The sequence below is a fragment of the Centruroides vittatus genome, unplaced genomic scaffold (assembly GCF_030686945.1).
Source record: "Centruroides vittatus isolate TY-2023 unplaced genomic scaffold, ASM3068694v2 contig_990, whole genome shotgun sequence".
NCBI classification, from domain to species: Eukaryota; Metazoa; Arthropoda; class Arachnida; order Scorpiones; family Buthidae; genus Centruroides; species Centruroides vittatus.
The window spans coordinates 385887-530065 of NW_027122659.1; the positions used below are offsets into that span (position 1 = coordinate 385887).

Below are 144179 nucleotides of genomic sequence, written 5' to 3' on the forward strand. Positions count from 1 at the left end.
ATTCTCTGACCACATTTGATTAAAGTAGATTTACTTTAAAGTATTAGCCATGTAGGTTTTTATTTTTTTTTTTATTTCAATATAGCTTGACGAAAAAAATTTTAATTTACAGCAGGATGATTCTCCCGTATCTTTGATTGCTTCAATGATTTATGAATACAAACCCGTCTTATTGCTAACTCGGTCATCACTGTATAATATGTGGTGTGATTAAAAAGTTTCAAGAGTGAACCTGTAGCGATATTAAGGGGGTGTTGCATAGTCTCAAGCATGCAAGCTCTTGAGCCAGTATGTAAATTGTTGGAGATTTTGTTACACAAGTTTTTCAACAGTCCTATTGCACCTTTGCAATCTCGCTGCAGACCCAAAACTGGAGCAGAGAGCTAATGTCAAATTTGTGTGCAAGTCGGGAAAATTGCCAACTCATTGCTTCGTCGCCATAGGCTTCCCTAAGCATTTCTATGGTCTCTATTGCCAAAGCATTTCTGGTGGTACATGCAGTTCAAAAGAAGCAGAATGTCACTGGAGGATGATGAAAGATCAGGTGGGTCCGTTCACAAGCACAACCCTAAAACTGTTAAGAACATTCAATGTTATTCAACGATCCTCGTGCACAATACAATCAAGGACATTATTGTCAAAGTCAATGTGTCGTATTTAAAGACCAGATTTTTAAATGCAAAAATGGTGAAGGGGGAAAAAGGCTGAAAAGGAGCAGAAATAGATGCAAAAATTTACATTTCAGAAAACACAATTAGTTTTATTCAAATAAAAATCTATTGTAGTTCATGATATTTATCATTTTGATGTGTTTTTCTGTAAAGTTCATTTACTTGTCTTCTAACAAATATTTATATGGAGAAAGATCTTTCTATTGATACTTCTACAAAAGAAAATGGAGCAAACAGTTTTAATTCTCTGGTTCATGTATTTGCAATGAACAAATTCTTGAATATCTGGGTTTTTCTGAATCGATTGCTCAAGCTCTTCTTTTGCAAATCTCTCTAAATGGTCTAGAGTTTATTCCCCACTGATATTACATGGTATTTCCAGTTTCTCCCAAAATTTTTATTGCTTTTATTAAGAAGTTAAATGTGTGTACTGCATAAAGTTCTTCCAATTTTTCGTCTTCTATGACCTGTTGAATTTTATATATGGTGGCAGTTTCTGGTTGCAACTGTTGAAGAAATTCTGAATCATTGAAAATTTTCATAATGAAACCCAGCAGCATTTATCCAAGTTTTCAAATTAGTTACTGTTGGAACAGGTGGAAGAGACAGACTAGTAATGTTCTTGTATTGCTGAATTCTTGCTGGGCACTTTAGCAGAATTTTTTTCATTTCATACATATATGAATTTACTAGAGAATACTCATCATGAGTACATTCACACACACGATGAATAGCATGGGCTAAACAAGTATTATGTTTCATCTTTGGCTAGTCAAATTGTTAAAAGCAAGAACTATGTATGATGTTTGGTCTGAAAGAATAAGAATCGCATCGTCATATCGAATTCCATCTGGTCAAAGCTTCGAGCAAGCATTGTTAAAAGCTTGCTCGACAACTGTTTTGTTAGTTTTTCAAAAAGTGTTTTCAGCAACATAGGTTTCACATCTTCACCAGTTAGAGGAACTACTAAGATATTTAACACACATCTATTTTAAGGCATCAGTTGTCTCATCCAAGATAAAGCAGACTGGATTCTTGTCCATAATATTTAACACTTTTTTTAGAAAGTTGCTTGGTAGACGGAAGACAAGTAATTCTTCATAATAGTACTTTCATCTAGCAATTTCTTTCCAATATATTTTTCAAGATAATTTTTAAATATAGGTTGATAACTGAATTCCTGTCCTGATAAATGTTCAGCAGTATCAAGAAAAAATTGATTTTTTGGAGAATTGTCTGCATTTTGCAAGGCCTGTCCAATAAACTGTTGCTGTCTTGATGAAGTTTCTTTTAAAGATTTGTTCTTTTGATGTTTTGTACTTCTTATATGTTGCTGGATCTTAGATGTTTGATGTTTTTTGTCAACATTTATTGTCACATTTCAGATATCAAACCGAATAACTTTTCCGTCGGAAATAATTTTTTCATTTTTAAAGTCTTGTAAAATCTCACAAAGTTTGCCTGTTTCACTCACCGGTTTCTTTTGCTAATGGAAATTTTGAATTTTCTCTCTACAAAGCACCATCTGGTTTTAACGATAGTTTTGCACTAAATATTTATGGAGATTAGATGAGTGAAATTCCTAAACTGTTAAGAAACTAAACGAGGAAATGCAGAGGGGGATGACAACAATTGAGAAAGGGAAGAAAAGACAATCGTGGAAGATGTTGAACATTAGGAGACAAATGCAAGAATTAAGGAAGTTTTCACCTATTTTGCTGACAATTGCATCATAATTGTACTCCTGATAATCCTTTATTATTCTATTCCCTACATATATGAAAGCTTTCAATTAGAATATTTTCGATAGTAGCCATAATTTTTTAAATTTGTAATGAAGAAAATCCCTAGTAAATTGCATTTTAAAAATGATTTGTGTCAAATATTTCTATTTAATGTTTTTATTAGCTATGTATATCACTCCTCCAAATGAAATTGCAATTCTCTAATTACATTAGAACTTGTTTCACTAAATTTTGACTTCTCCTCTCACTAATTCCTCCTGACCAAGGCATGAATGCTTCAGTGCAATAGCAATCATACTTCTGGAATTGTCATTTAAGTGCAAATATAGAAAGAATAAGTGCAAAAAGTACTATATGTTATAATAGATGCAAAAAGGAGCAATACCTGACCCCACTATCATTCGATATATATTTATATATGAAATTTATGCTTAATTCAAATAGTTTTTAACACTCCTAAAATAAAAAAAAGATACAGCACCTAAAAATCCGGTCTTTAGTCATAAGGAACAGTGTGGGCAATCTTGACATCTTAATCGAACGTGAGGTGTGTTGCGGTAAAGTTTGGACCTAGGCTCCCGACCCCCTAGCAGAAGATGGATGCTGTGTCCAGTCTGTGAGAATCTGTCGACAAGCTCGTGATGATTTCAGGATTATCACCGGTAATGGGAGCTGGGTGTGTGACTATGACCCAGAAACCAAACAGCGATCTTCACAGTGGAAGAACTCACAGTCACAAGACTAAAAAAAGGCAAAATGAAGCATGACCACAAAGGGCAAAAGCATGTTCATTATTTTCTTTGATATTGATGGGATTGTGCATCAAGAATTCATTCCCACAAGCCAGACAGTGAACATCAAGTTCTACTGTGATGTTCTAAGGCAGTGTTTCCCAACCTTTTTTGTGCTATGCCCCACCTAAGCCTTTTTAAAATTCTTATGCCCCCCAACATATACGTTGAACTTTTTTGAAAGGTCTCTCATTGTCATGCTCGTTAAAGTTTTACTTGCACTTAATTGCCACTGTTTTATTGTAACCACGATAAAACCTGAACTTTTCATCAAAGTCTCTTGCACTTTCTAGTTGTTGCCAAACGTGACCAGGAACACCACAACTCACATCTGTCCACCGCGAGGTCTGGGGAAATAACGTCCTTTCTCCTCTTTCACCGGCCTCAGGGCCTCATTCAGCTCTTTGTTCTCAGTGGTTAACAGAATTGTTAAATCCCCAAAAAGGTTATAAAGGAAGTTCTTGAAGGAAAAGGGAAACAAAGAACAAAGAAAACTAAAGCTAACTTAAATCAACATTTACAATAAATATGGCGTATAGTGGCTATATGGTTAACTTAAACTCTGGACGTGTCCATTTTTGAATTGTCCCCCTTAACAGTCGAATTGCCCCACGTTTGAAAACACTGTTCTAAGGCATCTGATACAGTACAGTCCATTTCAAAATTATAAACACACCCAACTTTTTTCAATAACAGAAACATTAACAATAGTAATGTATTTATTATATTAATATGTTGTTTACAACATCAATTTAAACATTTTCTGAAATTTTTAGAGCAATCTAACAATTACAAAAAAAATTATCACAGATTTTCAATTTTCAATTGTTTCAAAAGTATAAACACAGGTGCACCAAAAAGAAATATGTGATGTCTCAATATTTTCTAGGTCCACTATTTGATTTAATTAATTCAAATACATATTATCAGGCATACATTTTTGAAGTTCTTGTTTAATATTTTCCCAACAATCCATGATATCTAATTTCAGTTCATTTAGTGTTATATTGTCTGTTATGGCCATAAACAAGATGACTCATAATGTCCCAAACATTCTCTATCTGGTTCATATCAGGGCTTCATAATGGCCAATCAATTACATTAATTTTTTTCAGTGAACCAGTTATTAGTTGACTTTAATTCGTGAATGGCATCATTATCCTGTTGGAATTGTCAGTTTTCTCCTCCAATAAGTGATCCAAAAGTTTTTAAATTTTGATACAACCGTTCTTGATACTTTTCTAAATTCATTCTACCTTCTATAAATACAATTTCTGTTTTACCCCACCATCCAAATCCTGCCCACACTATCACAGATCCTCCACCTTGCTGTCTACTCATTCTGACTTTTCTTCCTCAAATCATGCCAGTAGTGACTGTAACCATCAGATCCATCCAAATTCCATTTTTTTTCATCTGAAAAGATTATTTGTTTCCACTCCTCTTTCCATGTCATCTTGTCTTTGGCTCACTTTAATCTAGCTGTTTTGTGCAATTGTGTTAATTTTGGTTTGGCAGCCATTTTTGTAAATTTGGCATTATTGTGATTATGCATACATCTCCATACAGTTGCTGGTGAAACTGTAATTGGCAATGTTGACGCTGATTCTCTGAAGACAGGTTTTTCGACTACTGACGGTCAACAAGTTTTCTTTTATTCTAGCTTAGGCCTTCCATATTGCTTAATTCTGCCATAATTTTCACCTAGTTAACAATTTCTCACAGCACATGTAGATCGATTTACAGTTGCTGAAATTTGTCTTAGAGATTGTTCTGCTCCTTTTAGTTGGGAAATTTCACATATTTAGAACTCTGCCTCGTGGAAAAACACTAGCATTGTTTTAAATCACAAAAGAACTGTTTAAAATTGGTGCCATGTTTGTAATAATGAATGATACTACCCTCTGGTGACAACTAATTAAACTAATAATTAATAAAGAAAAATATCACACTAATTTTATGCACCTGTGTTTATACTTTTGAAACAATCAAAAATTGAAAATCTGTGATTTTTTTTTTTTTTGTAATTGTGAATTTCTCCATAAATTTAAACATTTTCTGAAATTTTTAATGTAAACAATATGCTAATATAATAAATACATTATTATTGAAAAAAGTTGGGTGTGTTTATAATTTTGAAATGGACTGTACACTCAGCACAAAAGACCTCAACTGTGGCTCACTGGCAATTAGATGCTCCCTCTTGCATGGTGCTGAAAACATGCACTCTCTTAGTGTACACCAAGACCACTTTTGCTCCCAACCTTCAAATTTGTCAGGTGTGGTCCTCTGAAATTTCTTGTTCCAAAAGTTGAAGTTGAAGGGTTGCCATTTTGACAGTAAAAGACATCCAGCATGAATTGCATAGGGTGCTTGATGTTCTCCAGAAGCGGGACTTCCAGAGAGCATTCAAAGCTTTGCAGAAATGCATGCAGAAGGTGAATAAAGTAAGTATTCTTCTTCTTACATGCCCAATCTCGGGAACTTTTTGATTGCACCTCGTATAATTGAAGAAATTGTTATCTCTCGTAGACCCTTTTACCACTGTAGCAATTTCATTACTAATTTGGATGATATCTTTATAGAATTAATTGATAGGAACAAAGTAAGCAACCAATATTTAAAAGTAACACTGTTTTACAAAATAAGGAAAGACAACTTGAATTGTTTTTATTATTAACAATTTAGTATATCAATAAATTAATTTGTATAATCAGTTTCTTTTGGACAAACAAAAATTTGTGCAACTTCATCATAATCATAAGTTCTTTTTAAAAATGAATCTATCAAACGAATTCCAGATATAACCTAAAAATAAAAAGATTTGGATTTAAAAATTTTTCAGGTGACGAAATATACGGTACGAAATAGAGTATTTACCATCAGTCCCAAACGAATGGCAACGGCATTCAATTTGAGATCCAATGAAGAATACGGTTCAAATTTTCCAAGCTGTCTTCCTGTTACTCCTTGCCACAAAATACCGTTCGAACAGTGGGTATCCAGATTAAGAATCAAATCCATTGTTCTTTCACTATAGTTTCAAATGTTATAATTAATTGCCGTTTAAAAAGTGCACAAGTCCTCACTTAGTGTCGTCAAGGAAAGATATAAACACATTTGTAATAATTTACAAACAACCATTCTTGTTGAATTTTCTTTATAAAGGGTAAAATTGGTTTCATCACACATTGTTTCCAAGACCCAATTGACGACATTAAGCGAGAACTCGTCGTATATATCAATTAATACGAGTTTATTATTTACCAAGAATTTGTTATCCTACAAACGATTTCAAAGGTACTTTCTAATGTCACTATACTTGGCAATTCTACAACTGTCAGTCTTATGTCACCATATCCTGGAGCCTACGATTAAAATTTCACTTAATTATTTTTTAATTAACATAAAACATTAAAAAATTATTCTACCATTCTTTCTAATTGAGATGTCTGTAATCTTCCTCTTTCTCCCATACTTGATCTCCATATGATATCTAGTTTACCGATGCTCGTGATACCTTTCATAAACTTTCCATTAGTTCGAACGTCGGATTTTGGAGACAGACAAAAGAGATACTGCCTACTGTCCAGAGGATTGAGACAGTTAATGTCTCCGAAGACAGAATGGAATCTAAATATAACAAAATTTTTGATTAAAAATTGTAAATTAATTGAAATTATTTTAACATAATTAGAGATTAATTTTAAGAGAAGAAAATAGTTCTAAAGGGTTATTTGAATATTTATTTGTTTTATCTGAAAGAATCTAAGTAAAAGTACTAGTTTTTCTGTTACTGGTAAATGTATTCTTCAAAGTTCAAAGTGCATGAGGGGAGAGTGTGAGAGTGCGTGAGGGGAGAGTGAGGGTTTCTGGTAGAGTGTTATTGGCCTTCACACAGTGAAAAATGCAATCTGTTGCACTTACAAGTGGTCACTTGCTCTTATGTTTTCCTACATTAGTTTTGGTGCGTTTGGTTATATATATATTGTTTTTTCAAACAATTTCTCCCTGCAATTTTTCTTCATTCCAAACATTTTGTATCTCTTAGTTCAAAATTTCCCAAAAAGAACTTTTTAAACCATATTTCACTTGTTCAAAGTTTAGGATCATCTTCCTCATATATTAATACACAACCAACCATCATCCATAATAATTGGGCAGATTACAAGCAATAAATAATATAATTTAGTATAATTTCCAAATTTAATATCTTCAATCAAGGTCAAACTGGGGGAATCTTACCTACTCTACCAAGTCACTATAATCTTGCCAGGGTAAGGTGATGAGATTTTCCTGCCAAATTATTGGTTTAATTTCTAAGTGAATAGAGATCAACCCTGACAATAGCAAAATGGCATTAGTGGGTGAAGTCATGTGAAGAGCTGCAATTCTTTGGGCAAATAACAGTTTTTGACGGCTATGGACTTTGGTGGCCCCAGACCTGTATGGTATAGAGGACTGCTGACTTTATAGCACCCCTGTAAATAAGTTTAGTTGCAATGCTAATGAAGGCATTGGCCATCTTTTTTGCTTTGTCCATGATGTATTTGATGTGGGGTGTAAAGTTAAATCTCTTGTCAAGAAAAAACACCTAAATAATTTAATTTCAGATGTTTGCTTTATTCTGTGAGCGCCTATAAAAAGGGCAAGTTTCTTGACAAGTGGAGTGTTCCTACCAACCTATGCCGAATACTTCACTGGTAAATGTCATTGAGAATTTTATTGCAGATGTCCTGTAAGTATTCATTGTTCCCATGTGAAACTAGGATATGCCCTGTGTGCAGGATAGTGTTATAGGCTATGTTCCAGAGACATTGGTAATGTATTCGATGGTGTGCTGGAAAACAATTCAAGGAGTGATGTTTTTGTTCTTAATGATAATACCAGCCTTGATGCAATAGCCATAGTCCTGAGCTGGGAAAACTTTCCAGGCATTAAACCTGACTATCAGATTATTAATGGTGTAAGGCTCTTGGAGAATAATAATGTCAGTATTGTGAATAGTGGAAGTATGAATAAGGAGGGAGCAGGCAGCTTTGCATTAATCTGTATGAGTTTATAGCTGCCTGTGTTCGTATCGTAAAGGGTGTATTATTCATAGCTGACCCTACTAGCAGCTTGTGTTTTCATGCATTTTGTAATGGGGCATTGTGTGCAGTCTTATGTTTGCTTCCTTCTGGTAGAGTGTTATTGGCCTTCACACAATTTAAGCAGCATGGTTCCTGACTGTGGACGCAGCAAACCTTGTAGCTGTATTGCCCATGCAATGACTGCGGTGTTGTTTTTCCGTGCATTTGCTAGCTAGATGTGTGCATAACCACAGCATTTGTATCAGCATGTGAGAAGAATGTAATCACTTACAGCTATCGTTGCCCATTGCACACTAACCTATTGCTGTTGAATTAGTATGTTCCTGACCCTACACACAGCCTGAAGGACAATGTGTAATCTAGATGTGTCTGTTGTGTTGCAGTTTAACTTGGATAGAATACACAGTCATTAGGAATTTCAGGACTATTTGGAACAGTGGATTTTGTGTTGTCCAGAAGTTTGTTTACTATCAATTAAAAAGCCAATCTTCTCGGAAACCTCCTGTTGTATGCGATCTACACTATCAGCAAGAGATTTAGAACTCGTCTGCAAGAACAAAAAAATTTGTTTGCAGCTTCACAAATTTTTGTTCTGTGTTCTTTGCAAATTGCAGTGCTGCCATCTTCTGGACAGTTAGTCAGAATATGATAGACAAGGTCCATCAAATGTTTTTCTGTTCTAAGTATACGATTGTTCTTAAAATGCAACAAAAATAAGCTATTTTTAAACGATATTCTATACAAAATGTTGAACAAATAAGATCTTAGTGGAAACTCATCTTGCTTTCCCCATCCACTCCAAAAGCCAGATTTCATCCAAAGAAAGTTATGCTGTGTATTTGGTGAGATTAAAAGAGGATTGTTTATTATGAACTTCTAGCAAACAATGAAACACTTAAATATTGCTCCCAGTTACATCATTTAAATGAAGCTATTAAACAAAAACATTCAGAATTGATCAACGAGGAGCCAGCAAATGTTACCCCACCATTCACTGGATAAAGTGCACTCTGATTAGTTTTGTAAAGGGTAGAATATTAAAATTAAGTACACTAGAGACAGTCAAAAACGTCATTGAGACAAACATACAGCATAGGCAAATTGAAAATCTGGATCATTGTAAAATGAGCCTGACAAATTGAAAAATAATTTTGTATTTGCTATTTAGACCAATGTCACTTATATAATTGTAATGAGTTTTCTCTGTAGCAGATTTTTGAAAATGGTGCAAATATTCTCAATAAAAAAAATGTTAATTATGCCACCCTTTGTTCCAATTTGATGAAGATCTGGTTCAATAGAAGTGATTTCCAGACTTCTGGTATACAAATTCTTAAAGATATCCCAGAAGAACATGTATCTCTACATGAAGCCTTAGCAAAAGAAGCAAGGTTTGCAGGATTGGAAATTGCCAGTTGCAAGTGTAGTGTAAAAAATAGGACACAAACATTCCATTTATTTATTTGTACACAATGAACTGCTATGATACTTTGACTTAAAATTTTCACTTAGTGCACATCAATATTTTTCAACAATTAATAATACTGAAGAAAAAACAAATTAATAGTGTTATATTGAAAATTATTCACTCTATTATTCTCATATCATAATTATTTTATTAATTATTAATTTATATTATTCACTTTTGTATCACTATTATATTATTATTGTAAAGTGACCTTAAAATAATACAGCATAACAGATTTTTCATTTTTAAGAAAATTGTCTTTGAACTGTGAACAAAATAATCTTTAAACAGAAGGAAGGTGTTTATAGTAAAGACAAGGAAGACTTATTAGACAATGTATTACAATAAGCATATGGATGAAATTAGACTGAGTGAGTGTACTTTCTCAATTGTCTAAAGCTGTGCTCGAACAATGATCCAGGTTTTCCAATTTGCTTATGACTATATATATATATATATATTGCTAATTCTGTACAAACATATTGCTTTGAATTTTACACTTAAACTTAAACTATAGATTGAATTGTATTCACAAAAACAATTTGTATCAGCTAGATCATATTATGTTATTTACTGTATAATATTAATTTAAAAAATAATACATTACCCATCTTTGTCATCAACAAAATTTAACTGCATAGCTGTAAAATAAGAGGAAGGTTCTAAAGACACTCTTTCAAGACAAATGGGATTTGATGTTATATTCTGTAGTTGAGCTTCTAAGTAAACTTCATCTGACTGTTAAAATAAAGTCATGTATTTAAAACTAAATTCAATAAACATTTTAAAAATAAAATATTGCTTTTGTCTACATCACTGATTTTACTTAATTTATACATATTATATATTGTTGCTAGTTTCTTAATTATACAAATTCGAATTTATCCATAAGGTCAATCATAATAATTTATTTTTATAAAAATGAATTATTATGCACACTGCAATATAGGACAATGAAAAAATATTGATGTTATGGTTCTTATTATTTAATATATTCAACCATTCTTTAGATAAAACCATCAAGTAATGATAAAGTAGCAAGTTTCTTTTCAGGTTGGTTGTTATTTATTTTTAACCAACACAAGTGAAAAAAAACCTAGGCAAAGCTGAATAGACATTATTAAAAACAGAGGAGAAAAAATGGATAATAGTAATTGCTTAATTTGCCAGTGTGCGACATCAGCACATTAAGGTTATAATAATCAGTTACCATTTTACACATAACCAATGGGTTTTATTTGCAATGAGATTGGCCATTATTATAATCAAGATTGAATCCAAATATTAAGTATAATTTTAATGAGAAATAAGTTTATATCTAGTTCAAATAAATCACATAAAATGCAAACTTTCATATGATATATTTGCAACTGTTTTTTACTTAATCAGTTTCTCAATGGCAGGAATCTTTATTCAAAAACAAATTTTATTTACTTTAGATTTCAATATTTAAAAGAAATTGTAAGAAAATTTATTAGTTTTAGATTCATAATATCAATTATTAATGATATTACTTAACCATTACATAAGAATTACAAATGACATATTTTTATGGTAAAAATCCAAATTATTCAATTAAAAATTTTCTTACAGAAGATGCTAATCAAGTGACTAGATGAAGAAATTTTATCTGCAAGATTCTTCTATCAAAAATAGTATATAATAGTGTTCATATATTAATCTAATATAAATATATTAATATTTCAATATAAATATGAAATTAAGATTCATACAATTATTTATTTATAGACATATGTTCAGATTTTCATTTACTGCAACAACTTTGATGCAAAAATTTAATCTTGTAATGTTTTGTAACATTTTTAAAGTATAATGGACAGATATTATTTACATTATTTAATGAGCATCAACTTTTCTGTAACTTTTTCAACTCACAAACATCGATACATTCTGAAATTGTAAAATTTTCAAAGAAGAAAAATTTTTAACATCCAAACATGCATTATGTAAAATAACTGGTATTTTAGATTAAATGCAATTATTATATGTCAAATTATTTAAGCATACAACTTTTAATTTATTCAAATACAAAATTCAAGCAAAATTACTGAATTAATCTCCTCTACAATCATCTACATCACCAATAAATAAATGCATACACATGTAATTATAGTATGTCAAGTTTTTTTCTTTTTTTAAGTACAGCTATTTTGCATAACTATATATTATAAATATTCAGTTTTTATCCTTTTATAAGTTAACTGTTTTAAAAACACCGTTATTATAAAAAAACGATCGGATATTTTGGATTCTGTAATGTATAACAATCATGCAAGCAATAGATGTATTTGTAACAGTAGAGATAAAAATTACAGTGTGCATGCCATTTGTATTTATAAAATTAAAATTGTTACAGTTCAGATTGGGTTATTAAAATACACAAAGCAAGAAATGAAAATATGTTAATGGAACTTACGATATAGTCCTGTATACATGCAAACAGTTGAGTCAGATCACATTTGGCAAAAGAAAAAAAAAAGAAAAAAGTATTTTAATCAAACATTATAGTTTTTAAAAAACAACAGCCCCAAGACAAAGCATTAGTAATATTAAAATTATCATGCATTTGTTATTTTAAAGCATATTTAAAGCATGAAATGATCTAAATTTATTTTTATTTAGTTTATTTATTTATTAGTAATTTATTTAATTTTAAATTTTTTTAAATGTTACCAAAGAAATTTATTCTTATTAGTTTATATAAGTTTTAATAAAATAATGTATAACTTGCCTCTGCATTATAAAACTTTGTTTTTACATCCAATGGCTTTGAGACCTATTAAAGTAGAAAATAAAAATTCATAAAATGTAATTTGTCCAAATACAGTATTACGAATAATATCCAATAGTTTTCTATGTTAAAAGTAAAAATAATTTATTTAATAAATATAATTCAATATATTATCAGATAGATCATATATAATTAGAAAATATTTATTACAATCATCAAAATTTTTCATTTACATAAAGGTATGTTTTATGTATCACAATAAATTACTGTTGTCTTTAAATATATAAAGAATTTAAACACATTTATAAATATGAAATTAGTTAATCTAAATGACAATTTATTTAATAATTAAAATGAAATAAAATTATACCTGAAATTTGAAAAATTTCCGAAAATACATCTTTTCACCACTTTCAGTTACATAACTAACACTGCAGACAAGACTGGAAACACAAATACAGAAACTAAGTATACCAAAAACGTTGTTCATGCAATTAATTATATTAAATTTTAGAAATGTTTGTAGATATGTTAAAATTTATGGAATATATTATAATTTAAGTTTCAGAAACATAATTAGAAAAGGTAATTAAACTCCAAATTTTTTTACTTACATATGAGTTCCAATTTCTTTGACTTCATGATGAATCACATCATCTACACTTTCACCTGGTAATAATTTGGGAATAATATTTTCATTTCCGTGGACACTAAGCATAATGCGTTGAGTGCCCGTCTGCAGATCTGCCTGAAGATAAACAGTGTTTTTGTCACATGTATCAGTTGTCGTAAAAGTTGCTTATTATTAGATTTGAACTAAATTATAGAAAATTTAAATCTCTTATTGTCTAGTTATTATTTCTGATTTTATTCTTTAAAATACAGAAAAAAATATCAATGAAATCCTTATCACTTTCAAGATTGAAAGATACTTTAAGTAGTTAAGTAATAATTCTAATAAAAATCATTAAACTCATGAATTATACCTTAATATATCACTATACATGTAAATAATTTCATACACTGTAATCTTTATACAGTTAAGTAGAACATAAATCTATGTAAGTACAATATAAAATATTACTTAATTAGCAGTAATTTTTATATAGCAATTTTTTAAATTCTGGTAAATAGTTTATGAGAAATTGGACAATTGACATTATGTAATAATAAAATAACTTGACAATTTAGTTTTCGTGGATAATGACAATTCGCAATATAGTGAAATCATCTATTATTTCACTTAAAGAAAATTTGTTGTTATGTATCATATAGATAGCACCATTAATTAAAATAAAGAACTCCAATACAAAAGATCAATATTAGATAATCTTAATATACATGTATTAATTTTATAAGATTTATATTTAATATGGCACGATTTATAATTATTGATAGTTCATATAAGCATGAATCCAATTGTCAAAATACTGGATTAATATGTAAATAAATTATGCCACCAACAGCAATATCCAACAAAAACAACAAAAAGTTTACTGTAAAGTAATGATTTCTTCCATATACAATGAACATCTTAGGGTTTAACTGATAGAACATATAATGGAATAACAAAAATTAAAAAACTTCTTAGAACAGAATGTTTTAAATTTCAGGGCAAGCATGCATAGACTTGTGCATGTCAGACATTAATACAAAATACCACTGAAGGAAATTAGGCACTACTGGAAACATGGTCTCCAGTAGTGCCAAATTCCACAAATTTGTTTTTCATTAGAAATATTGTTGACTTTAGTTAAATGCCTACATTTTATTTCTGGAATGTAACAAACAAAACTCTGTGCCAATTTACACTGTAGACCCACCTGCAATAATAAACTTTGTCTAAGGAAAAAGACAGAGAAAATATGATGTATCTGTCAATTAAGATGAATGAAAAATGTCAAAAACATTCTCTGGAAATTTCACCAACTATCTATTGAATCTATAATATTTTGGAGGCGGTCAGATTGAACAAGGGATCATTCATTCAGACACTTCAGCCTTGTTCCAGTTGATCATTGGTCCTTTAAAAACAATAGAACAGGCTTTGTTTTATTTAGTCAGTCCCACTCTTCTGGTCATTTTATCTGCATGTCTGAAGAGCAAGATCATCTCTCTTCAGAAATTCTTATAAGTATTTGTCTTGGATGCAGCAAATCTTTGGCTTCAAGTTTTAGCGTATTATCAAAGTTCTTTTGTGCTTATTACAAACCGATTTCAATTTTATGCACATTATTTTTTTAGAGAACTTAAATTTTGTATGTATTATTTACATCTTTATTTTTGCTTATTTCATATAAATAAATTAATTTTGTTCTAAACTCATCAATTAAATATAAATTCCCAAATCCTATTCTTATACCAAAGGGTATAGGAGACCAACAGCAAACTGGAGAGAAATATCGCCAACCAAAAGGAGCCCAATGACGTTTCCCCTCACTCCAGATATACAGTATTTCAAGTATGCCATCTTACTCTTGCACCTTAGATAAAAAAAATAACATAAATAACAAAATGTTTAGAGGGATAAATGGCCCCACACTATAAAGGAATAGTGTGGGGCCATTTATCCTTCAAAGTATAAAAGAATAATGGTCTTTCAATAACAAATAGCTGGAGAATTAAGTAAAATAAAATATACACTTCAAAAAACCCCAACAAAATTTAACAATCAAGACTGAAAACATTCTTGGTTATATCTGTGATGGAATTTGTTAAGGTGTGTGTTTTATTTAATGGTTTTTCTACTTTCAATTCCTTTATACTTTTTTCAAAGGATTAAAATATTCAATTAAATCCATAAAGTTTAATACTGGATCAAAATTAATTTATAACTTCTAAATTTAAAACATTTTTTACATATTCCACTACTTACTTTTACCGAAACATCACAAACAGGCATACTACTGTCGTTATGAACGCTCATGTAACAAGAAAATATTTCACCAAGATAAATATTCCTGAAATAGAAAATGTATATGAACATTTCTATCAAGTTTTGATATAACTAATAAAAAAATATATTAAATCAATAAAGGTTACTATAAATTTATTTCTTTTATCAAAGAATCAAACCTTATAAACTGTATTACAACAAATATAATTAAACAACCAAGTTATAGTTTATTAAAAAAGTATTATTATTTGAATTTTTATTTTCAAGTATACATAAAAACAGTGACTACAATATAGGAAATTCTGTACATACATTAATCCTCAATATAATGAGTGCATGCTTATACACCTCTAAGCATACAGATACCTTATTAATATTATCTGAACCTCATATAGATTTGAATTAAACTGAATGATAATACAAAATTTGTTTCTATAATTATTAATTTAAAATTATTTTTCATCTAATGATTTAATAATCTAAAATAAATTATTTATTATCTAAATGCTAGCAAGAACCAGTTAAATATCTGGTTTGATCAGAACACGACTTGCCAATTAGTTCGGCGTCACGATCATTAGAACTTCGAATTGCATCTGTATCAAATAAAATCTCTAAATATTATCGTAAATGCTATTCGTCTCTTCTTTCTTAACTTTGCAAAATTCACTTGTGAAAGGAATAAAAATTTTTGAAAATGTTGCCAAAAATTGAGAAATAAATTTATTTAAAATTTAGATTTTTTTCATTTTAAATCCATTTATAATTTTTACACATCACTTTTCAAATATCTCACCGAATACAATATTCTTAAGAGAAAACTTACTTCCATCCATTTTTGTGAATATTCTAATATTTTTAAAAGTTGAGCACTAAACACAAGACCGTGTTATTTATCAAACACTTGGCTTTTTTCCATCTCTATTAGTTGAGACGGTTTGGATTTGGTGTTATGTCAAGATAGAACAAAAATGAAGTTTGTCAACAAGAAGATAAAAGATTTATTGCGTTCAATTCAAAAAATGAAGTTCGTCAATAAGAAGATTAAAGACTTATTGCGTTCAATTCAAAAACGTAAGATATCGAGTATGCTTAATACACTGGAATTTATAACAAAGTAAGCCTGTATGTTTATATATTTTTAAAGAAATTTTATATTTTAATTAGCTGTACGTAGAACCTGTACATTTGTCACTGTAGTTTTGAGGTCCAAATTGTGCTGTACACACGCACCCTTGAGTTCAAGGAATTAACGGTACATTTCAAATTGATTTCTGTGTTATCTATCGGTGTATATTATATTATTTGAAATGCTGTATATATTATTTTATTAGTTGACTAAAGAGGAGCGAAATGCCCGAAACGAGTGAAATAAAACCTCGTCTCAACTAATAGAGATGAAAAAAAGCCAAGTGTTTGATAAATAACACGGTCTTGTGTTTAGTGCTCAACATATAATAAAACAATAAGTTTTATTATATGTTGAGCACTAAACACAAATGGTTTCAAGAATATTTATTTTTAAAAGTATCACTTTGGACAGGGCTATGTTTATGTTTTGTCACACCTGCACAATGATGACCTGTTTGATCAATTCCATAAGCATGATTTGCATACCAAAATTAAGCTTAAAAATATAATATTACACAAATGAAAAACAGTTTCTTGTAAAAACTATATTTATTTTACCAGCTGTTATAATATAACATGGTAAAGTAATTGGAAATGTGTCAAATTTGACCCTCTGAATTTTTACAAATCCTGTTTTAAAACTCTCTAAACCCAAAAAAAATCCATGGGTGTGTGTTTGCATCTGTAGTCCATTTCAAAATTATAAACACACCCAACTTTTTTCAATTACAAAAACATTTACAATAATGTATTTATTATATCAGCATGTTGTTTACGACACCAATTTAAACATGTTCTGAAATTTTTAGAGCAATCTGACAATTACAAAAAAAAAATATCACAGATTTTCAATTTTTGATTGTTTCAAAAGCATAAACACAGGTGCATAAAATTAGTATCATATATTTTTTTTATTAATTATTAGTTTAATTAGTTGTCACCAGAGGGTAGTATCATTCATTATTACAAACATGGCACCAATTTTAAACAGTTTTTTTGTGATTTAAAACAATGCCTCGTGGAAAAACACTAACAGAGTTTGAAATACGTGAAATTTACCAACTAAAAGGAGCAGGAAAATCTCTGAGATGAATTTCAGCAACTGTAAATCGATCTACATGTGCTGTGAGAAATGTGTTAACTCAGGGTGAAAATTATGGCAGAATTAAGTGATATAGAAGACCTAAACTCCTTACACCTAGAAATGAAAGAAAGGTTTTTCGGCTACTGACGGTCAACAAGCTGTCTTTCAGAGAATCAGCATCAACATTACCAATTGCAGTTTCACCAGCAACTGTATGGAGATGTATGCATAATCATAATAATGCCAAATTTACAAAAATGGCTGCCAAACCAAAATTAACACAATTGCACAAAACAGCTAGATTAAAGTGGGCCAAAGACAAGATGACATAGAAAGAGGAGTGGAAACAAATAATCTTTTCAGATGAAAAAAATGGAATTTGGATGGATCTGATGGTTATAGTCACTACTGGCATGATTTGAGGAAGAACGAAGAAGTCAGAATGAGTAGACAGCAAGGTGGAGGATCTGTGATAGTGTGGGCAGGATTTGGATGGTGGGGTAAAACAGAAATTGTATTTATAGAAGGTAGAATGAATTTAGAAAAGTATCAAGAACAGTTGTATCAAAATTTAAAAACTTTTGGATCACTTATTGGAGGAGAAAACTGACAATTCCAACAGGATAATGCTGCCATTCACGAATTAAAGTCAACTAATAACTGGTTCACTGAAAAAAATTAATGTAATTGATTGGCCATTATGAAGCCCTGATATGAACCAGATAGAGAATGTTTGGGACATTATGAGTCATCTTGTTTATGGCCATAACAGACAATATAACACTAAATGAACTGAAATTAGATATCATGGATTGTTGGGAAAATATTAAACAAGAACTTCAAAAATGTATGCCTGATAATATGTATTTGAATTAAAGTATTTGAATTTATTTGTATTTGAATTAATTAAATCAAATAGTGGACCTAGAAAATATTGAGACATCACAAGTCATTTTTTCTGTGCACCTGTGTTTATACTTTTGAAACAATCAAAAATTGAAAATCTGTGATACTTTTTTTTTTGTAATTGTCAGATTGCTCTAAAACTTTCAGAACATGTTTAAATTGGTGTCGTAAACAACATACTAATATCATAAATACATTACTATTGTTAATGTTTTTGTTATTGAAAAAAGTTGAGTGTGTTTATAATTTTGAACAGACTGTATTTTATTTAATATCTCAGGATGGCATACAGATTAAGAAACAAAATTTAGCATGTTAACATTTATACTGTGTATAAGTGGCACTGATGCTCATAAAGTTTGGTAGTTAAAGATGCAGGATGTAGGGAGATAGAACAGATCACATATCATATCTCAAGTGGGGTCAGACTTAATGAAAATTTTACTTGCTACTAGTGTTTAATCTTTTAAAAAACTTCATCTCTACCCTCAAAATTAAGCCTTTTGCCTTTTTATAATAATTTATAATATAATAGTTATTTTTGATAAAAAATCTCATAATAGATGGAATCACACACAATTTTAATTTTGTGCTAATATGTCTTAGTGTTTCTTAAACATAAATATTTTTTGATGGAAAAGTTATGTAACTCATTACTGGATTTTTTTAAAAATGATTTGTGATTATGAAACAGAGTTCAAATACATAATATTTGAAATTTCAGTTTATGGCTTATACTATCAAATGATTTATTCCACAATCATTGAAACATAATTTATAAATTTTATTTTTTAATATATTTTTTTCCAAGTAATAAAACGATGGAAAAATAAATAAATGTGAAATGTTAGATAAACCTTCATTTTCATTTATATGACATTTTTAACACTGTAATAAATTAATAATAAAATCATATATACAAACCCAAAGCTTTGAGGCAACATCAACAGATTTCCTGTGTTATACATGCTCAAATTTGTTGGAGCTCCTATGTCATTTAAGAGTTCTTTTTGGAATGCTTCATATGGTATATCTTTTGTGTCACATGTCAAAAATAATGTCGAAAAAAGTGAAGGGCGTGTTAACCTCATCACTGACAAAATAAAATGTTATTTATTAATAACTAGAATTAAATAAGCAATATAAATACTGTAAGTTAATGTATTGGGTTGTTTCGGAAAGTTCGTAGCGATTTTTGATAGCCGACAGTTGAGACACCGATTGATGCAAAAATTATTAGAATTGTACAAACCAATGAATATTACGATAAATGACCTTGAGACGCGTCCGTTACAAAAAAACCGTTAAGATTATTCAAATAGCGTTTAATTTGTCTCATTGCAAAAATGGATGCGAACAACATGCATTATCGACACTTGTTTCTTTTCTTTTTTCATAAAGGCAAAAATGCTGTACAAACAGCAAAAAGGATGTGTGATGTTTATGGTGGGAGTGCTGTATCAGAATCAACTGTTCGAAAGTGGTTTGCAAAATTTAAAACGTGCAATTTCAGCCTTGAAGATGCTCCTCGCTCACGAAGACCTCCTGTTATTGAAGAGGACCAGATCAAAGCATTATTGGATGAAAACCCTCATTACACAACTCAAGAGATTGCAGACATAGTGAAGTCATCAAACAGTACTGTATTTCAACATCTAAAGAAGCTCGGATACATGAATCGTTACGACATTTGGATACCTCACGACTTAATGGAAAAAAACTTATTGGATTGCATCGCCATTTGTGATTCTCTTGAAAGATGAAATGAAAATGACCCTTTTCTGAAGCGTTTAGTGACAGTTGATGAAAAGTGGATCATTTATAACAACATCAGCCAAAAACGATCATGGGGTAAGAAAAATGAATCACCGTTAAAAACTCCAAAGGCCAGTCTTCATCTAAAGAAGGTCATGCTCACTGTCTGGTAGGATTGGAAACGAATCCTGTACTACGAGCTGCTTCCACAGAATCAAACAATTGATTCTGATAAGTATTGTTCCCAATTGGATAAGCTGAACATGGCTATTAAAGAAAAACGTCTGGAACTGGCCAATAGAAAAAAAAAAGGCATTGTGTTTCACCAAGATAATGCCAGACCTCACACGTCTTTACGAACACGCCAAAAATTATTGGAACCAGGCTGGGATGTTTTACCCCACCCCCCTTACTCACCCGACCTTGCCCCGTCGGACTACCATTTGTTCTTTCTCTACAAAATTCCCTTCATGATAAAAACTTTGATACTTTGGAAGCTTGCAAAAACCATGTGGATCAGTTTTTTGCGGGAAAAACTGGAAAGTTCTACAAAGAGGGTATCATGAAGCTGCCCCATAGATGGCAACACATCATTAAAAACAATGGTGCATACATAACGGAATAAAAGTATATTTTTAGTTTTAAAACAATTTCATTTATTTCTCTTAAAAATCGCTACGAACTTTCCGAACAACCCAATATATAAAGAAACATATGCATTTTAATTTAAAAACAATTTACTAACATTGTCAATAAACATGTATATAATGAAAAAATGAATATTTATTTTCATTAACATGCATATAATTTTAATTTTAAACAAATAATTTCCAAAGAGTTTACAGAAAATCATAATCTTTACAGAATTATACTAATGCCAAACGATTGCCAGATTTCATTAGGTTATAATATTTAATAATTTAATTAATTCTACCAGCACCGGAGTGGTACACCAACACCCCAATCGCCCACGACACACAACGCTAGAAACTTAGTTGTCAATTGAATGATCTCTCATTTTCAGAAGAGATCATTCAATATCCGAATGTTATAATATTTAATAATTTAATTATTAAATATTATAACATGATTATTATAGCATGATATAATCCAACAATCGTTTGGGATTAATCTAAAAATTGAGTTAATGGATGTTTATATTTGAATTATACTAGTTAATATGTGAATAAAGAGTTAAGAGCAGTCTGAATAAACTATAAATTTTCATTTGATCATAATGTATATACTCATGTGTTAAAATATATTAAAACTAGTTAATAAGGCTTCCAACAACTTTTTTAATTATATTAATATTGCCTTACGGAATAACTGTAATATTAGAAATCAATATAATTTCACTAATCTTTAACAAACAAATTTATTTGGAAAGACTTAAATAAAACTGAAGCAGCTACATTGTATTTGCTTCTTGTGTTCAAGCACAGATGATCACATTTAATAATTTTATATTGTCTCAGATATCTTCAATGGTTATTTGCTTCACACATAAATTAGACTAAATATTTATAATATTGGATTATTGTTCTATAAATTACAAATGTCTATTTAAAATTGTAGTAACAGTTGTAATTTTATCTCCAAACTTACAACCAAAAGATTTCTTTCACTTTTTCTTTTACATTACATTGATTATATTGAATCGATATAATCACTCAGTGAATATATTACATTGCAACAATCTATACAGTTACCAATAGAAATTATATAAAATTAACAAAATAATCTTTTAAATGTGTTATTCATATAAAATATCTACAGTATTTACTAATTATGAAAATATTAAGTTCTCTGTTTTACTTATCAAGAATATATATTTCTTTTATATACAGATGGATAGCGGAGAGTAAATCTGTTAAGACTATAAACACACAGAAATCAATATCAAAAATTGAGAAAGATGAACTGTTTTAAAAAAATCAACAACAGTAACATCATAGACTAATGCTACATCTTGTTAATTTTCAAGAATTCAATTAAGTTACAACAAAATATAAATACCTTTTGTTTGACACATCACTATAAGAAATAAAAATATAATTGTTAATTAATTATTTATTTATAGAACATATTATCTGCACAGTTATCACAGAAAACTATCACCAGGTGTCATATTCAATATCTGAATAGCATAATGCATGATTTTCTTTGACTACTTGCACAAAGAGGGCCATTATGCAGAGCCCGCTGCAAATTCGGTTGGCCCACGACGGAGCAGCCAAGGGAGAAAGAAGAGGCACAACACATCCCGGACCTCTGACCAGGCTGCTGAGGACAGTAAAAGTGTTTACGCTCACAATGCAATAACAAAGAATAGTGCTAGAGCTATTTTCAGGAGAGATTGTAACTGCACTTGGAAACACAACTGGAACAATGAAAACATGGGCACAACTACTCACCTTTTTTCCCCAAGTATCTTCGACAACATAGGCCAAAATAGACGCTTCTTTACCCGTGAGGAAGCCCAGTTTCTGACTGAGTATGGGTCATTTGCCAGCTACCTGCAAAGATTCAAAATTCAAGAAGGAGGTAGCTGCACCATTTGCAATATGGAGGATGGGCCACTGCACTACATCTACCAGTGCCCAGTAACTGAAAGCAATAGGCTGAAGCTCCAACTTCTTACTGGTGCAACTGGCATATACTGGCCTTGCCCTCCACGAGTTGATAAGGAATGACACTTTGTTTCAGGAACTCAAAAGCCTCGTCAAAAACTATTTTAAGTGTATGGGCAATAATAGAAGGCATCTATAAAGGTGGTGTTTTCTAGCCTCATCACATTGTCAAAAGTATATATGTAATCTGTATGTTTTGTTAGTAGTACCGTTGTGCTACCTTCGTCTATATGTGTATATATTTATTCTGTCTTATCGATAGCTATGTGTTATTCTTTGTCATAATGTCACTCCACTAATTAATTTGGAAGATTATTATTGTATTTCTACACTTCATCTTTTACTACTAGGTTATGTAGCTTATTATAAGCCTCGTCATGTACTTCACCTGTTAATTCTTATGTTTTATTTTACAATTCACCATGCTCATTATTTTGGTAAATCTACCTCTCCTGTGTAAGTATATTTTATTTTGCTAGTAGTATTGTATTGTATCAGTTGTGTATATAGTGTGTTGTAATTATTCTTGTATATATTTTCTATTTTATAACTGTAGATATGTATCAGTAATTATGTAATCCTTTTGTGTTATTATCTCATCTATAGTTGTATTTTAACCTCTGTGGTGCTCTGCAGGCCAGAGGTCTTTGTAAATAAAGGTATTATGAAAATGAATGAATAAAATGAAAATGACACATCCCAGACGAACCGCTCTCCAAAAACTTCCAAGGGTTTTGCAACCAGACCGTATTCATTTCCGAGAGCACCAGAGAGGTACACCAACACCCCAATTGCCCACGACACACGACACTAGAAAGTTAATCATCAATCTGCACTAGATTTCTAGCAGAAAAATTAGACCATTTGGTTTTAGGTTATTTTACAATATAACTTATTAGTTAAATTAAAAAACTTATTTCAGATTACAATATTTAAATTATTATTACTTTTTTCTCTTTTTTGACAACCATAATGACGGTAAACACTTAAACTCAATCAAGAAATGCTAAAATTTCCACTGTAAACACAGTAATATATTTTAATTTCCAGTATTATCAGAGAAATGTATTATTGGACTTGTCAAAGTAACCACGATGTTGCTACCGTAAACACAAACTCAAAAAACGAAGATAGAGCAGAAGATTCCAACGTCAATAATAACGTAAGCTTATTGTTTTTAATTCTCGAATCGTTATTGATTATGTTTTTCACATTAACAAACGAATATCTCTGATAAAACTTGTAAAATCCACGTCCCACTTCTTCTAAACGGATTATAAGCGTAACACAATTATCAACAGAACAAAGTATTGAATATAACAAATTCTATTCTAACCTTTAAGAGCCAAGAGATGATCTCTCTCCTTGATTTCCATCTTTTCACTTCCGTTTACAAATCACATGTTATGAAAACGCCCTCTACAAATATAATATTTTTTTATTTATTTACTTTTTTTAATATATCATATATAAAATAATGCTATAATTCTATATAGATACTATTACATAAAAATTTAAACAATTATTATTTAAATTATTTATAATTCGATTCCAATCATTTTGTTCGAAGTTCGGTCAGTTTTTTTTTTTTTTTTTTTTTTTTTCTTTCGACTGAATATTTTCTGGTGCCGTCAGAATCAGAAAATGCTTATAATTTATCTTCGGTAATTGAATTGCAATGTTTACTAAAAAATATCTTTGTTTTTAGTAAATAAAATTATTCATTGTCGTAATTTCCGCCTTCGAGCTCGAGACCCGAAAGAGGAAGGATCGGAAAATGTCATTATTTCGGCTATTATAGATATACTATTCGGTACTCAATGTCTTCTTTTTAGAAGATTGGAAGTATCCATCCATTCGATCGCATCAAATTTTCATATATAACAAACAGCGTAAGAAAATGTCCGAGGATCCGGATGCCGTTCGGATCGTCGGACATTTTCACGATTCACTCTGCGATATCGGGTTTGAGTCCCGACATCTTGGACTAAAACACGCGACTTATAGCCTTCATGTCCATCCAACTGTCCATAAAAAAACTAAAATTCAGAATATTTTGTTTAATTATCGTTAGTATTTAAGAAAATGTGGCTGCTTGACGGATACGTAATTTAAAATTTAATACCATCTTTATAAAAATGAAATACGTAGAAATGTTTTGATTTATATTTGTTAAGGGATAAAACAAATAAAAATAAAATGCATAAACGTTTACGTTAAATAATATTTTTTTAAATTAATTTTTGGCGATTTATTGGCTATTGTTTTACGCCGCTAGGTTGCTGCATCCATTTAGTCTCCATTGCTATGACGTGGTTGTGTGTGAACCGTTAGTGTGCAGAATGAATAGCAGTCGCATCGATGATATGCAACCTCTGGAACCTTCTTTAAAAAACATTATCGATCAAACGTCGTTAAAATGGGTGTTCGGGGGGGGTAAAGGGGGAGGGGGGAAGACAACGTGTAGCTGCAGCTTGGCCATACAACTGTCCAAGGTGAGGGAAAGTGTATTGATCATTTCCACCGATCCAGCACACAACATATCAGATGCCTTTGATCAAAAATTCTCTAAAGTCCCCACCTTGGTTAGTGGCTTCACTAATTTATATGCAATGGAAATCGATCCGAATCTCGGCATGAACGAGTTACCCGAGGAATATTTTGACGAATCAGATCCCATGAGAATGAGCAAAAACATGATGCAAGAAATTTTAGGTGCTTTCCCCGGCATCGACGAGGCCATGAGTTACGCGGAGGTCATGAAGCTGGTCAAGAGCATGAATTTTTCCGTCGTCATCTTCGACACAGCCCCCACCGGTCACACGCTCCGTCTCCTGACCTTTCCGCAGGTGGTGGAGAAGGGCCTGGGTAAGTTGCTGAGGCTGAAGGCGCAGCTGAATCCCTTCATCGCCCAGATTGGCTCCATGCTCGGCCTTCAGGACGTCACGGCCGAACTGATGTCGTCCAAGGTGGAGGAGATGCTTCCGGTCATTCGGCAGGTCAACGAACAGTTTCGTAATCCGGACCAGACGACGTTCGTCTGCGTCTGCATAGCGGAGTTTCTGTCTCTGTACGAGACCGAGAGACTGGTCCAGGAACTCACCAAGTGCGGAATCGACACTCACAACATTGTGGTGAATCAGTTACTGTTCCCACAGGTGGGAGGAAAACCGTGCAAGATGTGCATGGCGAGATGCAAGCTGCAGGCGAAGTATCTCGGTCAGATCGACGATCTTTATGAAGATTTTCATATCACCAAACTTCCTCTTTTAGATCACGAAGTGAGAGGGATCGAACAAGTGAAATCGTTTTCGAAATATCTTATTGTACCATATAAATTATCCGGTTGATTTTCATAAAATTTCAAATCGATACGCACCTATTTAACCAGTCTATATGAACGATTATCATTGTAGCTAAAACAGTTTAATTATTTAAGTGGAAAAAATTTTTATATTTTCTTAATTATGTTCTCTGTAAATAATTCTTTAGAATGATGATTTCCACAGAAATCATTTGAAAAGGTTTTTTACTTGGTTTTAGATATTACCATGCATTATGTTGATTAATACAAGAAATAATGGAATTAATTGTAAAGAGTTTCATCTTTGTTATTTGTTAAAAGTTCATTAAGAAAAATTAAATTCAAAAATTTAGCTTTTGTTCACTTTAATAAAATTTTGAAATAAGAAATTGTCTTTTTATTTTGTAATGTTAAAAATACAAATATTTTGACTATATTATGTTAATTTCTTTAAAATAGAACAAGAGATATTTACGTTAAAAAGATCCTGTCGGTGCAATACAAAAAAACATTACTCCAAAATATTTTCATATCCGTTTAAGCATTCTGTTGCGTAGCCTACTTCAATTCTAAAATTCATTACTGATGTAATAATGCAACGTGACTATTTTGTGCTTTATTCTATAAAAATAATAGCGTAATTGCATAATTTACTCTCCATATTATATATTTAATAAGAATATAATAATTGAAAAGATTAACTAATGAGCAATTATTTATTGTGACATAGTCACAATACCGAGCAGCAATTTGCAATCATATTTTTAATTTATTTAATTTAAAATATATGCTCTCCACCTCAAATTAGTACTGTAGTGCAGGGGTGGCCAACAAGTCGATCTCCAAGCCAATTTTGGTCGATCACTCGCAATGTCTTGACTTAATGCATTATATTTGTAACCGAACACAACAGTATGCATGCAGTTATGACTCGACTCATAAGCAGTGCACCACGTACTGAAACACAGTGTATAAACATAGTATGTATTTCACACCTCCCCCTCCCCACTTACACTATGCCTATGACAACAAGTCAGATCGCGACGCATTTTTAAGATAGAAAGTAGATCTTATGTATACAAAAGTTGCTGTAGTGTCTCGTCCCCATACATCATACTTTTCCTGATAAAAATAGTGTCATACAGGTCATTAACATCTGGGAGAAAATTTTTGAATTGAAATAATGTGACTTCTGGTTTGCGCAAGAAGTTTGTATATAGTTAATTGGGGTCTCCTGTCCCTGAGCCATCCATATCCAATCTCGTCTTTCGTCTATCTAACTCTATTCTTGTGATTAAGGACAGACGGTCGACAGTGGGAATTTATAGGTCTACAGTTTTTTCGAATTGCAGCCCGATAAATTTTTAATCATAGCAAATAAACTGAATCATATGCTTTCCTGTATGGAAAGTTATATCATCTTCCCTTTCAGCAATCTTAAGAATAACAAAATGATTGCAAAAAATTAAAACATGTCAAACTGAAAAGGATTTGTTTTCATTTTTTCTATTAAATAAAATATATTTTGCAAGAATAATAATAATGTACTGTGCTCATAATTCAATGATGTAATATCTTGTTGGATATTTTTATCATGCAAAAAAGATAAAGGAAGCAAAAATTCAATTAAAGGTAATTTTGAATATTACAGAATGTAGGAAGATGTAAGCAGTTGCTGCTGATTTTTGGATTTCATATGAAAGGATGAGATCAAATAGTTGGCAATAAAATTAGTAGTGTTTACCAACTTTTTTGGATTATCGACACACCGAATTTAATATGATTCTTGTGATACCATAATTGTTAAAATAAATTATGGTTTATTTTTAAAAAGATTTGATAATACAGATAATAAGTTAAATTTACCTAGACAAAAGCCTCACAATTTTACAAATATGCTATAAAAATAAGATTATTTGAATCAATGCATAAAGAGTTAGTCTTTAAGCTGGTTAGCTGCAAGACTTACAGAAGTTTCAAGGAGTTGGTATGCTAGCTTATGCACAGATGCATGCAACTTTTATGATTGGTATGCTGATGCACCAACAATCAGCATTTTAGTTAATACCTCAATTTGCTGGCAGTTAAAAAAAATGAATGATAAATGATATTTTAAAAAAGAACTTATTTAAAATTCTAGAAAATATTTAAATATTTCTATAACATATCTAAAAACATTCTTGCGGCACGTAAGTTGGAAGAGACAGATGTAGTGTCAGGATTGCTGAAGCAGTTCAGGCATTGGCTTATTGCTCTAGGGCAGTGACTCTTAACGGGAGCCGTGGCCCCTGGGAGTCCATAAGAAGTTTGCCAGGGGACTGCCGAATTATGCAAAATTTCCTTCAGAATATAATAAAAGGAAAATTGATGTATAACCAAATATTGTATTGAAAAGTGAAATAAGAAAGATAAAGTTTTCCTATTTAGTTTTTTTTTTTCCTACATACAACTTTGTTAGTACAGAAGAAATAAATGCAAATATGCTACTTACACCACAGTATTTACTTCTTTTATTTCAAAGCAATTCTAAGAAACTATTAATGCCTGGAATTATAAAAATAATTAGGAAAAATAGTAGACTTAGTAGTAGGCTTTGAAAATTTAAATATTTTTGCAAAAGACATGCAAAACCTTTACGAGAAGTTGTGGGTGTTTTAGTTTTAGCATTGACTTTGGATCGATTTATCGACATGTTTCTTATTTTATTTTTTGTTAAAAATTAATGAGTTTTCATGTTTAATTGTGAAGTTTGAATGTTATTTAAATAGATAAATGTAAATCATAACTTTATTATTTCATTATTATATAAAAAAATCAAATTATTATAGATAATTTAACAAATATAAACTATCGTTAAAAATATGGGGGTGACAAAAAATTATGAAATATTTGGTGGGCCGCAAATATAAAATGGTTAAGAACCGCTGCTCTAGGGAGCTGGGATCAAATCTCAATAAGTAACTCCCCAGGAATTTTCATGAATAGTCGGGCCTCGGTCATTCCAAACACAATAGGTCTAGAAAAGAGGTCCCATTTATGCCTACAGGGTGGAAAAAGTTAAAAATGAAAAACATTTTTCTAAAATCTCGCTCAAAAAAATATAGGCTATTATAAATAAGCTTGAACTGCAATGGGTAGAGAAAGAAAGATAAATCTGAAGTATCCACAGAAAAGTTATGACAGTGTAGTAAGATTAGAGTTCCAGAGCTATAAATTGTCCACCTTTTGTGTGGACAATTAGTTTTCTGCAGGCATTGTGCACGTCTGCTATGTTTGGCATTTTTTGATGACGCCTCCAATTATCAAGCTTTAAGTGTTTCATTTCGAGATTGATTGATTTAATGGGATGTAGCAATATAACACATAGGCAATCTGCCAAGAAAGGATGCTTCCCAAAAGAACCGTCTGTGAAAAACTGGCCACTATTTGGTTTTATACTGGTGTTATATATATATTATATATTTAGTGTACATGTTCAACACCAGTATATAAGTATATACTGGTGTTGAACATATAAGTATATACCAGTATATACTTATATACTGGTGTTGAACATGTGAAGAAAACCCAGAAAATTCCATGTAGTCAGCCTGGTCAGATGCAAATGTATGATCAACTATCAGTGTTCAGTGATTTTTAACCAGCCCAGGTGTAACCCATGCTAGCTACACTACTGTGCATGCAGTAGACATTATTATAGTGTATTATTATTGTAATGAATAAAATGTTTCTTTTATTTACAAAATTTTTTCCTTCAATTTATGTGTCCTCCTTTTCATTATAAAAAAGTTGGTCACCTTAATAAATTGTTAAATAAGATTATCACTTCCGTATACCTTGTACAGATAATCCTATCAAAATTTTCAAAACCACCAAATTTCAATTAAAATTTTGGCTGTCAGCTTTTTTCAGAATTACAGGTTGAGAGCTGTGGAACTAGTATCTTCATGGCAATAAGGAAGGAAAATATGGATTTTCCTTTGACTTGTACAAAGTCTGAAGTTTTGTTATCCAAATTTGAAAACAGTCCAGATAAAAAACAGAGATTAGACATTGAGAATCAAAAGCCACTTTCCATTTTAAAAATTTGATCATTAAATGTTGTCAAAAATAGAATTGGAGACTTGTAAATCAAAATTATAATACAATTTACATTTCATAAAAGTGAATATGTTTAAAGCACAATATATATTTTCTGTTTTAAATATGTTTCTGTAAAAATTTAATAAACACAAATACAGGTATCCTTTGATTAACACAGTTAATTAATCCCTTGATGTTACTGTGTATATCAAAATTGTGTTAATCAAATATGGTATCTATGGTAAGTAAAGACAGCTGGTAAAGCCACATTAATTAAAACTTCTTCAACATACATAAAGGGATTGTTGCAATTAATTTCGCACATTAAGCAAGGGATACCTATAGATATTTCTGTGTTGGATATTACCAGTTTTCACAAATTAAAATAAGTTTCTAATAGTTTATATTTATATCAAACAAACAATCAAATTGAGTAGAAACTATAAAACAAATTTTTAAGCCATTTTATCTGTATCTGTAAAGAAAAAAAAATTAAACTTGCACTCTCATAGCTTATTTTTAATACAAATAAGAAAATTATAACATGGTTTATATATGTAACTTGATCAATAATAGAAAGTTAGCAAAAAAAAAAATAGATTGCTTCTGAATATTACTTTAATGTATGAGCTTAAACATATTGTTCTCTGTTTTTTTTGGAAATTAAGATGAAAATTCTACCTAAAATAATGCTTGCAGGCTTTCCAGCTCATCATAGTGTTGATACCCTAAAAATGGGCCAAAAAGCCTTTGAAAACTTCAAATTTTGAAGCACATATCTTTTAACCTTCAACACATATCAATGTAAAGAAGATACACTGACCATTGATAGGTTGCTGCACCTATCAGAACAGAAGAAACCTGTGAGTGAAATGTGAAGCAGGTGTGTGATCAATTGAGACAGACTTCTGATAGTCAGATGGCTGAGGCAGTTAAGGCATCAGCCTACCCCAATCTGGGGATCTAGAATTAAATCTGGTGAACAATTCCCCAAAAATTTTTCAGGACACATAGGGTCCTAACCATCAGAATGTTTCCATTGTGGACCAGCCAAACCTATGACAAGCATGGAAAAAGGTCCTCTTAATACCCACAAGACAGAGAGAGCAAAAAAGGCTTTCCCTAATTTCAATCATTTAACATGAAAGCTGAATGCCATAAACACCCCTGCTGGGGCATATCCAGCGGGGTACTTAAAGCATGCAGCTCCCATTGATACCAAAGCAATTAGTTTTGTTACTTGAAAATAAAAATAAATATAATAATGCATATCACACAACTTCAATGGCAGAAAGTAATCTAATACAAACATAGAAATTTTGACTGATATTTCTTGTGTCAAAAAGTGCAAAGCATAGACGAAAGATAATTACATATGAATTCTAAATAATTGTAATTTTGATAATTTCTAGTAAAAATAAGAAATGTAATGTTTTATAGCTTTATTGTTTCTCACTTTGGAATAGTAAAATTATAATTTATAATCAATCTTTCAATTCAAAATCATCAATTATCCATTTTCCATCTTCCATTTAACAATTGAAGAAGCCCTCGGGGATGTATAGTGCTAATCAAACATTTGAAAAAAATCCTAAAATTGTATGAATAGGTGTTAATATTTTTGTTCTCCAAACTTTTCCTGTAGATGTGGCTGTCATCTGATGCTCAAAACAGAAAAGATTATGATTATCCAATAAAAATCCTGCAAGAACTATTTCATGGATCAAAGTAATGTGGAAAGCATTATATGTCTGCAAGAATTTTTGCAATTCTCACAGCATTGCTTATTGAAAACCAAAAAATATCATCTAGAAAATACTTTTTATTTCCACCTAATATTTTTGTTTACATTAACTTATTTTTCTCTGTGCTATTCATTGATGTTTACCTCGTCACAACAGTGTCATTTGTCTTGATTTGGTAATAGAAAGCTTGATATGCTTCAGAAACCCATCTCATCAGAGACATATCATTCACATACTTTTTCTCTAACTGATATTGATGTGTAGGGTGCATCGGTGGTGTGCAGTGACATTTGATGATAGTGAAGTTGTGCCGGCCTTGGATAGAATTATTGGAAGCTTTATACAATATTTTGGTATGTAGCATCCACAAGCTATACCACGTGAGGTTGGTGCTCTGTAAAGCGCATGCACAAATGTGTGTAATCTGGCTACTTTCATTCAAATATTTTCACCATGGAAGCTGTCCTGTATTTGACAATACATGCTTCCATTGGGAATATGCATATATGAATTTATATTTGAATATACAATAGCAATCCTATCATTGTTTTTTATATGTAGTATAGAAATTTTTAATAAGATACATAATGCAGTTATAATAAAATTATAATTTTAATTAATTCAAAGTATGTTAAAATATGAAAATAATCGCACAGTATGTATTTATATTTTAGAAAATACAAGGGAAGCGGCACTTCCACCGCTTCCATGGACAGCACGCCACTGGGGTGCATTATTCATAATTGAATACTGTACCTCAGAATGCCAACAACTGAGGGTTAGCATTGCATGTCCCCAAGGGCTTCAATTTTCAAAAGCTAATGAAAAAAGAATGATGTAAAAAGTTAGTTACCTAAGGTAATTCTAAAGTACTGGTAACCGAGTAACATTTTCTGAAAAATGACAGGAAGAATGTATTTTTGTACCCTGCAAATCTGCCTTGAGCAGCATCCATATTTTCAAAATCCTGGATATGCCACTGGATAATTTATTGGATAAATTTATCTTAAATGATTTAATTTGTGTTTTTGATATACTGTACTTTACATAATAATATACAGAATTTACATAATAATACACAAATAATATTTCTCTCATTTTGTATTTTTTTATGTGATTATTGCTGCTGATTGTAAAGATTTCTATACAATACATTCTTATTACCATTGTTGAAAAATGAAGTATCATTTATATAGTCTTTTAATTAAACAAATAATAGAAATAGTTAATAATAAAAAATGCTAAATATGAGTAATTAAAATACTGTGAAAAGATTTAATTTAAAGCATTTATTATGTGGTTAAAAAATCATACTAGAGTAATGATCACTAGCCTATATATTTACAAATAGGGGGCTTTGCCAACTTGTTTATATATTTATCAATAATCATTTATTTTCAAACATTCTATTCAAATGTTTATAACACATTTGATCTATAAACTGTTGAACAAAAAATTTAGATTTATTATTTTACAAATCAGCAGATTTGTGAATAATAATAGAATTCGTAAATGAGTGGCCCACTCCCCACTTGCTTCACTCGACCTCCCACAGGAATGGTCTGACCTCCCTGTGTTTCATTTCCCTCGGTTCTCCACTTGCTTTGTCTCCTTACTCCCAATATAGACTATTCAAAACAAAAACTTTGGGACAATTCTTTGATTTTCAGTGCTGCCATTTCTGTATTGTGATGATGTTAAGTCAAGTGTTTTATATACAGAATGGATATATATATATTGTGCAAACTAAAAATATGCAGTATATATTGTTTGTAAAATTAATTTTTTTCATTAAACTTATTAATATCATCTACAAGATATGTTCAAAAAGTTTCAGGAAGGGCTCAAAAAAATCAAAATGTAGGATATAAAGAAATTTATTTAATATTTTTTAAAATAATCATTCTGAGTATCAATATACTTCCTCCATCAATTCAGAAAAATCAGCTTCTTTCAAAGATTGTAAAGTTTTCTTCAATTCATCTTGTCTGAGTTCTTTTATCTCAAACTATTTCCTTTTAAAGTTCTTTACATGAGGTTGAAAAACTTCGGAGAAATAAAAGTCCTTAAAATTAGGAGAATATGATGATCGTGAAAGAATAATAATTCCATGATTTATCAAATCAGTAATAATTTAATGGCTATATTTGGACAGGAATTATAAAATATTTTCAAGTTTTCTGTACCAAATTTTCAGGTTATTTCAGGCAAATTGCATCATGTAATTGCCATAAAATGTTAAGATAAAAATGTTTATTCATTGTTTTGCATTCAGGAATAAATTCATAATAAAAAGACCCTTTGAATCAAAAATGTTACCAACTAAGTCTTAATGTTTGACTTTTTGGTATTACACTTTTCTGGTCTAGGCTCAGCTCTCGTTGAATAAAACCACAAAACTTGTTGTCTCATGGTTTCATTCTCTGAGGCATACACAAGTTTTGTCACCAATAATGATGTTCTCAATTCAACCTGGGTCATAATCAAATGTCTTGAACATATTCTGAAAGATTTCTATGTGTAGTTGTTTTCATGGGTCCAAGAGAAACTACAACACAAACTTTGCTGGTTCACATCTCAACTTAAAATCTTGCAATATGATGGCATAGTATCTTCCTAAGCCATTCTACAATCTCTCAAATAATTGCTCTTCTATCCACACTAATGACTGATCAAAAACTTTTTTAACATTTTTCACTGTTTCTCTTAGTTTGGAGTCACTCCCTATGTTGATCAGTTATAGTGATTCATCCAATTTTGAATAATTTATACCATTTGTGATGTCTTGATTCTAATATAGCTTCTTCTCTGTAAGATTTTCATATCTTGATGCATATTTCTGTTGGATATTTTCCTAATTTGATATACAGAGTGTCTCAAAAATGTACCGACAAACTTTTAGTGGTGGTAGATAACTACCGCCGCTAAAAGTTTGTCGGTACTGCCGCTAAAAGTTTGCTGGAACATCTTCAAGTAAGGCCGGTAGAACCTGTTCCAGAAAGATCAGAGAGTTCGCGGTGGTCATGTGGGATGATAAAAGGTATGGCTGCCTATTGACTTACAGTGATGTTTCCAGTTATGGATTCCTATCCAATTCTCATTCCTTTAGATGTTATCTACCTCCCCTAAAAGTTTGTCGGTACATTTTTGAGACACCCTGTATATTATCTGTCCTTTTAAACCTTCCATGACAAATTTTTAAAAAATTTTGCTGCTTGATTTTTAAAATAAAGAAGTATTACAATTGTGCATGTTCTATGATTAGTTTTGTGTGTTTACAAGATAGCAATCACATGTAAAAATACAATTTTTTTAATTTACATATGATCAATTTCATGTGTTTACATGATAGTATTTTACACAAACATATTTTTGATGGTTTTTATTTTACATGTTCATTTCTTGAACTTTTTGAAAGCATCTTGTACATGTGTTATTGATAAATTTAACAAAAAAGATAGATAAATTCTATAACTATTGATGATAAAAAATAAATGCTAATAAGAGCTTATTTAAACCAAAAAATATTCAGTTACTAATGAAATTAGGAGGAAATTATAAATTAAAAATAAAAGTTTATTCAGAAAATTCATTTTATTGGAATCATACAGAAAGAATATTTTCATAGTTGAAAAAAATCAATTTAATTTGTTTATCTTATGTTAAAAACTAATATAAGTATAATAATGACCAGACGACAGCCAGTAGAGGTATCAGCCTACCATTCTGGAGACCTCGGATCAAATCTAAATTGGCAACTCCCAGAAATTTTCATGGGCATCTGTCCCAGATATGTTGGGCTTCATCTCTTTCCACCTGGTTGCCCCATTGGGTATGGAAAGAAGATCCTTTTAGTGCCCACAGGACAGAAAGAGTTGAAAAGAAATAACAATAACAACATAGAAATATAAATGAGCAATTTTTAAGTTTAGTAGTGTCTCGCCCCTGTACATCATTCTTTTCCTGTTAACAATAAAGTCATGCCAGTCATGTATATAACTCTGTTCAAGAGAAAATTTCTGAATTTAAATACATGACTTCTGGATCAAAACAGTAGTTCATATATAGTTAATTGAAGTCTCCCGCCCCTAAACTTTCCATATCTGGTCTTGATTTTCATTTATCTAACGCCATTCTTGAGATTATGGAAGGAGAGAGGGACGACAGTGAAAGTTTACCAGGTTTACAACTTTTTGACATTGCAGCTAAATTACTTTATAATAATTGATACAGTACGAACTTAATATTAAACATAAGTAAATATGTTAATTTGTAAATGATATTTATATTATTAATCATTTTGCATATATTTCATTCATCAATTTAACTTTGATTTTATCTTAAAAAATGATATTTATTTCATTAATAAAAAATTATTTACAATGTATGAATTTACAATTTTTCAAAATAGTTATATTAATACTCTTGACATTGTAAAAAAATTTTAACAAATTATTGTATAATGGATTATTTAATTTATTAATACATTTATTTAATGCATAGTAATTATAAAATAACTTATAAATATAACTCAAATTAGATCATAAAAAAATGAAAAATATATTTTTATTATTCTTATCACTTTTCGTCTATTGTCTTGCTTTGTATATTTTGTACAGTACTATGCACTTTTAGATCTATCGCAGTGGATTAAACATGGAACAGAATGACCTTAAACACAGAGTAATTCTATCCACTTATTTTATGATATACATTTTGGATATAACCTGTTTGGTAGAGTTTTGTCACATGTATATATGTTATGAGGTTTTTATTATGAAATTACTAGTGTATACACACACTCGTACAATTCTAAAAACAGATCTATTTATTAAGAATGAAGAGGGACCCATTATGTTCAAAATACATATTATAAAGTAAATATAATTACTCTGTAAATTATGTCTCAAGGTCATTTTGTTGTGTGATTAATCCACTGTGATAAGTCTGTCTTTGGGAAAAGTGCATAGCATAAAACAGAAAAATGTTTTAAAAATATATTTGTAACAGAACTTCTTTAACAATATATAATTACTAGCATTCAGAAAAAATTAACTTCAATTTATTCTTCTTTTATTATAACAACATTTCATAATAAAAATTGTTCTTATTGATTATCTAAAAATATAAAATATGATAAGTTATAATTTAGGACAATTGTCTTTAGTGCAAGATTCCTCCTATAAATAAAAAAATATATATATAAATGAAATAAAAATTACACAATAATATAAATAAACAAAAAATCAGATTTAATTCTGAAAAATTTCTTACTTGATTATCTGATTGGAGATTGTTAGACTTCACTAATTTTAATTCAATGCTTTCACTGATTGGTGTTATATTTCTCTAAAGAAACATGTTTAAATTTATTTGTAACCAAAATATTTCTCATAAATATGCAAACAACATATTCATAACAAATGATACTCACTTCTTCAATACTAAAATTTTTAAGTATTTGCTTTTGATAACCTTTAACATTTGCTGTGATCTTTAATACCCCTTCTTTTCCAGTTAAATTCAATATTTGATAACCTGTAAGAAAAAGATAAAGTGTTTCATCAAAAATATACATATTTTTTCACTTTGAAACTTATTTTTCTTACTTCTGGTAATTTTCTTGTATCCATGAGCACCATTAATTTCATTTATAACATCCCTGTGATTTTCAAGCTTTGCGAGCGTGTAATCAGATAATTTCCAATGAATATCTAAAGACGATATGTTAGAAAATTTCCTGCCAATATTGTCTTTTATCCAAAGATCAACTTCAATTTGTTTATTTTTCTGAGTAGAAATCTAAAATAAATAATTTATTTTATTTTATTTTATGAATATGATAGTAAACAGGGCCTTCCAAAATGAAAATTATAGTAATTTAAAATAATAGCATTCTTTTTGGAACACTGTATACAATATATTTAGAAACCAAAACATTAATGTCAAAAGCTAAATTAACTTACAGTAGATATTGCAAGTGAGGAAGTAGTTGCTCTTTTTTGAAATACTTTATGTATTCTAAGATGAAGAGAATTAGGAGTTGCACAGACAAATCTAAACAATAGAAGTTAAAAATTTTTTAAAATTTAGATTTAATAGAACAGTATTGGTAAATCTCAGTTCATATTGAATTATTTCAATAAGGTTCATTGCATCAGTGGCGTGCCGTGACATTTGATGACAGGGAAGCTGTGTTTCTGTAAGAAGCCGACTTCCAGGGGCAATCAGTTAATTGCGCGTCAGTGATGGTCTAGGGCAGTGGTTCTTAACCTTTTTATACTCGCCGCCCACCAAATATTTCATAATTTTTTTGTGACCCCCATTTTTTAATAATAATTTATATTTGATAATTTGATAATTTATCTATAATAAATTGATTTTTTTATTATTGCTTTATTTTTTATATAATAAATGTAAATCATAACTTTATTATTTCATTATCTATTTAAATAACATTCAAACTTCACAATTAAACATGAAAACTCATTAATTTTTAACAGAAAATAAAATAAGAAACATGTCGATAAATCGATCCAATGTCGATGCTAAAACTAAACTAAAACTAAAACGCCCACTTGTCGTAAGGATTTTGCATAAATTTTGCAAAAATATTTAAATTTTCAAAGCCTACTATTTTTCCTAATTATTTTTAAAATTCCAAGCATTAATAGTTTCTTAAAATTGCTTTGGAATAAAAGAAGTAAATACTGCGATATAAGTAGCATATTTACATTTATTTCTTCTGTACTAACAAAGTTGTATGTAGGAAGAAATACAAAATAAATAAATAAAAACTAAATAGGAAAACTTTATCTTTCTTATTTCACTTTTCAATACGATATTCGGATTATACATCAATTTTCTTTTTATTATATTCTGAAGGAAATTTTGCATAATTTGGCGGCCCCCGGCAAACTTCTTATGGACCCCCAGGGGCCGCGGCCCCCTGTTAAGAATCACTGGTCTAGGGTCCATTCGTATTCATTTGTTCGATAAGCCAGTAAAAACTGTAGACTTCTCTAAATGTATTTTTAATATCACAATTACATTCTGAATCGCTAGCCACGATATAAGGGCTAAAATTAAAAATAAATTATAAAAACTTACTCGGTGAAATAAAATGTGCGGTGGATATACATACCTGGTACAATGTATTGTTCGATTGTATTAATATACTTTTAAAAAAAATTATAATTAAAATATAGCTTTGTAAAGAAATGTACATAAAAATAACATAAAATATTCTTTACTTTTTAAATCTTAAAACAATCCACTTAGTCAAATATCTTGATACGAGTAGCTAATGGATGGAACTAGTGACGGTCCAGGTAGGTGTGTAGTGAGTATGTGCGTGCCAAATCCCGAGGGTGCCGATACCGGTCAATGTCAAATGCCTCTTTTGTTGCATCACTACTATATCTCAAAGGACGCCACAGGGCTGTTGTAAATTTTAAACGTTTCTCACCGTAGCTGTAAAAATCTAACTATGTTAAACTTAATAGTCATTCGTTTTCTAATTAATTCATTTTAATACCAGGTGTACACGGAAATCAGTTTCCCACTGTACTGAGCGAGTGATTGGTTCTGTTAAGCTTTTGTTGAAGTAAAATTCTGGCTCTTTCAACAGGATTTTATTTATGTCCCCATTCCCTAATCTCTTAATTACTTAGTCACTTCTTAAGTAGAAATAAGTCGAAACCAGTTACTTTGTACCTGAATATCTGTAGTCTTGGGAAAACAGTGGAAAGACAAATTTTTATGACAACAGATATATAAATCGTAAATTTAAGGAAAATAAATTCTAGAGCTTTTTTTGTACCATTGTATGTACTGTACGTCTCATTCATTAAATTTGGTTGTAAATGATGCTGTCAAAGTAACAGTTAATTTTTTAACGCAGTACTAGAATTGTACACGTTTTTTCTGCATCCCCTTACAGATGGGACATACTAAATCGTAATATCACCGGTTTAACATCGAAATCCTTAAGTAATATAAGATGGGAGAGCGGAATAAACGCAGAATAAATATATCAAATATTTTAATGGAGTGTTTTTAAACTCCTGTCAACTATACAGAACTATCATAAAAACGTGCCAGTAAACTCCTATCGGTTGGGTTGTTATAAATCTAGTCTAGGGTGGGCAACCCTTTTTATAACATGGGCCAGAATAAATTTTACGTTTTTTTCCGCGCCGTAGTAGTTAATTGACGCCTACTTGTGACTCATAATTTTTTTAGTCTGCAAATATGAAATAAATAAATAAAAAGTTAATTACTACATTTATTTTTTTATCGTTTTCGAAAATTTCAAAGAATTGGAAAATTAACTATTAATTAGTTATTTTTCCAATTTAATAATCTATTAAAGATCTCGCGGGCTGGATAGAAACTTTTCGCCAGCAGTAGCTGGCCTGCGGGTTGCCCGCCATTGATCTAGTCTGCTTATGATTCACATAATCGGGCGAGGGTGGCCGAATATCTAGCAGGCGGCTAACAGCCCACAACCGCTCCGGGATATAAAGTCGCGTACTCTTTACGCGTGTGTCGCTTCTACCAGCTAAACCGTGACGTTGGTGCTCTGTAAAGCGCATGCGCCAATGCCTATAATCTGGCTGCTTGGAAGTTGACAGGCAGGCGGCTAACACCTCAGAACTGATCCGGGTTATAAAGTTGGACTCCGTACGTGTGTGTCACTTCTACCAGCTAAACCGGGTGAGGTTGGTGCTCTGTAAACTGCATGTGCTAATGCCTATATAATCTGGCTGATTAGAAACTGACCCAGTTTCGACATTCCTTCCGCCACCGAATTATTCGAATATACAATAGCAATCTTATCGTTTTTTTTTCACATGTAGTATAGAAATTTGTAAAAGATACATAATGCAGTTATAATAAAATATTCATTTTAATTAATTCAAAGTACGTTAAAATATGAAAATTTATATTTTATAAAATACAAGGGAAGGTCATTGGAAGGTGGAATCGGCGCTTCCATCGCTTCCAATGACGGCACGCCACTGCATTGCATGGAGATATTCAATCTTGGCAAAATACTTTTGACCATATTATTTACAATTAAACAAATAATAAACTGATTTAATTGTCTTAAACACTAAAATTATAATTATGATATGCATATTTAAATAATTTGATATCAAATAAATGTATTACACTAAGAAGATTTTTGTTAGCTGAACTCCTCCTAAATTTCTTGGTAGATTTAAACAAATAGGTGTCTGTAGATATTGCACATTTGCAGACCTATCCATAAGTTTTTTGTTTACAGATTTGATGATCCATCCTATAGATATCAGGTTCCAAAATTCTGAAATTTTCCTATCATTTTGTATACAGAATCAATAAGAAACTTTTTGCAGCATTGAAATTTTTCAACAATTTAGTATCACATTTATTGATAAGTCATCTGCATATTTTTTAACTTATTTCACCATATGGGCACTAAGAAGGTCCACTTTTTATCAAGCATATCATGGATTCAGCCAGGCCCACAATAGGGTGGAGTCTGACATATACAGAACAGATTATTCCCAAAAAATTCCTGGGGTTTTTTCAACCCAACCAGATTCATTCCAGATTCCCAGAGTGGTAGACTGACACCTTAATCACTCAGTCATTCAGCTGTCAGAGTCATCTGTCTATGTAGTTTACAAAGGAATATGTGACCCTGATAAAGCTCTATCTGACAAAGTTTCTGATCCTTTTGTAATAACTTTCCTACTTCTTTTGCCTGTCTTTGCTCATGGACAACTTTACATTGCTAAGAGTCATTCATGGTCTTTCAATAGCTTAAAGATTTGTTATTCTTTCGTCCAATGGTTTTAAGACAAAGTTCACCCAAACAGGGACCACCATTTATTAGTTTTGTGTTCCAGACAATACATTCCTGGCAACCGACCTTCCTTTCTACGCTACTAACTGCCAAAATGTTAAAAAAGTCCTTTTTAACAAACACAAAAATTTTTAAAAATTTAAAAAAAAAAAAAAAATTATAGCTTAAAGATATTTATTGAGAGCCAAAGTAGAAGAAGAGACTTGGATTCTATTGGATTTACCACCATTAAAAACTGTCAGTTCAAGTCTATGCCCAATTAATTTGTTAATCAAGATAACATTCGACAATATATAGGTAACCCCCGTATAACACGGCACTTCTATAGCACAGATTCACTCTAACACGATTCGAGAATTGGGTAAAACCCTCGTACAACATGAAATGTAATAAAAACTATTAAAAGCAAACTTTATCTAATTTGAAATTAGGAAAATACTCGTACAACAGTTCAATAAACATGATAAAGCTTTTAAGTGTAAAAGATACCTCATTTGACATTTTTCATTCGAGCATGTACATACTATCAGATTTTCCTGCATAATTTTCATGAACTATTAGTACTTAAGTACAGTATGTAAAGTTTCTTTTCCCGCCTTCTGTTGATACATGTGGTCCTTCTCAAAACTTGTTTCAGTGTTGCCAGATCACGATGCTTCTGCTTTTAATGTTGTTTAATTTATATTAATATGTATCACTTCTTAAGAAATTTTTAATGAAGATATTTATCTTAATTATGAAAATATAATAGCATGTTTTTTAATTTTTGGAACCTAACCCCCCTTTTCGTACTAGTTCTTTGTTTCATATAACACGGATTTGCATAACACAACAATTTTTTGGAACATAACTCCCATGTTATACGGGGGTTACCTGTACAACAAAAATGAAAACAATTAAATTGGTAAATCCTTAACCATCTTTTTCTTCCTTAAATAGTGAATAAAAAGTAGAAGCTTTAAATTTGAAAATTTTTAAAAATTATATTTACACAAACTTTCTAAATAATCCAATAATATATTACTATTATTATTATATTAAATATTCCACTCTCGACTTTATAAATATGAAATCTGAAAATATTGTAAACATCACCAATGGCAATGCCGAATTGAAACAATGACATACTTCCGTATCTCATTCCTTCACTCAATAGATATTATCCAATCTTAAATACATTGTATTTTTTTCTTATATTTTAATATTATTTGAAAAATAGTTACAAATAACCAAAAAAAAGACTTACTGGATAGAAGATTGATCCTTTGCTGGATTAGTAAGAGTTGCAGATGGAATATTTCCAACCTTGAGTTCTAATTCCTAAATAATTTTGTATTTAAAGTGTATAAGTTGTTATAATGTTCAAAATAAATAAATTAATAAACACACACACCACTCACATGCTTAAAATTATTAAATTAAACATGTTAATTAATCAAATAAATTTTCTATGAAAACTACATTTACAAATGCCATAAAAACAATGAAATTTGAAAGACTGTTTTTTAAAAGCCTTTAAGTAAAAAATCTTATGTAATTGCAATATCAAATATTTAAAAAATTATATTATTCTACATGAAACAAAGACACAGAGATCATGGTTCAATAACAGGAAAATTTCTTGTAGAATTAAAGTAAGTTCTGCTAAATGCTAAATTTCAGTATTCATATTATTTGAAAATATTAATTCTGAAAAACTAAATTTAAAGTGGAACGCAAAGTGGAACAGAGTAAACAAATCATCGTAAAAACATAAGCATTTATTTCTATTGGTAACTTATGTGGTAGTTCTTGTCTTTTTGTAGTTTTAGATTTCATATTATATAACATAACAAAATGCTGGTGTTAACCTTATTTCTTAAAGCTAATCTCAGTTCATAAGGGAAGAGGTCACTTTATCCCATAAGCAAACAAATGAAAGGAAGACATAAGAAAAAATGGTCAAAAATAAGAATACTATTCAGTTTACTTAGGAATCCTTACCTCACTTACACTTCAATGGAAGTAGCCAAAAAATAACAAGCAATGGCCTAAGATTTGTGTTATGTTCCATAATTGTTAAGCTATAAGTTTATATTAGTTTTTTTTCCTATTATTTAAAGTATAAATTTTTCATTTGTAGTAGTTTTTCTTGTGTTGGTTATTTCATTTGTTAAGCGTGTATGTGTATGTGAAATTTTTTAAACTAAAGTATGAATGACACAAATTTATAAAAATATGTGCTAATTTTATATTTGTATACTGCATAAAACTGCATTCTCAGATAATAAAAAACTTTTTGATTGTTTTTCACAGAACTGTCAAACTATTGACTTTTCTACAAATACATGTAATGATTTATATCATACTTTATACACTTAAAAATTACAGCATACAAAGGGAAAAAAAAGTCTTTGGGGTTCATGATTATGTCACTGCAACAATTTTTCCTGTTAGTGAACTCCAAACTCCCCACATAATGGCATTCCACATTATAAATTAAATTATGATAAAAATGAAGATAAATGTATATTTTAGAATTTACTATTACTTACATATTAAAAAATAATGTTAAAAAATTTTTGATTCTATATTGTATTATCTTTGAAAACTGGATACTTTATAATAATTTTAAAATATAATATTACTTACAGCTTGATCGATATTTTTACAAGTAACTTGGTAAACATGAAGATCCTCTAAAAATTATAATAATAAAACCTTTGATTCATTATATCTAAATGATTAAATATATATAATACATTATATCTTTATTGTATGTTAGTTTAAAAAAAATAATTAAATTTCTTAACAGACATTTAAAGTCATAAAAATATGTCTAATTTTATATCTACATACTACATAAAACTGTGCATTCAAAAGCAATAAGATCTTTTGATAAAAAGGATGCAAGACATTTTATAACTGAATAATAATAAAAACTTAATAAGTATAATTCACTTTGGATAGTTAATAAATATATAAGAAATATTCTATAGTAAAATAACAACAAATTTTTTATGAATTGAATATAGATGAGAGTAAAGTTCAAAACATCCGATGCGTACACTATTGGCAACCGACCCAGTGCGCCAATAACATCAAATGAAGTTCCGTAAGTTTGGTCAGAAAACACTGTTGATCAGGTTTGTCGGAAAGACACCTTGCGACAATTTACGTACTTGATGGGTTCACTCGGGTCCAAAACCGATCGTTGAATCTTCTGCTGCTCACCAACCGTCTGAATAGCGTAACGTCCCGTAAGCATAGCGTGGGCAAACTCCTTCACAACCCGCATCTATCTGTTCTTTTTCTCACATTCCGAGAGACAACTCCCCTCTTCCCGCCTCAACCTTTGCCTTCTACACTCGTCGGCAATGGGTCGGATGACCAACCGGTGTTTATCCGTCCACATTCCATCAGTCTCTTCCTCAACTGTCTTCTTGTAATAGTGATTGTTACCAGTCCAAAAGAAAAGGGCGGGAATCATGTCTACTCGATTCCACCCCGACAATGAGTTTTAAAAAATTGAAGGAAAAATATAAAATTAAATACTATATTTTTAAACAATTTTCCAAAAATGGTTTAAAATTTAACTAAAATATGTACTTTCATTTTATTTCAAAGGCAACTCTGAACGGTTCTTAAAGTGATAACACAGAAAAATTTATTTAAAGTGTAAATAATTACAATTAATTAATGATAAAAAATTAATGCATTCGATTATTATCTTACTTACTGTTGTAACGATAAGGATCTCGAATAGCTTGAATGCCAACAAATCTTTCTTTTTGAGAGAGCACTACAAGGTTAAGTAAAAAATTTAGTGTATTCAACTTGAAATCTTTTATACAACTTTATTTTTTATATATTTATAAAATTTTTATAAATATATAAAAAATTTTAAATAAATTTACATTATAAATTTATGTCATAAATTTAAATATAAGTATAAACAAACGTCAACAGCTAACCCAATATATTAAAGCAATAAATCAACCAAAGCCGAATTTTTGGGCTGCAATATTATTAATACAGCCGATTCCAGCTCGAAAATTCAGCTTTGGTTGGTTTATTGCTTTAAATATAAGATATTATGAAAATATAATTTAACTGGCATTTATGTATTATCTTCTATTTTATATTTGTACAGTGTGAATGAATTTTATCAATGAAGCAAAACCTATTTTATAATTTTTATTCTTAATACTTCATTCTCATGTTTGAAGTTTATTGAAAAAATAAAAAAATATAAACTCTACAAGATCTTACAATAAATACTTAAAGTCAGTATTTTAATTTTAATTATTATTCGATTTCTTATATTTTTTTCATTAATATTATTCATTTTTCTGTCAAATAAACATTTTTATTTAAAATATATTTTATATTTAAAGAAAAATCACTGTTATTTATGATATATAAGATGCACTTCCATTTCAGCACTAAATATTTAGGGAAAAGTATTTAATATATATTTAAGGCAATCCAACATTTTTGACACTTGACACCAAGTTTTTAAACTGTATTCTGGTTTAAAAAAGTAAAATTGGAATGCACGGTTTTATTTATCATGGATAAAAGTCGTTTACCAATAAAATATTCTAAATGAATATATGCAAAAGCAGCTTAGCTATAACAAAGAACAAATAATAATTATAATAATCTGAATAAACAAACAATCTTCATTTTTTGTCCACGTCTTGCCTCAAGAATAAAACAGTCTTACAACAGAGTCAACTTGTTATTGTCTGCTTCAATACATAAAATATGTAAAATAAATTTTCATTTGGCAATGGCATAATTATAAATATATCAATATTAATTTTAAGGAAAATTTATTTTACATGTTTTATATATTGAGGCAGACAAGAGCCTACAATAAAAGATTGACTCTGCTGTAAGTCTGTCTTATTCCTGTGGTTTAACATGGACAAAAAAATCAAGACTTTTAGTGTTTCCTCAAGTATTTTTGTGATTTTTTTTAAGATTACAATATATTCAATTAAACAATAACATTTTTATTCAAGAGTCGGGTTAGGTAGAGGTTACCCATAGCCTATTGAAGACCATTTGGAGAATTCATTAGCTTACGGGAGATTATCTGCACTTTATATGTCAAGTTTCAAAGTGTTTTTGAGTGATTTTTTTAAACAAAAGTCACATATTATTATATGCCATAAAATACAGTATATAAAAATATATCAATAATCAATAAAATATTTAATGTTTAAAAATTTAATTGTAAAATAAATAATGGAAAATTAAGAATATTCAAGCACTTAACTTACAATCGTCATAATAACCTTTTTGATACATAGGCCAGAGCCGAGGACCACCTTCAAAAGCAACTTCTAATAAAGAACCCAAAGCAACAACAGCAACACGTTCAGGATAAATAGGCTATTAACAAAAAAAATAAAATTAATTTCACTAATTATTAATCATCTATAATTATATGCAATATATCTCTATATCAGAAATCATTTGTGAGAGAGAAACATCTATTTCTAAGATTAAAATCAAAACTATATTAAATATGTTTTTCATTGCTTTTGAAAAAATCCAATCGAATAATTAATTATCTCGATTTATAAAATCCACACAAATGATACTTTTCATATTAAAATTAATTAAAATTGAAAGCAAAAATCCATCAAAACAATCCCCTTTTTTAGCCTAAAGGGGGATCAGGTTGTCACAGAATGTTTTGTGGAAAATTAAAGTGAATAAAAAAAATGTGACTGTTTCAATAAACGTTTTCTTCTATTTTAAATAATTACTTATCTATCATTATAACTCAAAAAGTCTGATAAATAAATAAAATTTAAAGGCCATCTAAAATATCTGTGTAGTCATCTGCATATGACAAATGAATTTCATATGATTTATTGATTTAACTTTTAAAATATTGTAAAAAGTTAAATTTCAAGAATTCAAATATTTAACCCTTTACTATAATAGACTTGTTCGTGTGTCTTACATTCCAAATAAGAATGCATTGAGTTCACAAGATGTCTTTTGTATTACTTAATTCAAATGTTCTATTAACATTTGTAAAACATTACTTAATACAAGAAATCTGTACAAAATGACTTAAATTATCTTATTTTATAATTTGTTTGCATTCTGTAATGAAACATTGAGTGAACAGATTCACATCACCCAATTGAAATGCTTAAACACAATTTAAGATATACATTCTTCCCATTTTTCTAGTCTCTTGCACTATAAAAATCACTCAATGGCAAAAAAAAAAAAAGAGAACTTCCAAGATTCCAATTTTTGCAACATATAAGCAGACTTCTTGGTAAATCCACAGATTTAACACCCTAACAGACACAGGAACCTATCTAGGTTAGAGAACTTTGGAGAAATTTTACTAAACATCCTGTAAATAGTGTATATAACTTTTTTTGAAACAATTTGTAACACTTTTTTTTACAAATAAATGACGACGATGATGATAACATTTCATTTGAATCTCTATGTTTTTACAACTTTAAAATATGACTAACAGTGATGTGAGCCATTAATATATAGTAATATCTCAGTTTTCGTTTACTTTGGTTATCATCAGTTTTGGTTTTAGTCAATTTTTTCCACAAAAAATTTGTCTCGGTTTTCATCAGTTACCTTGGATTTCACCAGCATGCCCACATGACCTCGCTGCTAATTCTGTGAAAATAAAAAGCGACCCATGTGTTTTCCTGCTCAGTGTGCCATTGTTTCTTGTTGTGTGAGCATTATTCTGTGCATCTAGCCAAACAATTCCATTGCTTTCATTTCCTTTTAGTGCCATCATGGGTCCAAAGAATGTTTCCAGAACCAGCACCCCTTTGAAGAAGATGGCCATGAACATGATCGAGTTGAAGAAAGAAATCATTGAAAAATACGAAAGCGGCATTAAGATTGCTGAAATTGGCTGCATGTATGGGAAGTCGCCATCCACAATAAGTTCTTTTGTGATAAAAAAGGAAGCAATAAAGGAAGATAATGTAACGAATATGCTAACAAAACAGAGATCACAAACAATTGAAGATGTCGAACAGTTATTATTAATTTGGATCAATCAAAAACAGTTAGATGGCGATTCTATTTCGGAGGTCATCATATGGGAAAAAACAGACTGTATGCCGATCTCATTAAGAAAATGCCATGTTAAATGTTCATTAATTCTTTACATTAGTCTTTTATATTAATTTCTTATTGTTTTTAGTATTAAACAATATATTTATTCTATGTAAAATGTTTTTGGTATGTATTTTGGAGTGTCTATAATGAATTAATTAGATTTACATTGATTCATATGGAAATAATTGCCTCAGTTTTGGATTTCACCAATTGTTTTCAGATGGATTATCAACAAAAACCAAAGCATCACTGTATTAACCTTTCAACAGTGAGATAGTCAGGTATCCCAAAGTAGTGGAGAATAAATGTGGAAAATTTTTAAAGTATTTTTTCACACTTTTTTTCTCATTACTGTTTCGGAAAAAGATTTTGTAAACAGTTATGTCTAGTAAAGAAAAGTCTGTTTTTATTGTTACATAATTCATTCTTTATGTGAATTTTTTTCTGCCGTAGTTTTTGGCGATACTCCCAAGAGAATTTAACGGATATATCCGTCCCTCACCACTGCCACACGATCACCCTTGACAGATATATCCATCAGTACCTGCAGAGTGGTTAAATATGCAAAAATAATTAATTAATATATTGTTAAAATTTTATAAATAAAGGCATAATATATTTGTCATACTATCCTCACTTTATTTGTCATACTGATGATAATTTATTTTTGTTGAATCATCATTTACAACATTGCTTAAATTTATGATTTAATTATATAACACAAATATAGAATAAATATAAATATTCTTTTAATATTTGTATTTGTATTTGTAAAAGAGGGTGAGAGAGCTGTCAGTCATTTAGCTGACTGACTCAGTGGCGTAGCGAGGGGGGTACAAGGGGGTGTATTATGCACACCAGGTGCCACTCGCAGAGGGGCACCCAAATGGTCTCCAAGACAAACTATATGTGTTTCTGGAGGGGGAGAGGGGTGCCAATAAAGTGTCAGGCGCCAGTTATGCCCTGGGTGCCAGTTGTTCGCTATGCCACTGGACTGACTTAGCCCGTTTTGATAGGAAATGGAAAGAAGGTTCGAAGGTAAGGTGATAAGCAGCAAGAGGAAGTTAGATAGATTGGAAAGAGGAAGGAAGTGACCATGGGTTCCATGGGTACTGGCAACACGCAACATACAAAATAAGACAAAATATGGTTACATGATACAATAATAGCATAAACAATTCTTTTAACATTATGATATTTTGGTTAATTTTATACATTTTATTATATATATTTAGTTAATTTTTAATAAAACATTGTAAATACACCTATGCAACGGGAGCTTTGAACATTATAAATTTATTGTTCATGCATATGAATCACAAATGCACCTTACCTTAAAAAATATGAGGAACTGTATACAATAACAATAAGTTAGAAAATAAAATTTTAGTTAGAATTATGAAAAAAAAATCTTTCCAAAAATATATATTAAATTGCAGCAAACATGTTAATATCAAACATTTTTAAATTAATTTTTTCGTCCAATGGTTGTTTAATTTTAATTAATATTTGGAGACAAAGTTGGACAATATTTGGAGGTCGGTTGCCAACATGTCTGTCTGGAACACAGAATAAATAAATGGTGGTCCCTACATGGGCGAACTTTGTCTCCAAATATTAATTAAAACATTTTTAAAATTATAATTTTAATTAAAAATTTATGGAACTGAAATTAAATTATTACAAAATTTTCTTGCAAATTCATTTAAGATACTGTTCATGTTAAAAGTTTAAGATTTTTTTAAGCTAACAAAATAAATCTAAACAATAGTCAAACAAATTATTTTACACAAGTCCTTTTTAAAAACCTTGATAAATGTTTTGAAAAATTAATTCTCATGTTTAGATCTTGGATGAATTTAAACAGATCTTCAGGATTACATTAGATTTTAGATCTGAACATGAGAATTAACTAAAAAGCTTCTTGCCTGTATTATTTAATTACACAAACATAGTTACTTAGGACTAATGAACAGGCTTATTATACTCCCAGCATATTTAATTAACCTCTCCAAAATGCATTTCATCTTAAGGGCCAGGAAGACTGAAATGCATTTTGGAGAGGTTAATTAAATATGCTGGGAGCAGTGCCATAACTAGGGTGGTGCCAGCGGTGCCCAGGCACAGGGCGTAGACCCTGGGGTCGCAGAAATAACCTGGACCAAGTTTTGGGTCATAGTTTTGGGGCATAGTTACAGATGCTTGCACCGGGTGCATAAAAGGTAGTTATGGTGTTGGCTGGGAGTATAATAAACCTGTTCGTTAGTCCTAAGTGACTATGTTTTTGTAATGAGAACCTTTCAAAACATTTATCAAGGTTTTTAAAAACGACTTCTGTAAAGAATTCATTTAGATTAATAAAGAAGTCAAGTGAAATATCAAGTAGCAAACTAAAATAAAAACATTTTTATTATTACTGTATTTGTATTATTAACAACTTTTTTCTTTTTCAATATTCAATTAGCAATATGATTGAACATAAAAATTATTAGAATATAATTCAAGCCAATAGATTGACATTATTCTAATATAAATTAATAAATATTTTCAATTAATTAATCAAAATTTAAATTCACCTTTAACGGTTTGCTACATCCAATTATGACTGTAGTATTTAGCTTATTTCCATAATTAACAAATATTCGAGAATGGCCTGGAAATTTACAAACAAACTGAAGACTCTGGCATCCTCTTCCTATAGGTGCATAATCGGTATCTGTGTATTTCGATAAAATGAATCAATCATTCACTAAATAGAGTTATCACTTAAAGCAAATTAAATATTTATATCAGTACAAAAAAGAAAAACCCTTAAAATAAATTAAATATTAAATTTGTAGATCATTATAGAAAGAATAGAAACATTATTCAATTTATAGTGAATGAGACTGACAGATTGATATCTAAATTTTTGAAGAATAGTTCAAACTTTTCAGTAAGTTTCCATAAAATAAAAATCTTATCAATTAGCTAGTTCCTGTATTTTGGCTTAAAGCTGGTAAAGTTTTTCAACCTTACCAGCATTTTTTTCTTGACTATGATTTAATTACCAAAAGTTTTGATTTTGAAAGTATTTAAATTTTCAATACAATCATAAGTTACATAAAATTAAAAATAAAAACTGCAAGAATATGAGGAAAAAAATATATATACATATACACCAGTATTATATCACAATATTGTATACTGTTTACAAAATAAACAAAAATAGACACACAAAATAATGAAAAACCAAGCAATCAGATGTAAAGCAGCTACAACCATACAGCTTTTATTATGTTAAAATTACATAACATGTAAACTTAAAATACTAAAGTTAGAATATAATATTTAAAGATCTTTGTAATGACTATATTTAAACATTACACCTAACAATTTTGTTTCAAATCAGTCATAAATTTTAATTAAATGTTACTAAGTAATAGAACTAATTTTAATATAATTTTTATTTTTATTGAAACTTTTCATGTATTTGAGTATTTGCCAGACTTTGTAATAATCAACTATACATTATGTAAATTTAAACATGGTTCTCATCATTTACTTTTTGTTAAATGGTATAAAATACTTACTTTGGCATTGCAATTTCAGAGAAATAAATTTCCTCTGAAATGAAGGACAGGAAATGGAGATACCTTTTCTATATTATAAATTATCTCATTGTTAATAAGTTAATTTAGCCTGTTTTTGAATATTACACTGCCCAATGGTATATATTCCTTTATATAACATTTTCTTTTATAAGGAAAAGATATAAATCATATAAATGTCTCACATCTTTTACTTTTCCAACTATTATATATAACAGACAAAAAGTATCGCAACTGATTGCCATACTTTTTGTCTGTTATATATGACCCTCAGATTTTTATATTTTTGGACTTCGGACCTTGAAATGTTGAGAAATGCAAAAAAATTGTGGTTTTGCCTGTAGATATTGTGTATGTGTGGGGAGGCACAATTTTATTCACCCCGTTTGAGCTTAATAACTCCTGTGCTTTTTCTCGAAAACTTCTGAAATTTTGCAGGGAGGTTTGTTTATTAGAGAGATTGATGCTATTAAATTTTAGTGATTAGTGGAGGGGATGGGGAGATAAAGGAGATTGTGTGTACCTCCATTGAGTCAGACTTAATGACAATTTTACTGGTTATTAGCATTTACAATTTTTTTATAAATCCCATTCCTACTCTCAAAATTAAGCTTTTTGCCATTTTATATTAGTTAAAAATATAAAAAGGTTTTTTAATAAAATATCATAATGGATAGTGTCACCAAATGTTGCCAGGAAAGTTAGGCAACTCGTTGCTGCAGTTTTAAAAATATTCTTTGGGTTGTTTTACAATATTGAGTTATTGGAAATGATGTATAACAGTATTGCACAGAAAAACTGGTGAATATCATGTTTCTTCTGAGACAAATAATCAATTTTTATTCATTAAGAAGTTTCAAAAGCAGACCTGGACTTATTTACATAAATATCTAATAGTACTTAATTTTTCTATATCATGACATAAAAAAACGTTGAAAAAATTATTTCTTGCTAAAAATTTATGCAAGAATTTTAAAAATATTTACTTTAACAATTTTAATTTATTCTTCATTGAATGGAAATTCTTAATTTTTATAACTTAACTAACATTTTTCCTAGCAGGCAATTTACTTTATTACCTAGTACCATATTATTCAAAAAATAACTCATAAAACATTTACCATGTAGACCTTTTTATAATAAAATTTAAGTATGCTTTAATGTATATATATAAATATAATACCATAAACTTTACAAATTTATTACATAAATCTTATTTCAGATCCCATTTCTATTAGAAAAGTAACCAACAGTATTTGAAAGAATCCAAATTGTTTGTTACTTGAAATATGTTTGAGATCAACAAACTAATGATGGAAAAATTGATAAAGTTTGATACAATAAAAGTTTAACCATGAACAGATATTTAAAAGATAAACTCTAATGTAAAATTCCACTTGATGTCTCATACAAAATTCAAAAGTCAACACAAAAGTTTCTAAGATTGTATTTTATAAAATTTTAAATAAAAGCTTACAAATTTATACATAGCAGAATTTATCCCAGGACAAAATTTTAGATAATTGATATGCAAAGTTAGCTGTCTACTACAACAGCTTTCATTACAAATATCAGTTTAACAAAAAACTTATACTAGAGAACTCAATAACATACTAATCTGTAGTCTACAGATAAAATGTAATGATAAAAATAATTTTTATTTTATTTTATCTATTAACTGGCCAGAGGAAATATTTAGCTGGTTAATCAACAAGCTAAATTAAGCATCAAGCTAAATACTTCGTCTGATTCTGATTTCCTGTTCTGTTTTCATATGTATCAAGGTATATATAAATGAATAAAAGTTTTGTACATTTGGATGTAAAACGTTTATATTTCTTAATCTGCCAAGGGGAGTGCCTCATGGTATGACTTTCTAGAACTGGTTTTTATTTAGCTGTTAGACACATGACGAAAACCCAGAAAAGTTCACGTGGCCAACCTGTTGTTCAGGTGTGAACTTATGACTAACTATCAATGTTTGGTGGTTTTATCCACTTACTTTATGTTGTTTTATTTATTTATTTTTTTGTTCAGTGTCAATAGTCAATGATTGCTCCCAGGCATGGCTGTTATAATGAGATCAATATTTAATTTACTCACTAACTTTTGTTGTTAGATAAAAAAGTGAATGATTTTATGTTGAAGAACACACATACTTCCAAAATGAACCATTCAATGCAAAAAGTGTGAATGCTGTAAAATCATTTCCAGAACTTTATGAATCTTTTATATTTAATTTTATTATGATTTTTCTGTTACGTCTATAAATTAATTAATAAAAATACCACCCAAATTGGCATGAAAAGTCAATGTAAAGTTTCTAAGACAGAGTAATTGAAGTTAATGGTGTTGTCTCTAGAGAAGAGCAAGAGAAGTGAATGTTATCTTCTACACAAAAAACATTTTTTTGAGAAAGAATTGATAAAAGTAAAGTGTTGAGGCAGGAAACCTAAATCATATGCTTTGTAGCAATGTGTGAATCAAAGATCTGTACAGTAGTTCATTAGATCCAAGGGGCATTACAAACATTTCTGTATTTATATATATATATATATATTATATATATATAAATGAATAAAAGTTTTGTACATTTGGATGTAAAACGTTTATATTTCTTAATCTGCCAAGGGGAGTGCCTCATGGTATGACTTTCTAGAACTGGTTTTTATATATATATATATATAATATTTTGCATATTAATTTTTACTGTTTCAATTTAAGATTTTTTTTTTTATTTTTTAAAAAGTTTGAAAAATAAATTAAAATTACTATAAGATAACTATATATATTATAATTAAATCACATACATTAACTCACCTTTTACATAAGTGAATCTTGCTTTATCTACAACTTCAACATTTAGTGGTACTTTTGAACATTCATCGAATACTTTAAATTTTGTTTTGGCTATTTAAATGAAAATTTTTTAAAAACTGATTAATCAGACTACATTTCAACTCCAATTAAACCAATTTAAAATCATTTTAATTAAAAATAAAGCAAAGAAAAATAAATTTATATTAAATTTTGTTAAAATAAATACATGCTTTAACAAAATCTGTAGATTTATGATTGAACTGGTGAAATAAATTATAATTTTAAATGTTTAGTTATTCTTAATTTGTTCACATTATGATATAATTATTTTTTAATCTGCTCAGCTAAAATATTTTTTAAAAGATCTCACCTTCATCTTCATAGCCATACAAAGAAACTGGTACAATCACATCATTATTTACTTGTGTTTCCAATATTGTTGGCATAATTTCAAGATCAGCAATGGGTTGAACAGATATCTAATATAAAATATTTGAAAAATCAATATCAATCTGTATTATTATTTAGAGTTATATAGCCTAATAAATAGGATTTAACAATTTGGAGGGCTTATCACACCAAGGCTGACAGAAAAAGGACCTTGAAAAAATTGTTATATCCTATTTATTAGGCCATCTAACTCTATCTAAATTAAAGTCATGGACTAAAAGCATCGTTCATTATTACTGTATTATTATGATTACTTGATATTTTTATCTTGTGTTTAAGTTATTATTCATTTCATATTGTATTTCATGTTTTCATAATTAAAAAATTAAAGATGTCATAATGATAAAATCTAAAATAATTGAGTAATTAAATGAAATCCCCAAAAAATAGAAGCAGGAAAAGACATTTGGGCATTTCATGGATTTCATTCATAAACAGCAGCAATGACAATTACCACCACATCCAATCAAATAATTAAGCTAATTAGCTGGTAAAATAGTATTTAAACAAAATCATTAAAAATAATTAAATACTAAGATTTATATGAAGCTGGTTTTATATAACACGTTATTAAATTAACCATCTTTAAAATAATCAATAAATTTCATAAAAGTGATCTTTAAAAGTTGTTAAATCATACAAATTAAATTAGAAAAATGTTTATATAAAACTTCACTTACTTTAGCCATATTGTGGAGAAATTCATTTTGTGCATCAGCCACAGTAATATTAATTTCTCCTATCTTTCTTATGACTACAGTAGCAATATTACTTCTTTTACCAGATGAATAGCTAATGCTTCCAATATCAGTATCTGTGGAAGACCATTTATAAAACCCACTACCTCCTAAAACCTATAAAGAAAAAATTATACATTCAACAGAATAAAATAATGATGAAATGGTTATCCAATTATTAACATTGTTTTGAAAACTATTTCTTTAGAAATAAATTGCAGTAAATTCTATATCAGTGGTGATGTATTAGAACTTGTGCCCGAAAAATCTTAAAATAATATAAATGAAAATACTTGTATTATTTTTCCATGAATTTTTGTACAAGATATTTTTTATTTTATTGACCGTGTCAATTGAATTATTCCTTAAATTTTTAACGTTTCATTTTCAAAAACATCACAATTATAAATATGAAAACTCTGATGCTTCTGAAGATAAAATGTTTAATATTAATGTTTTTGAAATATTAAAGGACATTCTAATATTCATAGTAAAACTAGTTTAACTACGGAATTAGTTTATCATTTTTATTATTAGTTTATTCTTTGTAATGTAATTTAGTGTTAAAAAACTAATATGTGAAAATTGCTAAAAATTACAATATACTTTCCTAGGTAAGTAACAAAAGGTTGCAGAATTTTCTTATTCAAATTATTTCACTATAAAAATTAAAAATAATTTGAAATATTTCTACTGTTGTGAGACAACTGCAAATGATAGAAAAAAATAGGTATTATTTTTGTAGTTGGTATGTCTGAATTAGCAAAAAAAAAAATAGTGTTATAATCTTACATTATCTAGAAATCAGATCTTATTAAATAATATTTTATCTACTGGTCAGATTAATTAAGTTACCACTAACAAAATATTACTTCAAAGTTCTATATGATTATGTAATTGATTTCCAAAGACCTTAATCAAATTTTACATTTTGATATATCAGTTATATTAGAGATTATAATAAAAATTTTATATTGAGAAAAAAATATGCAGATTCCTACTTTAAAAGAAACTGTATGATTCATCTCAATTGAAGACTCCCAAGGCAAAAGTAACACAGATGGAAAAATTTGCAAACTTTGGTAAATAATATATTGTTGAGAAGTCCGTATTTCTGGCTGAAATTTAACCTTTTCTCCATTCTGAAAAATAAATTATAATATTATAATAAACATTAATTATAAAAAACTTAATATTATATTCATATAAACAAACTTCATCAGCTAACCTGATATACATTAAAGCAATACACCAACCAAAGCCGAATTATCGGGCTATAATAATAATAATAATTTATAAGATAATTTAGTATTAGAGTTAGGCACCATCTCTTGCTAAATTTAATAATCATAATTTTAATTAAATAATTTAAATAATTTAGAACTAACTGGAAGAAAAGAATCAGCCTGGAGCGGGACTCGAACCCGCAACTACCGAAAGTCCTGGTAGCATAATTGGAAATGCATCTGCACGGCAAGGACTTTCGGTAGTTGCGGGTTCGAGTCCCGCTCCGGGCTGATTCTTTTCTTCCAGTTAGTTCTAAATTATTTAAATTATTTAATTAAAATTATGATTATTAAATTTAGTAAGAGATAGTGCCTAACGTCTAACTCTAGTACCAAATTATCTTCTAAATTATTATTATTATTATAGCCGTTTCTAGCTCGATAATTCAGATTTGGTTGGTGTATTGCTTTAATATTATATTCTTACATTTTAAACTGAATTTCTTACAAATGCAAGAAGTATGTATTTTTTTCAAATTTTTGGTTTATTTTAATGGAAACTCTTCATTGCATGTACTTACTTCATTTTTAACTCCAACTAAATGAGCATTAATAAAACCAGATCCAGCAACTGTAGCTTGAACCACATGATATGTACCATTTGGAGATGAATAATTCACATGAAAACTTTTAGATGGAAATTGCACATATGTATAAATATTCTAAAAAATTAAAAGCAAATAATGCATTATATTTTTTACAAATTGTGTACACACACATTATAAATATTTTTAAAGAATATATTTACTAAATTCTTACATCTGATAATGAAATCTGATGATGATAAACATCGAAAAGTTTAACTGTGATAATATATACATTCATTTCATGAAGAGCCCAATTATTTTCTGGCAAAATATGCAGTGCTACATTGAAGGAAAAAAAGTAATTAATAATGTAATATTACACATAATACTGTAAAGTTATGTAGTAAAATAAGTACCGTACATAAAGTAATCTGTAGTTATAATTAATTCGACATCCTGTATTTTTGAAATTAATTGAATTGGAGACTTGCATATATTATTAGTGTTATTATAAAATTTAAAAAATATAATATTAAATATGATCTTATCTGTTAAATTACTTAGTTTACTATTTACTATATTATAACAGTTTTTGTGATCAAGTATATACCATAAAAATACAGTATAATAATGCATAATAATACAGAATTAAAATAAAAAAATAAGAAAGGTTATATAAAATAATTAAATTTGTTGAGATAAAAGATGATCAAAATTTTAAATAAAATAAAAGAATAAAAAAATTGCATTTTAATAAAATTATTATCTAAAATATTTGATGTTATTAAGAAAGAACTGTAGAATTCACAGAACTACAAAATCTTGTGACTAAAATAAGATAAAATTCAATGAAATCAGAAAATAAACTTTAAAATAAGTGATAAATAAATTTTAACTAATATATGAAATGACTAACATTATAAAATCAATAAATGAAGGTTTTTGAGTATTTAAAATAGGAAATAAAGCATTGTAATCATCAAATCATTAAAAGGAAAGTATTAAAATTAGACTAAAATACTATGCTTTTAATGATTTGATGATTACAATGCTTTATTTCCTATTATAAATACTCAAAAACCTAAATAAAATAAACATTCTAAAGCCTAATGTAATGAAACTAAACCAAATGATTGCCATAATTAACAATAATAGTTTGATTTAATCAAAAACCTAAGTGATATTGATAATGTTTACTGAAAGAAAATTAACTGTTTGAAAGAAATTTGTTCTGCTATTTGTTTATATAGTGAATGAAGAATATTATGCATAAGTTTCACATTATATAGTTAAATGACTATTTGATTATATCTTATTTTTAGAAAAAATTGAGGTAATTCCTGTTGCATGATACTGTATAATCTTATTCTACAATAAGAATTAAAAAGTTCTAGTGAACTGTAGGATTGAGAATTAAACTCTCTCTTTTATTCTTTTATTATTTCTACAGACTATACAGATTATTTCTTGCTTTCCAAAATCAAAAAGAAATATAAAATGAAACATTTTAAATTTAGATATAACTGGCATTAAAAGTTAGATCTGAATGGTACAACTGGCAAGTGCACCACATGAAGGTTGTTGGTTCACGGCCTGCTCCGGACTAGTTCTTTTCTTCCAGATGGTTCTAAATTATTTAATAAATTATTAAAATTATAATTATTAATTTAGATAAGAGATAGCACCTAACATCCACCTATCATCACACTATCATCTAGTAAATTACTTAGTATATATCTAATCATCTAATCATTAATAATAGCAGATTTATAGCCTGATTGTTTAAAGCAATCATTTGGTTGAACAATCAATGTATAAAAAAGTATACATAATATTAGAGATATCAGTGAATAGAACTCAGTTGTTTGGTGCAAAAAGTTTTGTTAAATAATCAAATATATATATATATAGTTCAATATATAATATTAAAAAAATAAATATATAATGCTAACAATTTCAGCATTAAAAATGTTTTTTCAGGACAAATGCCTGATTTTCTTCTCCAGAATCCTCAATTTTGGCAGATTTTTTGTTTTATAGAGGATTGTGTTTTTATTAACTCTTCTAGAGAATTGGGAAGAAACAGCACTGTTGTATTGTCATAGATATTTCCCAGAAATAATAATACCTTAACAAAAAAAAAAATGATAGATTGAATTCTTGATGATGAGAATTATAATCATGATCCAAGCCTGCAAAGTACATCATTAATTATGATTTCGAATTTTGCTACAGTTATGGCAAAAAATTCCACTTTATTCAGATTATGTTATGCAATTAGTTTCCAAAAAGCTTGTTTTCATGTTAGATATTTTTCTGACTTATTATAGTATTTCACCTAACAAATCATTCTGGGATCTGTTCTGAGATTTGTTTCCTATTTAGGCATGTTTCTGTTTTGTACAGTGTCTGCTTTAGATATGTTTTATTGTATGATATTAGGATTTAATTTAATTTTACTTAACAGAAAAGTAAGTTAATAAATTAATTAAACATATTATTATTTCATCAATAATTATTGTTGATAATGTCTGTTTGGGTCCATTATTTTTGAAACCATATATGAAACCATACTGTATATAATTTGTCATGATTTATTAAATCTTTTATACAGAGCTATATGAATAGAAGAATTAAAATTAAATTTAATAAAAAACTTTAATAGTAAATTTTAAATAAATAAATATACTTACTCATGTAGCTTGGTTCAACAACATAAATTGAAAGAGCTGAATATAATCTTTTACTTTCTTTGACATCTTAAAAAAATCAAAGTCAAATCATACTTATTACTACAATTACTAACATTATTAAAACGATTCAATAAATTCAAAAAATGAAAAGTAAATTACTTTTTCTTGCAAAACGAACTACAGATTTCCCATTAAGTTTCGCTGTGACATCAAATTTACTTGTAACTTCTATTACGCTTGAATTTCTCACTTTTAACACATAATCATCTGGCAAAGCTGTTACATCTAAATAGAAAAATATAATGCATTTTATTTATTTTAATTTATAAATACAATGAACTCCTATACAACATGCAGAATACATTTTATGTTATAAGAAGCAGAGTTTTATGAACCACATGTGTTATGTATGAATTGTGAGATTTGAGACCAAACTCACAGTTTATACATAACACATGGTTTGCATAATGCAGAACATATCCTATGTGTTATATTAATACATGGTTTACTGTAATGTACAATTAAAAAAACTTTTTTTAATAATCTTATAGCTTAAAATACCAACAAAAATCAAGTTAAATATTTTGTAGTGTAGTAACTAGAATAAAAGAGCACTGATTTCTACTGGAAGAGATTAGAAGGGTAGTGAAATTGTATGGAAAAATGTTTTAACTTAAATGGAATTTATCTTAAAAAATAAAATATTGATATTTTGTTAATTTCTTTAATAATAAAAATGCCTAAGTCTTTATTGTATATTGTAATCACGTTCTCAAAATTATCAATATTAATAATAATTAATATCAAAATAAATACACAAAAATCTGCAAATTATTATTAATAAAAAATAAATATCAGTATTTACATATTTAATGAATATTACTTTTATTGTAACTATATAATACTCTTCATATACAGTAGAGCGTCGATAAGTGGAACGTCGGTAAGTGGAGTGGCCGGAAAGTGGAACGATTTTCAGTCAGACTGTGTTGTGCTGAATCGAATGTTTTTGATACTAAATTTACTTCTAAAGTATAATTTTCATGTTTTTTATAATCTTTAATATATTTATTTTGTTTGTACAAAATGCAGAAATAATTTTTAACGATACGATAGCCTCGATGATTATTATAAAAATTTTCGTTAGGCTTAAAATCGACGAAAATTCAACACGAAGTGACACGCAACAGAGAAAAATTCAACAAAAAGCGATACGCAACGGGGAAAAATTTGAACATCGGACAGGTTAATGTATTTTTTCGTACAAAGTCGGAAACTGGAACAAATCATTAACTGGAAGGACCCCAGTCCCCAATTGGTTCCACTTATCGACGCTCTACTGTACTTTATACTGCAATAAATTCATTATATTATTTATTTAAAAACATAATTATTATATTAAAGTCAGATATCATGCAAATCTGATTCCAAAGATTAAGATTGTCTTATTTTTATATTTTAGCCTTTTTTTATAGTTAAATTTGAAAGTGAAAAGTGTTATAGTTTTATATAGTATTAAAAATGAAATTTTCATAATACAATATTAATTAAAAAACATTTCAAAAATATAATTACCAAAAGGTTTTCCTTCTCTTATAATTTCAGCCACAAGTTTACATTTAGTTCCAGGGAGAAGATATAAAATTTGCTTTTTGAATCTAATATTACTTTTTATTACAATTTCTCTTTCTTCAGTTTTTATATCCTGTAATTAATTAAATTACAATATTATATTTAAATAAAAAGACTTTAATATTACAATCTTTATTAACATATAAAAACAATCCTTTTATTTTTATATGTTAATAATAATGTCCAATAGATTGTTTTTATATTGGAATTATATGTATGACAGTTGTCATTTTTCTATTTTAAGAGTTCCATTTTGTTAAGATGCATTGTGGGGGTCTGACATTGTCCTCCTAATGATACATAAGATACCTAAATACATAGGAAAACAGCTAATGCTAATAATATCACCTTGGTATCTCAACGCAACACAACAATCTTCAAAATCCTAAGGAATGATTTTAAAAAAACCACATAATCTGCAATTCTGCCTTGGGGATCTACTCCATCCCAATAGATGACCAACGTTTTGAATCAAAACTGGTCTATGTGGGTGCCACTGGACATAATTTACAACAATGACTCAGGGAACATAAGTACGCAATTGAGAAAAATCACATGACACTGGCAGCTTATGCACAAAATCAGGACATACAAGCAGAGCTGTAACTAGGATATGGCCAATGTGGCCCCCGCCCTAGGTGCCGATTTAATAAAGGTGCCAACGAGGTTTCGGAATAATATATATTCGAATTAATAACACAAAAAACTTTTATATTTATATTTATATTGTATTTATGATCTGTAATTTCTACGAACATATATTTCAAAAATAAACCACCATTTTTATTGTTATTGAAATATATAAATTCTTTCTTTCTTTATCCTCGCCTTTTTCCATGTTTATATGGGTCGGCGTTTCCTTCTCTAATGCGTTTCTTCCATTTTTCTCTATCAAGGGCTTCTTCTCTTTAAGTCCCCTCTGGTTTAAGTCTTCTTCCACCTTCTCTCACCTTATAAAAGGAAAGAGGAAAATGTATATATTTCAATTTGTTAACAATTATAACAAATTGAAATATATAAATATGGATATATTTTATCAACAATAGTTTACTTCCGAGAACCTCTTTGCAGTAAATACAACTGCACGTATTTATTTATATTGTTACGATAGTTTCAGTGTTTACATTGCATGTGCATTGCACTATTAACAAAAGAACAAAAGGCCAAGTATCATATTTAAGTCCAAAAATCCAAAACGAATTTATTTCTTTACTAGCATCTAAAGTTAGAAACAAAATTATATATAATATAAAGACAGCAAAATATTTTAGCATAATAATTGATAGTACTCCTGATATATCTCATAATTTATGAACAAGTATGCCAGATTATCAGATATGTCAAAATTGAAAATGAAATGGTAACTATCGAAGAAAGATTTGTTGATTTTGTACTATCAAAATATAAAACAGGACAAGAACTTGCAATTGAAGTTTTGGATAAGTTAAAAAATGATGGTATAATAATGATTAAAAACATAAGAGGACAAGGGTACGATAACAGAGCAAACATGGCCAGAATACATTGATATAATGGCATGCAAGTGCATACAGCATTATTAAACAATTTTGCCAAATTTGTTCCTTGTGCTGTGCATTCACTTAATTTAATTGGAGGGCACGCAGCAAGCATTACCATGAAGATGGTTTCATTTTTTGGAATAATCTAGAAATTGTTTAATTTTTTGCTTCTTTTACCCAAAGATGGGAAAAAATTACAACATTACTAAAGACAACACTTAAAGGACATAGCGGCACGAGATGGTGCTCTAAATCACATTCAGTAGATGGAAGTTTTATAGATTACTCCCCATGGAATTTCGGGACTTTGAGTCTGAGCTCAGGGGACTGAGATGAGTTCAACGGTACCCTCGTAGAATGCATTGTTAAAGGCAAGAAATCGTAAATATGATAACTTTCTTATTTTTCGTCTCGTTCTGGCCCCCTGAGTTCAGATATATACTCAAAGTCCCGAAATTCCATGGGAGTAATCTATACGACAGCCGTAAGTCATTTGAAATATCAAATTAACGAAGTTATAGAAGTCCTTAAAGAAATATCAAAATATTCTTTATTTGGAGATGGTGTCGCTACAGCTAGAATTATTATTGGACATATTGAATCATACAATTTTTGGTACCTCAATCTGGTCCCAAAGGATGTATGGTATTATATTACTTTTTTGTTCTTTGGGAGCTTGTTTCTTCAAAATCCATCGTATCTTTTTGCAATATTTCCTTTCCAGGGTATTCTTTACTCATTCCGTTAGCCTCACTGCCCTACTGTTGATTTGTTTTAACCATTATGGATTTCTCTGGTAGACTGTGTTTTCCAATTCAATGCACTCCTTTAAGATTCCATATTTTTTGTTTTTTATCAGCCTAATTGATCTACGTAAACATGCCTCTTGGAACTTTTTCTTTAACGCACCACACTCTGCTGGTATGCTAATCCTGTGTATGGACATCAGAATTACCTTTTTCTCTGCACATTTCTTAAGGAACTTCAACTTGCAGTTAGTCCTAACTAGTTTCAACACAATCTTTCTGTATAAATTATACTCATTGACCAATGCCGCCATTGAAACTATCCTCACTTCCTCAGCAGTTTACTTACAACTAAATTAAACACCAGAACTCTTGCTGAGCCTACTGCAATTTAATATTGAAATGCTTTCAGCCTATTTTTATATGCCATCCTCAGGAAATTATAGTTTCACAACTGAACACAAAGCTTTCGAATACTCGTGAAATTTAAAGTTTTCGAAAATTTTTAAAAATTATTACATTATAGGCCATCCTCAGGAACTATAATTTCCTGAGGATAGCCTATAAAAATAGGCTGACAGCATTTGAATATTAAATTGCAGTAAGTTCAGCAAGTGTTCTGGTGTTTAATTTAGTTGTAAGTAAACCGCTGAGGAAGTGAGGATCATACAATTTTATTTTTACATTAATTATGTGGGAAAATATTTTAGCCAAAATAAATGTTGTAAATAACCAGTTACAGAATAAATCACAAGACATTTTTCGCTCTTCTGAATTATTAAATGGACTAGTATCTTTTTTCAACATTTTAGAAATAATCGGTATGATATTATCATGTTGGAATGCAAACAAAAATGTGAAGAGTTGGGAATTGATTCAATACCCAAGATGAAGCGAAAATGCAAAAGAAAATTGTTACCTGGAGAAACAGAAGAAGGAACTATACTTTCAAGTCAGGATGAATTAAAACATTTGTTTCATGAAGTTGTTGACAATATTTTATCCCAACTAGGTGATCAATTTTAAAATATGCGTTCGATATCATCGATTTTTGATTTTTTAAATGGAAAAAATTTGGTTACCATGCCATTAGTAGACTTAAAAAAGCTGTAGCGGACTGTTGCATTGTATATAGTGCAATTGGATGCTTTTAAAGTCAAACAAAAATAATATTTAAAAATTTGATATCTTTACATCATTTACAAATATTACAGGGAATGGTTAAGTGGGATCTCTGTATTGCATTAAGGATAATGCTTACTCTGCCTGTGACTGCTGCTTAAGGTGAGAGAAGTTTCAGTAAATTAAAAATCATTAAGAACTATTTACGTTCCACAATGTCCCAAGACAGATTGAGTAGTTTAAATTTATTATCTGTAGAAAATGATATTTTTAAAGAAACTGATTTTGAGGACATTACAGATGAATTTGCAAATCTGAAGGCGAGAAAAGTTCATCTTGTACTTAATTTTGTGATTGTTATTCAAAAGATATTAGTTAATATTGTGAACGTTCATCAATCTGATATGTTAATTATAAACTTTTATTTTATGTTTATTACTAAGTAATTATTATTTTTGTTTTGTTACCAGTAACATACTAATAAATGTCAAAATTAAATATTTATTTAATTTTGACATTTAAAAGTGATATTAACTCCATAACAACGTTGATAAGCAGCAGTATGTACTGTACATTGGAGTCATTTGCCTGTGTAACAAAGTGAAATCAAGGATAGTCAAAAAAAGATTATTTATAAAGATATATTTTAAATTATTTACCGTATATATAGTTGAAAAATATATTGAATGTCATTAGATAATTTTTTTTAGAATAGCATTTTTTTAATAACAAAAATTAAAAAGGCGCCATTTTTGTTCTTGGCCATAGGCGTCCAAAATCCTAGTTATGGCTCTGCATACAAGTAAAGTGAGAGCAAGCAAAAATCATCAGACCCACATCCAATATACATACTATAGGTTATCTAGAAAAATTAGAAATTTACAAGTCTCGCAAAAAAATCAAAATGCATCAACCTTAGAAATGCAGACAATCTGTCTAATGAATGGTGGTTCATTAACAAAATTTAATTACTTAGTTGTTTTGATTAACGAATATTTATTCATGAATTTTTATTTTATTAATTTTACATGTACTTGTTATTTATTTATTGTATTTATTTATTTGTGTATTTTATTATTTTTAACATAACGTCCTTAAATTCAAATGCTTATTCTTTTGAATTTATACTTATGTTCGTTTAAATTTGTATTTACGTTCTTTTATTCTTCTACTCTATTATGTTCTGTAATAGAGGAAGATCTGTGAATTTGATAGAAAACATTCTTAATTTTTATTAAATTTGTTGCTGGATTTATAAAGGTATAAGTTTTTTATGAACTATATCTCCAGTTATTTTTGAATTTCATGGAAATTTAAGTACATTAAAACAAACCATAACACTTGGTTGTTGTATCATTGTACTGACTAAAATTGTATGTTTTATGATAGTTTTATTGACCATTGCATAGCATCACCTCTAAGAGCAGTGTGGTAATTTTTTTTTGTAATTGTCAAATTTGTTTTATTCTGTTTTAAAATTTACTTGCACTGTATTGCTTCATTATTTTATTTCTAATCTTAAAAAAACATAAATCATTGATTTTAGTTAATCTGTATAGATAGTCTCCCTAATTTTCAAATGTACAATTATAACTTAATTAAACAAATACAATTCAGAAAAGCTGTTCCAGAATTTTTTGTTCCAATCTGTAATTGTGGGAAGACATATAAAACACCAAACCAGTTGTAAAAATCTAATATATTTATGAGTTTTTGTATATTGGACTTTCACAACTGGTTTTGGTGTTTTATGTGTGTTTCTAACTAAATACTACCAATTTAATGAAGTTATTGTCATAATGGTGAAATCTGATAATGGAAGATAGTATCCTGAAAATGTTTAATTCGAAAATAAAAACAAATCAGTTAGATTCCTTAACAGGGAAAAACTTTCCACTTTGAATAAAGCATTGACTGATTGACAATTGTATAATTTTGTATAAGTAATTTTAATATGAATTTTACAAGTATGAAAACTGATAAACAAGAGAATTTGAAAATATAGATATAATAATATTTGTTTATAATAAATCATTTTTAAAATTCAAATCATTTTAAACACAATATATTTTTATCATCACTGTTTTAAAATAATTAATTAATTATATAACTTATTCATGGACTAAAACAGTAAGTAGAGAAATTTAAAATTACTTAACAATAATGATTTAAATAACTTATGAATAGTGTTAATGTCAAATAATTAATTCAACAAAAGAATAGAATATAATCACATTCACTTTTGTCTAATTTGCATAGTTGACTAGTTAAATTCTATTAATTTATTTATGAAAAATTAAACTTTACTTTTGTAACTATATATCTTATATTAAATATTCCACAGTTTTTAAGATAAAAAAATCTTAAAAACTGCGGCATACAGAAATACATACGGCATAAATTGGATTTTTTGGTCGAACAAAAATCTTTCCTATTCCTATTTCTCTTCCCCGAATTAAAACTGATGATCCTCTAGAATTTAATTTTTCCCAGTAAAATGATGATAATCCATAGTTATAGGAAGAATCAACAAAATTTAAAAATCTGTTGAATAAAAGTCATTATTTAAATATTAGTTCTTTTGTTTTTAAAAATATTTTGCATTTGTTTATGCTTGAATTCAATATTCAATAAATATTAAATTATTTTGCTATATGAATATTAATTTAAAATGAAATTTAATAATAGATTAATAAAAAATTTGAAAAAAAATATCAATGTGGAACTTTACAGAAAATTCTTTAAAATAAACTGCAGTAATAAATTTCTAATAAAAGTAAATATTTAATATTTGGCAATAAAGATTTTAAGATTATCTGATCTTGATTAAAATCAAATTATAATAATATAAACTTCAATATTTTTACCAAATAGCAGAATTTATATTAAATATATTTCATGAAAAGAATTACTATTATTTACAGATGAATTTTCAGTTAGATTGAAGCAAAAGGTATCCAGCTAAAAAAGGTCTTAAGAAGTGAGATCACACTTGCCCCACCGGTCAGGGAAAATTTCCCTCCGTCAGTTGTCCCTACACTCTTGTCATGGGTATGCATATTTGCAGGCTAACAAAACCATTTTAGCATTTTTAATGTTGCTTTTTCTCATAGATGGAATGTATTATGGTGAATTAAAGTAATTCGTTTTGTTAATATCTATGAATGCCTGCATGTTTCTTAATAAAGTTGTTCTTAAACGAAGCAAATAGCCAGAAATAAAAAATTGTTCGTGACTTAAACTGTTGATCGTAAGTAATTTTTTTAATATCAGTCGATTCAGCGTGTCAAATTACATCTAGATATATCTATGTCTATTTGTTAATATCAAGTTTAAGACCTTTTTTTAGCTGGAAGCTGGATACCTTTTGCTTCAGTCTAACCTATTTTTTAGACCACGAATGAAAAATAATAAACAGATTAGCTAGATTTCTAGCCATTATGTTTGTGTTTTATTCAAATAAGTAAATTTAATAAATAAATATTTTATTAATCATTTAAATTTAAAAACAAGTTATGAGATTTCTCATTTATAATAAATTTCATTTGACTACTAATAGACTTAATAGTCAAATCATTCTAAAAATATTAAGTAATCTGATAAATCAATGTGTACTATATCGAACAAAAAGTTGCAGTCACCCATCATTTTCTAAACTGACATAAGAAAATAAGATAAATAAAGCATGTGTTAGTTCTTTCAAAGAAATTTTACACATTATCATATTAATAAATTTATAAAGTAACTTCATAGAAAATTTAATTGGCTGAACATACTACATTGGAATTAAAATGATGAATGACCAAAATTTTGTCAGGTACAGTACATATACTACATATTGATAAACATGGATATGTACAGTACATATTTATAGCTCTTGTATTTTTTCAGTTTTAAAAAGTTTGGGAGAACTTCGATAAAGTAACTAAATTTATTGACCAGATCAGAAATTCTTATGGATGGGTTGTGATTTTTATCAGAACCCACCCACAGGAACTAGATTGAAATTAACCTGGGAATATGCTACTTCAGGAAGATATTCATATTTCAAATTAAATAAGAATTTTAGAGCGGACACTGAAATTTAGTTGCTGTAGAAATTATTTGATATAAATTAATTGAAATATGCAGAGTCAAAATTATTAATAATGAGCAATTATTTATTGTAACATTGTCACAAAGCCAGGCAGCAATTTTTAATCATATTTTTTAAAACTTTTAATTTAAAATATATCCACTCCACCTCAAATTAGTAGTCTTGACTCTGTACATCAAACTTTTCCTGTTAGCAACAGGGCTGCAGAGTCGGTAAAAAAACACTCGACTCTGACTCCCGACTCCGGCAAAATTAAATACAAAGTCATTTTATGGGGGGCAGAGGTGCTCATAGAGGGGTACCCTACTCTAAACTCTAAAAGGAGCCCCGGGAATTTAGCCAAATACTTTTGTACATAGGCTGTTTATTTTTCCAAGCTCCGATGTTCCATAAAAAAAGACAAGTATAAATAACAAAATGAATTTATTACCAAAAGTTAGGTACAGACATGGTTACTTTTCGACATAATCACCCTGAAGATTGAGAAATTTATATCTTGCATGAGTTTTTCCATCCTTGTCATAGAATGTTGCTGCTAATGACTCGAGATGGGCCCTAACGTTTTTTTGAAGATCATGATTAGTCTCGAACCTCTGCCCTCCTAGCCACTTTTCCTGTTCAGGAAAGAGGTGGAAGTCACTCGGCGCTAAATCAGGGCTATACGCTGAGTGTTTAAAAATGGTGAAGACTTCCACCTTTCAAACTTCCACCCAGTTTAAAACTTTTTAATGTGTGAAGACTTCCATCTCTTTCCTGAACTGAAAACAGCTAGCAAGGCAGACGTTTGAGACTGCCTTGCTAGCTGAATGAACTAATGACGATCTTCAAAGCAACGTTGTTAAGGCCATCTCAATTCACTGCCGGCAACATTCTATGACAAGGGGATAGAAAAGCTCGTCCACAGATATGACAAATGCCTCAATCCTCACAGTGATTATGTCGAAAAGTAACCATGTTTGTACCTAACTTTTGGGAATAAATTCATTTTGTTATTTACACTTGTCTTTTGTTTTATGGGCTATCTTGAAAAAACCGTCCTTGTAGTTAGTATTTTTAATATTTAACTTACTTATATTAATATTTATTTGTATAAAAAAATTAATTTTTAACAAATATTTAATAAGAGGAGTAAGGGGGTGATAAAATTCTACATCTACATATATTCGACACCATCTGCACTTCAATTTTACTCTTCCAGAAAAGTTAGTCCAACTAAAAAGTGTGCGATCTAGCTACTTCAGCCCCTTGTTCAGAAAAAAAAAAATATGAACTCTGATCAATTAGTCTGGCTCATTCAGAAAAATAGAGTACTTATTTAGAGCAGGGATAATAAAGGAATGATTCAAAAATATTTAAATTCAATCAGGTCAAAATAATTTAACTACTAAACACAAACACTACAAAGAACACTATATATTTAATAAATTAAATTGATGCATTTTGTATTTAAAATAAATGAATTATAACAAAATGTAAAAAGATTTTTAAAAATTAATAAATATATAATAAATTTTCTTACATTTAAATAAAAAAAACTAAAGTAAATTTAAAATGCAGTAGTTGGAGTCGGAGTCGACACATTTTTTCTGACTCTGACTCCGACTCCACAGCCCTGGTTAGCAATAGTATTGTGTTGGTAACCTAACTCCTTTCAGGAGAAAATTGTTAAATTGATATAATGTGACTTCCTGTTTGTACTGGAAGTTTGTATATAATTAATTAGGACCTCCTGTCCCTAATCTTTCCATATCTGGTCTCAGCTTCTATCTAACTTTGTTCTCAAGATTAAAAAAAGACAAACACATGACAGTGAAAATTTACAGGTCTGCAATTTTTCCAAATTGCAGCCCAATAAAATAAAATAGTTTGATGCAAATTGGTATAATTATTAAACAAATATCATTTTCAGATTACAATTACATTAATTTACTGTAAATGAATATTATATTTTTATCTTTTCCAATAAAATTTCTTATTTCATTGCATTACATCTAATTTACAATCCGTAATATAAATATTTATATCTAATAACTTAACTGTAAACTGGAGTTATTGGGTCCTGAGAATGTCCATTCAAATTCAATTCCAGATAAACTAGAAAATGTATCACCTAAAAAAAATAAGATAATTAGAATTGTTTATTACAGCTAAAATAATTTCTTATAGTAAATCTGTTAAGATTTTCTATAATAAAGAACCATACACAGTGCTTCTACAATAAGAATCCTGTTTGTTGAAAAAACACAAGTGAAAAAATACAGACACAAATACAAGGATAGAGTCCCCAACCATGTTAACAATTCTTAACAAAATCATTCTAATAAATATAATAATATTTGCTAGAATGCAATTTAACGTACAGAGTAATTGAAAACTTATACAGCCAAAATTTTCAATAGAATGTTTTGAAGTATACACGTTATGGTGAAAGCATCTCTTGTCAAAGTTGACACCTCTAATATTTTATTTGCAATAACAAAAAAATGCATTTTGCCATGTACACATATACTTGATCAAATGTAAGGTAGCTGAAGAATTTCCCAGAAAACATCTTAATATCAGTGATTACATAAGCACTGATAGCCCACTTTCAGAAACTAGGACTGATGACAGTTAAAAGCAATCAACCACTACCTGTTTTTAATGGCAATGAAATGGATGAAGAAAAGTTTAAAATGTTGCTTTACCTTCTAAAAGCCTAAGAAAGCTTGTGATGCAATCAACATTGTCATATGAAAGTGTATATAAGACAGTAAAAAGTTAGACCTCTGTCCATATCATCATGTTCATGAGGTTCAAGAGATAAAATAGCCTGATCAAAAAATCACATATAATAAAGGTGTAAAACTGAAATATTGTATCTTCACTGATGAAAAATAGAATGGAAGCTTAACTCAATTTCCTTTACTATTCACATATGTAAACAGCCAAAAGTAGAATTTGATTCTCAGAAAAATCTGTTGTATATATCTGTTTTATGCATATTTTTATGCATATGTGACAATCTGATGACACATATTCCAGTATAAAAATACAGGTGTAGAATATGGTACTGGAACACTGAATTATATATAAAATATGGTGTCATCTAACTGTCACATAGTCTACCCTAGTTTCTTGAGAGTATCATAAATACAATGAGTATACGGTACTGTACATCAAGATATCACCAAACAATTTTTTACTTTATTTCAGATGTTATTATTGATTTCAACAAGACAGGACAATGAGCCACATAAGTGCTGACACAATGTCATTTATTCAAAAGTTCTCCAGTTATAAGCTCACTTCTGGTGGATTTGTCATCTCTAGATTTCTTTCTCTGAGGATATTATAAAGGAATGGTCTACCCATATACTCTAAATGAGTTAAACACGAATATTATTACTACGATTAAAAAGAATACCGGTCCAATACTACACAAAATAGCTGAAAACATGGGAAAAAAAAACATGGTTAAGCATTCAGGATGTTAGTTGCTATTTTTCAATGTGTTATAATCATATGTGACCAATTGTAATATCTTATTATATAAGATTGTGTAATATTAAATTACTCCTATAGTACATTTTATTTGTAGTGTTATTACTATAACTTCCCAATCACTGTACAGTATCAATAAACTTTCAGCATATTGATATTTTAGTGCTTTATGACATGATGTTAGATTAATACATTTAAGATGTAGTATTAATATAATCAAAGAGAAATCAATAGATCAGATATAATCAAAATATATTCATGTTGTTGTTTATTTGATAGGAATACAATCACAAAATAATTCTAATCACAAAAGAAAAAATGAATAAAGGTCATATTTGATGATATAAATTTAAAATTAAACTTTACACTTGAACTATTACATTTTGATTAACACTAAATAATATTGATTCTTCAACTATTAAATAAAAGTCAATAAAATAATCATAACTGCTTTTTAGTATCAACCAATTAGCAATATTGAGATATTTTTATCACTATGATCACTGATCTTCAGAAATCAGTCTTTCAGGTACCATTGTATTGCATTTGCCAGTCTTTGGAATAATAAGTGTAATAAATCAACAATGTTTTAAATGCCAAATTTTGTCCTGTCTATCTGTCAGTTACATAATTTGTTTGCTTTCTAATTAAATTTATATATAAAATTAAACACACAATAAAATATTAGTTTGTTTTTGTTTATACAGAATTTAATATAATTTTTCCTGTAACTTGAATACATATTAAATATTATAAAAACACATTTATTAAATGTTAATATTAGACAAATACGCTTCTTAATGTTGCAATTAATTATTGGAAAATATTTTAAAAACATATAGTTGCTGTTGAAACTAATGCTTGCATAATGTAATTATTGATGAATTATATCAATAATACTCAAAGCTGGAACTTCACCAGTATATAAAGACACTAAATAAATTGTTTTGATTAAATTTAGTTAAAATATGAACTCTACAAATACCTAAGATTCAGCGAGAAAATTAAACACAAAGTGCAGATGTTTTCGCCTATGTTAAACGGGCATCATCAGGCAAGCAAACTGCTGCAAAAAACACCAGGAGGTTGCCGAACACATGTGAAGGGGTGGGAGTGTGTGACATAAGGAGAGGGGAGAGGAGTTTACAGTTCATAGAATGACTTCCATGCAGAAGAGAAGGAGTCAACATCTCAAAAATTTATAGCTGCATTATGGCGGGTGGCCTTGTAAATTTCTATCTGTTCTAGATGTTTCAGCACATGTGGTTTGGATTCATAGTGTAGGAGGTGTGGCTCAAGGAAGTCCATTTGGATGCCAGGAATGGATGCGTATGTGGCCAAAGCCGTAAATTTAATTACTGGAAAAGTGTGTAAGGAAATAAACAAAACCTTCAAACCTGTTACCAGTGTGTTCTCCCACGACTACATGGGAGAACACACTGGTAACAGGTTTGAAGGTTTTGTTTATTTACTGCATTTATGGTGTTGAATTAGTGACGTTTTAAAGTGTGTAAGGTGTGTTTAGGGTCTATATAAAGACACTAAACACACCTTACACACTTTAAAACGTCATATTGATGAATTATTGTTATTTAACACCTTTAACGTTATATATTGATGAATTATTATATTAATTGCAAAATAAATATTTTAAACTAAAATAATGAGTAATAAAATTAAATATTTCAATTAAAGTTTAATTCTGATTTAAAAGACTATGTTTTATTAGTCCTTTCTTAAATTAAATATTTCTTTATAAAAAAGTGCATTTTATATAATATAATGCACTATATAATCCCATATACAGGGTGGGCCAGCGAAAACGAAATGGAAGAGTGTTCGTGTTCGTCCAAGCAAAGCGCTCGGACAGGTCGATTTTACTCTAAAGGGGACATCTTTTGCAATAAAGTTTTTGCGACTCTGAATACAACAGACAACAAAAAATTTTAAAAACTCATTTATTTTGTATTAACTAAACAAACATTTATTTAAAAAAAAAATGTTTGTTTAGTTAATATTCAGAATCGCAAAAACTTTATTGCAAAAGATGCCCCCTCGAGAGTAAAATCGACCTGTCCGAGCGCATTGCTTAAACGAACACGAACGTTCTGCCGTTTCGTTTTCGCTGGCCCACCCTGTATATATATATACACATATACACACAGTATATAAGTTATATGTAAAATGCCATTCCAATAGAGAATGCAGCTCTCACTTATTTCTACTTATTTCTGATAAGCAGTATGTAGCTCCTATTGTGACAAGATTTTGCCACCCTGGCATATATTATATTAACAATAAAAGCAGCAATATATAAAGTTACTGGAAAGAATAATCTATTTTTAATTTTCGATTCTGAAAAATAATTCAAGGAAAACTTTAAAATACATACCATTTGAACTTTTCCCAATAACTTCAAAGATTGTAGGCAAACCTTCAGCTATTAATTCAGAAGTAACAGATTTAATTTCAATGTGGTCAACATTGTCTATTATCACTTCACAATAAAAAATATTTTGTGTATCTGAAAAAATATTTAGAAAATATAACTGAAATTTTTTAAAGACAATTAACTAATTACTAAAAAACTAATAATAATATATTAAAATCCAAACCTTTACAATTATAATCACAGTATGAAAAATGAACTGTCACTAATACATCTTAAACTACATATCCTATAGTAAAACAACAACACATTTACATTCAGTTTGGGATTTTTAGGTTACCTTTCACACAATCTTGGTGTTTGCCCAGACAGGCAAACACCTAGAAATTGAATGTCATCTAGATGGGTAGCAGTGCATTGCAAGACATGAGATTTTTTATATGACACAACCACAGAGAATTCTTTGACTGGACAACAAATCTACCTAAATCTACTATCAGCTCAAGACCTGGCACAGACATTTGCCATGTTGTAACCCTGTGGAGCACAGGAAGAAATGTCTATCGTCACTTAATTTGGGTGATTAGTCATCTGAGTGCCGTTAATTAGCTTCTGCACACAGTCAGTCCACAGCACCATTTTTTCATGACTGTCTTGCTATCATAACCACAACACCAGCAAAATTGTTGAAAAGTTATAATTACTTTTCATATAAATAATATTTTAGAGAATAAAAATTCATATTTAAACATTATTACATTATTCTTTTAATTCTATCGTCACTATATGAAAAATATTTAAATGAAAAGCTTCATTTAAACATATTAGTTCATATTTATTCAAATTTTATTTGTATTTAGTCTTCAATTTGTAATTTCTCAAGTAAAATTTAATTTTTTTACTATACAAAAGTAAATTTGATTATAATTACCTCAATTAAATAAAATTAAATATTCTAAAACATAAATTCAAACTTGTTTATGTAATTGGCTTTAAACATATATATTCTCAAATATTTTTATAATTTAATATATAATGCAAATGATTAAAATTTAAAACTCACCAACATTTTCTGCGGAAATGGAAATAAGTTGTCGTTGGCAGATCTTAGATCTAGCAGAAACTACAACACTAGAACAACAACTATCTTCAGAAATGATATCAACAGCATCATTTGACAACGAAGTCCTGTAAAGAACACTTTTCATTATTATATGTAATAGTTAAATTCAGATTATATTTGAAGATAAATCTTTAAAATATTTCAAATTTATACCTTTGTTTTTATAAAATTCAAAAGTTTTGATTTATTTGAAAGTTGATTTACTATATTAAATAAGTAAAATTATAATGCAAGCCATGTTTTATCTAAATTTCTATCTAACATAAAAAAAAAGTATGAGATGACATTAATTCATTAATTTTGTTACTAGTTTTCCTAGTTTTCATACATTTTAAATTTTTGAAAATATTTGTCACATAAAATTTTTCTTTTTGTGATTTCTTATTTAACTTTTAAGGATATTTTAATCCTGATATATTTAAATATTAAATAATAATACCTTTACATTCTAGTCATTATTATTTTTTCATTCTGTTATGATTTCAGCAAATTATTTGATTCAAAATAGTACAGAAAAGTGAATTTGATAATAAAGAATTAAGCCAGAAAAAGCATTATATTATATTATGAATTAAAACCATATTGAATAAAAAGCCAAAGAATTCAAATTTTACTAAATATACCAAAAAACAACAGGAAAAGAAAAATGTTATTGCATTTATAAGAAATTTAATTATATTAAAATATAATACTTAAAATGTTGAATTTTTAATATCTTTATTCAAATGTTTATTCGAATCTTCTTTATAGAATATGTGTGTTTATACAATAAATATATATATATATATAGAAACATATGTATTGGCATCCACAGGAGGAGCTTAAGGCACTTAGCCTCTCCTGGGATCAAGTAAAAAATTTCAAAAATTACAATTATAAAAGTGATTTTGATATATAACCTTACATCCTCAACCATGGGACCCTTTGTTGGTCTTTTTGTATTGATGCAATATTGTATTTTATAATCTATTGTAGAATAAACTTAAAAAATACTTAATAATAATAATACTTGCAGAAATATTTTTCTAACTCCAAATTTCAAATTGATAATTATGATAAAATATTATCATTATTCAGTTAATGATAAATAAAATTGTCAAATAGAAATTTAATTTTAATTAATTTAAAGCAACCAAAACTGTTCAAATCAGATAAAAATAAAGTTCTGATGTCATTTGGAAGGAGAAAATTTAGTTTACTCTCCTGCTGGTTCAAAATCTTTAATTAGATTTAATTTAATTAATATAACTTAGCACTTCATTATTAGACTCAATATCCTTCTTACACTCAATTATTTTCTGTTTTTTAAGAATTACTCTATAGAATTACACAGTATAGTATTTGACCTACATTTACATTCACCCAGTTAAAATGTTCATTTTTTCAGAATTTTTTCTCTAAAAAATTTATATAATAACTTCATTAAATATAACAAATCAGTTATTAATACTTACCATACACAAAAAATTATTTTTCTTTCTTATAAATATATGCAAAATGATTTTATTTATAACTGTTGCAAAATTTTTGGTAAACTCATTTACTTTAAATATTATTATGTAGCCATAATAAAGATTATACTTGCATATTCAAATTGATTATAATTTTTAAATAAATTAATATACATTATAATCTTAAAATAGCATTATTAAATTATAATATGTATATAATAAAAAGATAGCAACTGACCTTTCCTTTTGTTAATTTTACATCATCCAAAACCAAATGAACCAGATGAACTAGTAAAAAGAAATTTCTGCAGAACAAAGTAAAGCAGACAGAATAAAAATTAAGACCAGATAAGAAGTTGTAAATGTGCTATATTAGTAATTAATAAATAAATTCATCCGCCACCTTTAAAGAAAAGTAATGATAAAAGTGATTAAAACAGTTATTTTTTTTAATAAAGGCATTACTTCGTTTATTTAATATTTAGTTGTAAAATTATAATGTATAAATAAACTGAAATATGTAAGATATTACATACCATGTATCATATCTTATGTCAAAATAAACTTGGCAATTATTTAAAAGTTTAAAAACTTTTAAATAATTGCCAAGTTTATTTTGTATATACAAGTAATAATTTTTTTATAGTAGTATATTGTTTTATAATTAAATTATATGATCTGTTAAATTAGAAATATAGTAATAAAAGTAAAATTATTTTCTAATCTGCATTCTTGCCAAGCAAAATTATCATCAAAAACAATCTTTTAAACACAAGCTTTAAATTCATTCATTATAATTTTAGTAAAGCCATTGCAATTTATATAAACTCAATGATGTCAATCTTGTAATACACACATTATTATTATTATATTACCTCTATTAATAACTAAAATAAAAATATTTGTATCATGATTATATATTGATATGTTTTGTATCAAAAAGTACTAAAATTAACTCATTATTGTAAGTTATTAATTTACCATTTGTAGCATCCTTCAGAGAAGCTAAGTGTGTAGTTAGTAGGTACATCAATATTGCATGGTAATAATACAGTCGGTGATGTAAGGCGATTATTATCTATATACTGGATTAAATTACAGATTATCGTAATAGCAAATATCCACATGGTCTTACGTGGCACAAAAAACTATGCAAATTCGAAATTCTATTACTTGTCAATCCAGTTTTCCTTTACAGATCACAAGCACGCGCTTTGAATTGTGGGATACGAAAATAGTTACACGTGGATTTGTTTACATTTAGCAGTGCCATCTGTATTATTATTTATACGTCGTTAAGTCGTAAACAACTTTTGTTTACGTAAATATGAATGAAGTTATATTGAAATAAATATATCGAAAATCCTTTAATTGCTTTAATATAAATAGAGATAATGGGATTTTTAAAAGTTAAATAAATAAACGTTTATTTATAAACCGGAATTTATTTATTTTTACAAGGAAAAGAAAACATAGGCTTAAAGTTCAAACGGATTGAACACTTCAGCGGTGTAATAAAATGTAATTTACGAATGAAATTTTATGCACTGTGATAAAGATTGGCGATATTTATAGTTACGTAGAGGGGCAAATGGGCACTTGACCTTCCCCAAGGCCCTAGAATATATTCTAGGACCTTGGCCAAGGACGTCGCCAAGGGAGGGCAGGAGGGAGCAGCTGCCCTCCCCTAGAAATTCGAAAAAATTATTTAAATGCTAAGTTTTAATTAAAATAATCATCTTAGGCTTCTTGTAAGTTAAAACAATGTTTTAATTAAGATATTTCTTCTCCAGTACATAATAAATGATTAAAACTTTATGAATCGTTTTTATTTTACCTACATACAATTCAGATCCTCTATCAATTTATATCATCTTGCCCCCCTGGCCCATTGGCTGGCGACGCCCTTGACCTTGGCCCCTCCCTAATATCGAGTAAAAGAATATTGATGTAATTATTTGTTCCAAAACTTTGTTCCCCTGGAATATTTTATGCTGACGCTCATATGTACAGTACAGTACATATAAAATTAAATAAATGTAAGGAAGCATAATATATATTAAGAAAAGAAAATCAGAGATGTAAACAATGCAGAATATGCACTTTACACATATAAAAATTGTTTACAGTTTTCAATTAAAATGTTGCAAAGATAGATAAGTTTGTGCAAACAACTCTATATTTACATTTTATAATGCAAATGTAAAAATTTTGTTGACAATTAATTTAATTCCTAAAAAACTTTTTTAAAGCAGACTAATGGCGTTTTGCATTCACGAGTACAGTACATACAGCACGTTATTAATGGAAACTGGGGTTTCTCATTTCTCGGTCTTTCGCTTGTCCCGGGATTTCGGAAAAAAAGTGAACTGTTTCCCCGGATCCCGGAAATCCCGGGTTAATTATTTTTAAGATATACAAAATATATTGAAATCGAATGATATAATTCTTTTTCATTTTTTAAAGTAATTTAATATGTTCTGCAACCTCCAAAATCATAATATTAATAATGCTGTGTAAGATATACAGTTATATTAAAAATTACCTTTTGAATTACATAGAAATTTTCACAAATAGAAAAAGTTTATTAAAGTTTGTTGGAAACTACTTACAAAAACAAAAATACCTTTGAATTGAGTTGAAAATTTAAAGAAAAAAATGAACTTAGGTCAAACTTCTAACTTAGAAGATAATTTTCAATATTTAAACAAAACATAATACAAAAATATTATTGTAAATTTTTATAAGATTTTAAAAAGCAAAGATGGTCAATATTCCGATCACTCAATCTGATTCTTATTTTAGTAATGAAAAGTCCCGCTACCGAGGATGTCTTTTCCGATTTAATTGATGTGAGTGGAATCGTGTTTAATGTATTTAAGAGAAGACGGATGTTACGTGTTTTTTCACCTGTAGCCTGGAAGATTTCTAGTTCGTTTTCGACATTGTAGTACTTCTTTTGCTGTCTAGTATTCTTGATTTGTCTATCTCGGCTGCTTTAATAGAAACATCAAGCTTATAGCCAAATAATTTACAGCTCGTTTGTCTTTAATAATCAGGTTTATGAAGCAAAACTTCATACTCGTTTGTATCCTTGCCCAATTTGCACAACCTGGCATAATGCAGTTATTGAAGCTACTGGGCATGGTTAAAAATTAAAACAGCGTAAGCATAATTATTCCAGATATTACAGGTTCTGAACAGTAAAGAATTTTCAGAGTCCTGCTACAAATAAGCTACATATTTATTATTGACCATTTGTAACATGCCATAACGAGCAAAAATTTAAAAAACTAATAAGTAGGTTTAAAATTAATAAGTACAAATGTATTCTGACAGTTTATGAGTTAATTATACTTTCTATTTGCAAAATTTTCTCAACCTTAACACAAAATAAGAAAAAAAAATGAACTTTTAAGAAATTTGCGGGATTTCCCGGATTAAAGAAACAACCGGGATCCCGGGCAGGATCCCGTTTGAGAAATCCTAATAGAAACTATTTGTCCAAAGATATACAGACTTTGGTCTGTCATTCTGCACTAATTCGGTATTGGTTTAGATAATCGATGACAGCTGAATAGAGTCGTAATACTTTTTCGATTTTTCTGATTCTTTAAAAATTATGTAGGCCTAATACAATGCATCAATACTATAAAATCGATTACAGTAATTTTAAATAGTATTCTAATTTGCGCTTTCTTAGTTTTCAGTATTTTACTGTTTTATCGATGATTAATTAAACACTTTTCAATACAAAGGGAGCCAAAATTACCGAAGATATATTAATTTTTCTTAATGTAAGTCATGCATAGGAAGTCATGCATGGAAAATCGGAGGGGATACTTTTCTGTTGACTCGAATTTTATTTTCAATCTTTAGGAATCAATATATGGAATCGTCCATAAATCCGTAATGCTATTTTTATACTTTTCAACTTATACTTTTATACTTTTTTATTCTTTTTTATACTTTTATGCCACCCCACTCCCTAACGCTTAGTAATACATCGAAGCCAAAATTACTTAATGCATATCCTAGATCGACCCCCTTAAGGAATAATACACAGCACGAAATACTGAGCATTATTTTATTAAAAATTAAATTGAAGACATTCTGTTGAAAAAGGAATCGCCGTTTATTCACTTTCAATGTTTCCGAATACAAACTTTTTATTTTATTAATTACGTATAGTGATATAAATAGCGAGGGTTGCTATGCAGCATTTCAACGACAAAAATGAATCCTTCTGTTACTAAAGGATTCAGATCATAGCATTACGTAACGTTTTTGTAAATACCCCACCCCTTTTTTATAACTTTTTGCCCAGTGGGAATAAGAGGGCTTCTTTTAGCAACCCATTATGGGTTCGGCCAGGCCCGCAATGGGGCGACCGAGTGTGAGAGACGGACCCCGACATATCCGGACGGACCAACCCCCGAAAAATTCCTGGGGATTTATTGATCTGTCCCGGATTCCAACCCGGATTCTCAGAGCGGTAGGCTGCCATCTTGACCGCTCGGCCACAGTGCCGGATTAAGGGACGGGCCAACCGGGCATCAAATGTTGGGGGCGCCAAAACTACGGTCTAGAGCCTTCGCTCTTTCCAAAACTAATTACATGACATTCAAAGCATTTGCTATAGTTCTTTTCGTTCCGAAAATATGCAAATATTGAAGAAATGTAAAATAATTTATCTTCTATCGACAGTCACTTGCTATATTAATATGTATTTTAATTTATACTTTATATGTTTATAGAATATTCTGAATACCATAGTCAATACCTTACTCAATGATTTGAGAATGCTTTGACGCAACTGAAGAATAAGCACTTTTTTTTTCACTTTACTGCATATTGCTTTTTAATTGATTGGTATTGTAATGGAGGGTGGCAAATATTGTCCGCGAGACGCAAATTCGGTGTAATAAATAAATAAATAAGCAAAACTTTTAGGAACGAAGCCAATATTTGCAGTAAAAAGAATAATTCGTAAAAAGAAATTACTTATTTACGAAACTGAAGACACCATCAATGCTGTCGACGAGAAAACAAAGTTTAAAACAATGATATTCAATATTATTCATGTTAACATCTGTTAACATCTCTTAAAGAAAGATTTGAAGAAATAAAAACTTACGAATAAAATTGGGGGTTTTTTTGGTATACTAAAATAGGCGGTTTAAAGAAAACCGTGCATAGATTTGCATTTAATTCTTAATGACAAAAATAGTAGTACATTAGTAGGAACAAACTATCTGAAGAAATTAAACCTCCAAACAGTTTACTTCTAAAAAGATCAATTCGCCGTTACAAACTCTACAACTTCTGAAAGCAAGCAATTTGCAGAATATAGTTTCAAATATGTGGGCCGTATTGAAAATTCTGCCGAAAATACGTAAGTATTAAAAACTTAGGGCATCACACACGGAGTCAGACCGGAGCTCGAAATTACTTTGGTCCGGCTCTGGTTTGGTTTTGGTCTTGGTCATCTGGCAATGACTACTCGATTCAGTACTGAACGTTACCTAAATGGTATTTGTTCATTATTTGTTAATAGTGGAAAGATTTCATGAGAAATCACGTCTGACAAAGGGCCATCGAGAGCTAGTATGAAATTAACCGGAGCTTTCATGAAATTAACAATCAAATATTTTCCCTGATGATGATGAACCTAAAGGGTTTTTTTTTTCACTCTTTCTGCCCTCTGAGCACTAAGAGATCGTTTTCGGTTAGACTAAAAATGAAGCTACTGAGAGGACGGATGGGATTAGACATAACAAGGACAGATTACCCCAAAAATTTCTGATGTTTTCGACCTGCCTGGATTCGATTCAGGACTCCCCAGAGCGGTAGGCCCTTTTCATACATGTATGAAACGGTCCGATTGCGAAGTGGGATCTCATTGGAGCATTCACGTGTTTTCCCGGCAGCTGGATAGCCGGTTGAAGAAAGTTGAAAATCTCAGCGTTGTTCTTGTTTTTTAACTCTTTCCGCTCTGTGGGCACTAAGAAGTCCTCTTATAGCAAGCCTATTATAGATTCGGCCAAGCCCACAATGGGGTGGCCGGGTAGCAAGGGCGTCGCCAAGGGAGGCAGGAGGGGGCAGTTGCACTCCCCTAGAAATTCGAAAAAATTATTTAAATGCTAAGTTTTAATTAAAATAATCTTTTTAAGCTTCTTGTAAGTTACAAAAATGTTTTAATTAAGATATTTCTTTTCCGGTACATAGTAAACGATTAAAACTTTATGAATCATTTTTATTTTACCTACATACAATTCATATCCTCTATCAATTTACATCATCTTGCTTCCCCTGGCTCAATGGCTAGCGTCGTCCTTGCCGGGTAGTGAGGGTCGGGGCCCGACATACCTTGACGGACACTCCCCGAAAAATTCCTGGATATTTATCGACCCGTCCGGATTCGAACCTGGGTTCCCCAGAGCGGTAGTGTTATGTATGTAAACCTCCACACCGAATTGCCCCTTGGCCTAGTTAGGCGACCCCTCACCTCTGACCTTTGTCGTGTTCCTTTGTCTTCAGTCAGTCATGCGTTAGCTGTAGTAGCACTTAGACCTGGAGGCACAACGTTACGTTGTATTATCACACAGTTACGTTTCTATTATAATAAAGTTATTTATATACGTTAACAGTAATCGTTTATTTTACGGACACAAAAGGTAGGCTGCCGCCTTGACCGCTCGTCCATTCGGCCGTCTCTCAGCGTTGTTCAACACACGTAAAAGGAGAAATTGGTTAGATTCATTTCTTTCGCAGATTAAAGTTAGGTGGAAACAAGTGCATCGTTGCACTTTCAAAATTCCAGCTTCGTTTCAAGTATCGCGTGTCCCCTTTCCATTTAAACATTGAGGTGAATTGAAGATGGCAGCCGTCTGGTTAACAAACAAAGATAGTTTACCTTAGGTATAACACACTTCTGTGAAAAATCTGGTAATTTAGGTATTTTCACTTATCTTAAAAGATCGGATAGGTCGGGAATAGGGATTGCAATCCAGCAGTGTTTTGAATCCAGCTGGATTTTTGCTGGATTGAAATCATTCCAGCTGGATCCAGCGCGGATGTATTTTTGGTGCAATAAAGTGTTATCTGTCTATCTATCTATCCTGCAATTTATGTTTTTTTTAATGAAATAAAACATTTTTAAAAATACTTAAAAAGCTTTTATTATTTAGACTGGTCACTATAAATCAGTAAAACTTCTTACACATTTAGGTAGTAAACTTAACTTAGGTTCGGTTTAACATTTGAGTAGAGATAATTAACTTTAAATGTTTAGTTAGATTATAATTATAATGTAATCTTTAAGTTAAATAATAGCAAAGATAATTCTACTGATTAATTTATATTAATATATTATAATAATGTAAGGACGGATAATCAGTGGCTAAGTGGCTATCAGTCTTAACAGTTTTTATATATAGGCTCTACATATTTGTCTGTAGTTATTTATAGGTATATAAAACTATGTACTGGAAGTAGAATAAGTTAAATAAACTACACCTTTATCAATCCAGCAAAATTTAATAAAATAATAACGATTTCAATCGTTTTTAACGATCTTCCTCGGTTACAAAAAAAAAAAAAAAACAGAACATTAAATATAGAACATAAAATGTGTTCGGAATAAATATGAAAATTAACGGAAAACGCCCAAACGGACAAAATATAGATAAATAAACAAAATAAATAGCGGAAAAAATATATACAGGGTGTTTTCTTTAAACTGACGGTACTCAGAAACATCTGTAGAGCAATCTAGCAGCCGGACTGTCGCCAAATTTGGGAGAGTGACTAAGGATGACATGGAAAAGAGATTCCGCGAAGAAAAAAGTAGTACCTAAATTCGCCGGTAGAGGAGGATTTGGCGCTGTTGTAGCGAAAAAGTTACCAGCACTTCACTGAAGAAAGGGTCATCAGTCGCTTTTTTCCACTTGCATGGCCGCCTCGCTCCCCGGATCTAACCCCATGTTACTTTTTCCTGTGGGGTTACTTAAAGTCCAAGGTCTATCTTGGTAGTGTCCCAAACTTGATGACTTTGAAGGACAACATTTCTCGAACTGTGATGAACATTCCTGCGACATGTTACGTTCGGCCATAGAGAACACGGTGTTCAGGATGCAATGAGTTGTCCAGCAGGACGGTGATCACATTGAAGAAGGGAGAAGGTTATTTGCTGATTAATTAAACTTTAGTTATTACACTGAAACCTCTATCTGATTATTCATTCGTGTGTTTGTTAATTGCAGCTGGATTTTATGCAGATTCTTAGCTGTTTTGCCACAACAGCGCCAAATCCACCCTACCGGAAAATTTGGGTTCTACTATTTTCTTCGCGGAATCTCTTTCCCATGTCGTCCTTAGTCACTCTTCCAAATTTGGCGACAGTCCGGCTGTTAGATTGCTCTACAGATGTCTCTGAGTACCATCAGTTTAAAAAAAAACACCCTGTATATAAGATCCAATGAAACCAGCATTGTCCGTTAATAACATTAATTAATGTAAAAGGATCTCCACATGGTAGACAATAAGTCCGCATCTCTATGGTTTATACAACCAGTTGTCATGTGCGCCTTGCAGATTTCCAATCTCTCAAGATGTTTGACCGTTTGCCTATTCGTCGTCGTTTTTATAATTGCCGCTCGATCCCATTGGACGTTAACATCTTTCTCTCTTGCGTATGATGCCAGCGCAGTGTTGTTAAGGTTCTTACTGATTGTATATTTGTGCTCTTGAGCCTTTGTTTTAAACTGCGCATCGTTGCACCCACATAAACAAGCTTGGAATTGAAACGTTGGTTGCGTAAAGGCACCGAATATATACCCGTTGTCGAATTCCGATCCTCTTTCTTTTTATCGTTTCTTAAAAGTTTGAAAACTGGGATTACGTCGGTATACATTACGAAAATTATTAGACTTGGCAGTACATCTATGTATCTTGTTTAAAAATGGAATGTAATTAAGCACTATTCTTTTTACATTTATTCCAAACACATTTTATGTTCTATAGTTAATGTATTTTTTTTTGTAACTGAGGAAAATCGTTAAAAGCGATTGAATACGTTATTATTATAATAAATTTTGTTGGATTGATTAAGGTATAGTTTATTTATAAGTAATTTAATTATTAGTGTTAGTAAAGTAGTGACTAAGTAATTAGTAGCAGTCTAGTAGTTAGCAAAGCGGCAACGCGACGACGTAGACTTTTGCGCAATTAATTAGAAAGTTAATTTAGTATTTGCGGATCCGCATCTTCGGCCTGCTGGATCCAGCACCAAGTGCTGAATCCAGCAGGCCGAAGAATGCGCTGGATCCAGCTGGATTGCTGGATGAGGGATCCAGCAATTGCAATCCCTAGTCGGGAATGACACCTGTCTTTGCCGATGAGTCAATTGAAGTCGGATTAACTATAAACAATTGTTACACAAGTTGTAAGACAAAACTTAACCTTCTGACCCCTCTATCCTCTGTTAAGTAATAACACTCCTAATAAGGTAAAAAACCTTTTACAATACGTGCGAGTTGGAACAGCGTATACAAACAATTGATGAGTCACAAATCGAACTTATAACCCTTTTTATCACCTGATGTATTAGTCATCTTCCGTTAGATCGGATATAAAAAGGGGCTGAATACAGTCCTCAGCGCGGCCATCAAGAGAAGACTCTACAGAAGACGTCAACCCGTCCTTCTGGCCCGCCATACACGACAGCGGACATCCTCCAGATACAGGACCTTTCGGCCTAACTCCGCCATAACCTCCGACGGTCCACTTAGATCCGCGAAGGTCTTGCAACCAACGCATGAATCGGATCTATGAACAGCGAGAAATCATCGAGGTACTGACTTAATGTGAAAGCTCTCTCTCTCTCTCTCTCTCTCTCTCTCTCTCTCTCGCTCTCCTTAACCAAATAGTTTATAAGTTAACTAGTAGTAATGTTCATCCCAAGAACGCGCCAAATAGCCTCTTAGATTGTCGCGCGATTCATCTTGTATCGTTTATTACGCATATCTATATTAGGCCATAACGTTGTAAGCTCCTGTATCGTAGTTTAGAAATATTAAATAGTTGTTATGTTTACGTTAAACCTGTCTTTTCGTTGAGTACGGACACCTTGTCCCAACCGCACCAACCCTCCCCACTACTCCAATAGCCCTCCAACGACCATCCGACAAGAGCCGCCGATAAGTGAGGTCTAGCCCACAGCTAACCCCTTCGGTTCTCACACTTCTATCGAACCGAAACTTTTCTAAAAGAGGGTTTAGCGACTTTTGACTCATCGTGTGTTTTAAATTATACAGGAATATAACCTAAATGAAATGTTTTAAAAGATCTTTTCTGAAAATAATTTTGTTTTTATTTTAACATATAATTGATATTATGGTGTTAAATACATATTAAAATAAAAACATTTAAAATATTTAAAAGTAACACATTGGTTGTTGTAACAGTTTCTTTATTTAAAATAAATATTTAATACGAAAAACAAATAAAAAATTTTCCGTGCACTACACTCCATAACCTCCTAATGTCTTTAGCGGAATGCTCGTGGCTGTTTATCATAGTTTTATAGGAACACGGAGTAATTATCTGATGCAAATTGTTAACACCTATCAGACGTAACCTCTTCACACCCGTAGCTTCTGCTAAAATACCAGTGACGAATACGTCTTCTAAGTGTAGAGGAACAGTTTTAAGACTTTCTTCGTATAAAATGGGAGCGCAGTCACCAGTAAATAAATAAGCCGGACCAGCCAAAAAATCGGGATAAAAATAGTTCGGAAAGGTTTCTACGGGCATAAACCATTTATTTTCCGGATCTCGACTGGGTTTCCATTGATGAGCTAAAAGTCCATACATGCTCTTGGCTTCTACTGTATCATTTACGAATTTGAAAAGGCGGTCTACATTCAAAAAATTATCGTCGTCAATCTTTAAAACAAGTTTAACTTGATAACAGTATTTCGAAACCCACTTTAAGATGGATATAGTTTTTATAGTTAAATTCAAGTAACTGTCGAAAAAATTCTCTTGGATAATATCGTGGTGAATGCCATCTTCTTTGACGATGTCGCTCTGCAAGTTTTCTTGATACGGATGCCCAATAAAAAATATTAATTTTGCACCCAATTTCCTCGCATATCCACCCCACGTTTCTCTTATCACTCGCCTTTCTTCGAAGTGTGTAACTGCCGAAATCACCGTAATCAATAAAGATAATCCATTCCCATTGTTAACACACAAGCCGAAATGGTTAATTATGAATTTGTATGGATGGGCATTTACTATTTTTGTTTCCGAATCGTTAAAGGAATCTGAAATATTAAAACGTATCGTCTTATTTTCGTCGTCGTACATTTTAAAAAATGATCGATTGATACTATTCGTGACTAGACTTCCTTCGTTAATGAGGCTAAGATTTCGAAATAAATTCACTGAAGTTTTTAAAATATATTCTTTATCTATATTCAAACTATAAAAGATGATTGTGACGAAAGATATAATACAAAGTATCGGCAATAATTTGTTAAATTTTGTACAATACTCGATCATATTAAGAACTCTTGGGAATACCTGTAAAAATAAAAACAATGCGTGAAAATTTGCAAAATATTCATATAATATAATTTAATTAATTCTAAATAATTTTCCTTTAATAATACTGTATACTTTTTGAAATATTTGTACGTACTTGAATTGCGGTTTCATTTGTTAGACATTTCTGTTTGGATTATTGAACAAGTGCACTTGTTTGTAGTGTTAGTTTCAGTTTCGGTTGGCGGTGACAGAACATTTTGCTTGAATATATTATGTATGGATATTAAAGTATTTGGCCCTGCAGTTTATCTAATTGAACTACAAACAAGAACCTGCTGACATTTTTAACTGTATTGATTAAATTTCTACTTTCCTGGCTATTATAACAATGGGAAAATAAATTTTGACTCCCTCCCCGGTATTTTAAATTTTAAGAGGCCGATTTGATAAGTTTAGTAGAGCTATTTAAAGAAAAATAACGTAGTTTACAAGTTTGAGACTATTAGTATTGAAAGAATATACAGTAATACAGCCCTGTAATAACAATCGTCCCTGCTAGTTGGCGTTTAAGGGGCATTTATTTTATTAAATTTTGATAGTTACAATTTTACTCGTTATTAGCATTTACTACTTTAAAAACTCACTCGTAATCCTGAAAATAATGCCATTTGCCTTCTTATAGTAATTAAAAATATAAAAATTATTTTTAAAATAAAATCTCATAATAGATGGCGCCACATATAATTTTATAGATTAGGAGTGCCGGGAAAGTCCAGCAAGAGCCTTTGCCAGCTTTTAAGAAGAATTCTCAGTTGATAAATTTTTAGTTCATTTAATTTAAAATATACGCTTTCCACCTCAAATATAAGTGTATTGTCCCTGTACATCATACTTTTCCTGATAACAACAGTTATACCCAGTACCTTAACTAGGCAGGTGCAACAGGTGCACCCGCACAGGGTCCATTTGGAAGGGGGGCCCAAAATGCATGTTTATTTATTATTATTGTTTTATTATTTTCCCAAATCTAATTAAGGGGCCTAAATGCAAATTTTTGCACAGGGCACAGGAATGGCTAGTTACGGCACTGGTTATACCGATCATCTATACGTCACTTTCGGTTTAGCCCAGAAGTTCATGTATCAGGGCTTCATTCTATTAAACTTTCCATACCTAGTCTCGACTTTCTTCTGTCTAACACTATTCTCGAGATTATATACAGTATATCAATAGTAAAGAGGGTCTACATACAAATTTGAGTTTGGGATTTTGGTAGGTCTTTTTAACAAACTCATTATGGGTTCGGCCAGGCTCACAACGGCATCGCTGTGGACCTGGCTAGGTGGTGAGGGACGGGGTCCGACATCAATTAATTGATAATATGGATATTCTAGTTCTTGTTCTTATTCTTGTCTAGATTCAGAATGCACCAGTGGCATAAAGGTTTGAGATGTAATACATTCATTATCCGGAGGAGTTATGAAGACCGGCAACGTATTCGTGCTCGGTGTGAAAGTTAAAAAATTTGGATCGATATCATCAACCTCCATCTGTTCTCACTGTTCGGGCTCAATTTGTTCAGTTGAAGCGAAAGGTTATGGACTAGAGTCGAAATCGAGTGAAATACTCTTTGGCGCGTGAACTTTAGAAGCTCCTTATACAGTATTCCAGTATTCAGTTGATGGCTTAGTGGGACTTGCTTAAATTTGTTACGTGACTGCACCTCGGGGTTAAGGAGTAAAGGGTTGCAACTTGTTTTGTTATAAACAGGGCTTCATAACCTATCTAATGATGTGTTATTTATAATGTTGCAACAAATAGTATATTCGGCCCGAGGCCGAATACCGAATATTCGGCCAGGAGCGTGACCGAATAGCCGAATATTCAGCCAAAATATTCGGCTCGATTAACGCACGTACGAAAATTGGTGCGCAAACCGCATTATGGCAAAGACCCTGCTCTCTATTGGCCCGCTGTCACTACGCTTCGCCAATCGCGTTAATTCTTGACAGTTGTACCAGACAGACAAAAGCGTCATGGCAGTATGTGATAAATGATGATATCAAATGTGGATAACAATGAAATGATCTACACGTGTAAATAACGGAAAAAGAACAGAGAAAGACCGCGAAGTGAAAATGGGAAAATAAATATGAAATTGAGTTGATAACATCATCGAACAAGTATAGGCAACTTATTGACGCGAAATTCGCGGCCGTCAATGTCAAATAATTGTTTTCATAGACTTCGGAAAGCTAAATGCTTGTAACGAAAGTCACTTAGCGTGCCTGGGGCCGTTCGGGCTACCAAGCTGTCTCGAATCTGTGAAATCATAACTGTGACTTATACCGACGTCCTATCTGTCTCTTTTCTCCTTTATTACCAGGCTATGAGTCACGACGGCCGGATGGCCGAGCGGTCAAGGTGGCAGCCTACCGCTCTGGGGGACCAGGGATCGAATCCGAACGGGTCGAATAATCCCCAGGAATTTTTCGGGGGGTGGTCCGTTCGGATATGTCGGGCCCCGTTCCTCACCACCCGGTCGCCCTATTGTGGGCCTGGCCGAACCCATAATGGGCCTACTAAAAGAGGCCCTCTTAGTGCCCACAGGGCGGAAAGAGTTAAAAAAAAAAAAAAAGGCTATGAGTCACGTAATTGTAAAATGGAAAATCTACGACGGAAAAGTGACGAATCGAAAGTATCGTGCTTAGCACATTATGATGTATGCAGAGGCATACGTGGACTTAGTGGCGTAGCTACGGTTCTCCGGACCCGGTGCGGAACCAGATTTGTGGGCTCCCGAAAAGGTTTTTCGGGTCTTTTTTCTTGTGATTTTGGGAGCCCCATGGGCCTATCGCTTTTCAGGGGCCCGGTGCGGACCGCACCTACCGCACCCCCCCTAGCTACGCCACTGCGTGGACTAGAGCGATAGAGGAAAGAGAAAGGGAAGAGCAAAGACGAGCGCTTAAAAGGAAGGATAGGCAGAGTCAGACCCTCAGATGTGCGACGATTCTCAAACGAATAGGTGTATACGTGTGCTGATCTTTGTAATTATAAATTGTGAATACATGTGACTAATATTATTTTGTTTTTTATTTTGTGCAGGTTATAAGTTATAAATAAATATAAACAAACAACACTAACCCGATAACATTAAATCTAAATACCAAAATGATTAATTTACTGTGTTTTTGTTATTTCTTACTCTTGTTTTTAGGTATTCGGTATTCGGCCGAATAGCGAAAAATAGGCCGAATACCGAATAGTAACCGAATATTCGTTGCATCATTAATTATTTATGATTCTAATAGTTTCGAACTGTTTAAAGTGAGACATGATTTTGTTGCATTCGTAAACTCGAGATTCTACGGGGAAAGACGTAGTTCTACGACAAACTTTTCACGTTAAAAATTATCAGCTGCAATTTGAAAAAAATTGTAGACCTATAAATTTCAACTGTCGTTTGACTGTCCTTCCTTAACTTTTATTTTATTTTATTTGAAGTTCGTCATACTTTATTTAGTAGCAATTTCAGAAACGAAATAGACAATGACGCTAAATCGAGGTGTGACTATACTTTTATTTTTCATTCAGATTCTTAATAATTCATTTAGATTTTCATACTTTCTCCACAATTTATTCGAGTAAATATCAATTGCCAGCAGTCAGTGATAAAATAACGAAACCATCGCCATTATATGGATTACATGCGGAATTATAGTATAGAATTAAACTTTATTATAAGTAAATCAGATGAGATTAAACTAGTAAAAAGGACAATAGATCTAAATTATAATTCTAAATTTTTGAGTTATAGACATATTTATTCTATAGAAATACTTTTCAATATGTTTTATAGATGTACATAAAGCTCTGGGAAACGTATTGGATGCCATTTTGAATTTAGGAGAAGCGTCGTCATGTAAATAAACATTATCCTAAACTAATGATAATAGTGAAATGTTATTTATGTGAAAAGCGGGGATTCAGGGATAACCCCGTTCCACATTCAGGATGGAAAATAATTAGGAAAAAACATGTGAAATCTTTCCTCGAGAGTCCCGATACGAGTTAAGATAAATTTAATCCACTAATATTATTCTAACAAAAGAGAGAGAGAGAGTTTATACATTTAAATTAAATATAATACCCCAACCAATTTCGGTTCCTTATTTTCTTCTCAATCGTTGGCCGGGTTGGCCGCGGTTTCTTGCATCTGGCGGGAAACTTTTCGGTTCGGACACGAACGTTCTTCGGAGTTCTATTTCCAAATATCAGCATTGGTCGTTTGTATTTGGCCCTATCTATAGGATTTCGTATGTCCAATAATTATGGACGATTCTAGTCACCTAAGGAGAGAAGAATTGATATCAAAGTCGACATCTCTCCTCAAGAACATCCTTCGAAAACGAAAGAAAGTCCCTATGTGATTCATAACTTCAAACAAAAATATAAACTTTAAACTTAAATTTTATCAGAGAAACTACTACAGGTGATAAAATAACAATTTTTTGATTTTTTCTGATTATGAACTCCTCCTTGTGTTGATAACCAATACACCGGTATAAAGTCCTATTAATACGTTATGTCTACGTAGACAATTTATAATAAATTAAATTTTTATCAATTTAAATAAAAAGTATCGGCCCCAGATTCTTACATTTATAATAACTTTTTTTGGTATTTTTAACCGATGCTTCGTTGTGTTAAACGAGTGAATCTTCTTCTGTAACTAGAGTATTTTTAAATATTAACCCAATTTAAATTTACGAACGTGACAGTTGAATAACGAGGAAGTTATTTCTCTCAACATTTATTTACTCGTCATACGTGAATCTGGTATCGAGTAAATAATCTCCACTATCGGAGCTGACATCTTTCCATTCAAAGAGAATTACAATTCTACACAAAATCTAAAAATTTGTCTGCAATTGTAAATCTAGATGTAGGCTCCGATAGCGAAGTTTTTACTTTTGTGCGTGTTTTAAAAACTAACAAAATAAAAAAAGCATAAAATCAAAATGCATATAATTTTAATAAAATTTAAAAATTCGGTTACTAATATCTCGTTTTGTTTAAATAGCCAAAGGACTTTTACCGAGATTGAATCAAAACTAAACTGAACTTTTGGCACGTTTTATTACACAACAACGAAAAAAATCTTATATGCCACTTTTAAAATAAACTTTTTCTACAGCTGCACACTTGTGCCGATGTTCATACTATTTGTTAAAGTCGTTCTGGAAGCCATTTTCTTTTTGGTCACGTATTTAAAGATTCGTCTCTCCGACTTCTACCACTGCTACTAATTGGAACAAGTGACTAAATTTCGTGTTATTTTATAAAACATAAAAGTCTAAGAGGTCAAGATCAGAGAAATGAGGATTTTGGATGCATTCTTCTGCTCTACTTGTTCAGATATTTGTTCATTGTGACAGAGCGCCTGTATACCTAGTCAACAACTACGTGCAAAGGTAATACTATACTCGTACATCATTAATATTAATTAAATAAGCCAAACCGACTTGGTTTTACTTGATATAGGTTATATACGAAAAAATAAAATTTAAATAAATAAATCAAGGATTTGATTGTAAGCACATTTTGAAAATAAATAAAATTTAGTCAGTCATACAGAAAATCTCTTTCTTTCATACCGCATTGCGTTGAAAATTTGCATAATGAATAACATTAAGTAAGATGTATTTTTTCCACGTTAAAAAGAAGTGTGGTGCGTGAAGACTAAGCTAAATTTTTCACGTATAAGCCATTATTTTATTAATAATTTATTAATGTAGCATGTAATTATATATACACATAAAAATAATTTCGGTATCAATAATAATATATAATTTATTTCTATTATCTTTTGAAATTTCTGATAAATGTAGGCCTATAAAGTTAGTTATTTAGTAGTTACGTGTATACGAGTGTCGTAGTTACACCGTGCTACGCACGCCAATGACATGTCTTATCAATTACGTAGGAACTTCACGTGCATAGTACGGTACGTATCACGTCACGTAACTAAAAATGATTGTTGCTTAATATCTGTCACGTAACGAATGCTTAAATTCGGTTCTATAGAAAACAAAACATAATAAAATTACAGATTTTAAACGTTATAAAAAGATACGCTATTAACTTTTTTGCTGTTTTCTTTTCAGCTTTAAATATAATTATTATATTTGCGTTTAATTACCCATTATGTAAATACACGTTTATTATGTCAATAGTTTCCAAAGTTTATTCTTGGAAAACTGTTTTTAAATTAAAGTTTATCGATAAAATATATTTTCATACATATTAAAAAAAAAACATTGAAATAACATTTTTTATAAACCATACTTAGTTAAAGGGCAAGGGTTATTGAATGTAATGTCTATATTAGGTCACTTCAATACGTATTTATCAAATAATTAATTATTCATTTCGTTCGACTTCAAATTTATGAAATCAATTTGGGAGATTTCGTGTAAAAATTTCATAAATTTTTTTAGAGTATGAATTTAGAATTTGTATGAAACGAAAATATTTGCTGTAATATGCTTATTTTAACTAAAAGATTACTATAAATTCCTCATTAATTAATCTTTTCTCTATTTTTAAAGAAATTAGGAATAAAAACGAGTAATTATTTGTCGTGCGGTCGTCACAATGCCGAGCTGCAAATCATCAATTTTTTCAAATTAAAATCATTTTAATTTTAATTTTCCGGTCCAGGCAGTATATAGTTAATCGGGACCATACCTCTAAGCTTTCCATATCTGTCTCGCTTTTCATCCATCTAACTCCGTTCTCGAGATTAAGGAAGGACAGACAGTCGGACGGACGAAAGTGGGAATTTATAGGTCTACAATTTATTCAAATTGCAGCTCAATAATTTAGGCACATTTATGATATTTAATTACGGCATTCGAAATTTAGAATATCTTCATCAATAGAAAAAAAAAAAACACGCAAAGAGCGCATAGATGTTCTTTTGATGCAGATATTTATAATTCTACTCTATTCTAAAATTACGGTTATCGTAATTAAAAATGAAACAAAAACTGTGGGAAGGAGTAAAATAAATTCAAAATTCTACTAAATCCGAACTATTATCCTTCGTAAGATTGTTAATGCTTAATTAATTTGTTTATCTGGAAATCCTGAACTTATAAATTTGATCTCGATTCTCCGAGGCTAACAGATAATATCTCACGTCATGTCAACATATTTATTATCAAATAATCGTGAGCGAACGACAGTTTATTACTAGAATCTTGTTTTTATGTACACACAGTACAGAACTTTGTTAACATGATCTTTGTATTAGAAATCCCATGCACATAAAAAAAGAATTAAAATAATTTATTAAAATGGGGAAAAAAATAACAAAATTGCGAAATGTCTCAAACAGAAAAAATACGTATTATTTTTTCCACATTTTGTTAATTAAACAAGATGTGGAAAATCGTTAATTTATTATTTTTATTACGTTGTGAATGTCAGGCTTTGCTGATGCTGGTGCCAAGTGCTATAACGAACTAGTCAAGGCATAGTGTAACATTAAGATTGCAGCTTTCTGTAGTGCCGTGTATATGTTTTTATTAAGGTTTAATGTTTCTAGACTCTTGTGTATTGTATGTGGTACGCACCAGTAGAAGAGAAGAAAACTGGTATAATAAATACCTTATCCATCCGCCGCATCTGTTTTATTTCTTGAGCGAGTAGAGTGTACTTGTTGATTTTTTCAGTGTGAGCAATTTTTACGGTATGAGAGTTTAGAACAGAGATAGATGTATATTGTATAAGCGATTTTACTATTTATCGATGAGAGTGATGCCAGGTCTATTGTAATGAATTGTCTTATCTGTGATTATGACCCTGTCGTAGTATGTTTTGTGTGTGTTATTTTCTAAAACTGCCTGCGGAGTATATTTGTAGTGTGAAACCTGAGTGTTTAATCATGTGTGTTTGAGAGAAGAACAAACACAGATTCTTGGTATATTATATTTGCTATTTAATTACGCTTATGTAAATAGTCTGTACTATGTATGTAAATGTATCTAAATGTATGTATGTAAATGTAACCGGAAGTTATATGTTGTATTGTTTCTAGCAGAATCTGGCATTTTCTGCAAAAGTCATTTGTTATTGATGTATCCTCCGGGATGTCTTTTCTATAGTTTTTAATGTTTATGACCTGATCTTTAATAACAATCATAAACTCCTCAGTCTCTCCAGACAGCCCTAGTCAGCCAGTAGTTTGACGCAGTTTTGTCAGATTATTATTATTTTATTTTATTTGCACGAGAGTATCTTAATAAAGGAATTAGCGATGATGAATGTCATTGCTTGTTTGGTCTTTATATCGTATTCTACAATTTCTACAGTACGATTCTTACGAATTTCTTGAATTATATGCTGCTATCTTACTTAACTTTATCATCTAATAATTATATAAAAATTTTATTCTTTATCTTTACTTTTTATTCTTTATTTCTATTCGAGAATTTTCGATAATAAGAAAGAATAAAAAACATTAAATTTTTAACGTTTAAAACCAAGAAAATAGCATAAATGAAACATCATTTAAAGACTGTAAATATTTTAATCATTATTAAATTTTGTCGAAAAAACTTAATAATTTTATGTACGTCCTTCGGAATTAGCACAAAGTTGCTGTCCAGAACAAATCACACAAGAACGTCCCTTCTTTTGATGGTGTTAGGAAGTTGTGAAGGTCACCTCTTTACCCCTGTAATCGTCGTGCCCTCTCTACTGCTATGTGGGGGGTGAGTGGAGTTCTGGGAACTGTTAAGGGGTAGTGTCTTGGTTACCCCGGGTTGTTGTTTTCAGTTGAGTTGTAACGTGTGTTATGTAATAAACGTACTTTCCTTCCTTTAATGATGTTTCTTTGTTTAAGCTAGACACGACCCTTTCGTTATATCCACATATTCTGACAGATGGAAAAAGTAGATTTATTTCTATAATTTAGAAAGGACATGCATTTCGGTCTTTATGCTCCTCTTCAGTCCTTATTTTATAAAATATATCCGCAAAAAACTATTTAAGAAATTACAAAATGTATTAAATTATATTTGACATTTTTCCCAAAATAATATTTAAAAAATTGACTAAAAAAGATAATAAAACATAAAAACGTAAAAACCAATCAAAACTGGTTAAAAATAAGGTATAAAAGCATTCATTGTTATTCATTGTTCGAATTTTTAACATTCTACCCGTTTCACTTACTTAATAGTATATTGGTTGACACCTGCAGTACAAGTGAAGCTGTAAATCAAATCATTATTTAACAAAACATCTGTTTTACTATTAATTTGTTCTTTGATTTTAAAGAAATTTTTGATTTTGTCATTCAGTGTGGGGCTAGAATAGTGTTAATATTTTTTGGATGCTTTCAAAAATCTAGTTTTCTATAAATTATTTGTATTTTAGGTATAGGTTTTTTTATTGTGTAGTTATGTAGCCATTTGTTAATAATTCTGCTGGGATGGTGATTGAATTGAAAGATATGGTACTGTACAGTACATAAGCTCGATTTCTATGTTTTGGTCTGCTTTATCATTTGTACGTAATTTAATTTTGTTCATATTCATATTGAATATGTTTATTTTAATATACACAGGTGTGCCGGAATAGAAATTGATTACTTTTCCGACGTCACATGGTTTGCTGTATTTTTTAAAATTGATAAAATTATCATATATTTATACAGTGATATCTACAAAAATTTAACTTGCCACCATTTTCATTTTCTATTTCAAAGTATATATTGTTCTGGTTATTATTAGTTAAATAATTGTGAAGACCGCCATTCCCCCCCCAAAAAATTGTTGTTATTATATCTATCTATATATTTTTTGTGAATTGTTATTTACATTATCTGTATAATTTTAGATTTAATCACTTTATTTTAATCCTTTTGCTAATAATGTATTCGCTTTAATTAATCAGACTTTTTTGTATTTTAAACTCTATGTTTATTTTATATCCCTTTTTTGTTCTGTCTGGTTGTATAAAAACACAACTGTTAGATATTAGACAAGACGCCCTTTGGACTCACATGAAGAGAAGGTGCAAATGTAAACGTGACATCGAGATTGTTTATCTATCAAGTACTCTAAAATAATTTAGAGAAACAAAGTAGAATAAAAAATTTGTCAATCAATTAACTGTTATAAACCTCACAACATGCGAAGGAAAAGATGAGGTGATGTCTGTCCTTTCCCCCCTTTTCGATGGTGTTATCCGATGGTGTTATGACCGATGATATGCTATCCATGTCACATGGACACACTTCATTCTTCATTGACAAGAGAGGAGGAGGACCACTAGATGGCCAATCATACATTTTACAAATTACTTTACCTTCCTCGGGAACTAAAGCATGATTGGTCAAAAACAAAAAATAAAATAGAAAGAAGTGACGAAATTAAGAGAGTGAGAGTGGATTAAGAGACTGACTGAGTGACTGGCCGGACAGGAGATTGACCGGACAAGAGACAACCGACCTAGTAAAGGATCTAGTGAAAGACCAAGTAAAGGGGAAAGAAGACGAAAAGGAAGAAGAGAACGGGGAGAGAAAGTGAAGAAAGAAGAGAAGTCAACCCTTTTCCTGGTATGTTGTACCCCATTAGGTACTGTACTCCCTCGTTTTATAGATAGAAATAGGCCAATTTCTTAAATCGTATTTTATAATTTTGTTCAATACCTGTTTTTTGATAATAAACTCTTGTTATTTGTACTTGACTCTGCATTCCTCCTCCTGAGAGGCTCATTCCTGGACTTCGGAGTAACTCTTACCCTTTCGCCTTAACTATTTTTTTTTTTTTTTTTTTTTTTTTTTTTTTTTTGTGTGTGTGTGTGTGTGTGTGTGTGTGTGTGTGTGTGTGTGTAAATCGTAGGTGTGTTCGACAAAACACACCTGATAGGCAGGACCCTACCCTAAACTTGAGTAATCTAATTTTTGACGTCTCTCGACCCTTAAATAATATATTTAGTGGTATTTTACATATTATAAAAAATAGCATAAAATGCATTTACTTTTATTATTTTAAAGCTATTTAAAGAAAATGTGAATTATAAATAAATGAAAATATTAAATAATCTTTCAAAATTGCTTTTAGTTAAATATAACGTCTAAAAAATTTTGTTAATTAAAGTAAATTATTAGAAAGTACTTAAATTAAATGATATTGCTTTTTAAGTTTACATGACAACTAAATTTTTTAAATTAAATAATAATTATATTTGTTAAATAATATTATCTTAATTTATAAAACACAAATAATAAATATTTCAGCTGGAAATTTATAATTTACAAAGAAATTAAAACTATTTAAAAGTTTATTTTTATTTATAATACTTACAAATTAAATGTTTAACACCGAATTTTTGCTATTTAGATTTGAACTAGCTGACCCGGCCACGCGTTGTTGTGGCTCAAAATGTATCTATTATAAATGTGTAACACTTCCCCCGTGGGGGAAATTTCAAAAAATTCCTTCTTAGTGTATATTCTCTCCACGTACCCTATTAAAACGCAATCAAAAACGCATCTAAAATAGTATAATAAACGCCGAGTTCTTCACAGTAAGCCTTAATCCCGTCACTTTTCCCGCTGGGGAATATCGAAAAATCCCTTTTTAGTGTATATTCTGTTGACGTAACCTATTAAAACGCAATTAAAAACGCAAAAAACGCATGTAAAATAGTATAATAGAAGCCGAGTTCTTCACGGTAAGCCTTAATCCCGTCCATCTCCCCCCACTGGGGGGAATTTCGACATGTATATTATATAAAAACACGTGCGTATTCGAATGCAACGTTGTGTCAAAATTTCAAAGGAATCGGTAGGAACAAACGAACGTTATATTTTATTTATATTAATATTTATATTAAGTAATAATTTTAATAAAATAGGAATAATTAATAGTTATTCTCCTAACCTCACTCAGACTCTATTACACTGTAAGACAACAACACCTTGATGCTGAGAACCTTTAACTTTAATCATAAACAAACGTTTTCGGCCCATTCCATGGCCATCGTCAGGCTAACAACATTCGAATACTGTTCCGAATAACCAATTTCAAATTTAAATAAAATACAAAAGAACTCACGCGCGATGCTAAACAACGTAAACTAAAACTAATATAAACAACATAGAAAAGAACAAACGAACGTTATATATTATTTATATAGATAGATAGAAAATGATCTGCTTCAGTCCATTCTCACAGAAAAGCATAATGCCTGACAGAAAAGCAAACTTAGTTCGTCGGAAGGTAGCGCCATCTGTTGGACATAAAAGCCTTAATTTATATATAAATATATTTTTGAAAGGGGGGAGATGGTGTAGGGGTATGAAAAATAGATAGTAGCCGATTCTCAGACCTACTGAATATGCATATCAAATTTGGTAAAAATCGGTAAAGCCGTTTCGGAGGAGTACGGTAACTAACATTGTGACACGAGAATTTTATATATAAGATTATCCATAAAATTTAGATTTATTTGTATTATTCTATATATTTTTCTATCTTAATATTTTAAATTAGGCCTATACAAATGTTATTATTAGAAATGTTATAAAACTCTATAATAATAAGTAACCCCATTTTTAGGTACACGTCGTAAGACGTAAGTTAAAATAAACCACATATTGGTAAACCATATAAAACACATTTTATGATTCATATTAAATTTATATAGTTCATCCTTTGTTGTAGAAACTCAATAAATATAGGACAACAAAAGGCAGACAACGACATAAATCTATAGAATTTTTACTTGGTTAATGTTTATTCTTAAAAGTTTTATATGGGAGAAGAAACATTCTTTCAATATAAAAATATAATTTTCTGCTATTGAAATTTGAAGTACTGCGATAATACAGTATTTATAATGGAATATTTAAAATTTATTCGAACTTCTATGGAAGTTTAATTTATATATATTCTTTATCTTACTCGTCTACAACATTTCCATGAGCAGGGGGGTCATCCGCAGAAGGGGCGCAAAGGGGACACTTTCCCGCCCTTGGAATCGAGCAAACCATTCCACAAATTATATTCGTATAAATGACTGAGATACTTACCCTCACGCCGGGGGCGCCCGTACATTGGGGCACTTGGGGCACTTACCCCCTTTTCGTCTCGGTTGCCCTTTTCATAATCCCCAAAGGAGCCTCCAAACATCAGAAAATTCGTGACTTCTAGCCTATTCTGCAAATGTAAAAGTTGACCAAAACCCCATTCCATGTTTTCAAGGCCAAGTTAGCCCCGAATGCAATCAGCGCTACTTTGCGGGAGCGACGATCCGACATTGAATCATAGGGTTTGAAGCTCTTTGCGTAATGTACCATACTCTTTTTTATAGCTTGGTTCCTACTTTTTCATAGTGTCAGGGCGCCGCTGCCTTACACCCTCGACCACGGGAGGCTTTGAAGCATGTATTCTATAATCTACTTGTGGAAAAAACAATAATTAAATAAAAATGTATTGAATTATTTATCTTCGAGCTTATTTATCTTTCGAACCCTCCTGAAAAATTTTCTACTGTTGTCCATGTCCATGAGAGTCAAATCTGAATTAATAAATTGATAAACTTGTATTTGTATCTTTCGGTTTATTGACACACTTACAAAATTGCAATTTGTGGCTCTGTCACAGATTTCCACATTTCTATTGTATTCAATTTTTCACAATTTTGCAATTATAAACTGTAAACTAACGTATAGTTAATTAATTTTTAGGCTAATTTAAAACTGATTTATCGAATTACTATTTCTTTAAGCATTTACAAGGTTCCCTTCGTTCTAAATAATTTATATAATCGTTATTAATCGCTTATTTTTAATTTATTTCCTTCACATTTATTATCTGTGATTACTTTATTAAATTTTATGAGTTATAAATGTACAGTACAGTATATCAATGACAACTGAAGAAAAAATTTATTATCCTAATTTCTATAATAGAAATTAGGTTATAGAAATTTATAAATTTTAATTCAAAATAAAGTATTTTATAATGCTTATTACTTATTTGGAAAAGTTAAGAGATTTTTCTTTAATTTTTAAAATAAATTAAACTAATACTAATCACACAGTATAGGATAATACTGTGTGATTACAGTATAGGATAATACTAATCACAGTTCAAAGTAGGCTATTAAAAAACCTATCTATAAGCATACCTTATAAATATATCTTATAAGTAGTCTATACAGGAGATATGTCATCAAGAGTAGAAAATAAAGGCCTGAGTATAGCAACAGGCTGTAGAGGCTCTATGTAGGCACCTAAAGGCTAAAGAGGAATTTATCAAAAGAAACTCGAAGCACATTTCTAGAATAAAGATGCGAATATAATCAAAAGTTTAACACCCAAGTGTGAACTTCCGCCGAAGAAAGGATAAAATACAGTAGTATTTAAATATATCTCGGTAGATACTTTAGAAAAACAAGAAAATACTGAAGAAAAACTTGTAGTTTAAACCATTATAATATAATAAATTATGAGAGAATTCACATACACTTTATATTTGCTACCTCTTCATATGGTAAAAGTTAGATTTCTCTAAAGATAATAATAAATTAGTCTAGCGAAAGTAATTTCCATGTAATATAAATGGTATATATTTTAATCATCTGTAATTTTATGTATGATATGATTCAGGCAAGCTCAATTGCACAATTAGAAACGTCAAAAAATAGTATTAATGACTTAGAAGATTCCGAAGAAAACTTACTGTTAGACGTGTACTCTGCTCAGAATGCTTTGTATTTTAAATAGAAAATACTTTTCATTCTTCTAAATTCTATGTACGTAACCAAAAATTGATGAAGTAACTTGTTTTTAAAACTTACTTGTATTAAATAGAGACTATTCGAATCTTGTCTGGTGGCAAACTATGGTTAAAAGTAATCTGACGTTTATGGAAGAGTTAAGGCAATGCCCTATCAGTATCTTCAATATTATGGGAGTATTTCATTAATTGATAGAATATAAGAATAGAGCAATAGTTCCACGACTGAATAGTTACGGTGGATCCACTCTAATTTTTGTGATATAAGTTACATAATCAATCAATTCTTGATTCGATTTGCTAATTATATGAAAAGATATTATGAAAGTTAGTCTTTTACCAGTTTTACTTTCATTATTACCATTCTAATATGTAAATAATTTAAATTTAAATTTAAATTATTAGAAATTATTAGAAATTTAAATTATTTAAATTTCTTCCTCTCTAATGCCATTATTCAATAATTATCGAATAAAGAAGGGGTACAAAAGTTTGGTGTTTATTATTATTATTTTGTATTCCTGATTTAATTTATGCATAAAAATAAATGTTTATTTTTTCTTTTATATTTTTTCCATCATAATAACTGTATACCTGCTTTTGCACCTTCTCTGTACATTATCATATAAATAATGTAGTTTGCCTTAAACGTTTTAGCATTGCTTTAATTAACGATGACAATTAGACCCACTTTTAAATCAATACGATGACATCACTAAGAAAAACCCATTTGAAAATTATCTAGAAGAATGTCAAATCGAAATAAATAATCGATTAATCGATTTATTTGTTTCAATTGATGATATTCTAGATTCAATTTATATCCTGGAATTTGGATTGTTTAAACTTTAACGGGGAAATTACCTTTAGATCAATAAAGGTATACGAATGGAAATTGTAACCTTTAATGGAAGAATTTGCTTTTAGAATTAAAGCTTTTATTGTAAGATTTTTATCACTGTTAATATTAATTATTACTTTAATTAATAGAAAATAGAATAAATTAATATTAAAATTATAAAAGTTGATTTAAAAAGTAAATTTAGTAGATGATATTTACGTATAAAAAATATTCTAGATTTTAATATCTTAAATATTTAAAAAATACTTTAAATGTCGGAGTTCATATATATAAGATTTTCAGTTTAAATTTACTGAATTAAATTATTTTATTTGTTTTACTACATCTAGTTATAATAAACTTTAAACAAAATTGCTTATATATTATATATATATATATATATAATTATAAAAAATCTCGTGCGTGTCAGCCCCATTTTAAATTTATTTCAACTGAAGCAAAGACATAAATATTAATTATTTAAGTGAAAAATTATGTATTTTTAATTGTTACGAAATGTGCATAAAACAACTGACTGCTTTAATTTTTTATCAGTTTTTTTCTCCCATTGTTAAAACATTTTTGTAACTTCTATTAAATTTAATGTATGGGATGGAAAGATTCGCTTGTAAATGCTTTTGACCTAGGTAATGCTCGGAAACCATAAATTCTTTGACCTATTATTGATAATTAGACTTAAATTGAACTGGTAACTTACCTGAACTGTATGTCAGGTGTTCCCTGTCGAAGTTAGTCTGCGGAACAAAACGTTTGTTTAATTTCTGTTGCTAGGATACGGAACAGTAAGTAATCCCCCATTGGCGTTATAGAAACGATTTTTTGAATCTACTACCTATTTTCCAATAATATATACCGTATATACTGTTAAAAATCTTAACTTTAAGTAGCGTAAACCTTACCTTGTTTTTCATTTAGCTGATTTAAAATGTTTGAATGTAAACAATGGAGTTTTGTTTTCTTTAACAGCTAAACTTTTCTGATATAAATATTTTCGCTGTACATTTAACAAATACTCGTATCACATAAAAAATAAGCAATAAAAGTATATAATAATAACATGCACTAAATGAATATCCGGTTTAACTTACGAATAATTGTTCTGTGACGTTAATAAGAATATAAACATAATAAATATAAACATATGACTGTTGCATAAATATTTCCTCCTACCCGCTGTTAGTTAGTCTAAAATGTACGTGTAAAGCAGCTATGTAATTCTTATGCAAATTACTGCATAAATCGAAATGATACAAAGCAAAACTAGCAATAAATTCTTAAATATCATAAGTCAAAATATCTGTGCAAAGAAGCGTGTCGTTATAAATAACTATATTGATGCTGTAGTTATAAACTTTCAATCTATAAATTACTGTATATTATTAAATATTTTATGGTTAAGTCTTCGTTGTAAAATGATAAATTTAAAAACAGATTAAAATATTAGCCTATATCTTCCATAATGTATCCTGCTTATTATTAAAATATTTTACGAACAATTTGTACTTTTCTAGCAATTAATATCCTGTTAGAAAGTAATATTTAAACGAAAATAAAATAAAAAATGTATTTCTGCGCATAACTTTTAAATTATAATAGGAATTCTGTTATTATTGAGACCGAAATGATAAATATTAACAATATTTCGTCATTAACCATTATTATACGAATACTTTTATGTATTAATATTAAAACATTCAAATACAGATTACAATTCAAATACGAACTTAATTCGTTCGTAAAAGTTGCTCGGAAATCGATTTGTTCTCAAACCGAAACAAATTTTCCCATAAGAAACTGTAGTGATCGGTCACTATTTTTATTATCATTTTTTTTTTTTTTTTTTGTATATACATATATGCATTCCGTTTCGTCCGTGTCGGAATTCGAAGTATTGTCGCGCGGGTTATTAGTGATAGAGCCCTATTAGCGAGGTTGAGGCCGAAGTTTTCAAGGCGAAAACGTGTACGTCGGACGTTTCAGCGCCGCTTTCCTGTAAGCCTAGAAGTTAGACAATGGCATTTGGAAAGTCAGTGGAATCATGCTTGACATTCCAAACGCCATTGTCAAACTTCTAGGCTTACAGAAAAGCGGCGCCAAACGTCCGACGTACACGTTTTCGCCTTGAAAACTTCGGGCTCAACCTCGCTAATTCCTTCTTGTTTCTACGAACTACACGTGGTTTGGAGAGGAAGGCCAGCGTGGGAATGACCTCGTGATATACTCGACGATATATTATATATGTTATATAATATATATATATATATAGATTTAGATTTGCAGTTTTAGTCTGATATAATCGTCGGTTATATACATGTTATAAGGCCTCATCGGCATATTTCATGTCGCGAGACGGGATAACTGTAGTTGTTACAAGCGTAGATAATGTGTATCAATGGTCCTAATTATTATAAAAGATAATATAGATATTGACAAGACTTCAAAATGTGCTTATTTGTAAGATCCCTTACATTCTTGCCTTAACACAACGTCGAGAACTTTTCGTTTGATCCTCGACACTACAAAACAATGTAAAATGGATTAATTCCCTTCCCGACCCCTAAAACGAAGTCTTTTTTTTTTTACATTTTAAGCTGTATTTCATGCATATAATGCCTAAAAATGTAATATAATTTTATTTATATCTATATCCATTATATATATAATATATAAAGCAAAATGTGCAGTCACCGCCATTACTTTATATACTTTATATATCACTTTAAAAGTACTATAAATAAAAACGCGTCTTTGCCTGGATGAAATATAACCAAATAATGGAAGACAGGCAACAAGAACTTTCTTCACACTTTCCCAAATATTATGTTTCAATTGATTGGGCTGCAATTTGAAAAATTTGTAGATCAATCAATTACCACTGTCGTCTGACTGTCCTTCCTTAATCTCGAGAATAGAGTTAGATAAATGAAAGTCGAGACAAAATATGGAAACTGTAGAGGTAGGAGGCCCCGATTAACTATATAAGAACTTCTGGTTTGAACCAGAAGTTATGCTATTTAAATTTAAAATTTTTCTCCCAAAGAAGCTAGATGACCAGCACGATTCTATTGCTAACGGGAAAAGTATGATGTACAGGGGCAAGCCACTACTAATCTGAGGTGGAGAGCATATGTTTTAAATTAAATAAATTAAAATTATGATTAAAAATTGCAGTCCGGTATTGTGACGATGTCACAATAAATAATTGCTCGTTTTGATTTAAATTTTAATTAATTAATTAATTTTGATTTTAGTTTCAATTTGGTGTAAAAAGCAGAGTTTTTTTAATTATTATGTTATTATTTTTAGTTTTAATTAACTGGTTACCTAGTATTAATAAATGTTAAATTCATAAATTAATAAATTTTTGTTATTTAATTTGAGTTTAAGCACTTTTAAAAACGGATTCGTGGATGCTATTTATATTACGCGAATGTTAATTAACGGGGTTTTTATTAATTTCATTTAAATTGAATTGTGACGCGTACCGAAAATCGGAAATAGTATTTTACCCGCATGCGCATCGAAATCTAATTTGAATAACAACGTTATCGATGGTTCTTGTTGTGACGTGTAATGACGCCAGGCGAATTTCGGCGCCACTACCGAATCGGTAGTCCTGTCGTTGATTGGTCGGGTCGTCGACTTTCTTCAAACATAGGAAGTTGCTCTTAATTAATACATTAAATGTTTGGTTTAATCTTGCACTCAACGCTGTATACAGTGCTGTAATTTAAATTTTGATTTAATATCATCGTTATTTTATTTATAGGATAGCCGTATGCTGTTTGCTGCTGTTGCTGTCATCTTCATTACTATTTAAAGTACGGTAATGTATTGTACTTCTTAACGTAATAGAAGAAGCTAATAACAAACGCAAAGATTTGTCCTTCAAAGATAAACTTGATATTTTACGATTCGTTTGATTGAGTGTCTATTAAGACCATTGATAATTGTTTTTAAACGAAGATTTTTTAAAAAATAATAGGCACAGAAACATCCAAAAAATTAATTTTACTTATTGACGAGGAAATCACAAATAACACTGCAAAAGATGTCAGGAAAAATGTTTAAAACACTGATTGGCAATTGACAAAAAAATTCTAGTGTCTTCTATGATGACATCATCGGAAACACGCTAAATTGTTATCGAAGGAGAATTTAGAGAATTCATTTTCTTCAATTTCATCAAATAACACAAAAATAGTCTGGATCAATCACGAGCAATCCGTGGCTCGACAGGTCCTAATATGCGATTCTTGGGGCTAATTTTATTTTCCTGTTTTCTGCTCCTTGCTATTATGCAACTTCAATAAGCAGATATTAGTGAAGAGGAATATTCAAATTAAACTTGACTAGTGAAAAGATAAGAATAAACTAGTGGAGTATCCAGGATTTTGAGAATATGAGTAGTGCTCGAGGTAAATTCGGGAGTACCAAGACCTTACCTTAGAATTACCTTACTTGCTTTACGTTTTACATCATCCTTTTTCATTAGCTTTTTGAAATTATTAAATGAAAGATGAAAAATGGATAATTGATAATATTGAATTTATAAACTGATTACAAATTATACAAATTGCAGTGTGATTTATATTCGATGTGATTCTGAAAGGAGGAATGGAAAAGTATAAAATCATTTATTATATTTCTTATTTTCACAAAAAGTCATCGAAATTACAATTATTTTGAATTCATACGTAATTATTTCTAGTCTGTGGCCCACACTTTTTGACGCCTGTTTCCGAGAAATGTCAGTTTAAATTTTTCTGTTATTCTTTCTGTTTGTTTGGTTTCTGCTATCAAAGTCGCGTGATCTGAAACATATAAGCATCTTTTTGGATACCCCTCCAGAAGCTTACGAAATTCTATTGAGGCCCGCATCCAGAAAAGGTTGCTCATCACTTGCCTAGATCCTCCAATGCTCAGGTGAGAGAAGGTATTTGTCGTTGGTTCAAAATCTGTCTTGAAAGTTGCGTCAAGTGCGTTAAAATCAAGGTGGAACGGAAATAATTCACTAATTGAACGGTGTGATCTTACCTGGGCTTCTAAGTTGCCATAGCAACTGCCGCCTGCTTCTGAAATTTTCCGCCAAAAACTGTCAAAATTCTAGAGAAGTTTGTGACTTTTGCGCGTTCTTCGTTCTATCGGAAGCAATTTTTTTCACATTTTCTGATTTTTTGGTCATCCTCACATCGAGCCGATTAAAATGATATGCAACATGTATGAGGTTTATGCAAATTTAATACGCGAGAGACATGTAAAAGTATAAGCTAGTCCTATTGTGATTACAATAACGAAATAAAATACAAATGAATTAGAATATTTAGTAAATTATTAAATAATTCTATTTTTACTCTAATCGATTTTATAACTAGAAAATATATAAAAAATTTGCGTCTTCATACTTAAGGATAAATGTATTCTGTTCATAAATGAAATTAATTGTATATTATTTATATTATAAATAAAGAAAAATGTATTGTTAAACGGTTTTTATTTATTAATTTACAAAATATATGTTTATATTTATAACCAAAGAGAAAAGGAGAGTATCTAAAACACGTTTTATTTTAATTATTATTAATTTAAATCTTTTAAATAATAATAATACAGTATACAGAATGCCTTCTCTCGTGTTAAAAATATACTATTTCTAGTAATTCGTCAAACAAATAATTTTATTAAGGTTTAACAATGGCCTGCCTATGTTTGTATAGTTTTCATATGATATTAGCCTATCATTCATTCTTTTCAGTGTTTATACCATGTAGGAACAAACTTCATTTTACATTTAAAACATTCTTTATAAAAATTATATAATAGAATACATTTTCACTTCCTTTTTGGCTGTTTGTGTACACAGTACGCATACTGATACACTAGAGTAGTCAAACCTTATAAAGATAAGAGCCACGTACTTATATTGGAGCGGTATTTTATATACACTGCATATATTGATATATAGAGGAATATCACCAAAGTCTAACCTCCAACCAGGTGTGAGGATTCATTTCAAGTGAATCTACAACTTAGAATGCTTCCGTTATTCAATAATGAATTCATTTGCAAAACTTAAATTATCACGAATAACCTTCGAGATATTTCAAGTTTGGTGATAATTAAAATTTTATCGATAAAGGATGCTAATTTTAGTATAACGAATTATTGTATGGGAACTTAATTAGAGAGATGAACCTGCTCGTTACGGTCGAGTTAAACGAAGATAAATTGTCGATCGAGAATAATCATCCTACTAACTCGGTAAGAGTTTGGGCCAAACTAAATTCAAATTAAGAAATTTAAATTAAACAGTTGATGAATAATCGCGCATTCATTTTCTTCTATTTTTTAATATTTCTGTGGCTAAAACCATCGAACTTGGTCATGGGTTCGTGACCAACCAACGAGATGGTCACGTGGAGTTTTTCGGGTTTTATTCGCCAGGCTAATGTTTAAATAGGGGCCAGTTCCCGTAGAAAGTCATCTCGAGAAGCATCTCCCTTGGAGATGTGTTGCTTTGCCGTATTCTGTTAAAACTGAACCGAATCAAATGAACAATTATTTATTGTGACATAGTCATAATGCCGTGTTGCAATTTTTAATCATATTTTTAAAAATTTATTTTTAATTTAAAATATATGCTCTCCACCCAAGTTAGTAGTGGCTTGCCCTTGTACTTTTCCTGTTAGGAATAGAGTCGCACCAGTTGTGCAACTTATTTTTTTACATCCAAAAATTTTTTCCCTTATATAGTTAATCGGGGCTTTCTGCCCATACTCTTTCCATACATTGCCATTATTTTTACCTGTCTTACTCCATTCTCGAGATTAAGGAAGGACAGACAGCCGGACGGACAACAGTGGTAATTTAAGTCTACAACTTTTATAAATTGCAGCACAACTAATATTCTACTATTTTTAGTAGCGCATTATCCTATAGGCAAAAAGATAAATTGTCTGGGGCCACCGACAGGAGACTCCAAGCCAATCTTTTATATAAGAATATTATATCCCCAAAAAATTTTCTTCGAAGAAAAATGTCTGAATCACTCACCACTGTACCAGGGTCTCTAATTCAAATTCGCCCGGATCCCACGAAGGTATAACGCGCCACTGTCTATTCTGCAATCAATTTTAGATTGTATACACACCCATTATCTCCTCATTGATTTACTTTCGACTTTTGAATCTGTTAAAAATAATTATCTCCTCATTATCTCCTCATTGATTTACTTTCGACTTTCGATCTGTTAAAAATAATTTAATCTGCCATAATTTTTAAAATCTAGTCTATTAAAATTGAACATAATTTTAGATCTGTATAAACTTCTAATTTATTTTTAACATTACATAGCATTACATTCTCATATATTTTCCAACTATTACAAATATATATCTTATTTAACCCAAAGTTATGTGGTATTTGTTCATACATAGATCAATTAATCTCATGTATTTTCTTGTTGCCTAATTCTTTAAATTACTGTATACCTAAAATTTGTCGGGCTCTTGTTTATATGCCAATAAATTATTTTTACAAATTTTAAATAAATTTAGTTTATATTTGGGATCATTTTAAACGTTAATAAATACAAATATTTGATTAAATTTCACGTTTATTGAAATTAAACTAAGTGCTTTTACCGATGACATTTTGAATCCATTCAACGTAGTTTTCTACTTTAGTATAAATGCCGTATTTTCTAGGGGTAGAACAACCTTCCCCCCAGCTAATAATACCAACCAAGTACCATTTGCCTTCGTGGTGCACCGTTAAAGGACCACCACTATCTCCGTAGCAAGTATCGGGCTTATAACTCTCCGCATATCCTGCACAAAACATATTCTCTGTAATAACATAAGACGAACTTTGAATACAAAGTTTATTCGAGATGATGGGCAACGAAGCTTCCTGTAACGTCACTGCCATAACGGAACCTTTCAAGCTAACTCTGCCCCACCCGGTCACGACGCCCATAGTGTGAGGTGGCAACCTGTCCATAAAATTCTTAGCAGGCAGACAAATAGGCAAAATATTATGCCTGAAACGAACCGGAGTCTCTAATTTCAATAAGGCGATATCGTTTTCATTGCTGACTTGATTTCCTTGATCGTCCGTAATACGTTTTTGATAGAAGGGATGAACTACCACTTCTACTACAGGTGTGACAATTTCTTCCTTTTCTACCTGTCCTCTTTGACGTTTGCCTAATTTAACAAAGTACCTTTTAACCCTCTCGTCGGAAAAACAATGAGCAGCAGTTACTGCCCATTTATCCGAAATAAGAGAGCATCCGCATACCACCGCAATTTTTTGGGTCGATAGCATACACATCCAAGGATGGGTATTGTTTTCAGCACGTGCACCGTCTATAATTCTCTTTACTCTGTGTTTTCCGTAAGTTCTTCCACACGTAAACGTTTCCGGTATGTTCTGAGAGATTAATTTCACTTCGATGATTCTACTGACGTTGCAAATAGGAGAAGAACGAGCGACACACATGTAAGCACCAGCATCGGAACGTTTTAGACTTTCCACGTATAAAGTCCCCTCTGGTAAATACTGATAATTATCCTTATACCGCAGTAATTTATCTCCTTTGAACCACTCGACAATCGTCGATTGATCATCGATTCCGCAGCGTAAAAAGATCGAATTTCCTTCGCTTCCGTACACGACTTTGGCAGAATCTTTGAATTTTAGATTGCACTTTCCGTGATATTTTGATAATTCCGAATGTTCTGCATTATCTACGAGTAATCTTAGAGCCTTGCCGATTTTTACAGACGTTGACGTTTGAACCAAACATAAATAGATGCCCTGATTTTGAGGAGAACCCGAATGAACTAAAATGGATAAATTTGCTAAAATGGTTATTCCCGGTGTGTTAATTTCATTAATTAAGGCGCCGTCTTTTAACCAAGTTCGTGAAATGTTCTTTCTTTGACCAGCGTCACAATCTATCACCATTGCACTCCTTGCTGGAAGATGAAGATTTTCTAAAACTAATTCTGGAGAACTGCACAGAGATGCTGTAAAATAATACGTTATTCTAATTAAAAATCTGGGTTCTAATATAAAGATCTAAAATATGTTTTAAAATAAAAATATTTAATTGATAAACAAAAAACAAATAATAAAAAATATTCAATAATCTTTTAGACAAAATGAAAATATTTGATAAAAATACAAAACGCTTTGTACAGGTCTATTAAATAAATATTAATGGTAATAAATGATACATAAATAAGTCACTCTTCATAATTATAGATAATTAGGACAGCAGATAAGATTTATTTCTATTCTTAAAGCAATTCTTATTCTTATAACAGTAAAGAGAGGCTAATTATAAACATTACTTGTCCTAAAATCCGCGTAATTATCATAATCAATCGGGTAATTACAGCTTACCTGGTAAATGACATTTCGGCGGTGGCGACGACCACTGGCCATCAGTTTGACACTGCGACACATTGGTTCCTTTTAGGACATAACCCACATTACACGTATAAATAGCAGTCAATCCACCTTGGATTCGAAACCAAACTCTTCCATTAGAAGGAGCTTGAGGACGTTGACAGCATTCACAAATATCTAAAGTTACAGATTAATTCTTAAAAAATAAATATTAAATAACAAACTTGCCTAGATCAACATAAAATTAATTAAACTTCACTTTTAATCTAAAGTTGTCGCCCTTGTTAAAATACATTGAGTTGACAATAATTACCATATTAAACCTGTTTGCATTTATAGTTCGTGGTTTATTTTTCATTTAGCCTATGTTAAATCAATAAACAAATTTCTTTATCACTAAAATATCCCAGTTTTATATATATATAACCAATAACGCCTAGTTACAGCTCCCATAAAAAATGGAAATTATTCAAAAGTTAAGAATTAAATAACGACGATAATTATAAGTAATAATATCGTAATTTCATTTATTAAATAGCTAAGATTCTATTTATTTATCTATTTAAAAAATAACGAAAGGTAAATCTATATTAAGCACAATCTTTGTAAAAATTTTATAGAAATGCTAATGTACAATTCGCCTTGACCTACATAAAGTAGGCCTATGACTTATAAATGGTTGTTCTTTTCTTAAATGCGATGAATTTAAGTAATCCATTCTAGTTTGCGGCACACATATTTAATTTTAAAACCAAAAAGAAAATGGCTTCCGTTATCGAAAAGGTCCTATCATTCACTTCTAAATATAGATTCTTCTTAAATAATTCGCCGGAGTTATTTGTCATTACCTGCATTTTTTTATTTTTGTGGATTAGCAAGAACTTCCTCGTGCTGTAAGGATCTATTCCTGTTTTTGTCAATGGAAAACTGGACAGATGACCTAAATAGTTCCCTTTATTACCGTTACAGCTACTCATCTCTCCATTTTTAATACCGTTTCCGAAAAAACAACCAACGGCCCGTAATTTCCGAGCAACAGAATAAAAAAACAAATCCGTTCTCGGCTTTCTACACCCAAATTCGCACCGTCCAGCCAATAAATGCAAGCAAAACTAACTTGAAAAATAAAGATCGAATTAATTATTTTCCGCCTTTACGAAAATTACACTAGGACTTACTCTGCATAGAAATAGAGATGACAATGGAATATACAAGATGCAGAATAATCTTCTGCTGTCGATTCATATTCTTACGGCCACTTCCTCTCGGCAGGTTGCCGTGACACTAGATTAACTAGATTTTTTAATAGGATTGCATTAATTTAATAGAACGATAAAAATAGAAGTCATCGAATATAAAAAATTATTTTATTGATCTCAGTAATAATAATATTATTATTTTATCTATTACATAATTTTTCAAATTATTGATGATCCTTTGTGTTAAATCCGATTGGTTAAAAGTTTCATCGGTTGACGCATGCGTTATTTTTATTGTGTACTGTACAAGTTTTACAGGTTTCGTGTCGAGAAAGTTCGCAACTTTTACAAATGGAAAATTTCAAAAATAAATTCCGATTATTATTTATAGATAATGCCATTAAATGTTTATTTTATAAAAGTTTAACGGTAAAATTGTATTTTTAAATCACGATATTATCTACACAATTTTTATCTCTTTCTCTCCTTTCTTCTACTATTTTTTTACCATAATTAATTTTAATTATTATAATTTTTATTGCGATAATTAATTTTCTTTAATCGATTTAACTTTATGATTTTTTTAATTGAATTTTTAGTTCTTGGAATAATATTGATGTGTACACGAAAAAACTTCCGTAGATTATTTTAAAAATTTATTATATTTTAGATCAATAAAGAAAATTGGCATGTAGATATGTCAAATTATATTTATAGTGCTTTTATGGGGAATTAAGTAAATATTTAGGAAAAAAAGTAAAAGAATCGTTTTTATTATGATTAAAATGTATTAAATTTTTATGTTTCAAATATAAATTTAATTGAGTTTATCATGTACATAATGGCGAATTTTACCTTTACAATGTTTTTGAGTTTTTTAGAATCAGCAAAAAATAATAGATAATAATAATAATAATAACAATAATAATAATAATCTCTGAATTTTCACTATTTTGTAATTATTAATATTTTATCTTATCGCACGATCTAAACTTATAGATTCTGCAAAATATCCTTAAGCTATAAAATATATCTTATATTTATGCAATAAAATGACTCTGCTATTAATAATTTAATTCTCTTGGTTTTGGTGTATTAAAACCTAAAAGATATAAACCATCATTCGTTGCGTTTTATTTAATGGTGGATTAACGAAACATGTGAATTCTATAATTTGAAAACATTATGATTTTAATCACTGTGAGCTTTAATTAAAGCATTTTGTAAATTTTAATGTTCAATTTCTCGTTGTAGAAAAGGGAGATTTGCGTAGCAAAATTAACAAACTTAACCGGAAACGAGTTGCTTAACTTTTCCGGCAAAAACATTTAAAATTGCGTGTGGCGTTATCTATTACGAGATTTTATTTAAAAAACTTTTTACGGCAGTCTCAGAACTCTTAATATAAAGTAATTCAAGATAGGCACGACATCGGGATTCGTCGGTTCTTTTCTTAATCAAGCAAATAATCTCGTGGAAAATAATGTAGGAATGGAAACATCGAGTCGTAAATTGTCGAAGTATCAATGCATTAAGAATAATAATAATTCGGCCACAGATATGTTCATTGTGAACGTACTCAATGGAATAAGCTAATATAGATTAGAAATCCAAATTACCCATAAGAAAATCACATGGATCCACATTGCGCTTCAACTTTTACAGCGAAGAATAGTTTTTTACCTGTAGTTTATCATTAATACGACTCAAAATGGTTTGGTTTTTCGATACACGTGCGATCTGCCGAGGGGGATGCCTCCCGGGAGGTCTTTTATGGGAAACTGGCCCATATTTAGATGTAGAAAACTCGGAAAACTCCACGTGGCCAATCCTTTGCTCAGAAGCGAATCCACGACCAACGCTCGGCCACGGAGACTCAAAATGAAATATACAGGTAATTCGATAATGTATTTTGTATTTCAACAAAATATAAATTGATGCATTATGAATATGAATTGATGCACAAACGAAGATTTAATGAAATGAACTTTTTTGTACCCGTTTCTTGTACCCGTGAAAGTCTCGTGTCAATGGATTGTGTTCGGTGTCTATCATCGAACGAAGATTCAATTTTTTTTTTTTTTTTTAACCTTCTCCGCCCTACAGACACTAAGAGGGCATTTTTCTCATGAAAAATTCCTGGGATTCTCCACCCAGATTCGATCCCGGGTTAAGAGAAGCAGACTGGCGCCATCACGTCCTGTAAAAGCAAACATTATATTTAGATTACGTCATGATTTGTTCTCTTAGTGTACAATTGATAAGTTTCAGTTTATAAGCATATTTATTTACAATAAAAACATTTTGAATGTAGTCATTCGTTTGATTACGATTAAAACAACCCAGTTAATCTCCATATTAAACTGTGAAAGAAGAAGAAGAAGAAAGAAAACAACCCAGTTTTAATTTAATTATTACGCTATTTAATAATGAAATTTTAAGAACACATTGTTTCGAAGACTTGGAAACGATGTGTCATTGTGTGAAAGTCTTCGAAGACTTTTAAATGTTACGTTTAAATTAGGAAATCTAAAATGATTACAACGTTATTTTACAGTTAAATATCTGAATTGTATATCTCTTAACAATGGAAATGAATGAAAATAATATTATTTTTAATACGTAAAACAATTTTCAAAGGAAAATATTTTTAGTAGCTATTAATTCTGTGTTAGCGTGTTTGTAGAATTATTTTCTACGCTTTATTTCGTTTATTTATTTCTACGTTTAACGATTACTATAACAAATATGATGAAATTTGATATAATTTTAAATAAATATTACCTATTTATTTATTTTTATTTCTCACTATTTTAACAGCTTTACATTTATGAGACCCCCTGACATAAAAACGTTTAAACGTCTGTATGGTAGCTGCTACATTAAATCACGATAAGCATTTAAAATTATTAATTATGATTGAAATAAAAATCAATTTATAATTTAATTTATCTACGTTTATTTCAATCATAGTTTTAATATATTTTAATTATAATTGAAGATAATTAGACATTAATTTTTATTTATTCGTTTACTATAAAAACGTTATCATCTTTACTAGATCCAAGTTATTAATGGGATATTAAAGCCAGGTAATAAATCTTTCTGAAAAATTAAGAGATACGATCTAATTACTGTAAAACCTGTTTAATCCGGAACCCGAGTAAAACGAAAACCTGCTTAAAAGGAAAAATCTTCGGAATTATATGTTAAAAAATAAAAATAAACTCGTGCAAACGGAAACATGCCAAACAGGTGCGGTGCCATTCCAGTTTACACAGGTTTTTATCGTATATTGAATATTTCCGATTAATTAATACGAATTAATATAAATGCGAATATAATAAATTATATTTTTCAACTTTACTCAATAAATTAAAGTCAGTATTTTTAGTTTCAGAAATAACAATTTTTCGATTGTTTGAACAGGAAACGAGCTAATGTTGTTATATTTAAATCATTTTTAACTTTATAATCGGCAAGTTCAATTAAAATTATCTTCTCTCCTTAATTTTATGCTTAAGAACGTATCTGATATGGTAAAAAGTTTTAATTAATTACGTGAATTTCTTTTAAAAATGAAATTTGTTACTGCAGTCGTATAATGCTTCTCTGATCAAAAATGTCAGTTCGATAGGGTCTCACTCCGCTGATTTCACCAACCAGTACCAAAATTATTCTTCCGTGGTCGTTGTCATGGAAACCATTTTTGGTGCCGATGTGCCACCATCATTTCAAAGCAACAAACAGACAAATCCACTGTTTAACTTTTTCGGCTACTTTCACTCGTGAGTATTTATTTATTTATTATTTTTTTCAAATATGTAAATCAGTTTAATTTCGATTTTGTTTTATAATTTCATAAAAAGTTTCTCGAAACTTTGATGGAAATTTAAAAAATAAACATTTTATTTTTATGTTAAAGGTAAAAAAAGCACGCTTAAAACTTAAATTTAGTAGGCTACTTATTTAAAAGCCTTCCGAAATGTTCTAAAACTTAGTTTTAATTTAATAAAACGAGAAATTAATAAACTTTTTGGCTAACAAAAGAATAATGAATTTAAATTATATTTAAATTACAATTTATTTATAAATTCGATAATATTTTCGTTGTAAACAAAGAACGAAATTCCGTATTAATTTTATTTCTCCTTAACGAATGTAAAAATTCATATTTTTTAATTATAATTAATTAATTTCGAATTATAATTAAGTCTTATATCAAGTCAAAAATTCACATTATAATAAATGAAAGTTTATTTGTATTTTACATTGTACAGAATCGAACAATTCGAAAATAAACATTGCAAAAGCCTTCCTCCTTATTTTGATAAAATAAAATAATTCCATTCTCATTAATTAAATCTTAAATTATAACTTTAATAAAATAATAAAAATCTTTAATTAGTGTTTAAAAATTCGAATTTCAGAGTAAAAAGTGCTTTTACATCTGTCATTGAACTTATATCACGAAATCAATACCCCAATCTATTTTAACTATTAGATATTCATGTAAAAGTTAAAATATGTGTATATATAATTTATTTTTATTTTTTAAATAATTTATTTTACATATTTTTTACTTGAAAAACTTATTAAATTTATCGAATATATATAAAGGAATTAGCAATAAAGATACAATTCAAAATACCCCAAAAAGACATCACAGCCTCAGGCCTCTGTACTTAAAGAGGTGGGTTTATTTCAATTTTAATTGATTTTAAAATCTAACCAAGTAAATTTTATAACTCAAATTAAATTTATGAGATTGTTTAAGCTTTAATTTTACTTCAAATCGCGCTTTTAAAGGGGACGGAATGTATACGTCATCGAAATTGTTCATCTGTTATTTATTTATAATTGGCGCATTTCTACTTAACGCGTGGAAATTAGAAGGAAAAACAGTTGCTCAAGTGAATATCACCGAAAGCGAAAAGGTAAGGAAATTATATATTGTTTTGGTTTATTCACTAAAGCTTCGTTTAATTTACGAACCTAATACATTAAATCCAAGATGGCTTTTTGCTTAACTGCAGACCTGTAGTCCCCCACTGAAGTCCCGCTGTCCGTCCGTTTTTCGTTAATCTGAACGGAGTTAGAATGATGAAAATCGAGACCAGATATGAAGAGCTAGGGGGGCTCCGATTAATCGTATACGAACTTCCGGTCTAAAGTCAAGCGGTCTTTTACATTAAAATATGATTTAAAAAAAAAAAAAAAAAATTGAAGCCGGCATTGTGACGATGTCACAACAATATACATTCGATTTCTGTATTTAACTTTTATTAATGGATAAAAAACATTTTAAATTTAATAGAAGAATATTTAAATAAATTTAATCTATTTTAGAAAAAAATGTTAATTTGTCATGTGAAAACATTCTACCATTTTCATTTCACTATTATTTGTATGAACTGTTTTATTATTTGAGGGACGAAACTGGTTTTTATTATTACTGCCGGTTTACACTTTTGTTTCTAAATGAGAATTTATCAGAAACTAATACAAAACAGTACAAAAACTTTTTACTATTTTGCAATTCTTTTTTTAACTTTATTTAATTTCCACTGTCCGCTTTAATTTCGAATTTTTAAAATATCAAATCGCATTTCTTTATGTTACTGACAATAGAGGTCTGTTAATAAAATTAACTAGTTTTTTTTTAATTTTTAGCCTGTATTAAATAAGATAATATATATATTTTTTTTAATATATAAAGTTGACTTTAAACATTGAAAATCCATTTAAACAACTTAGAGTATTCCTAATTAAGGAGTGGATATTAAATATTTGAATAATTATTAAATAAATTTAAATTTTTTGCGTCGATGAGGATGATTTAAGTCCCTAAAACCCTCCTTTTGTATCTGACATTGGCGGTAATACAATAAAATAAATTATGTGTATGTTATATTTAAAATTACTTTTAAAATTACATTTACATATATTGAAGTTATTCAATTCGGTGATTTTAATGAAATTACCCGCAGAATTTTTTTCAAATTTTTCATTTTAGTTAAAAGCTACGTACTAAATATATTAGAAAGGTTTCTCAACCGGTATTTTTATACATATTTATTAACATTGAAAGCATTTACCCTTCGCTAGTAAGTTAATTTTCATATGCACAAACTCGATACCAAAGAATTAATTATTTAAAACACAGAATAAAATATTAATTTTATTTAAATAAATTGGAATTTATTTGAATATATTCTACAATATATATATTTCGTATATATTGAAATATTTTTATATAATAAATTTAAATAATATTTACCGAAATTGTTTTAATTATTTTTCAATTTTTAAGCTAATTATTCTCGGTTTTAAATATACGGAATAAATATAAATAAAATAATTTAAATATTAATCTTAATAACAATCATATTCGGCGTTAAAATAATTATGATTTGTTTTCTTCAGCAACGGATTAAAAGACAGCAAATAGAAGACGGTAAGAGAATATTTGTCATATAAATTTAAGTAGAATTTTATATTTAATTCCGACGGTAATTTAATAAAATTAATCAGTGAGTCTTAGGCAAAGTATATATTTTAAACCCCAATGTTATAAAATAGAATGATAAGAAATAATTTAGTACTGCATTTAAAATTAAAATAATTTAATTATCGTGACCGTACATCATTTTGTACTTTTTAAAGTATAATTTAAAAATATTCGTAATTTGAGACGAGTGGACCATGTGAATCACCGGGCCTAGGCGAATTCTTTGTTTATCTATGCGTAAGATAAGTACTAATTTTAATTAGAATTACCTTAATATTACACAGTAATTATTAATCGATTAACCTTCACTTTTTCGGAGGACAAAAATAATTCAATATTGAATACAATATTTAAATAAAGTAAGTTAATTTACGAACCCATAAAAAATAAATACATAACAGTTGTAAATACAAAACGTAAGGGATTACATTCTAGTATAAAATTAATACGAAAGTCACGACTATTTTATATACGGAAGATAAAGAAAATATTAAAAAGGCACTGTGATCTTCGTATTTATTTATTTTAATTAATTTTTTAAAGTTAAAAATGTTTTTCTCGCGTTAATTAAATTAAATTAAACGTAATTTAAACGTTACTTGGAACAGATCGTACAAGACAGTACTTCTTATTATAGAGGAAATTTTAATAATATTTGAATATATTTTCAGATGATCCTCCGGGTCTTTGCGATTTCGGTTCTGGATCTTCTTTACAATTTTGCGGTTGGAATAATCCTCCGAATACCTCGTCCCGTCTACAGTGGAAAACTGGACAAGGATTGACTGCATTCTGGTTGGGAGGACCCCGCACCGATCGTACGTCTTCCGACGAAAACGGTAAATAAATTCTCTTTTTTCAAATTTACAATGCCTCAAACGATGCATCATTAGGCTGCAATTTGAAAAAAAATTGTAGACCTATAAATTGTCATTTGTCTGTCCTTCCTTAATCTCGGAAACAGAGTTAAATAGATGAAATTCGAGACAAGATATAGAAAGTTTAGGGGAGGAGGCCCCGAGCAACCATATAAGAACTTCCAGTACAAACCAGAGATCAGGTTATTTTAATTTAAAACTTTCCTCTAAAAGGAGTTAGATAGACGATAAGCACGACTCTATTGTCAAAGGAAAACTATGATGTACAGAGGCGAGGCACTATTAATTTGAGAATTTGAGATGGAGAGCATATATTTTAATTTAGATCACATGATTTCTGGTAGCGACCGGAAGTTCATCTATAGTTAATCAGGCCTCCGGTCTCTAAGCTTTCTATATCCGGTCTTGATTTTCATCTATCTAACTCAGTTAGCGAGATTATGGAAGGACAGACGAACAGACGGTCGATATGAGAATATATAGGTCTGCAATTTAAAATTGCAGCCCAATAACAATAAGGGCCTGTCCATAAATTACGTAAGGGCGATTTCGGTCATTCTACACCCCCACCCACCCCTGTGTAAGAAACCGTAATATTTTCTTTGATCCCCCTCTCCTTCCCCTTCCCTATCTTACGTAATATTTAGGCATAATTTTATAGAAAGATTTTAACAAAAATAAATTTTTTAATGAAACCCTAAAAACCTTAGGTCCAAAATATATAATTACTAGCAGATAGGCCCGGCGTTGCTCGGGCAAAAGTAACGATAGCGAAGATTAAGATTATTACGTTATAGTCACAGAAGAAAAAGAGTAATTTTATCAACAAACTAAATATTTCTAAAGAAAGGTCAAAATTGAAAATCGAATATTCTAATATTGTTCGATTTTCACGACGTGTTCTGATTATGTAGTTCGATTTTCATTGAATTTTCTAAAGAAGAAAAGTCGAGAAAAACCGAACTAATCTGTTTAAATTTGAAAATTGAATATGTTCTAACATATTACTCTTTTTCTTTTTTTTCCTCCAGCGCCCGTAAATCTTGCACGTCGCTTTCTCTTGTTTTCCATTGTTACTTAACACTTCCATTGTTGATGGAATTGTTAAGCCTTAATCCTGTCCCTCTCCCCGTGGGGAGGAATTTCGAAAAATCCCTTCTTAGTGTGCGTTCTCGTGACGTACCCTAACTGTGTACCAAATTTCAACTTTCAACTCCTAACCGTTTGGGCTCTGCGCTGATTATTATTATTATTATTATTATAGTAATGTTCAAAATAACCACTCAGTCGGTTTGACGAAACACAAAATTTATATTTACAGTAAATGTACAAAATAATACAAATTAAAGTCACAGTTAAATATGCACAAACACTAATCTAACGACAACCGACTATTCCCGTACAACTTCGTCGAAAGAACTCCTTACGATCAAACAGACTTGTAATTAACAAAACCTCCGAGTCAGGAACAAGTTCGTACTAAACCACTGGAGATTACTTTCCCCAGATTTCCGCGGCGTCCAACGAGAGAGTTAGTTAGCACTTCGATAACGACGATCCCAATCCGATCCGATCCGATCTTCTCGAACGAACTCACGATACCCCCCGATCCCGCCGAAACTACTGCTTAAATAGTGTCCCACGTTCGAATCGTCCGCCAATCAAATTTGAAAGTTTCTAAAACGGCCGACAACGGTCACTTCCCGCCGGCCAATCGTCTGTCTGTTGTCGATTTGAAACACAACGGATCTTCTAACGGTCGTTTCTAACGGCCGATCCTAACGGCTTTTCCGTTATGAAAGTTCGTTATAATAAAACAGGGCGGAAATCGCTCCCCTAGGGCCTAGGCGATTCCAAACCCTACAATTATTATTATTATCAACTCGTCTCGATTATATATATATATATATAGATTAATTAGTTAATTAATATGTACTATTATTTATAAAAGACTATGTGAACAAAATTAAAAATATAAAAATTTAATGAATTCGAATGAACAATTTATTTTAAGAACTTTATTTTTTAATTATTAACAATCTTTTTATTATTGTCATCATTAATCAACATCATAATATTCATTTTTATATTAATTTTAATTATCACAAAAGGACGCAAAATACTTTGACAGATCGACTAACACGTGTAAACAGAAACGATATACAAAATAAAACAAGAGAGAATAGAAACCACATTCCGTTGCCATATTGGTTACGTCTTGGCTAAGGCCAAGAAAATAAACTACATGCTGCTTAAATGTGCTAGGTTCACCGGGGGACTAAATCATAAAGCTTATAAAACTCTATATAATGGGGCAATATAACCAATGCTACTTTACGCGGTCTCTAGCTGGGGTCATGTAACTAGTAAAAATTCAGTAGCAAGTAAATTACTCTCTCTTCAAGGACAGTTTGCCATCAGAATTTCAAAGTGCTGCAGAACTGTTTCTACTAATGCCTCTCTGATTCTAGCAGAGCTCCTTCCTTTGCCACTATGTATTGTAGAAAAGGTTCTAAACTACTACATCAGAACTACAAACATCAAAACTCGACAACGGTCTCTTCTCCTATCTACGGCTGTTCAAATGCTACCATATTGCAATTACCCTATCTCTGATCACCCTGTAAACAAGGTTATCCCCAGGGTACATTTGGTGTCATCTGCTTCCCCCATGGATAACCATGCAGACATTAATATCTACACAGATGGGTCCAAAAGCCCCCTTCATGTCTGCTCAAGTATCTGTATCTTCCTCCAAACTGGCATATTTTGCCCAAAATATGTTAGAAGGTACAGATACCCCCACATATCAAGCTGAAGAAGATGCTGACTACCAAGCTGTTCAGAATACCAACTACCAAACAAAACTCTGTCTATCAACATTTACAGTGATTCTCAGTCTGTCCTAAAAGCTCTATTAAATCCCAATTGCAATAGCAATAAAATCACATATATCCAGCACCATATTAAAAATCTTGTAAATAAGATCACTTTTATGTTTGTTCGTGGTCATACTGGCATCCTAAGAAATGAAAAAGCCGACTTTGAGGCTAAGTCAGTTGCAAAGGACACTGACTTGGACTACACTCACAACCCTCTCTCACACAGCAGCCTTAAAAATTATATTTATGACAATGCTATGCAAAAGTGGAATCAACAATAGTTGAGCAGGTTCTCATCACTACTTAGAGATTTAACGTTTGCTACTGCTCAACTACTTACTGAGCATGTATAACCGTACAGAAACTGCCTCTTGCTTTTGCTCTACAGAAGACCTAGACACCGTCGACCATATGATCTATCATTGTCCAATTTACGATCAAGATAGACTTATTCTGAAATTAGAAATCTTTACGCTTGGTTTCAGGTGGCCATATCCATTCGATTGTTGAGAAGCCACTGTTTGATGCTTTTTACAATTATGTTCAAAAAATATGGAAGATAAGACTATAATTTCTAGTTTTACATTTTAGTTTTTACTAAAATCCGAATACTAATTTATGTTTACTTTGTATCATGTATTTTGGTTTATGTATTTTTAGTATTATACACCCATAGGAGTAATGTTACTTATTCAAATAAAAAAAAAACGAGAGAGACAACTACACAGTTTTTCTCCCATGATAAAAAATGTGTCTGCTAGCGTTATTATTCTATTATGTCACACTTGATGGCGTTAGTACAACGAGCATTCTTAATAGAAACCGCCAAATTGAAAACTCTACCACTCAACGAGATGAAAAATTAAAAATAAGAATATTACGTAAGACGAGATCTATTACCCCCCTACCCCTAAGTAAGAAATCGTAAGAAATCCTTGACCCCCACCCACCCCAAAATACCTTACGTAATTTATGGACGGCCCCGTGGTTCTGTGTGACAACACAGAAAAAACATAAAGGACTAAACAAAAGTTAAAAAAAAGTTAGTATAATGAATATAAAAATGTGTTCAGTTTAGTTTGCACCAGTTTTTAGTTTGCTAGTTAGTTGCTAGGAGAAGGTCTACTGTATATCGATTTATTATATATTGTGCATATTATATCAACACGTTGATGAGGAATATATAGGTCCAATCAGCACTTCGTACGCCTTAGATTTTCCATTCAGGTCACTATACTCCTTGAATTTAATTTCTAAAGAAACGGAAACGACAGAGTTTAATAAACCTATAATAAATTTTTATTCCTGTTGACAAAAACACAGTCTACTGTCCAATAGTATTAGACTCTGATAGATCACGTGCTGGTACGTTGGAATATAAAACTACGCACGCTCTGGATAAGAACTTCCGTTTACACGGTCAGTGGCATGGGCCAACCTGGCGAACATATTTTCAAGCCAAACATTTTGGCTGGTACAAACTTTAAGTCTCTGGTCGCAGGCAACGATTTATTTGTATAAATTCGATTGCACAAGTCGTTATTTGTGCAAATTTCACGAGCGTGTAAACCGAGCTTAATTTATGGTGTGTTTTGAAAATACTTTCATTAATTTTATTATATAAGCAACTATATTACTTATTGGCATATTAAAAGTACTGTATTATCAAAGTATTTTTTTCTGCCTCTAAAATTATTTTTTATCATTGTACTTTCATTATTGGTGAGTACTGTTCATATTGGTACTGGTAACAATTGGTACTGGTAAACCGCAGTTTTAACGAGCGATAAAATCTGTATCATTGTTACGGTATTATTGTGTTTTACTTGGCATTTTTGACTTTCAGCTGACAATAAAGTACATCTCGTGTAATATATACGGTACTACTTCATTAAAATTAATAAAAATGAATAATAAAACATCAATTGTATTGAATTCAAAACGGCTTTGAAACCGGTTAGAAATCTGTTATTTAAAAAGTTCAAGAACTAACAAATTAAATTTCTAAACAACCGTTTTTATAGTATAAATTCATTAATTTCGTAAATTTTTCATATTTAAAATTGTGACTTCATTACTTATTAGTTTACGAGAAGAATTTCTACGATCAAAGATGGATCGTGAAGTTTAATTACGAATTCTATATTGTTAGTATTGATTATAGGTGGTTACGTTTTCTTCGAAACATCCTTCGACCCTCCAGATACGAGCCAAATTTCTACAGGAGTTCGACCGGGTCAAGAGATTTCTCTCACAAATAACAGACCCTATACTCCAACTATTAATAATAATCAAGTGGACATGAATTCTCCGGATTCGCCTAGAGAGAGTGCCATATTAATTAGCAGAAATATCAGTCGTACGGGTCCCGGAGGACTGTGTCTCAGTTTTTTCTTTAGAATAGAAGGACTTAGTGCCGACATGTTATCGATTTTATTACGAGATATGGAAACTAACGAAAATTCAACTCTGTGGGAAAGCAGAGATATCTTACGAGAAGATTGGCAGAAAGGAGAAATTGCCTATACTTATGGAGGATTGCATTTAGTATATATATCTTTATATATATATATATTAATATTTTCTTATTTAAGTATCATTCAAATTCTAAATATCTACTTTTAGATTTTGTTTGAGGCGATTCCTAAAAAAATTACAGATCCAGCACGAGCATTTCGTGGCTACATCGCTCTAGATGATATTCAGTTCCAACAATTGGATAAAGATGCTCCCGATAATTGCCTCGGTTTGTAAATTATTCTTTTCTATAGTTTCAAATTCAATTTTATAGTAAAATTTTAATGGCAAATTCGTTAAATTTAGGTCACTGTACATTTGAAGGAGGATACTGTGGATGGATTAATGCGGATGACGATGATTTCAATTGGGAGCTAGGAAGAAGTAGCTACAGTTTCTTAACGGGTCCGTCTAGAGATTTCAATAATTTCGGGAAAGGTGATCAAACGGGTAAGACACGATTAAATTGTTATAATTGTAGTTAATGTTATAGTTATTTTAAAAACTTAATAAAAACTTTATATCAATTTACGTTTGTTATTTAAAAGGCTATAGATGTTGAAATATTATAATTATTGTAAATTTATAAACGAATTCCTGTATTATATAGTTTGCGCACGATGTATTTTACATTATAAAAACGTCCGTTATAAATTTATTCATAACGTACCAGTGTAAGCATAATAAAATTAGAAGTTTATTTTATAAAATTGCGGAACCAATTATATTTGATCCCTTATTGACGTCAATGCATCGTCATAGTTACGCAAGCCCACATAAGAACGCGCTTGGTGTTCGTCAGTCATATTGTTTTCGTTTCGATACGTGTGTTTGTAATCTTTCTTTTAGTTATCGTCTATTAATTATTTAATTGTTAATGAGACGACATAATCTTCGACACCTCCGGGAGAAAACAAAGCGAAATTTTCGGTGGCATCCATGTTTGTTATATTTTTACGACATAACCAACTCAGATACGCAAACGTCATCTAACGTTATGCGTTTATAATTATAACGCGTGGTAAATATAACGTAAAATATTTTGTGCGCAAACTCTATTTTCCATAAATATTTATAAGCTGTAAAATTTTCTCTTCATAAAACAAATGAAGTAAAGGTTTATAAGTATTATGTAGACATTTCTTTCGGAATTACTGAATAAAATTCATTACTGCTAGATAAACTCTAATACAATTGTTAATAAATTACAGTGTATTATACGAATTTCATTTTATTTCGAAATACAGTAGTATCTTTCATTTTTATTGTGTTGTTGCCTTTGAGAGACAAATTTTGAAATAATTTAAGTAATTGTTCGAAATTAAAATCGTTCAAAATTTTAATTTTATTAATAAGAAATATAGCGAAAATTTTTATGTGACAATCCATTTTTTTTCTTGTTTTTATTAATAAACCTGTACGTTTCGTATTTAAATCTAATCTAATCTTAAAAAATATGTTTTGTTTCTTAATTTTGTGAAGGAATTTGGTCTTCGTTTACAGCAATTTTACACGGGAAAAGAATTTGTAGGTTCAACCAGGTCTTGGTTTACAAACGATCCCTCATTTACAGGTTGCACTGTACTTTTTTTTTGTTTGTTTGTTTGTTTTCATAATTTCCATCATTTGTTATCACATTGAATATTATCTCAGAATATTGTTTAAAGCATATTGTACTGACCGTATCTATTAAATATATTTCTTTATTATAATAGAAAAATAGCCAATAATAATAAATTAATTGCAATATGATTAGGTGGCTTTGTCTTTATCGATGCATCTTTTCCCAGAAGACCAGGAGACAAGGCTCGACTGACCAGTCCTGCGTTTCAAGCAACCGGTAATTTCATTTAAAATATTAATAATGTAATTTTAAATGTGTTGAACGAAATTCTATTTGGTTCAGGCGATAATAATCCGATATGTATGCACTTTGCCACCCACATGTTTGGCAACGGCGTTGGTGTTCTTCGAGTTTTGCAGAAAGTTCAAGGGGGAGAGAAGGATCGCGTCATCTGGGAAATAAACGGAGAAGCTGGAAATAATTGGTACACTGCCCAAGTTTCTGTTTCTTCTGCAACACCGTATCAAGTTAGTAAAAATCATCATTGCATTTGTTAATATTAATAGAATAGAATAACTGAACCATTAAAAATTATTTTTCCGTCTAAGATATTCTGAAATTTCATTTTTCATAAGAAATATGTTTGGTCCATCATTCATATTGCGATTAAATTTATATTATGTAACGTTAAATTAATATCCTTTTTTACAGAAAATATTTAAAAATTGAAATTTGATCAGTGGCGTGGCGTGGGTGTCAGCCACCCGGGGCGGAGGAAAATTTCGCTGCCCCCTTATTTAGGTATTATTATTATTTATTGTGAAATTTTGCCGCTCCCTTAAAGTGCCGCCCTGCCGCCCCCACTACGCTACGCCACTGAATTTGACATTTTAAATACAGTCAAACCTGTTTTTATGCGGTTTTTTTGTGCGATTTTTTAATGCGATTTTTTATTTGTGCGGTATAGTTGGCGACTAGTCTCGTGCGATTCATGTCTCACGTTGACTTATTATAGCATAAATGAACTTATTATAGTAATATTATTGCATGAATATGCGAAAAATGAAATAATTTATTTTTTAAGTCAAAAAAACACCACCTGGACAAAAATATGCAAAACAGACGATAGACGAGATGATGCAGTCAAGTGCTGACATCTGTTGTCAATAAATTCTATTTCGTACGGTTTTGAGTTATTTTCTATGTGAGACTTTTTTATGCGGTCCCTATTGGCCGCATAAAAAAATATTTTTTTTGTGTTGCAAAAACTATTTTTTATAGCCACTCGTGAAGTTTCGTGCGATTTTTTTTAATGCGTTTTTTATGCGGTCCCTATCCATCGCATAAAAACAGGTTTGACTGTATATAACATTTTCCAATATTGGCATCAATTTAGCTTATTAATGCTCTATTGAATAGCAAATTGAAATTTTTATGGATGGTTGGTTTACCGCTGGGTTACACAATTAATAGGCGATCTAAACTTGCTACTTCCATTAATAAAAATATCTGCAGCATTTGAATTTTGCTGATTTAATATTTATATATACCTAATTTTTATATGGATTTATTAATACGTGTTAATAAAATCGTGTAAAAGGTTAACCTTAAATAAATAATTAATTCAACATATTTTACAGTTGATATTTGAAGGAATTGTTGGAGTAAATTCCCTGGGAAATATTGCTATTGACAACATTTCTTTCCATCCGGGAACTTGCCCTAGTACGTATTATTCAATTAACGTTAAAATAATATGATAGCCTATTTGTTAAATCTTCATTTAGTGACGCTTTTGTTCTTACTTCAGTGGAGTAGCGTGGGTGTCAGCCGCCCGGGGCGGAGGAAAATTTCACCGCCTCCTTAAAATTTCGTCCCCCTCTTAAATAAAATACGGGGAATCCCTACAAGTCAGTACAGACGGTGTTGTCAATCGCTACAATAAGCAAGATGTCATTATTATACATTCATTTAAAGAAAGGGGATTCCCCAGTTTTGTCACAGAATAAGTAATGAAAAATTCCGTGCTCATTTCAATCGGTCCGAATCGTAGGTGCGATAAAAATATGAAAGGAAATAATTCAAATTTTTACAATATATTACAGTATTATCATTTATTGTGAAAAAATGCCGCCCCCTAAAAGTGCCGCCCGGGGCGGGCCGCCCCTGCCGCCCCACTAAGCTACGCCACTGTCTTACTTACAGTGCATTCTAATTAATTTTTAGTGATTGATTTTTTAAAATATTGATATGTTTTTATATACTTTATTCGTGGAAATTGGCAACGACAAATATATTTTAGTATATTAATTTTCTTTTGAAATTCTTTTCGTATAAAATGCTTATTATTATTAAGGAAATCACATCAATTGAATCAAATGAAATGTTTTAACTATCTGTAATTAATTTTTATTTGTATTTCAGTAACGCCTCAAGCTGCTGCAACATATCCTGGTAATTTTTTTATAGTTATGTTTTCCGTATTCAAATTTCGATGTACTGTACAGTAGACTCTACCATATCTGAACTAATCCGGATAAGGGAGTGTGGTCATTTATAAATAAGACTGTAACATATATGCCTACTGTATGTATTAAAACCTGTTTATTTAGACATGAAGCTTATTTTTTTTCGATTACAATTGAAAGTATTGTTTTAACGTTGTTTGTTTTGTTCATGCCTCGTTATTATCACGTCTTATGGTGGTAAATGCATTGTGCTCTTCTACGAACTTCGAAACACCTTAATTAAAAAAATTAAAAAATGTACAGTACACACTGCAATATGGGAAGGTAAGATTCGGAGTAGTATACAATATTTTCGAAAATTTTTAGTCATCTTTGATCAGTCTGGATATGAGAGGGTCTACTGTAATTATGCATAATCGATAACTTTAATATATATTACCTTATATTATAAGTAATTTTTATATCTTTTACTATTTATTAACTCAGATAAATTTGATTTTTTACGCCCTATTGATTTATACTTAGGGGATTGTAACTTTGAAGAAGATACTTGTGGTTGGATTAATGCACCGCCTTCAGAAGGTGTCGACGATTTCGATTGGATTAGGCAATATAGTTTCAGTGTTAACAGCCCACCGAATGACCATACCAAAGGCACTTCGGATGGTAATGCAACCGAATGTTTTAAATTTTTCTCTTCTTTTTATTTTAACATATGACAATTCTTCTTTCTTTAAGGTTACTATATAAATCTATCGAGTAACTCGGAACTACCACAGAGAGGTGGGACTCGATCTTGGTTGATCAGTCCAAAGTTAACACCTGGTAATTCTAGGTGCATTTCATTCTTCTATTACATGTATGAAAGAACGATAGATCCACTCGGACCTAGTTTAGGAAGTTTAAAGATATATGCCAAACCTTCGTCTTCGGAAGGTACTAGTCAGTTGACACCGATTTGGAGACTTAGCAATCACCAAGGACAGCGTTGGTTAATGGCGAGAGCACCTATTAATTTAGGAAAAGATCGCACGGCACCTACTGAAGAATATCAAGTGACATAACTTAAAATTTAATTCTTGGATTACACACTACTTTTCTACGAAGTCAACTCGATATTAATATTTTCAATTATTATTTTTGAGTAGATAATCATAGAAGGAATTTGGGGTGACGGCAGAGTTGGTCATATTGCATTAGACGATATCAGTTTTTTTGATGGGGATTGCTCGAGTAAGTATAATTAAGATGAATGCCATAAATATATTTTGTGTCTGTCTGATTGTTTTACTTTATTTTAAGCACAACCAAGTAAAGGAAGAGCGATCAATGGTGGGTAACGAAAAATTAATAAACAAAGTATATTTTCGAAATGCCACGTATTTCGAACTGGTTAATTTATTTACGATTAATCACAATCGACTAACATTTTTCCTAACTTGCATTTAGGCGAATGCTCTTTCGATCGAGATATGTGCGGATGGAGAAATGGTACTGAAAAACAAACCACGTCACAATTGAGAATGAGATCACATGTTCTGGGTAAACAAATGAGTTTAATTACAGGTGAAGCACTTCATTGGCGTCTGGCCACCTTAACTAACAGGCCAGCAAATCTTCAGGATCACACATTTCGTGCACAAGGTAAGAGTTTTTAATTTAATTAATTTGCAGTAGGCCTATAACTCATATTCATGAATTTCTAACTCTATTTCAATAATAGCCTGTGTATTAGCTTATGAAGATTAGGGTCTTACTAGATCTTAATCAGAAATGATAATTTAATATATAATTCCAGGTGGATATTGCTTTTTCGATATATTTAATCAAGTAACGCCACAGAAGCCCATCTTGAGAAGTCCCGTTTTCGAATCTAGTAGTGATGACGATTCCAGTTGTATGAGTTTCTGGTTTGCCCCTTTCGGACGTGGTGATTCAACAACTTTGTCGATTTATCATGTGGATGCTACTGATCCTGAAAATGGAGAAAAAACTCTTGTGTGGAAACTTGCCACTCAAAGATCTGATAACAACAGACCCGAATGGTCATACGGACAAGTGAGCATAGACATAGGCGCGGATCACATGGTAAGAATGCTTAACAGTATTTTATTGGTCCATAATATTTACGTCACTAATTTTCATTGTTTCGTATAGATTGAATTTGAAGGCGAAGCAACCGATGGTGGTTTTGCGCTCGATGATATTACGTTTTATGGAGGAAACTGCCAAAGTAACTTTCTTCTTATTTATTTTATTTTATTTTTAACCTTTAATTTCTACGACATGTAAACTTTATGTTTTATTAAACTTTATATTTAGCTCGTCCAGAGAGAGCGAGTGTGGTGCCAGCTGGATCGGGAGTGTAACTGAAAAGCTACAAAATGCATTACAGAAAATAGCATACGCTTTAATATTAGGATATTTTTTAGGAACTATAAATATCGATAAGATATTTTTTATTAATAATGAAAATATGTCAATTTTTCTTTACCCTTTCATAAACTCATATAGTAATTTTTAACGTTTGAAATTTCTTATAAAGGTTTTAATAAATGAAAGAATTCTATAATTTTTAAACAAGATGGAAACAAATTTTGAATAATAGCCCATATTCTGTGTGTGCTTCATTATAAGGCTAGGGTTGCCAACTACTGGGGATAAAATCAAAGGCAAAATGAATTCTTCCCGAAAGACATTGGGATACTTCGATTCCAACACATGCAAGATGTGTATTTTTACTCCGCCAGTGACAAAAATACACCTAAATATGGGAAAAGGTACTTCACTGTAGGAACAGTTTTTAGAATACAGATTTCATCTCTAGGTGGCAGTCAGAAAAATCCGGGACAATCCCGAAAAAAACTGGACATCTGGCAGCCCTACATAAGGCATACACAGATATATCCTACTTTGTTCAAATAATGGTTTAAATTTTGAAATATGAAATTTTTAAGAAGCAATTTCACTATATATAAATTTCTGTTCGTATAGTTTTTTAGTGTCAATCGAAATTAAGTCTTTGAAATTCACTTGAAAATAAAGCTTCGTATTGTTTTCATTGAAATGATTACGAAAAACTTTCCGTGTGTATGTAAAATTAATTTCATATGTTATTTAATAATATAATATGTACAGTACACTTAAGTATTTATTTACTAGCGTATAGAATTAAAAATTATTAAATGTAATAGAAAAATTTAAATAAATTTTTCAAAATTTCATTCAAAGTCACAGATTATTTTAATAAAACAATACAAAATATGTATTAATGAAAATACCTATCGAATAAATAATTATAAAGGATAATATAAGAATAGATTTTTTCTTAAATTTCCTTTCTGCTAATTTTTTTATTTTATATTTGCATCCTCCGGTATTTATTTTTTTGCGATCAAACACGTCTTCAAATGGGTAAGGGCCTTGAACACACTTCTTTTGTATTTCGAGACTTGCATTAACCTCTGTCTTCTTACAACAAGACAATGGTACCACCGTACTAGTATTATATCTTCTCTCTTCAAACCAAAACAATGTGTTCAGCCAATCTTTGTAGTAATGATGTCCGCAGCACTCGAGATTTTTCTGTAAAGCGTTGAATATGATTAATTCCTTCTGACTTTCGTACATTTCGTTCATTACAATTCTTAAATTCATTTCCAATTTCAGTAGAAAGTTGGCATTCCACGAATATATAAAAACAGCTGCCGTTATCAAAATAGCCACTATAAAAAGCAATAATAAAGAATATCCACAAAGAATCAATCGATTAAGGGACCAAACTGCCCAACAGCCAATTAATCCGAAAATTTGAATCAATTTGAGTGACGATGAGACTATGAACCTGGAACGATTATATTTATCACCAAATAATTTATCCAAACCTATGAAATAATCTTCTTGCGAGAATCCGGGATTTGCGAGTGAAGCAATAATTGAAGATGCCCAAATAATAAAAATATAAATGAACACGAAAAATTTACAGAATCGAACGTTTAAAGCCATTTCCAATTCTTTTTGATTTTTGAAAAATCTTCAGTTAAAAACGTGATAAATTAAGATTTAATTTAGAACATCAAAATAAAATCAAAATTAAATTTCAAATTGCATACCAATATTAAAAATTTATGCAATAAAATTATTTCTTAAATAAATTCAATTAAAATTCGATGCCGATATTATAAATCTTTAGATTACAACATTCGAAGATTTGCAATCTGACATCAAAAGATAACACCTGGAGAATGGATTCGACAAGATGCTAATGTTTTACTTAAATTAGCACTGTTGAGGAATTGAAGCGCTCACCAGTGGACCTCCACACTAACACGACAGTTGTCCGTTTCCAAGCAGAACAGGGATTCGTCATTAAAGACGATATACGCTACCAGTCCGTACCGACCCATGATTCTCTGTCAAATCGAAGTTCATGCTAACGAAACCGACGATGTTGGGATGATAATGGCAGGATTTGTAGCAGACGCCGTGAATACAAATTTGTTTCTGCTAGTTGCTTGCCAATGATACGAGAAGAGAGAATGTTTTGTAGCAACGCTTCAATCTATCTCTGAATGGTGGAAACATTCGTCTTTGCACCTGCTTATTCTTGTCTCACAATCAGATGTTTGTTTCGCCTAATGATCTTGGGTATCTAGTCTGCCTTGACTAGATACCATAGACATTTGAATTTGCCGACTAGAACACGGTCGGTTAAAATCACTAAAAAGGCACAAAAGTGATTTTAAGGCACTTTTGTGGTGTTACGTGGCTTAAAATTTGACCAAAACTGTAATCCATTGCCCCAATACTTTGCATTGTCAAATCGGCAAAGCCCAGATAGCGAGCAATTCCACCGTCTTGCTTTCCTTAGTCCGATAATGTGTCCTTTCCCTCCGTCACCTGTGTGTATTATCTTTCACTGTATTCATACAGGCATGCTTGCCGGGAAATTTTGCATTAGACTTAATACTATGATAATCTGTGAATGTTTTGCACTGCTTTATGAATTAAACGGTCATATAAATATTTCCCGATAGATAATAACAGTGGAATGGTAGTAAAATTACAGAAGCCAATTTTGCCAATTATTTTCGTGTTCGAAAACTTGCAAACAGGTATTGTACAATTTAAAATTCTGACCAGTGAATCTCGGTGAGCCTTTTTATTGCGATGATATTGGAGTAGTGATTTTAAGGCACTTTTGTGGTGTTACGTGGCTTAAAATTTGACCAAAACTGTAATCATTTACATACCTATCTGAGACATAGCTGTACGCCGAATCAATAAGGTTCAAATTAAATATCATAAGAATTTATTGTTTCAAATCTATCGTCTATTGTATTAGTTGAAATATTTAGCAGAAAACTGAAAAATTCAATTTTAAATTTTTCTATGGAATCAATTATTTCGACGGTCGGATGATCCAGGCGGTTCAGGAATCTGCGTACAGCTTTCCGGACCAGGATCACACAAGGCTAATTAGAATCAGTTTCATCTACGGCGTGTGATCTATATTCTGCCAAATCACACAAATCTAACTTCATACTTCAGCAAAACGGAAGTTATACTATAGAGGAGGTGCAGTCACGTGATATAACGTCATCGCTCTGCCCAACAAAACATTCGTCCGCCATATTGGTTGCTGATTTCACGTTACCTTGCTAAGTCACTATTATGTCAACGTGAAAGAAAGGAATTTTACCAGGCTTTACAGCCGATTTGAAAGGTAATTATTTGATAAAATGTAAAGAGAAAACTTATTTTATTGGATGGGATCCATACGAAATGACACAAACGGATTTTTCATCCAACAACTTAACCACGTGGCCAACTATAGAACATGGAGACAAAGTAAATTATTTGGTTTTAACAACTAACGCTGTCACACTGGATCAGATGAAGGTACTTGGATGCTCATAATTATTTGACAAGCGGATTTATTCATCGTGATATTTTTTCAAGAGCCATTCGTAATGATTTAATTTTGCTTGTAGGAAAGGTACGTATCTTCATGTGAGACTTACATTCATTACTCATAACATCGAATCCGAACGGGTCGAGAAATCCCCAAGAATTTTTCGGGGTGGACCGGGTGGTGAGGGACGGGGCCCGACATGAATATGTCGGGCCCCGTCCCTCACCATCCGGTCGCCCCATTGTGGGCCTGGCCGAACCCATAATGGGCCTACTAAAAAAGGCCCTCTTAGTGCCCACAGGGCGGAAAGAGTAAAAAAAAAAAAAGTGGCCAAGCGGATCTATTCCCTGAACACTGGGAGTTCGGTCTTGGGTTCGCGCCTGGCTCGGACGGGCTGGCCACGTGGAGTTTTCTGGGTTTTTCTCCACGTCTGTAATGCGTGAATAGGGACCAGTTACTAATTTAATGTCCTTACATTTTACTGTGTTATACTATTGTCGACTCAGGACATATAATATTATTAGGACAATTATACTGGTGTGCCGGCTATTTGCAAAAGGAGTTCTTAATCAGAAAAATTAAATTTTTTATTTTTCACCTGTTGTTTTTATAAAAACAACAGGTATGATAAGTCCCGAGTCAACAATAGTATAACATAGGGACCAGTTACCCTTAAAAGATCTCCCGGAAGGCATTATTCCCCGCGTAACGACCATCATAATCGCATACAAATACTATTACATGACACTTACGTCACAGTTTACTACGAGGAGATATAGCTTAGAAGTTCACGCCTAACTAGCCGATACAGACATGACAAGACAAGACACTGCAAAAACTATGAAACTGCAGAACTATACAATTGAGAATATAATTGATTCTGAAATTACTAAAATTCGTTCATAAAGTAGGTCCATTTTGTTAGTAATTTTAATGGTTTTTATATCTTAAATTATAAAGATAGTATTTTCGATCGTTTTTACACACATTTAAATTTTTTTAACTTAAAGAAAAAAGCCTATTACATGCATCGTGGGGAAATATCCTTTAAAACTGATAACAATTTAAAGTAAAATTAAGAGAACCCAAATCCTATTATTTATGTATTTATTTATTTTTGTTTCTAGAAAATAATTGGCAAAATTGGCTTCTGTAATTTTACTAACATTCCACTGTTATTATCTATCGGGAAATATTTATATGTCCGTTTAATTCACAAAGCAGTGCAAAACATTCACGGATTATCATAGTATTAAATCTAATGCAAAATTTTCGAATTTTTGCATAGTTTCTTCTACAGATTTGTTTTACTAATTTATTTTCATCAATTAGTACTATAAAATCGTTGAATAATTACACGAGAGAATGCCACCTTTGGAATATCCAGCTATATTTGAATATCTTATTAATTAAAAGTAAAGCTTATGAAGCAATATTAGCTTACCAAGAGATATTTAATTTTAGGAGTCCTAACTCTAATAATTATTTTTCAAGTGGTAAAGTAGGTGAAATTTTAATTGACAAATTGTCACAAAACACTTAAGACAAATGTAGAGCCATCACAAACCCTATCTGCAAGTAATCATTCTGTACGGACTTGTATCTTATGATGGCAAAGTTATCTAGATGGATGTACAGTACTGTACATTTATGGCTGGTTACCCATTTTCTTAAATTTTCATCACGTGGAAATGAATGTGTGATAACCGACAGCGAATGAAAAGTTATTAGTTTCGTTTTTCGCGAACAAAACGAGGATTAACAAACACTTTCTTGTTAATTTACATACTATTTTTTAATTCACTATATTATCAGGTTCTTTGTACATTGAATCCCAACGTGTAGGCGGTGAGATTACAAGATCCGGTATACATAAAAAAATACAATTATTATTACAAGTGTCTTTATCTATACTCAATCTACTTACAAACTATAAGAAGGAAGAAAGAGAGGATATAAGGACAGAATAAGGGGAAGGTGTTTTTGCTCTGGATGTTCCATGATACTGGGCGGGGTTACTGTTGTCTCTGATCATCTACTCCTATCGACAAGGCCTGTCTTGGCTCTTTCTTTTCACTTTTAGTAGATATCTCCCGTTCACTTCGTCGATAATCCACTTTTCCCAATATTGTCGGTGTCGAATCCGTCCAATAAAATTGACAGCTCTATAGGAAGTTCCTGACCTCCTTTAACGGACTGGATGGCTTCTTCGCCTCGACCTCCCTCGTCGTGTTTCACTTCCTAACTTCCATCGTTCCGACTCAGAGCCCGTTCTCTTCGACCTTCTTCGTCGAGAGCCGAGATCCCTTCTCTCTCCTTCTTTTTCTTTTTATTACTTTGTTTCTTTACATCGTTGTTTTTCGTGTCGGAGGCATCACTCCCCACCAGATAGTAAAGTAATTAAGAGGGAAGTCTTTTTCTCAGTCAACAGGAAAGGGAAAGAAACAAAAGAAACCTTAAGCCTAACTTAAATTTATAGAATTATTAATTACAAAAATACAGTAATATGGCCAACGGCCACATACATCCCCCCTTTTAAGGATCAACGCCGTAATGTAACTTTCGGTAGTTTATCCTGTTACCGCACAAGTTATACTTATGGTGGGGCTCATTGCCACCCCCAACCGCAAGACCATCATCTGGGGTGTCCATTACATCACTACTTAGTAGGCTGCAAGCTGAGCCTGATGTCACGTTCACCTGAGGCATCCAGGTTCTTACGTGTTCTTCTTGTTCTTCATCTTCCTGGTCTTCCATTTCTTCGCACACCCTTTTATTCCTATGGCGATGCGCTCCCATTCTCACTCTTTCTCTAAATATTGGGGAGTAACATGGTTTTAAACGGTCGATGTGTACTACCCAATTCCTTATTGCTTTATTGTCCCTGAGTTCCACCGTAACAGGTCCTAATATGCGCGTTGTTCGGTAAGGACCTATGTATTTGGGAGAGAATTTCCCCGAGTTCCGCCTCCTATCCTTTTGTAATAACCATACACGCTGACTCTCTCTCCATTCATTTTTCTTTCTACCCTCATTTAGTCGACCTCTGTTTTTATGATTTCGCTGTCTCCCCAATTCATATGCAGCATTCCTTAATATATCTAACTTACTAACAAATTCAGGGCCTCGACCCGTCTTACGTACTGTACATACCGCACGTCCTCTTCTGGGAATGAATTTTGAGAGAAAGACTCACTCTTATATAATTTGAGTGCTCGGGGCTTAACCTTGCAAATAGGGGTGAAATGGTTACATTCGAGAGGGGCTGGTCTCATAAATCTTCCTGTAATATGTTTATTACCTAACCTTGCAATTACTTTATCGTCCTTAGTCGGGTTGTAATTTCTGTGGAAATCATTCACTACATTATTATTACTTTGGGTACGACTCTTTACTTCACGAGGCAAGCTGTACTTGAAAATTGTCCCTTTTTCCATATTTGGGTTCACGCTATCTAATTCCTTACTTCTAATCTGATTAGCATTACAGTTTCTCTGTAAATCCCTGCTGTCTGGACAGTTACGGGCAAAATGTCCCACCTCACCACAGACGTAACATTTCTTATGATTTGTCCCTCTATTTCGCTCCTTAGACTTTAATAACTCACTGATAATATTGATGAACATATCTAATCTTCTTCTCGAGTTCCACGATCTTTTTGTCGTTCCTGATCCTAAATATCGAATCCATTCTTTCCTCTGTCACTGTGTTAACCTCATCCTGTCCGAAACGGCCGTTACATTTTATCTCCATATCCTCTTCTGTCTCAGCTATCTCGAATGCCTCTTCAAGCGATTTCGGGGCTCTCCTCAGCACGTTAATTTTTATGCTTCCTTTTAGCTCTTTCACAAAACGTTCCCGAATTACATCATCACGTAACAGATTTATTTTATCATTGCCTTAGCTGCCTTAGCCAATAATGACTTTATTCTTACCGAAAAAATCTATGAAGGATTCGCTAGCTCCTTGTTTCATGCTCAACAACTGGTCAACGACATCCCTAGCGACACTCCCCCTGTTGCTAAAGCATTTTATTAAATCACGTTTGATGTCGCTATATGATTCGGGATATTGTTCCAAGAGGCATAAGAATGTGGCCAATGGCTACCCCTTTAATCTAGACCAGTAGTCCCCAACCTCCGGTCCGTGGATCAAATGGTACCGGGCCGCCCAAGGAACATTAAATTATTTCCATTTTATTTACTGTTGTGTATTTCTCTCGGGTTTGTGCGACTTTCAATAGACGAGAGGTTAACCGGGAGCTGAGAGACGTCACCTAAAACCGTGAGTTAAATGTTAAATTACTTTATATTCATTTTTTGGTGTAACTGTATTTTATTTTGAAGGCATGTTTAAATACAATTAAATTAAAATTATTAAATCAAAACAATCTAAAATATAAACAATCAACGTCCCCCCCTCAGCGGGCCGCGGTAAAATTATCAAACGTTGACCGGTCCGCGGCGATAAAAACGTTAGGGACCGCTGATCTAGACTGTAGCACTGCTATTTTAACTTCGTTATTCCACCCTGCCAATCTGGCAATGTTTTCTATTGTTTAGAAGAATTGCTTTATATCTACACTATCACTCTGGAACCCGGAAAACATAGGAATCATTCCTAGAAATCCCGTTACGACTAACGGGTAGTTGGAGTTGGCTCCGTCACTGACGTTCGAGCTCCCCACTAGGTTATTTGTAGCCATAATGATATATATATATGTTACAGTCAAAACCCGTTTTTAGTTAGAACGCGTTTTAACTAGTTGAAACTAGTTTATACTGGATGACTATATTAAAACCCGTTTTGTCTAGTTAAAACTAGTTTTAACTCAAATTCATTTTTGACTAGCTGTAAATTCTAGTTTTAGGCCGGATGGCCGAGCGGTCAAGGTGGCAGCC

General features: G+C 30.6%; 6 protein-coding genes across 8 annotated transcripts; 2 read left to right on the forward strand and 4 right to left on the reverse strand.

Moving 5' to 3' along the window:
• Positions 1–5852: 5852 nt before the first annotated feature.
• On the reverse strand, positions 5853–24361 carry LOC136986072 (trafficking protein particle complex subunit 13). Of its 2 annotated transcripts, none has more exons than XM_067283527.1 (11): positions 24262–24361; positions 19462–19630; positions 15396–15480; positions 13135–13268; positions 12891–12963; positions 12521–12565; positions 10376–10506; positions 6639–6840; positions 6475–6575; positions 6088–6241; positions 5853–6015 (listed from the first exon to the last, which is right to left on the reverse strand). In XM_067283527.1, exons 1-11 carry the CDS (start codon positions 24299–24301, stop codon positions 5908–5910), a joined length of 1242 nt encoding a protein of 413 aa, XP_067139628.1. In that variant the 5' UTR covers positions 24302–24361; the 3' UTR covers positions 5853–5907. The 2 variants fall into 2 exon arrangements, with proteins under 2 accessions (XP_067139628.1, XP_067139629.1); XM_067283528.1 differs by having other exon boundaries at positions 10376–10502; positions 12517–12565.
• Positions 24362–25221: 860 nt separating this feature from the next.
• On the forward strand, positions 25222–26618 carry LOC136986057 (ATPase ASNA1 homolog). The gene has a single exon (XM_067283511.1). It carries the CDS (start codon positions 25268–25270, stop codon positions 26273–26275), a length of 1008 nt encoding a protein of 335 aa, XP_067139612.1. The 5' UTR covers positions 25222–25267; the 3' UTR covers positions 26276–26618.
• Positions 26619–37110: 10492 nt separating this feature from the next.
• On the reverse strand, positions 37111–79902 carry LOC136986101 (nuclear pore membrane glycoprotein 210-like). Its single transcript, XM_067283566.1, has 24 exons — positions 79673–79902; positions 77181–77305; positions 76121–76252; positions 72283–72355; positions 68543–68693; positions 62705–62834; positions 61289–61414; positions 61130–61195; positions 58669–58775; positions 58431–58571; positions 57625–57765; positions 56567–56740; positions 55807–55915; positions 55437–55526; positions 51603–51742; positions 47184–47295; positions 45632–45694; positions 44545–44591; positions 43160–43233; positions 38024–38114; positions 37667–37859; positions 37492–37595; positions 37332–37406; positions 37111–37237 (listed from the first exon to the last, which is right to left on the reverse strand). The coding sequence occupies exons 1-24, from the start codon at positions 79816–79818 to the stop codon at positions 37199–37201; spliced, it is 2649 nt and encodes an 882-aa protein (XP_067139667.1). The 5' UTR covers positions 79819–79902; the 3' UTR covers positions 37111–37198.
• A 9239-nt stretch (positions 79903–89141) lies between these two features.
• LOC136986092 (beta-1,3-galactosyltransferase 1-like) lies at positions 89142–106722 on the reverse strand. 2 transcript variants are annotated; one of them, XM_067283557.1, is made up of 2 exons: positions 106626–106722; positions 89142–90280 (listed from the first exon to the last, which is right to left on the reverse strand). In XM_067283557.1, exon 2 carries the CDS (start codon positions 90257–90259, stop codon positions 89180–89182), a length of 1080 nt encoding a protein of 359 aa, XP_067139658.1. In that variant the 5' UTR covers positions 90260–90280; positions 106626–106722; the 3' UTR covers positions 89142–89179. The 2 variants fall into 2 exon arrangements, with proteins under 2 accessions (XP_067139658.1, XP_067139659.1); XM_067283558.1 differs by lacking the exon at positions 106626–106722 and adding an exon at positions 91496–91576.
• Positions 106723–113525: 6803 nt separating this feature from the next.
• On the reverse strand, positions 113526–116591 carry LOC136986090 (uncharacterized). Its single transcript, XM_067283553.1, has 3 exons — positions 116524–116591; positions 115340–115522; positions 113526–114960 (listed from the first exon to the last, which is right to left on the reverse strand). The coding sequence occupies exons 1-3, from the start codon at positions 116588–116590 to the stop codon at positions 113558–113560; spliced, it is 1653 nt and encodes a 550-aa protein (XP_067139654.1). The 5' UTR covers position 116591; the 3' UTR covers positions 113526–113557.
• Positions 116592–120258: 3667 nt separating this feature from the next.
• Positions 120259–136436, forward strand: LOC136986083 (MAM and LDL-receptor class A domain-containing protein 1-like). The gene is made up of 21 exons (XM_067283541.1): positions 120259–120332; positions 121165–121237; positions 121354–121481; positions 122971–123001; positions 123727–123894; positions 128980–129362; positions 129441–129561; positions 129639–129782; positions 131089–131172; positions 131239–131423; positions 132537–132621; positions 133321–133350; positions 133890–134030; positions 134103–134419; positions 134513–134597; positions 134667–134696; positions 134814–134855; positions 134931–135008; positions 135163–135452; positions 135522–135597; positions 135687–136436. The coding sequence occupies exons 3-21, from the start codon at positions 121362–121364 to the stop codon at positions 135731–135733; spliced, it is 2457 nt and encodes an 818-aa protein (XP_067139642.1). The 5' UTR covers positions 120259–120332; positions 121165–121237; positions 121354–121361; the 3' UTR covers positions 135734–136436.
• The last annotated feature ends 7743 nt before the right edge of the window (positions 136437–144179 follow it).

Excerpts from the sequence above, each read along its gene's own strand:
- LOC136986090 (XM_067283553.1), bottom strand. The coding sequence starts at position 116,590 with ATGAATCGACAGCAGAAGATTATTCTGCATCTTGTATATTCCATTGTC. Across the intron at positions 115,523-116,523 it reads CATCTCTATTTCTATGCAGA|ATATTTGTGAATGCTGTCAA; the intron begins GTAAGTCCTAGT and ends CTGTAACTTTAG. Across the intron at positions 114,961-115,339 it reads GCCGAAATGTCATTTACCAG|CATCTCTGTGCAGTTCTCCA; the intron begins GTAAGCTGTAAT and ends ATTATTTTACAG.
- LOC136986072 (XM_067283527.1), bottom strand. The coding sequence starts at position 24,301 with ATGGAAATCAAGGAGAGAGATCATCTCTTGGCTCTTAAAG. Across the intron at positions 12,964-13,134 it reads AAAGAAATTGGAACTCATAT|TCTTGTCTGCAGTGTTAGTT; the intron begins GTAAGTAAAAAA and ends TTGTGTTTCCAG. Across the intron at positions 12,566-12,890 it reads GGAAATTTTTCAAATTTCAG|GTCTCAAAGCCATTGGATGT; the intron begins GTATAATTTTAT and ends CTACTTTAATAG.
- LOC136986057 (XM_067283511.1), top strand. The coding sequence starts at position 25,268 with ATGAATAGCAGTCGCATCGATGATATGCAACCTCTGGAACCTTCTTTA.
- LOC136986101 (XM_067283566.1), bottom strand. The coding sequence starts at position 79,818 with ATGTGGATATTTGCTATTACGATAATCTGTAATTTAATCCAGTATATA. Across the intron at positions 68,694-72,282 it reads CCCAATAACTCCAGTTTACA|ATTTTTAAATTTTGTTGATT; the intron begins GTTAAGTTATTA and ends TTTATTCAACAG. Across the intron at positions 37,407-37,491 it reads AAAATTTTAGTATTGAAGAA|AGAAATATAACACCAATCAG; the intron begins GTGAGTATCATT and ends ATGTTTCTTTAG.
- LOC136986092 (XM_067283557.1), bottom strand. The coding sequence starts at position 90,259 with ATGATCGAGTATTGTACAAAATTTAACAAATTATTGCCGATACTTTGT.
- LOC136986083 (XM_067283541.1), top strand. The coding sequence starts at position 121,362 with ATGTATACGTCATCGAAATTGTTCATCTGTTATTTATTTATAATTGGC. Across the intron at positions 123,895-128,979 it reads TACGTCTTCCGACGAAAACG|GTGGTTACGTTTTCTTCGAA; the intron begins GTAAATAAATTC and ends TATTGATTATAG. Across the intron at positions 132,622-133,320 it reads CCATCCGGGAACTTGCCCTA|TAACGCCTCAAGCTGCTGCA; the intron begins GTACGTATTATT and ends TTTGTATTTCAG.